We start from the raw sequence: 144,179 nt of genomic DNA, 5'->3' as shown, positions 1-144,179 counted from the left end.
TCTAGCTCGAAAGGATGGAAGACTGAGTCAATCTTGAGCCTGGTGGAATTTGAACTGCCAAATTGCAGCAGCCAGCAGTCAACACAAGTAGCCTGCAGTACTGCCACTCTAACCACTGTGCCACTGACGCTCTAAAGGAGGAAGGAATGCCCCCACTGTCTCTATACTATGACAATCTAGAATTGAGCAATCTAGAAATCTAACCCCCCCTTCAAAGTATCCACCTACACTTATCCAGCACTGCCCGCCTTGTTAAAAAGAGCAACTGTTAGACGTTTCTGTCATTGGGGATGCTCAATAGAAGAAGAAATGAAGCCAGAGAAATCACCAATTGCTTTCCTTAATGTGCCCCATTAATGAAATAATAACAGTAAGCGTCACCAACCATTTCAACGATACAGAGTAGGACTCAGCCATCAGGGCAGCACAATTAATACTTTCCTGCCAACTCAAGGCTTTGTGGATTACACTTTAATGTGGCGGTGCTTTGAATGTGATCATGATTGACTTGGGATTTCAGTTAGGATCTTCATGGCTTAAAGTTTAATCAGCATTGGAAGATGAAAAACCTTCCTTCTTTCAAGAACTGCATTCCCTCATGAGTAATTTGATAAAGAATCACATATCTGCATACAGTAGACAGCTTAAGCTGTAGTTCTTGCTTATGACCCTCCATTACTTCTTCTTACTTCATCCCATTTCCATCTTTCTCTCTGACTCAGAGAAACTTTTCCTGCCAGAGGTCTTATTAATCATGTCAGAGGATTTTTGAAATTAACCTGAGGCTTGCAAAATTGTCTACCTTTGGTATTTGCGCAATAGTCATTATATTAGGTTGGGAGGGGAAAAACAGGGAGCCATCCATTTCAGGCACTTGCTCTCTGCTGGAAGAACCAGGCCTTGAGCAATTCTAGCAAAGGGTTCAAAGATACTCATTATTGAAATGTTTTTATGGGTTATACTTTCCAGACAGTTGTGAAAAGATTTATCTTAAGACTTCAAATTGAACATTTAACTCAAAGACTATAATAGCATAGTAAAAAGACATTAATAAATATAGCTATAAAGGCACGTGGTCTTTCATTTCTACTAGGAAATAATAAAGGTTTCCCATAGTTATAATTCAAAGGCAGTAGATACAATAGTGGAGGCTAAAACTTTTCCCATTTGAGTGCAATATATGACTAATATTAATCTATGTCTACTGCTTATTTCCATTCCCAATGCATTTTGTTGGCTGCTGCTTGAAATAGGAAGTTTAATGGCTGCTTTAATCAGTCAGTTTCTTTGTTAAAAACACCATTCAATGTTGACATTTAAAAAATAATAATAACAACAAAGTTTATAGCACAGCTTCAAATAATGGGAAATAGGCAGATCTGTAAATGTTATTGGTTGTTCTCAAGTAACATCATCTGGAACCTGAATCTGAAACCAAGATGCTAAACACCTGCTTTTACAAACTTCCCAGAAAGATTTCGAGTCTATTCCAAGATTGAGCAGAATTTCATTCATCATATTATGACATGTCAATTTAGCCACACTGGTTGTGCAGTTAAATGGCTGGGGATTAGCTTGTCACTGATCCTTGGAAGAATGTAGCTATCCTGGCCAGTCTCTGTCTGTATTCACCATCTATTGATCCAATAGCCCAAAGGGAATTTAGTTGTTTTGATATGAACTTTCCAATATAAAGCTCTTTTTGAAAGTTTGAAATGTGTTTTCTTAAATCGAATTTTTAGCATTTATTTATCTATCTGTCGATCTCAAAGGCACCACTACATGCTGGACTAACTAAGGAAGATGACCTATTCAGTTACACTATAGTATGGCCAAGTACTTTTTTTCCTACTGTCTTGACCAGTTTCTTACAAATCTGCAATTACTGAAACCCCACTACTGATTTATTTTATTTAATTAATACTGTTATTTAAAAAAGCTGCTCATCAGATTTTCCATTTGAAGAGAGAGAGAGGGAAATGATATATTCTCTATTGAACGTAAACTGAGAATTTTAATAGCTTCCTGACATAGCCTGTTTGTTCCATAACTTTACACTATTGATCAAGTTATCTATCTGTGGCTGTAAGCCTATTAAATCATTTCAACTTCATTTGTGTGATGACTTGTGCTACACACACACAAGACTGTGCTAATAATCTCAGTATACTTCGAAAGGCATACTTGAAATTGCTATTTATATGTAAAAAAAATATGCAGAGAAAATGAATTGTTCGTTCTTATCCATTTCAAATTAGATTCAGCACACCATTCTGAAGAGAGCATACCTACCCGTGGTTTACATTTGTCTCCCCAGTAAGCTGTTTAATCAAAAGTAATTTGTGTTAAGCATATTGGAGCGTGTTTCATTAGTTGAGGATGGTATTTGATTTATTCATATGCTCAGCAACATATGTTGCTTGTGCTTTTGAAGCTGCATCATTTTCAACTGTAAATTAAAGCTTCTGCTTTGGGTTGATGATTGGCAGGCTGCCCGCTTTCTTTCGGACACAACTGTAAGGCAGAAAAGCAGCAGTAGATCTCTGGATGAGCGATTGCAAAATTGTCTGTGTGTTTAGGTAGAGGACAGAATACCTTCTGAGAAATCAAATCTAAAATTAAAGATCACAGGGGTATTTGTAGAATACATAAATATTTTAAAGACTGTTTAAATGCTTGAAAACCTTACAAAAAACAACATCAGGAGTTTGCAGTGTGCTACCATTACTACAGTGTTTCTCTCCCTGTTTTGCCCTACACATCTGCATGAATGCAGAAATCCTCAGTCCTCATACTGAGCTGTATTTTTATTGTTTTTATGATTGAAGAAGCCACTGTGGATTTGTTCACACATAATGCTAATACCATAAACCAAGATCTGTAAACCACAATGACTTGCTCTCCAACTACACTAAAGCAAAACCTAAGAGATCCTATTTTGTGGGGGCCAGGGAGAAATGGGGGCAATTGCCAGATCTGGAAACACAAGAAACAAAATAGTTGGAAAACAGGCAGAAGGATGGTCTACAATTTGCCCACCTAACTCGGAAAGGAAAACTTAACTGACCGATATAGGATATAAAAATCCAGATAACCAATAAATTAAGAATAGAGAAGGAAGTAACCCTAATGCCTGCCTACCCTCCTGTGACCACCTTGGTATTTTGCAGCCCCAGGTGGTAGCTCCATGGAAAGTCTTCATAGATAGTTTGCTGGTGTAGTAGAATAGCTGGCATCATCCCCCTTGTCAGGGATGACAGGTTCTTTTAGAAATAGGAGAATTGTCATCCATCTATTAAGATTGTTCTCGACTTAACAACATTTAATGACCATTCAAAGATACAGTGGCATTGTAAAAAGTGATCATTTTTCACAATGTAGAAAGCCACAACCCACCCCTAGAAGAATGAAATATTTCGAGGAATATTAAAAAAGGCAGGACAAAATATTTCCCCTAAAAGAAAAATCTTAAGGGAGACAGAAACTCAGAGCCTCAGCCAGAGGTGGGTTCCTACCAGTTCAGCGGCACCTATAGTGCTGCCAACTTGTTCTTTGCTTCTGCTCATGCGCAGAAGCAATTTTTTAACTACTGTGCATGCACGCATAGGGTGCATCAAGCGTATGCATGTGAAGCACGTCCCTAGGCAAACCAGCAATAACAGGAGCCGGAACCCACCCCTGCCCCCAGGCCCTGCCCCCAAGCAGATACTGAGCTGGGTCAGCTTTTTAAAATGCAGATTTGGTAATCCATTACTCCCTGCAACAAAGGCAGATAGCCCTACCCAAGAGCCAACATAAGGCAAAGCCATTAAGCCATAATAGGAATTACTGCATCACCCTCCAAACTTCAACAAAACCTGGGAGTGCAGACAAACACCTAGGATTGTATTTTGCCTATAGAGCCAGCATGGGATTCTGACAATAGCCAATAGAATAAATGTTCTTGCACAGGAATAGGAATTTCAAGTGCAAAGCCCAAGAGAAGGTATAAAAACCCCTCACTCTCAACTCCATGTGGTCAGCTGCACCAGAACCCATGTGGTTCTACTTCCTCATTAAACCATCTTTCAAATCAGCCTCCATGAGTGTCTTTCTGGCTGAAACTGAACGAAATGGATATTTCTTCCCACAGCATTTCTGACCATTGCAGCATCCTCATGGTCACATGATCACAATTTGAATGTTTGGGAACTGGCATATATTTATGATGGTTGCAATGTCCCAGAGTCATGTGATCGCCTTTTGCAACTTTCTGAGAAACAAGTCAACAGGGCTGCCACAATGGTGGTAGTAACCTAACAACTGCAGTGAGTCACTTAACAGCTGTGGCAAGATTTTAAAGGTTTTTAAAAATAGGGCAAAATTCACTCACCAACCATTTTGGTTAGCAACAGAAATTTTGGGCTCGGTTATGGTCATGACTCAAGGACTACCTGTACTTAGAATGGGTTATCAATTGTCAGAGGGAAGAAGCTTAGATTCTGATTCTGGCTAGGCTGCAGGGATGTCAAACTCGATCCTGTCATGGGCTGCATCAGGAGTTTGCCCTAGGGGGACCAGGGGAGGCTGGCTTGGTAGTCACGGCTGATTGCATGGGCGTGGCTGGGCCTGGGGCGGCAGGGGGCGGGCCCTCAACATTTTCAGGACAGTCCTGTGGGCAGACTGCAGAGCCTATCATGGGCCAGGTCCAGCCCACGGGTCACGTGTTTGACACATCTGGGCTAGGTCCTTTATTGTGAGACAAGTTCCCTTGCTTGCATATCCCATATTAGGCATCATTAAATGAGATGGAAGGTGTTACTAAGTAAGACAACAGATTACCAGTTTCACTATTTGAAGTATCACAGGATGTCCCTGATGACTGATTCTCTTAAAACATTTCATTCATAAGCTCTAGACATTTGGATCTGAAATTTTAGTTCACAGTGGGCATGAGTTTGGACAGACACTGGCAGATAATGCACAATGAGGTGGGGAGGACTGGCATGCTATGGTCCATGCGGTTGCAAAGAGTTAGGCAGGACTTAGTGATTGAACAGCAGCAACTTTAAATATACAGTATCCAGAAGAAGAGAGAAGTAAGGAGAGGTCGGTGGAAGGGAGAGAAAGAGAAGGATAGGAGGAAGGAAGGAAGAGAGAAAAAGAGAAGGAGAGAGGGTAGGAAGGAAAAGAAAGAGGGTAGAAGTAGGGGAGAAGGAAGGGAGGGAAGAAGGGGAAGGAGAGGAGGAAGGAAGGAAGTAGAGAAGGAAGGGAGGGAGAAAAGAAAAGAGAGAAAATAAGGTGGTGTCATAGCAGGTGTGAAGGATGGTAAACAATACATTCCAAATTATACCTTACATCCTTTTAAAAGGAATAATAATAATATAAGAATAGCAAAGAAAAAGAATAACTATGTGAATGTATACCTAGAACTGTATGTAAGAGAATAAATGACAGTAAAAATATAAAGCACAATATAGGTAAACAATACTTGATCATAAGTAGCTAAGTATAAATAAATAAAGAAATGTATATAAAAATGGATAATGAATAACGAGATTATGAACGCAAGATAGGAATATATAGAAGCAAAAACACTAACTGCAAAGAAACCAATTCGGAACTGCTGTATGATATGTGATGGAATTTATTGTTCCTATGTTGTTTTTAAGTTATGTGGTTATTTTTGTTAATGTGCTTATGTCTTCTGTTGATGAGTTTATGTGTATAAAATAAAAAATAAAAAAAAATAAAAAAAAATACAGTATCCAGAGGTGGGTTGCTGCTGGTTCGACCCGGATCAAGCGAACCAGTAGTAGTGGCAGCGGGAGGTTCCACCCACCTGCCTGGACGCTTCTTCGCATGCACAGAAGCGTCATGCGCACACGCGAAGGCGAGAGAGAGCCAGTAGTAACAAAATTGGCAACCCACCACTGACAGTATCTTCCCCTCTCCCAGTTTCCAAGGTTTTTTCATTGTTAATTTTTTGAGCTTTAAACTGTAAAATATAATTCAGTTGCTTGTATTTCTATAGCTGATGCTCCATTTCAATTATAATGACTCTTTAACTGAGATCTTGAAATTGCTGCTATCATGCAAAGTGGATGCAGTAACACTGTAAAGATCCATAAAGTTTTTAAAGGAATTTTGCAAAATCGCCAGTTCTGTGAGCACATATCTATTAAAATATGTCCATATCAAATATTCATTGTGCAACATAATCAGGATTGATTGAATTAATGGCTTTGTGATGAATCACTCCCATATACTTTTCCCCAGCAAAACTAGTAGGAAATTTTAAACTTGTCCTCCACTATACAGAAGAACATATCTTCTTAATAAACACCACCATCTAGTGGATCTAAGAGTTTGCAATTCAAAATTCTAAGCCCACTTTTCTTATAATTGAGAGATGAAATGCATTAAAAAATATTTCAGTTATGTCAAAGCAACATAGTATTTATGTTAATTTTTTTTTGTCTTGTACGGTCTCTTGACTAACAGTCTCTTCAGTTTTTCAAACTTGAATTAATTGGGGCAGTGTGTTACTCAACACTGAAAAATCTGCACATTAAATCAGAGCACTATAGCATTTTCTATTTATATTCTCTTCCATTTTGTGTAAAACAGGTGCAGTGGACCATGTTAGTGCCAGAATCCTTCCACACATATAGATTTCATTACAATATTTCAATCCTAATGGAATGCACTGTGTTTATACAATTATTTTACATATATCCAGGGTCTTTTGAAAGCATCTGTCAAAGTTGTCAATATGAAGCAGAATTGTGTCCTGAAAATGTCATGTATTCGGATTTTTATTTCTTTACCTCAGGCTACAAACACACATATTATCATATGTGTAAAAATCTAATGTCTTTGAAATCAGGTTTAAGTGAAGGATTGGATTTGAAATCTAAAATGCTTGCTTTCAAAATGCATGCTCTATGTGGACACCATATTCTCAATTAGATGTACAGAGAAGATCACTAGATTTAATGTAGAATATCCTAGTTGCCCCCAGGCCGTAACTTGTACTTGGATACACATTTTATATTCTTCCACAGCTCCTGATTTGTTTGAAAGGACCTGTTTCCATGCCTGGTTCACATTGAGAACAGTAAGGTGAAGCGTGGATAAATTAAGGAAAGAAGAAAAATCACCCTATCCCTCCTATTTCCCATATAGTTTATGATGTATTTTATTTTTCCTTTAGGATTTCATACACAGGCCTGGTTACAGCACAGAAACTGTTTTGGTCGCAATGATCGATGACCTCTGGTGAGCCAGGAATAGGGGTCACTCCTCTATCCTAGTGCTCCTTGACCTCTCAGCGGCCTTCGATACCATCGACCATGGTATCCTTCTGCGACGGTTACGAGGTAGGAGTGGGAGGCAACGTCCTACGGTGGTTCTCCTCCTATCTCTCGGACAGGTCGCAGTCAGTGTTGGTCGGAGGGCAGAGGTTGACCCCTAGGCCCCTCAACTATGGGGTGCCACAGGGTTCGGTCCTGTCCCCCCTCCTATTTAACATCTACATGAAGCCCCTGGGTGAGATCATACACTGGAACGAGCTCCCTGTGGAGATTCGGACCCTCACCACCCTTCAGGCCTTCCGCAAAGCCCTTAAAACCTGGCTGTTCTGACAGGCCTGGGATTGACGAGTTCCCGTCCCCGCTCAAACTGTGTGGTTGTTGATTGCTTTTAAATTCTTTTGTAGTTGCTTGTTTGTTGTTTCCCCCTTGTCTGTATTCCCTTTCTTTGATTTGTGAACCATCCTAAGTCCCTCCGGGAATAGGGGGGCATATAAATGCAATAAAATCCAAATCCAAATCCAAATACCACCAATATGCGGACGACACACAACTGTATCTGTCCACCCCGTGCCAACTCAGTGAAGCAGTAGAAGTGATGTGCCAGTGCCTGGAGGCTGTTAGGGTCTGGATGGGAGAGAACAAGCTTGCACTCAATCCCGACAAGACCGAATGGCTATTGATGCTCCCTCCCAAAAATGGACCAGCTACTCCATCTCTTAGCCTGGGGGGTGAATCCATATGCCCCTCAGAGAGAGTTTGCAATTTGGGAGTCCTCCTGGATCCACAGCTGATGTTAGAACATCATTTGTCGGCTGTGACCAGGGGGACCTTTGCCCAGGTCCGCCTGGTGCACCAATTGTGACCCTACCTGGATCGGGAGGCCCTTCGGATAGTCACTCATGCCCTCGTGACCTCAAGACTGGATTACTGTAACGATTCGATCGCACAGACTAGGCCTTCTCCAGATTCCATCTGCCAGCCAATGTCGGCTGGCGACCCCCCGGGGGAGAGCTTTCTCTGTTGCAGCTCCGGCCCTCTGGAACGAGCTCCCCATGGAGATCCGGACCCTTACGACCCTCCAGGCTTTCCATATAGCCACTAAGTCCTGGCTGCTCCGGCAGGCCGGGGGCTGTTGAAGTATCCAGCCCCATGGTAACTATGAATGTTGTTGTATTTTTAAATTGTTGTCTGTTTTATTTATTCCCTTTACCCTTTTTATTGTAAGCTGCCCGGAGTCCTCCGGGAGTGGGCAGCATACAAGACTAATAAACTCTAACTAACTAACTATAACTGTAAACAATAGAGATAGTCCTCAATTTATGAACATTCATTTAGTGACTGTTACAATGGCACTGCAAAAAGGAACTTAGGACTAACTTGCACTTACAACCATTATAGTATCTCATCAGATACATGATCAAAATTTTGATACTTGACAACCAACATGTGTCTACTACGATGGATGCAGAATCCCGGGGTCACATGATGGTCATTTCCAACTTTGTCAGCGGTGGAGAGCATGGTCATTTTGTGGCTGCTGCTGTGTTGCAATATTTTCAGGGAGGGCTTATTTTGGGGGAAGGGCTTATTTTAGTGCATGCGCTCAAAAGCCTGATTGGTCTTATTATCCGGGGAGGTCTTATTTTGAGGGAAACAGGGTATTGTACGTTAGATATAATAATAAAAGGAGAAAGAGAATACACATAATGGCACATAATGAAATAATGAGCCATGGTGGTGCAATGGTTAAAATGCAATATTGCAAGCCCACGGCCAGGAGTTCGATCCACATTGGCTCAAGGTTGACTCACCCTTCCATCCTTCTGAGGTTGGTAAAATGAGGACCCAGATTATTAGGGGCAATAGGCTGACTCTGTAAACCACTTAAAGCGGGCTGTAAAGCATGTTGAAGCAGTATATAAATATAAGTGCTATTGCAAGTTTATATCATTCTTCCATACTTATTAATATCATTTGTTAGTTTATTTTTCTCAATTTTTTATTAATTGGCTTACCACAGTACATATATATAGTAAGTAACAAAGTCGCAATAGAAGATTTAAAGATAAGGAGGACACGTCCACCTTCAAAGGTGGCTGATGGACATAATGTAACATCTCCCTCACTCTCTGCAACTGATCAAACTTACAATGGCATTGAATGAAAAGATTTATGATCAATCCTCAAAGCTCTCTGCTAAGTCAATGAGGAAGCTGGCAGGGAAGGGCAAATCCACTTCTTCCATCCTTTCTTTGCTCACTCACTCAATCACTCGCATGCACCAGACCCTCCTTCCCCTGTTGGTAACTCATCTCCATCAATTCCCTCCTTCCCTGGATCTCCCTGCACTTGTATACCAGTATACCAGTATGCGCCCACCAGCACCCTCCCTGAGCTTGCTCACATGCACTCATGAATGCATGCATCTTCCACATCTTTCCCTGGCCTGCCTGCATGCTCACACACATTCACCCCACACCCTTTTCCCCCATCCTTCCTGAGCACCCTCATTTGGTGCATGGCCTCTGCCGGGCCTCCCACAGTCTTCTCTACATCTCTGCGGCACCCCCATGCTCTTTACCTGGGATTCCCTTTGCTTCCTGTTTAATGGCCTATGTATCCTGGGGTTATGGTGTCAATTGGGGCTGCCTTGATTGCTGTTTGTAAGTAATGCAGTAACTTGACATCATACTTTACGACAATACTAGTTAGAGCTGGCAGTTCCAGTTCTAAATGCTATCTTCGCTCGAGACTACTTGTATCTCTCTGCTCTGAGAGACTAAGGAAGTCGGATTGCATAGCCTAGGGGTATCAAACTTGCGACAACATGTCACATGATGTATTGCAACTTTTCCCCCTTGGCTAAAACAGGGTTGGGCATGGCCAGTGTGCGATGCATCCAGCCCACGGACTGTGAGTTTGACTCCCCTGGTATAGCCCATTTAAATATGAATAGCTTCCCACAAAACCAGGATCTGAAATGCTAAGAATATATAAAATAATATATGACTTTATCTCTTTCCAAGCATATATTCTACTAGCCATAATAAAGCTGTCTTTTTGCCTTGCCTCCCATTATTTGGCATAGGAAAGGAACACAACATATCTAACTGCAAATATTAATACAATGCTCTTCAGCCCTAAAATAATTTAACAGAGCAGCTAGCAATTAAAATGAGGCAAAATAATTAATCACATGCTGTAATGAAACAGGAGAACATTAGCAATAATGCTCAATGTTTAACTCACTTTGCACAATCCAATTCATTTCAGGTAAAACAAATCCCAACACATGTTATGCTTGGAGACTAAATGCTTGGAAAAGATGGGTATTTAATGCTTGCAGATTGTAACAAAGTACAGCTCTCAACAACAAAAACACATTTTCAATTTTCTAAACCAGTGATTCTTGAAGTACAGTTTACAAACAGTGAGTGATTTGTAAATGTCCACTCAATGGTCTGCCATAACCTTTACCACATTCATGGGCCAGAGCCTGTTCACCAACTGAGTTTCACCTGGTCATGCATGCCAGCAACTGTCAAGAACTTTTTTGGTGCTTCAGCCCCACCCTTATATATCAGTTAGCAAGAACCAGTTCATATCTGAATCTTTTGGTACCTTAGTCCCGTCTGCCCACATGCTCCAGTACCGAGCCAAGGTGGCGCGGTGGTTAAATGCAGCACTGCAGGCTGACTGCTAGATCAGCAGTTCAGCGGTTCAAATCTCACCGGCTCAGGGTTGACTCAGCCTTCCATCCTTCCGAGGTGGGTAAAATGAGGACCCGGATTGTTGTTGGGGGCAATATGCTGACTCTGTAAACCGCTTAGAGAGGGCTGAAAGCCCTATGAAGCGGTATATAAGTCTACTGTTATTATTGCTATTATTACTCAGTTCATTCTCAAAGATTGGATGATTTATTAAAGCCTGTGCCTGATAATACTAACACCAATGGGAATATACTACAGAGCAAACTGAAAGTTAATTTGGTATAGTGGTTAAGGCATCAGGTGTTGTGACCCGCCAGCAGCCAGCAGATCTGGCAGCAGATTCAGACAGTGAAGAGGATGGGGAGGAACATGGGCCGGTCCTGGAGTCTGGAGAAGGCTCTGATGAGTGCTTTGCATCAGAGGCAGAGAGAGGGCCAGGGCCATCTGACAGTTATCACCTATCTTCAGAGTCGGACATCAGTGAGGCAGAAGAACAGCTAGAACCTGTTCCCAGTATGTGCATGCGCAGAGCTGCCAGGAAAAGGGAACAGCTAAGGAACAAGGATCAACTCAGGAGTAAAGCCACAGGTGGACCGCTAACAGAATAAAGAGAATAAAGGGGAGTGGAGTTTGTAGGAGACAATTAGTTCAATTCATCAGGGAGAAGACCTGTTCCTGACTTCTTGCCAAGTATTCTCTGCTATAGAGTGGCATTTGGAAGATATCGGCCTGGCAGTTCTCCAAGTCTGATAAAGATCTGTAGTTGTGAAATCTCTTGAAAGACTGTTGGCTGGGACTTTGCTGGTGAGCAATTCACTAAATAAAAGGGGAATAAACTAAATAAAAGGGGTTTTATTGGGACAAGGAGTTGGCTTCGTGCTTTTGGGAAGCCTAGGTCAGAACATCAGGTTAGGAACCAGGGGACTGCAGTTATGGTCCTGCCATAGGCACAAAGGCAACTCAGTCACTCTTTCTCAATCCTAGGACGCAGGCAATGCAAACCACTTCTGAAAGTTTGCCAAGAAAACTGCAAGGGGTTGTCCAGCAGGTCACCAGTACACAAAGACCAACTGCTTTGGTCGCGCTGATCGATGATCTCTGGCGGGCCAGGGATGGGGTCACCCCTCTATCCTTGTGCTTCTTGACCTCTCAGCGGCCTTCGATACCATCGACCATGGTATCCTTCTGCGACGGTTGCGAGAGGTGGGGGTGGGAGGCACCGTTTTGCGGTGGTTCTCCTCCTACCTCTTGGACAGGTCGCAGTCGGTGTTGGTTGGAGGGCAAAGATCGACCCCAAGGCCCCTGAAGAATGGGGTGCCGCAGGGTTCGGTCCTGTCCCCCCTCCTATTTAACATCTACATGAAGCCGCTGGGTGAGATCATACGCCGGCACGGGATTAAGTATCACCAATATGCAGACGATACGCAGCTGTATCTGTCTGCCTCATGCCAACTCAGCGAAGCAGTAGAAGTGATGTGCCAGTGCCTGGAGGCTGTTAGAATCTGGATGGGAGCAAACAAGTTGGCACTCAATCCAGACAAGACCGAGTGGCTTCTGATGTTCCCTCCCAAAGATTGTCTAACTGTTCCATCTCTCAGGCTGGGGGGTGAAATTATACGCCCCTCAGAGAGGGTTCGCAATTTGGGAGTCCTCCTGGACCCACAGCTGACTCTAGAACACCATTTGTCGGCTGTGACCAGGGGGACCTTTGCCCAGGTCCGCCTGGTGCACCAATTGCGACCCTACCTGGATCGGGAGGCCCTTCAGACAGTCACTCACGCCCTTGTGACCTCAAGACTGGATTATTGTAATGCGCTCTACATGGGGCTGCCCTTGAAGAGTGTTCGAAGACTCCAATTAGTCCAGAATGCCGCGCGAGCGATTGTGGGTGCACCAAGGTACACCCACGTTACACCTATCCTCCGCGAGCTGCACTGGCTACCTATTAGTCTCCGAATCCGCTTCAAGGTGCTGGTCGCTACCTATAAAGCCCTACATGGCATCGGACCTGGGTACCTGAGAGACTGCCTCCTGCCGATTACCTCTCTCAGACCAATTAAATCGCACAGGTTAGGTCTCCTCCGGATTCCATCTGCCAGCCAATGTCGGCTGGCGACTCCCCGGGGGAGAGCCTTCTCTGTTGCAGCTCCGGCCCTCTGGAACGAGCTCCCTGTTGAGATCCGGACCCTTAGTACCCTCCAGGCCTTCCGCAAAGCCACCAAGTCCTGGCTGTTCCAGCAGGCTGGGGGGAGCTGAGAAGCATCTACCTCCACAGAAATTGTGAATGTTGGTTTTGTTTTTAATATGTTGTCTTTGTCTCGTTCCCCCCTTTCCCTTGTCTTTTGTGAGCCGCCCGGAGTCCTCCGGGAGTGGGTGGCATACAAGACAAATAAATAAATAATAAATAATAAATAAATAAATAAAGTTGGCTTTAAGGCGCCCCTCCCACAAATGGGAGTACTAGAATTCGTAACTGTTCAATAGTGAATGTGAGGTGCAAGTAACTAGGAACAGGAGTTTAGTGCAAAGCACTACAAGTTTATTACCTGCTGACTACACCTAAGAATCTGATCTACTAACAATTAAGACAATGGAATTCATGAGAGGGAGGTGGCTGGACTTAGGTCTCTTATGGAAATTAGCGACTCCAAACCTATGACCCATTTGACCCTGAATTCAGCTTAATAATACAGAATAAGAGAGTTAGAAGGGACTTTGGAGGCCTTCTAGTCCAACCCCCTGCTTAAGCAGAAAACCTTACACAACTTCAGATAAATAGTTATCCAATCTCTTCTTAAAGACTTCCAGTGTTGGAGCTTTCACAACTTCTGGAGGCAAGCTTTTCCACTGATTGATTGTTCTAACTGTCAGGAAATTTCTCCTTGATTCTAAGTTGCTTCTCTCCTTCATTAGTTTCCCCCCATTGTTTCTTGTCCTACCCTCAGGTGCTTTGGACAATAGTTTGACTTCCTCTTCATCCCCTAAAATATTGGAACACTGCTATCATGTCACCACTAGTCCTTCTTTTCATGAAACTAGACATACCCAGTTCCTGCAACCGTTCTTCATGTTTTAGACTGCACTCATCATTTTTGTTGCTCTTTTCTTCACTCTTTCTAGAGTCTCCACATCTTTTTTACATTGTGGCAACCAAAACTGGATGCTTCTACCTGGTCATCTCCTATAATGAATAGATCACAAATATACCGGTAGTCATTGACTGAATGTGCAATATGCTGAACTAAATGGAATGGTGAATGCATATAAGTTCCTAATAGGAAATATAGTGATGTGGAATTAAAAGTGGGATTTCATCATTCAGATTCATTCACCTATAGCTCCTTAGTGTTAGAGATTTCTATTGAAGAACATTCTTGGTCAGCATACTGGCAATAAAAATTGTTATTATGATATGGGGTACATAATACAATGCAAATGGCATATACATTATTAATTTAAGATTATGTTTTTTGATACCCAATTCATTTTTAAATGGAGGGAATGGAAAAAGATATACAAATCCAGCAATAATAATTGCCATATTCAAAAAAGATAAACTCGCATGCTCTTAAATAAAGAAGGGTATTGGTTTGAGTTTCATCCCCCCGCCCCATCCAATTTTCCTAATGTTAACAGTGGTCCATAATTATAAAACTATTCAGAATCATTGTTCTAAAATATGTGGTCTTCCACTTCTTTATCAGTTTCCACAGAATGTGTTTTTTTAACTGAACATCCTGTGTATTTTTCACTGCTGTTTTCATAGCCGCCGCGGTCTGTATATTTTTATTCCAGATCAAATTCCCCTAAGCCAATAATTTACTTTGGATAGTAATATTCCCCATTTTACAGACACATCTGTTCCACAACATATCCTCTGGAACATTTCCAAGTGTTCAATGTTCTGTGAGGTTTTTTTTTGTTTTTTTTTTTACATCAGCAGTATCTTCTGATTTAAATTCACCATTCTTTCTTTCTCCAATTACGGAATGAAGTATCACATTATCATATTTGGTTTGGATGTACAATTCTCAGACAAGAACATTTACTTTGGTCCCCTGGCATTTGGCTGCAGCAAAAACTTTTCATAACAACATATGTATTACTGAAACACACATATAGAGGGAAACAGGCCTTCTTGTTTGTCCCCATCAGCAATCTCATTAGCCAGAAAATAACTGCCTAATTACTACACATATTTCGGCCAGTGCCCAGAGCCTGGATTAACTCCTCAGTTTTTTTCCATAGAGGCCACATTAAAATCTCTTTGTTACCACTGTTACGATGCCTCCTTCTAATTAAACCTCAAATTTACTAAGCCCTAATCAAAACTATTTATTAGAGAACAATTAATCAGAAACTAACTAGGGAAAGACAGTAATATACACACAGCCTTCAGCCTCAACCCCATAATAGAAAAGCATCCAATTTAACCTAAATATTTCCGTTTGTTTATTTAATTTACTGAACTTCTCTAGAGCTTCAGTTATTAGTGATTCTAAGCAAGGTGCATACTCAACATCCACAATTAGCTTACAATACATTATGACAACAATACCAATAATAAATAGTAACAAAGTGCTATAACATCTATACCATCTATACTTCTACATCGAGGTACATAAAATACAAGCAGGTAGCCCATTCAAGATTACAACATCCCAAACCCAGCAACTGACTTCCAGTTGAGTTATGGATAAAACAGCGGTTTCCAACAGGTTGTATGCCAGTGGCTGAGGAGATGACATCATTGCTCTCAGTAGAAGCAGAGCCTTTCATAAGGGCACTAAACTTTCTTATTACATTTGGAAATGCTCAATTTAACCACTTTCTGGATATTAGAGAGCTTCAAAACAGTTTACTTTGACAGCTGGTGAGTTTTACCTTCTTTAAGACATTTTAGACAGAAATTTAAAATAACATACAATTTGCAAAAAGCAAAAAAAAGGTTTTGTTTTTTAAGCTTTAAGCAGATTGGGAAACCAAGGAGATTTAAAAGTTATTGTTTAAAAAGAATGCAACAATAAAGGACATTGATGTGCAAAAAGAAAAAAGAGGAATACAGCAACTGAAAAGGTCCATCCCTCTACTGGTAGTATTCATTTAACAACCATTTGCAGTTTTGACAATGATGAAATAGTAAGTTTATGACCAATCATCACATTTGCAAGATCTGTAAAGCCAAGGAATAAGTAACACCATAAGCACAGTTGTAGCTTCACTTTGCAATTGCTTTAACATCCCAGTTGCTGGGTCCAATTGTGATTGTTCAATGAGGACTTCCTATAGTCACTACTTATGAAAACATTCAGAGAAAATTCATTTTATCAATCAGAATTGGGGATAGACAATCTGAAGATTAATTGCACCAAGAAGCCAACTGAGAGTTTGTCAGAGTTTTGGCAGCGTGACTATTCAGCTTCACTTAACAGATTACCGTTTACAACCTTTCATCAGCCGGAAGCTATTAAATCCTCAGTACCTTGACAGAGTTAATTCAATTTCCCAAAAATAGCAGCGTGATATGAGAAAAACAAGATGCCTCCCTAAATGCTTAAGTTGTTATATTGTGGACCAGCTATAGCAGGACTGTCAAACTCAAGGCCCGCGGGCCACATCTGACCCATGGGGTGCTTAGATCTGGCCTGTCGGGTAGCCATGGAAACGGCAAATGATTGGCCCGTGGTGCTTCTGCCAGTGAAAATGGAGCTTGGGAGGGTTGTGATCCGGGGGGGGGGGTATTTTTGCTGGCAGAGGGCTAGCAAAACAAAGCAAAAGGAGAAATGTTTTGCATTTGAGCATCCAAGAAGGGACAGGAAGAAAAAAGGTAAAGGTAAATTAAAAGAAGGAAAGATGGGAAGAGAGCAAGAGAGGAAAAAGAAAGAAAGAGCGGAAAGGACAAGAAAGGAGAATTAGGAGGGAAGGAAAAAGAAAAGGGAGGGAGAGAAGTCCTGTCTTAGCACTTGGCCACCAGCAGGAAAGTCTCCTCCGGAAAACAAGGGCTCTCCCTAATCTAGCCTTCCTCCGCTGGAGATAATGGATCCCCCCCAGCCCTGCCTGGACCACTACAGGTGTCCCTTACACAAGGGCTGCTATGCCCATCCTGGCTGTGCACCCCCTCAAGTCAAACCCTGATGAGACTCTCATTAAAATAAAGTTTGACATCTCTGAGCTATAGCCTCCATTTCATCTTTAAGGACAGCCTCATACAGTAGTCCATGCAGCAGTCAAATGAGAGGTGCATGATTCATGTGAAGGCAGCCTTTTCTCCAGAAGGGATTGTCACTGGCGCCTAAGATGGAGCAATGCAAAGACTCTCCCATCCAGCATGGCCACAAGTCCATATTATTGTCATTCAAAAACTTGCAAACAATTTGATTCAGTCAAGAGATGGAAAGTTTCGGAGGGGGGCAACTTTCTACAGTTTGTTGACCAGAAGTGATGGTATTTTTGAAAGGAAATATAGTATAGTCAAAGCCAAAATTTTCATTATGGGCTTTATCATTTCAGCAGGGTAAAAGTCTTTTCTATTTGGAAACTTGTTTGGGAGAATTTTTTTTACCTCATACAGGCCTAATTATGCGAGTTCAGAAAATCCCTAAGGGAGGTAAAACATCTTTTATTAGCATTTCCTGTCAGAGAGCTGCATAGTTAGTATTGTTTTTAGTATTCAGGGATATACAGATTTTTTGTAAAAAAGAAGGTAAGAGAAAGAAATGGAAACTGATGAGCCATGCAGGATATGTCAGAGAAAATGGAAATCAGAATAAAAATGATAGGGTAGCATGTTGGCAAGTACCATCTCCAAAATGAATGTGAAAGCTATTTCTACAATCAGCAAATGGTCCAATTGTTAGAAAGCTGGTGTATGAGCTATGTAAGCACAATGCATCTCTGACACCCAGTGGTCAATCGATAAAGGTGCAAGATATTTTTTCCACATTCTCTAACCATTCTTGTCTCTATTGGAAACGGCTAGTACCAAATCTACTTATTTCATCAAAGCATCTTTCATTTTATAATCCCAGATAGTATTTTCAAATCAGCCTCTTCCAAATATGTTGGATTATAGTGACCATAATTTTCAGCTATCAGGGTTAAAGTTGCTCCCAATTACTTTAGTTAGTAATGTGAAATGTATCAACATAATGTATCAACATAACCAGGAAATGAGGCCCTTCACTCACTTGTGGCCTCAGGCCTGGGCCTTGTGAATGAAAAGCCAGTGGAGTGAGACCCATCCTAATCTCTGTTGGAAAAATGCTCCAGAGGGCATGGCTATGGCAAAGAAGGCATGCCACTAGGCTCCTGCCAATCAATATTTCCTGTCTCCTAGAAGGTATCTGATCTCTCAATCTCTCTAGAAAGTTTCAAGTCATAACCTAAATCAAATTTAAGGGAATAAGGCTGGGCACCTGTGGCTTTCCAAAAGCTGAACTGCTTGCAACTGCCATCAGAATTACCAATGGTAAAGCATTATGGGAGCCAGGGGTATCTGTGGGGTATGATTACAAAAAAAGTGAATATATGGCAGCCATGATGGTTAAGTGAAGATCATCTATTTGATTCACAGACCAAAAAGGGCAGAATTCTGATTGTATCTCCATAGCCGCCATCTTCACTTTTTTAAAGAACAATTGCCTTCTAGGAGCAATTATCCAGCAATATCTGGATATCTGTAGGCAAGGGAAAGCTTCCAAGCAGTCATGACTTATTGACAAATCTATGCAGGTTTTTTGGCAAAGTTTTTGTAAGTGATTTGCCACTGCTTTCTTACTAAGGACTGAGAAAGTGAGCATCCAAAAGACATTTAACTGACTTTCATGCTTAAGGCAAGACTGAAATTCCATTTTCATTCCATTTTGGTGTTCTGTCTTCAGGTTTCAGGCATTCAAAAACACTCAGCACGTCTATTTTGAAGCTCGATCTTCCCTTCCCCCTTCTAATAATAATGTAGAAAATAGGACTATTGAAAAGCAGTTATTTATTGCTCAATTTTGAGAATAGGATTCCACGGAGCGCCGAGGACTATAAAAATGGGTGTACACCCCAAATTCCACACAGATAACAATTCTTGAATTAGAGTTATTTTGGCCGACCTGCTGGGTAAAGGTGATGGAAATTACAGTCCACCAACACTGCAAGGCATCAAACTGGGAAGTCTAAATTACAAGTCACTTGGGAAGTAAACACAACCGATGGCAGTGGTTCTAATTTGTCTTAGAAAACAAAATTCTTGTAGATGTGGTGTCAGAATATACTTCCCATATACCCTGAAGACAATCTTAAATCACAACCAAGCACACTCTAAGGCAGTGCTTGCTTAAGTAAGGTGTCAGGTCTTGAGCATTTGTTAAACATAAAGAAGTAGAATGAAAAATAAATTTGAAATATAAATTCAAATATATGCCACAATTGGATGGATTCACATAACAGACCAAGGCACATGTTGGTTTCCTAACCCACTATTAAACTGCACAACGGTCTCCAAGCCAAACAAAGCATATTAAAGCCTATTAAAACTTCATTACTAGTAGCTTTCCTTAGGTTTGGATTATTACACTTGAGTTCAGCAGTGAGTGCCGGCAAATCCAGGAATGGAAGGCTGATTCTCAGACTCCTGAGCTTAGAATCACAGGTTGGTGGGGACTTTAAAGGTCTTCTAGTCCAATCCCTCTGCCCAATGCAAGTATCCTGATACGATTCCAGAAAAAAGGCTATGCAAACCTTTCTTGAAAACCTCCAGGGAGGGAGCACTCCTGATTCCAGGAGGCGGACTGTTTCACTATTTAGGATCATCATTCTGAGACTATGTGATATATGCACAAACAGCTGCCTTCCTTGAGAGCGCTCCCGTCGGCTTCTATGGTTGTTCGAGAAGAAAAACACTGGAAGGGATCCGAAAAGAAAAGGGAAAACGAGGGCAACATGGAAGAGCCTAAAGTTCCAATCTTGAGAAGTTTAAGACTTTTGAACCAACTCCCAGAATTCCTGTTGCTGGCTAGGGAATTCTGGGAGTTGAAGTCCAGAAGTCTTAAAATTACCAAGGCTGGATTATCCCTGCTCTAAACAATAAAGCCTCACTGCTCGAAAGACCGGTATAGTCAGGCCCGATCTGACTTTCTCCGACTGCTTTTCCGGCATCCAGGAAACTTCCAAATAATCAGTTTTTCACCTCTTCCCTCCTTTAAGCGTTTCTGCGGCTTCCACTAGAGGAGGAGCTCACCCCGCAGTGGGAAAGAAAACCCCTCCCTCGCAATCCGCACATCCCTCTTTGGCTCCGTTAGCTGGGATCGGTTTGGGTTGGGGCATTGCAGCATGGCAGATCCGGTCACGGAGCAAATCGGCGCTCGAACGGATTGGCAGCGCGCCCGGGAAGACCCCGCGGAATTGCCACTCGCAGCTGAGCGCTTGGTGGAGGACGCGGTGGGGAACAGGATCCCTTTCGGGACTCTTTACAAGGAACAGAAGACAATCGTGATCTTCTTGCGGGTGAGAGAGCTCCCCACCACCACACCCCGGCCTGGTTGTAACAAACCAGCTGGGGATTGACATCGCAGTTGCAGCCTCCAAGTGGATTGAAGCGTTCCTGGTTAAGTTATAGCATGGGCAAACTTCGGTTTGTAAACAGGCATTTTGGATTTCTATTAGTAAAAGTTAGCTTTAATAATGTTATGATTGACAAGCCGAGAGATCGGACGGACAAGCACTGCAAATGGTAACCATAAGGTGATGGTATTCTGCGTAGCTGTTTGGAGATTGAGCTGGGCTAAACATTGGGGGTGGGGGGGATTCCGCTCAGGGCGCAAGGGGCTTCCCGCAGCCTCGACCGATTTCTTTTTTAGGGGCCTACTCCCGAATAAGCATGTGCAGCCTAGGATCACACGTATATCCCAAATGCCCAAGCCAATGCTAAATTACTTAATATAAAAATTAAACTTATTTCAGGAATGGTTCACACGAAGGTAGAAGCAAAGCAATCACACCAAGGCTGTGCCTGTTGTGTGAACCGGCCACCGTAGTTTGTGGTTTAGGATGTTTTGTAAAGACCCTCTTTGCAATTTAGACAGGAAAGTTTGTAAACTGGATCAGCGCTGTGCCTGAATGTTGTAGAACATTTATTTATTGCTCTGTGATTCTGATTTTTATGAATTCAATGCACAGGAACAAATAAAATGGACTTCAATAAACAGGTTATCTTGCAAATGTATGATCTGACACCCATTGTTTCTCTCCCCCCCCCCCCACCCCCAGCATTTTTTGTGCTATATCTGTAAAGAATATGTGGAGGATCTGGGCAAAATTCCCAAGAAATTTTTGCAAGTAAGTGCAAGCAAAAGTTATATATAATATGGTTACTAACACAGAAGTTTGAAGTCTCCCTAAAATTACATGGTGTGAAGTTGTTTTCATATATGTGTTATGTGTGTTTTGATTACCGGTACCTGGGATGTTTATTGATATTGACTCCCAAGAAAATGCAGCTATATTTTAATCTTAAAAGTGCATGGTCAAGATCATCAACCTTTGAAATACTGTATAATTTTAAGATGTTGGATGTTGATTAATACAGAGTACTATAGAAGTAATTATTGTCAGGTTATACAGATTTGGAGAAAATCCTTTGATGTGTGCTTTAACTAATCATCCACTATGGAAACTTCATCTGCTCTCAAGATGAAGTTCAGGATACAGCTAATCTCTCCTTAAAAAATCATAATTGCCTATCTGAAGTTTGTAGACCTTTGAGGTCACTAAACCCCAGTAGATTTTGAAATATATATAGCCCTTTGAAGACTGCATATACTTCGAAATCAGGTAAATGAAACATACTTACAGTTACATTGGTTCCTGATCAGTTTACAGCACACTTTGCTAAGGGCCTAAATAATTTGAAAACCACTATAGGCCGGGAGTTTGACAATTCTGCAGTAGAGGATTTAAAGATTGGATTTTCCCATAGGTATCTCAGAAGGTTTTGAAAATTGCTGTGCCTTGGTGGTTAAATAAAAGATGGAATAAGGACATTTCAGTTTTGCCAGTTGGTTTTGAGATATTTTGAGATATTGGGTAACAATTAAATTCCAGGCCTTTCAGATATTCTAACGTGTTACATATTTGGGAACATTGCTTAGCCATTCCTATTATTTACAGTGATGATGATTTTAAATTCCCTGATAAGCCTCTAAGAATTCCTTTGAACAAAGAAAGCTAAGATCCCCTTAGTATCTTAGTCCTAGTTCTAATTTAATGCTTTTTGCAACAGGTTGCTTTTCAACAAGGAGATAATGCAGAAGTGGCAGAATGAACACTGCAGGGGGCTATATTCACTTTCTAAGGAGCTAGTAAGGAGCTAGTAGAAAAAGTTGTTAATACTATCTCAAATTTTTACAGCCTCTGCCACCAGCAAACAATGACTCACTGTGATTATATCATGGGAATGTTGATTTAGTTATCACTAAATGGTTAATATTCAAATAACTATTCTAAAGTATTAATAGTGTAATCAGTAATATTATATAATTAACTCAGATATGCTACTATAAACACTTTTAGATCACTATCTCCACTAATGGAAATTTATAGTAAATTCCTAGAAGACCATTAATATTAGGCTGGTCTCAATCCTGACAGGCTATTGGGTTAACCTGAGTTAACCTGTCTAGATTTGCACAATCCATTGAATTATCAAATAACCACAGGAGCTAAATTCATATACTCTGCTATGCCAAAACAAATATTCTACCCAAATTTAGCTTAATATATTATGCAATGCAAGCACTAGGTCTTTAATTACATGATGCCTCAGCTGCTATGGAGTCCAGGTTTCTGGTATTGCTGCATAAAATAGAATGCTTCATACTGAGAAAGTAACTTGATCTTCCCTCTGTTTCAGGGCATAGACTAATTGCTTTTTGTTAAAATGTGCATCTTTGTTAAAAGGTGCACCTTTTCTCAGTGGGAAAAGGGCTGCTAGATATGTACAGGAGCTCATTTCCTGTAGCTAAGTGATACAGCTGCTCCGCCTGGTTATTTAAAAGTAGAGGCCATGACATTTTATGAAGTTGCTTTAAAAAAAGGCCAAGCCTTTGTTAAAGTAAGAATTGCTTCAAAGGTTTACACAAATCTCATTTTTAGTTTGACCCAAAGATTGGGTTGTGAAGTATTGGTTGGCAATTTTAAGATCAATATTTTTTTTCGGATTTTTTTGCTTTAGGATGCAAATGTTAGACTTGTGATTATTGGGCAATCAGCACATCATCACATTCGGGTAAGTGTAACTGAAAATCCAGTTTATTCTGCTGAGGGGGTTATAAATGCAGCTCTTTTGTTTCAGTGTTTGCATCCCTAAGCTTGTCCACCCATAAACACATTCACACATATATATCCCGATATAAATAAGACTGCTTAAATTAAATGGACACTAAATCTGCTTTGAAGGCTTCTTTCCAAGTTCCTGGAAATTATCCCCCTTCTTTTTAGGAGGGGTTACTTCCATCATGTTTGCTTAGAGCTGCCAAAGCCTAGATTAAATACATTTAATTGGAAGAAAATTTCGCTTAGTGTAATGGGACTTAATTAAAAGCAAGGCTGACAGGATTGCACCATTTGCTTTCAAAAATAGAACTGCATTGTGTATTACATTGATACCTAATATATATTGCTTGCAGCCGTTCTGTAATCTGACAGGTTACCCTCATGAAATATATGTAGATCCACGAAGAGAAATTTATAAAATTCTTGGTATGAAAAGAGGGGAATCCTCCAGCTCAGCAGGTGGGTTGTGCTACTGACTTTCAGTATCAAAAACTGCTAATATATCTTTACCTAATGATATGTAAACTGAAACTGTACTTTCAGTGTACAAAGTACTGTACTTTGTTTTATGTACATACAAAATCAGGAATACCATTAAGACCTCATTTGATTATAAAATTGGAGGGACCATTTTGGCCATTGTAAAACCTCCTGCTCAGTGCAGGAATCCAAATGAAAGCATCTCTGTCAGGTAGTTGTCTAGTCTGGCCTTTAGCAAAGTTAACTGGGAAATTCTGGAAGTTCGGGCCATGGCATGACAGAAATCGGGCCACACAAACAAGCGAAGTCCAATCCGCAGAATGCAGGCAGCACACAAAACTATACCCCCTCTGGTCTGCATCTCTTCACAGAACTGGTCCCTAGTGTCCAAAAAGTTGCAGACCACTGATCTAAAGCACATTTCTTTCCTTTGAACTTAGTTCTGATCTTCCTGGAATTGGTTGGTAGCAACTGCCCAGAGGATTATAGCCTAATGTATTCATAATGACAATAGAGCTAATGTATGCTTTTTGCCAAATAACCTTCCTCTTCTGCTATCTTTTGCAGTGCACAGCCCTCATGTTAAATCCAGTTTGCTATCAGGAAGCATTAAAAGCATGTGGAGAGCAATGACGAGCCCTGCATTTGATTTTCAGGGTGATCCAGCTCAGCAGGGAGGCACTTTCATTTTAGGACCAGGTAAAGTAATAAATGTAGAGCTTTTTGTTGGCTACGCAATCTATTTTATAGTCATCGAAGCATGAGCCTCTAAGTTTAAATCCTGATAAAATGTTGATGATGCCATGTATAAGACGTGTCATGTGTGGAGAATTGGGACCACATATTAAGTTCCAGTTAAGAAGATTTATTGCTCAAATCTATACACAAGAATTTAGTTAACTAATCATCAGCACTAAATTGGTGCTAGTTAATGGAATTTAAGGAGATGCTGGACTTGGATCACTTGTGAGAACATAAAGACTCTTCAGTCCACCCCCAGATTCTGCCCCTTCTTACCCTAATGAATTGTTACAGAAAGAAGCTGGTTATATTGGCACAAACACATTTGTAATGCATGTAATGTTTGTGGTGGTGGTAGGCCTCTACCACCAATAAATATAAATTGCTTTCTCCTGGGTTTGCATGGCAAATGGACACAGTCCTCTTCCTGACTTGACCGATGAATTTTCATCCATCAGATTTTCTATTTTCATTCTTGGTCAATGGCCAAACAGGTGACAGAACGTAAATGATCTTGCTGATCTTAAAAATCTAAACAGACTATGATCTAGTTAGTACTAGTAGGAGACTACTGGGAACCTCTTGGCCTGTAGGCTATAAAGGGAAATTGGGAGGGGGGGAGGAATCCAGTTGACAGTGGCAAATAATCTCTCTCTATTTTTGTCTCTCTCTGTGCATATATGTGTGTCTATGCACACACACACAAGAGGATTACCTATCTCCAGTTACCAGATGAAAAGCTCTATTTGACAGTTTTACTTTTTTTAAAAAGTTTTTATCACAACCAATACAATGCTCTTTATACTGATGTAGCAACAGCTTCTTTCTATCCTTATTCCCAAGCATAACAATAGGATTTCTTGATGAAAAGGGTATATTGTCCAGATGCAGTGCTCAGGGAAAATATACAGGTAGTCCTCAATGTACAACTATACTTGAGTCCAAAATTTTCATTGATAAACAAGGCAATTGTTAAGTGAGTCAGACTCCATTTTGCGACCTTTTTGGCACACTTGTTAAGCAAATCACAGCAGTGCTGTTTCCTCCATTTTTTATTTTTTATTTTGCTTGTTGGAAACCAGCTGGAAAGGTTACAAGGTTACTTGACCTCAGGACAGTACAACTTTCATAAGTACATGTGAATTGCCAAGTGCCCAAATTTTGATCACAAGACCATGGGAATGCTGCAGTGGTTGTAAATGTGAAAACTGATCATGTCACTTTTTTAGTGCTTTGGAACTTGGAACGTTATGGTTGCAAGTTGAGGACTATCTGGCTAGATAACATGCTGCTGCTGAACCTATGTTTTGTGGAGATGAAAGTGTTAATATTATTTGTTTCCCATTTGTTCCAGGTGATGAGATTCACTTTGCACACCTTGACCAAAACAGGTCGGACCATATCCCCATTAATAATATTTTGCAGCTTGCTGGAGTTGAAACACTAGATTTTACCTACAGATGTCCAATTATTGATATATGAATTTTTAGAAGAAAAATACACCTGCCAAGACAGGTTTTGTGTGTGTGTGTGTGTGTGTGTGTGTGTGTGTGTGTGTGTGTGTGTGTGTGTATATATATATATATATATATATATATATATATATATATATATATATATATATATATATATATATTATATATATATATGTATGTATGTATATATGTATATATATATGTTTTTTTTATTTGTGCTGATAAATAAATAAAGGGAGACTAGTATAGATCTATTTCAAGCTATTTAGCTCTCATCAGCTAGCCATACCCTTACTGGGATTTGAACCTGGGCTATATTGCACACTAGGCATACTAGGCAGAGATCTTAGCCATTAGGCCACAGGCTCTTATCCGTTTATCAGCGAAGCCAGGGTGAAAGGTATCTATTAGATTTTTTACAACCCCTGGTAAGCCCCAATTATGGGAGGAAGCTAACTGCTTCCATCATCTGTCCTTCGGCTCGTCACAAGAGTCCATCATGACAGAAACCCAATATTTTTACTGTTGCCTTTGTTATATTTGTGTTTTTTTAATTTTATATATATATACACACACACACACACATCCAATATACATCCAATCAATCCACTTACAGGAATAGAGCCAGCACTCCAAACACCCCCACCAAGATTTATAGAAAGACGGCAGCTCCGACCACGCTTTACTTGCATAAGCACAAAGCCAAAAACACCAGCCTGAAGATGGTGAGTTGGACCTCGCCAAAACATTGCCAAGACAATACAACAAGACATATATATATATATATATATATATATATATATATATATATATATATATGTATGTATGTATGTATGTATGTATGTATGTATGTATGTATGTATGTATGTATTTGTGCTGATAAATAAATAAAGGACAGCACAAATACACAAATGTAACAAAGGCAACAGTAAAAATATTGGGTTTCTGTCTGGATGGTCTCTTGTGACAAGCCGAAGGACAGAGAATGGAAGTAGTAATCTTCCTCCCATATTTGGGCATACCGGGGGTTGTAACTATATATATATATGAATAACAACAAAAAAGTCATTAAACTTGCTGAGCAAATGTAATTATTTTATAGAGTCTATGAGTTTATTTCAAACTATTCCACTTAGAAATTAACTTTTTTGTGTTAATGATTGAAACGTATGGGTAACAATTAATGTCCTTTTGCCTCTTCAGTGTTTAATTAAAACAAGACCTCAGATCAAAACAAAAATGCAAACTTTAATTGTCTATAATTGCTTTCTTAGAAACCAAATTGGCGTGAAAGTTGTTCTGAAATCTGTAAACTAGAGACTGAGAAAAAAGTGTTTACAGAATTAATTTCATGGTAGACTACTGACTGACACCCCACTAATCTTGAATTAAAAGTTATCTGCAGTGTTTTCTGCAGTATTTTGTTAAGGTGCATGCAACAAGAATAATCAGTGTTACACCCAACTAATGGGTTTCAGATTATAGTTTTCACACTTTTGCTCACTTTGATCCCAAGAGTTCAGAGAAGGAAAGATCAATTATATAATGCAGAGGTGGCAAAATTATAATCATGCAAGTCTTGTTAGCTATACAGTTAACCAGAAGTCCTCAGCAACAATACAGGTAGTCCTTGATTTACAACCATTTGTTTAGTAACCATTCAAAATTACAAATGCATTAAAAAAGTGACATGACAAGTTTTCACACAACTGTTGCAGCATTAGTTTACTTTATTGTCATTGCATCTCGTACAATGAAATTAAATGCCATCCCCATGATCGCATGATCAAAATTTAGGCACTTGGCAACTGACATGTATTTATGACAGTTGCATTGTTCCCAGGTCATGTGATCACCATTTGTAACTTTCCCAGCTAGCTTCCAACAAGCAAAGTCAATGGGGAAAGCCAGATTCCCTAAAAAACCCTCTGATTCACTTAACAATGCTATGTTTGCTTGACAACTATAATAAAAAGGGCATAAATTGGAATGTGACTCACTTAACAACTGCATTGCTTAACAACTGAAATGTTGGGTTCAATTGTGGTTGTAAGCTGAGGACTACTTATAATGCTCTTGGTGCCACCAGGAGTTCTAGTTGAGAAATATTGGTTAAAACTGTTATGAAAAATTATAGTGAATGAGAGATTCTCCAGCTTTGATGTTTTAAGATTATTTATGAAGACATAAAGAAAAACTGCAAAACTGAAAACGCAAAATGAATATAATATGTGGATTTACTGTTTTATTTAGCATGACATTGGCAACTATCTAAAAATCAATGCAGAATTGGAACATAATCATTGTTAAGACAAAACAGATTATATAACAAGCAGTTTTCATACCTGCCAACTACTTTAGCCAGATATAACATTTTATTAAAAAAATATTTCTTATATTGTAATCCTCTCCCCTCTCTCCTCAAAAAACTAGCAATAAACACATTTTACAGAGGACTTTTAGCCTATTTTTTCTGGCAATGTATTTTATATAATTTATGTAATGTAGCCTTTATGAGTAGTAAATGTAAGAGACATGGTCAGTTTTATAAACATTTTAAAAATGTTGGGGGTTTACCCAACAGTAAATTATGGGTTAATTTGATCTATGGTTTACAATACCATTATTCCACATAGTCCTCAAATACTCTACCTAAAAGTTCATTTCCACAAGACTTGATAGTGTATTTATTTCTTGGATTTATATTCTGCTTTATATTTTCCCAATCATAACCCTATGTAATAGATTGGGCTGAGACACAATGACTTTCATGGTTGAAGATGCATTTCCCAGATTCTGGTTCAGTTCTGTAACCACTCCAGCATATTAGCTTTTGTCTGATGTTTGAGCATTACAAATAAAGGTTTGATCTATATTCCCAAAATATACGCTGAAACATTTAATATGTACTCACATTCAGAACAAATATTTTTATCACTGATCAGTCATTTTCTGTCAATGGCACATCAACATATATATCTTAAAAGTTTCAGTCTCTTTCTCCATATCAGCAATTTTTGTCTATTCTTTTATCATTTCTTTAACATTGTGTTGATATAAATTCTTATCATATGATTAATCCATCTGACTTCACCGATGTCTAAGATGTCCATTTGTGATATTTCATTTAATCTTTCACTGGGTTGAGCTTTTCCATGTTTGCACTTCTTACCTTCCATTTTCCCAGTGTAATTCTGTCCTTGCAATTTTGGATTTTCATTTCCTGTGTGACAACATCAACAAATTGTTGCAGTGATGTCATGATATCACTATATTATTATGGTATATACACTGAATTATATTGCAAAAAATGTTAACTTGACAATTCAGTATGATTCCTTTTTGGTTTTCTGTTGAATAAATTAACCAGAGAGTTTTCAAAAAAATTTAGGCCAGAGAACCTGTTTTTTAAAAAAAAAAAATAAAAAATCCTGGAATCTCAATTCAGGTCGTAAAGTTTTAATTATAGAAAATTGTATTAAAGTGAGTGTTTTTTCTCTTCATCCCTGAAAAAACCCTATCAAAATTCCCTAATTCACCTATAAATAAGTTGGTGGAACAAAATCTGTCTTTTGAAGAATCTTGTTTGTGGCGTGACACTAGAAATGAGTACTTTTCTAAGGACTTAACCATCCTGACTTTCTTTGCCCATGAAAATTTGTAATGGACATAAGAGATTAAAAATGGCCTTTGAAATGTGAGAATGTGAATATACAGCAGATGGCACGCTTCCCCCAAAGGGAAATCACAATGGTAAGTACAGTAGCTGCAATGTATGAATATTTCGACATACCCCCAAAACAGGCAGGAAAATTGAGAATAAAGAGAACAGCTGGTAACATTTTATAGATGCACTATGCAAAAACTCCATGCAAATTATGAGGTGTCCAAAAACAGTTTGCCTCATGCTGTACTTTTATAATTGCTCTTTCCACACATCTGTGTAGTCATCAGCAAGTGTAGCTTCAAGCAAGGGAAACTAGAATTATTCAAATTTTCCCTCTAGTTTTATTGGACAGGCAGAATTTTTCAAACAACAACTGCTGGAATTGTTTTCAGTGAGAATTCATAAAGGCTAATGTATTTGAGATTGAACAAACATGGATACGTATGCATCTATCTTATTATTACTACTCAATTTATTATGATGTTGGTTTTTAATCAGTTTTTAATTGCCAACCTGGTTCTCTGCCTATCTGCAAAATTTGAAGCAATTTAATAAATTAAAACCAAGAAATTCACAGTAAAGCTTATTTTAACTATTCAGTACAAGCATGCCAGGAATCAAGATATAAACCACTGAAGGCTCTCCACTTGTGATAGCCATGGAATTCAACCATTTCATGGAAATCATCAGTTCCATGCTAATTCCTGCTAAGTAAAATGCATAAAATAAACCTACAATCCTATTTCTTCTATAGAAGTCACTTTTAATATAGTGTCTGCTACCACGTGAAAGAGACTCATCTAGTGAATTGGGGCTTTCCTGACGTGCAAAAATAAAATATTGACTCTGCCTCCTCTATACCACGTTAAACTTTTTGCATGGTATGTTATTACAAAGGCTCAATATATTTTATCACTTTAGAAATGATAAACTTGAAGCCACGGAAAGTAAAAATATTCAAATGTTTCCTCTGAAGTTTTATTTGAGACGTGGGGCCAACCGCTCACAACGGAAGATGTGTCAGGCGGGGATGGGACGGGAGGTTGCAACGCCCGGATAAATTCAAGTGGTTCTTTTTGCAATTTTGTTTTTGGGGGAGAAGAATAGAGCCGCGGCGCAGGACTAGTTCGCCTTTGTGACGGAGGTGCTCAGGTGTATCGCTATGACATCACTCTGTCAGAGGCTCTGCGATTGTGACCTCACACTGGCCCGGCCCAATGAGGAGCGAGCGTGAGGGGAGGCCGAAGAGGGAGCGCTGGCTGAGAGCGGGAGCCGTGGCGGCAAGTGGCAGGTTGGGAGCAGCTGGGGGGGGGGAGGGGGCGGCGCTTCAGAAAGCGGCCGCAGTTGCCTTCCCTCCGCTTCCTCCTGCTGGTCCTGCTGCCCCTCCTCCTGCGTTGGCTCCCGTTGGGCTGCTTATACCCCTACTGGGGGCGAGGCGCCCGGGATGAGCCCGGGTGCCCTGCAGCCGCCGCCGCCGTCTCCTCCACTACCACCGCCGCCATGAAGCGGAAGACCTCGGGGGTGGGGAGCCGAAGACACTCGGCCCCGGCTACTCTGCCGGCGACGGCACCGCCGGCATTCAAGAAAACTCGGAGCTCCGCCACCCTGCCGATCTTGGGCGAAGCAGAGGAGCAGTCCCCTCGGAATCCCCGGCGCGATATCTGCCTACAAATCTCCGGTGAGGAACGGCAGAAGGAAGGGGCGCTGCGGGGAATCTTGGCGATTTAACCCCCCAACTAGCGGGGCGGTTCGTACGGGCGTTTCTGCAGGCGGACGACTTCTGGGTCTCGGGAAGTGTGGGGTTCGGGGGCCCTTCCCGAGCCTAATTGTAGTAAACAACTCCCGTGGAGTTACTTTCCAGAAGTGCTTCTTGGTTGCCCCGATGTGGGGCTTTGGTGGTGGTTTGCAGTGCTTGGGGGTCGGGGGGCGACCCATAAACGGGCAGGAGCGTCTGGATACCTTTCTGGTTTGAGGTGTCTCCCAGTTTTTGGGGTGAATATCCATTTGTATGTATTTCGAATATATTTTTGAGAGAAGGTTTCCAATCTCCGTGGCTGTCCCTCTGGGGGGGAAATGCTGTAATTGAGGAAAACATAAGGTTACCGTAATATTCAGATCGTATCTTATCCAAATTGCAGGTCAAACCTTGGAAAATAACTTAAATGCTTCAGGCGTGAAGATGCAGTTTGAAAAAGATGAGCACTGCTTTCACTTTTTCTTCTGCTAGCTTCTGCAGGATTGGTATACGATTATAGAGGGAAACAATACTTTTTATTTTTTTTGCTTAATGGATCTGTTTTCCTGGCTCCTGTTTTGCAAAAATCCTTTATGATTCAATACTGTTTTGGCATTAAAATAATGGATAAAAAGTACATCTAATTTGTTTTGCCAGTGGTTCCATTGTTGTGTTTTATTTTTGAGTTGTGTTAAAAATATGATGGAAAATATGATGGAAAGCATTGTACCACTGCTTGGACTTATAAATAGGCAACTTTAGTAGCTTCCTTCTCCTCTTTCTCTTCTTTGCATTTTAATTTTAATACATATTTTGTAGCCCGCATATTATCAAATATTTTGTGCCCTACATAAAATGGATGTACAATCTATGAAATGCAATTAATTTTAATTATTAATATTAAATATTTAACAATTAAATCTAACTGCAAAATTATTTTCCTGTTAAACTTTTTAAAAATGGGGGAGAGGGAGGGGGAGAGATGGGAAAGGAACAGGATGAAATTTTGCCAGACCTCCTCATGGCTTCCATTTGATCTGTCCTGTTCTTTTTCCTCAAGCATTGCATGGGGTTTTGTTATCTCTATTGAGACAAGAAAAGAGATGTCCAGAGGCAATTTCCTGAAAACGATGTTATGTTGATTAGTGATGATTTCAGAACATTCATTTAGCCTGAGGAGATCTCCAGGGATTTGGGGGGGGGGGGGGGGGAGAGACAGCAATACAATAGCATTTCTGTGAAAGACATGAGGTGACTAGATACCATAATGATTTCCAATCTATTATGTGGATTGGGACAAAAAAACAACAACCCCACCTGAATGAAAACAGCTTTGACTATTCATATCATTAAAATTAAAACCTACAGAGTGGGTGTCTGCTGTCTATGTGTTACAATTGTAACAATGGGAGTTTATGTTGGGGAGCTCTAGACTACCTTTCATTTGACTCTTACCCGGGGCCACTACTAGCATGATCCCTTTTGTCCAAGAAGGTGAACCAAAAGGCAGAGTAGGCCTTGAGTGAAAAGTTTTAAACATTGTAGGCCTATACTCTTAAATGAAGGTAGTTCATCTGACAAAAAGGGCTTTTTGTTACCTGAAGTTTCTCTTTCAGCGACTGCCCCTTTACTAGATCTCAAGCCCTTCTAAAAGACAAAAAATATCCAGGTTGTTATGAATGGTTAAATGGACTTAAAGCTGCTGAAAAAATAAGGAGACAACTATGTTTAATAACTGGTTTCTATGTGATTGTCTGGGTTCAACTCAAGGGAAATGGTGAGCATTGTGGCCAGATTCCCTTACAGGATGATTATGGCTCTTTAACTGAAAGACTGATTTTGGTTTCAGTTTTCAAGTCAATCAACTTCCTTCTGATATGTTTACTCAAAAGAAAGACAAGCCTGAAATTTATATAGCCTTACTTCCCAAGAGAATTAATCTGCCTGTTTTGCTGCTATACTGTCACCAAAGTTAAGTTTTGAGTACACTATTTTTTATCTTTCTAGAACCAATTTGCAATTGATTTTCCTTGTTCCTTGTTGCAGAGTTCTGTAAACTACATAGCTGGAGGTTTTGAATTATGCATAAACTCTATAACTTGGTATGCTTTCAATTAGGATCACTATTTGTTAGAAAATGTACAAAATTGTCTGACATAAATTATTTGGTTCATTTTTCTTGGTACTTTAAATTATTTAAACCAGCAGTTCAAGTTGCCTGCATTTATCTGACCAGGGCACAATAGTAAATTCAGTATTGCTCTGAATCTTGACTTAAAAAGCATTATGTATACAGAAAAGTAATCCAGACTAGATTATTACAATTGAACAAGAAAAAAAAATACTCAAGAAAACATTATTGTTTTCTTGTGGGATTTTATGACATTTACCCTCGCCTCCTTGAAATCAGTCTTTAACAATTAATCTTTAACTTTTAATAAAATAAAAAGGAATTATAACTGGCAATAATATAAATGGAAATATGTATTATGAATATTGTATTGAAATTCAACAGCTATATTACAGCTAATAAAATAAAGAAGGCAACTAGCAAAACCCTAACTATATTTTAGTCTTGTTTTTCTTTTCCAAAGTTCTTAAAGCCTGCATGTATTGTAATTCTGGTCCACATACCAGCTTCATGTATTGGTTGTTAATAGGAATTATGTTTTTTTTTCCATAGTCATGCAACAGCTTCGTCATTGTGTAGCATGCCATCATGATTTTAATAATATAATTGAAAAATATATCGACATTATTTACTATGTGTTAAGTAAAACAAGACTTGTATTCACAGTCAAATCAGATCTATTGTAAAACCTCTTAAGTTCCAAGCTCTCGCAGTGGAAAATAAAACAGTTGCATCATAACAGTGTTGCCTCTTAATTTATTGGGCAAAGGCTGCATTGGCTGGGCTCACACATCAGTGTCAGCAGTTACGTTCTTTTCTCATTTAACCCCAGATCAAACTATAATTATGGTTTACTTCAATGTGTGAAGCAGCCATTTCATTCCAGAAGTCACAAGTTTTATATTAAGTATTTCTCAAGTATCTCAATGGCTAGTCCTTTACAAGCCCTTAATTTTTAAAAAGACATGTTTGACTGTTGCTTCTTCTTCTATATTATGGTTGAAAAACCTCTGTTCAGATTTAAAAACTTTTAGTGACATGCAGCTTCACCATCGATATTTATACTAAAAGATTTATAATTGCTTTAAAATAATTCTTAGAGAAAAATAGTGTATTTTCAGAATGTAACCTGTTTTGACAAGCTTATCTATTCATATAAATGGCATAGTAGTCACTACCTCTGTAAAGATACTAGACAGAAGAGAATTGTAGTGCATTTGAGTGTGTATGTGTGTGTGTGTGTGTGTGTGTGTGTGTGTATTGAAATGTACTTGGCAAATCTGTTCTATAAAAGATTAAATAATACATTCTGAAGGACTGCTTTGACAGAACAACTCTTCATCTGGATTAGTCTGGAGTTTCAGTGCAGGAATTCAATATTTTAGTAGTGCAGTATTATATCAGTCATGGTGCCACAGAAATATTCACCATCAACAGCTGCTCGCAAGAATATATAAACTATTTATAGAAAGATGGTGATAAATACAAATTGGCAGATCATCAACATCATATGTACTGTAATATGTATACAATATATACTCCGTGTACCCAAATTCAGTAATACTTGCTTTGAGAAACTATTATTTATTAAATTATTGTTGTAAGTCGTTGAGAGTTGCATACAAGTTTAATAAATTATTATTACCCTTGTTCTATATATATATAAGAATGTGAAATAATAGCTAGTTCTTTAGCTGGTGTTGACCTTCATACACATCAAATTCTTCTCAAAAACCTAGGGAGGTATAATATAACCAAGCATTGTCGCCTTTTGTAATTGACAGTTGGAAATTTTGCACAAGTGTGCAAAAAACCACTAGACCAACCAACACAGTTAGTTTATGCCATAATCTTTTTGATTTTCAGTTCTTGATATTTTGTGATCTTCTCCCATTCTTTGTCTTCTATATTATTGTCCCCTGGTATTGCCACATCAATTATCCGTGCATTCTTCTTTTTATTATTATTATTATATGGACAGAGGAGCTGGAAGTTTGAATCAGAAGCTTTGTGGTTTACTTATGCAGATTTGTAAAGCGGGAGACACAGAAAGCAGGAAAAATGCAAAAGAGAAGCTATCTAAAAAAGGCATAGAAGTAATGTGAATTACAGTGCGATATTAAGTATAGTATTTGAGAAACATGTATAGCTTCAGTAGCATTTTATTATATGTCCCTATTCTCTGAATTAGCATAAGCAACCTTGATAAATAATGCTACCATAAGCCATTACCATACTTATTTATTTTCCATTTTATTTTAACAGGCATTTAAAAATACAACTAGGTAGAAAAGAATTACATAAAAAATTGATTTAAAGGCTATATAAAATTGACAAGAATTTTTAAAGTAGCATTATGTTAATACTACATATAAAGATAAAATATCAGTTTTAACTGTTACTGAAATTAAATCAATAATCATTAATTAGCAAAGGTATAATCAAAATAATCAATCAGAATAAATAAGAGAAATTTCTATTATAATTAAGTCCTATCCTTATTAAAATGAATGCTTTAACAACAGACTTTGAAAACAACCACACTTTGGATGCAATATAAATCCATGTTTAGAATTATAATCCATAAATAGTTTCCAGATTAAATTCCATATTGTTTTTTTTAACCACAAAGTCATTGTTTACATTGATGGCTTAGTCTGCTATTCTTCTAAATTAATTTTGCCTAATTTCTATTAAAAAATGTAACATTTCCTGACTACTGTTATCATATAGAGAACTAACAGTTGTTATCATATAGAGAATTAATATACTCTCTATACTTTTTAGAAATATAAGGCTAAGTAATATTTAGTAGAAAAAGAGCTCTCAGAAAAGAAAAGTCAGTATTTTATTCTATGGTGAATCACCTGATAGAATTATTGAGCTTGAAGACATTACCATTAAGTGCAATATCGTTAGTAAGTACTGTATTATGTATTTGGACACATGGCAATGCAGCTATATATTGAGGGGGGGAGTCTTGTACCAGTTTTCTCTAATGTCATTTTCACAATAAATTTGATACTTATCTTCCATTGATGTGTCCATTGTTATATATCAGTTGTCATGTAAGTAAGTCTCAACAAATGTTCTGGATTTTGTTGATGAGTTTTCCAAATTTAGTCAAATCTACTTTGGTTTTTTTTTGTGGTTTTTTTTTTTTTGGCAATTTCTTTTGAACTATTCTATTCATTGAAGATGATGGAACCAGTGAGGTGATTTTGGTTATTCCAAAGAGAAAGCTACCCAAGATTTTGTTTTTGTTTTATCCAAAATTTAATATTGATGTCTATATGAATGATCTCTCCATGGAACAATTTGGTATTTGAGAATACTCTGTGTGGCTAAGCAATCATGGCTATTTATAGAAGGGATATAATGGAACGTGCACCTGGAAGAACAGTGAGGGAAAGTATTAGCAAGACACAACTTTCTCAGAAAGAGGCCCAGATTAAGATACTGTGCAGTCCCAAGCTACTGGGAGAAGATGGGGATTCAGGATAGCAACACTTTGTAATCCCTTTGGTTATATCTAGTAGGTTAAAAGGTTAAGTAGGTAGCTTTAGTTTGGCAAGAGTCTGGACTTTGCAGAGTCATCTCTGGGCTTGGGCCTTAAGAGGGATCCAGATATTTTACAGAATGTATGATGGTGAAGTATTGAGGGCCACATCAGGGTTGTAAGTTTGATCTTGGGGGACTGGGGTGGGCATGACCAGGGTGGCATGGCCAGCTCAACGTGACATGTTGGGACGCCTGTGGTGGCCCAAGGGTTCTGCCAGTGAAAACTCCCAAGCTCTGTTTTAGGCTGCGACAGCCTCCTGCAACCCTCTGCCAGTGAAAATGGAGCTCAAGAGAGCCATGTGTGAACCTCCCAGGCTCCATTTTCACTGGAAGAGGCACTGCGGGCCACTCCTTCATTATTTCCAGGGTAGCCACGCTGGCCAGATCTAAGCATCCCGTGGGCCAGATCCAGCCCCCAGGCTTTGAGTTTGATACCCCTGCCCTAGAATCTCCAAAGGTATATCTGTTATGTTAGGATAGCATATGCTTAGTCTGCTAAGATTCTGGTAAGATTCTGGCAAAATTAAACAAAGAACTGAACTTTTGCGTTATGTCATTTTGTGTTATGTCATTTTTGAGCTAAGCCTGACAGATACACAAAAATAAACAAATACTCTGGATAATTTACAAAAGAGTTCTGTTAAGATTTTGAATAGTTTTGCGAGAAGGGACAAAAGAAAAAGTGAAAAGAAATTAAATTCTGTTACATCATTTGAAGAGACCTAAGATCAAGATTGTTAAATGTAAAAGAGTAGAAAGTTGGTTTATTTGATCAAGGTTAAAATAGATATGTTGTTACTGCTGGTAATCCTTAACTATTTTTGTTTATCAAGACAAATGCTGAGGTTTTAAGGATTTGTTTATAGATAAAAGATGAGAAGAAGAGATCATTTGTTGTATTTTAAGAGAAAGTGATAAGTTACTAAAGTTTTTTATACTTGGTTAAAAAGGGAGGTCATTTCCTTATGTATTTATTTTCTATTTCTTACTATATTCTTTTACTTTTCCATTTTCTGTTTTCTGCACCTTCTATTTTTTATTGTTTTTACTTTGTTTTAGTTTCTGTCAGTGCAATTATAATTTTTAATAACATTACTATTTAAAACAAAGTATGTATGGTATGTAATAGGTAAAGACAATGATATGCATACATGCTCATATGCAGCCTCCAAAAATTTCAACTGTGCCTCCTATCCCCTTCAAAACCGGTTACGAATTGTAACTTTTAATGTGATACTAGGAGAAAGGTGTTAATAATAGGCACATATTTTTGCCTATTTTTTAAAAATGTTTTAATATTTCTATATTAAGGCAAGATATCCACTTATTTTACAGCAGGTTATAAATTAACTAAATAATACGTATTAACTAAACTAAATACTTCAAATTATTTTTGGCCTTGTACCTCCTTTTTTTAAAAATAATTTCAAGTATTTCCCATACTTTGAATAGTTCATTGTTTTTGTTGTTAGTTAGATTTTATGTTGCTCTTTACATACCTAATACTGCTGCCTTTTATTTTCTCCACAACAGCAATCCTGTGAAGTGGGTTGGACTGAGAAAATGACTGGTCCAAAGTCACCCAGTTGGCTTTCATGCCTAAGAGAGCCCTAGAACTCACGGTCACCTGGTTTCTAGCCCAGAACCTTAACCACTACACTATATTGGGCCCAGGTTCATGATCTACTTCAGATTAAGCAGCCAAAATCACTACAGTATAAGTAGATAAGGTAGAGAAAATGGGCTAGGATCAGTTTCTGGAGCAAAGTAAGGTACTCAGAATGAGGGGAATTATATATTTGGACTGTTTCTTAGTTACATTAGAGAACTACATTGTTAGAACTTAGCACAAAAGATACCTTTTATCTGAAAATCCAAATAGAGTAAACCTCCTATTATCCCACAGCACTAATGTCATTTGTCCCAATCTGTTTTACGAGTCTGTATTAAAATAGATAGAAATATTTTCACTAAATTTTATAGATCTATATTTCAGGAACCTATCAGAAGTTAGGGCAAGATAAGAGTGGAAGAATGAATTTTGTTGCAGGTCATGGGGATTTTTTCAGCATCTTAATAGTGGAGTGCATATGCACTGAACTAGCAATACCCATTTAATAACAAAAGGAAATGGCTAAATTAAATTTGGTAAAGTTGCAAGCGAGCTGTAAAAAGCTTGTGGTTCTTAAAGTCATAGAATCAGAAGGGATACTGGAGATCTTCTAGTCCACCCCCTTGTCTAAAGCAGGAGTCTTTATATCATCTGAGACAAATGGCTGTCCAGTCTTTTGAAAACCTGTAGCAATTGAATTAAGATTCCATTGATTTTAATTGTTCTTACTGCCAGATTTCTCCTTATTTCTAGCTTGAATCTCCTTCTGACAAGTTTCCATTGCTTCTTGTCCTGTCCTCAGGTGCTATAGAGAATAAATCTTCCCTCTTCTTTATAACAGCCATTCAAGTTTTGAAAGACTGCTGTCATGTCTCCCTTGAGCCTTTTCTTCATTAGGTTTAAGATGCCTAGTTCCCTTAGCTGTTCTTTGTACGATTTAGCCTCCAAGCCTGTTATCATCTTTGTTGCTTTTCTCTGTGCTCTTTGTAAGACCACATTATCTTTTTTGTATCATTCTGATGAATGCAGAATTTTTTAAACATCTAATAGCCATATTGGCCCTCAGGAAAACAAATATAAACAAGCAATCCCATGGATTGTTAATTCAGAAATAGGGCCCATAAACTCTTGTTTGCTTACTGTTAAGTGTACACAATATTGAGTCTAAGTTATGTTGTAAATGTACATTTCCCATTACTTAATACAAAGTATTCTATTATTCAAGGAAATTGTTCTGCATTGCCTGTTTTGATTATTGCAAAGCTTTTTCATGAAACATTAAACACTTTCTAACTGCAGTTATTACTCTGCAAATATTGATAATTGATTCAGCACTCTATCTTTTTGTATAGTAATTTAAAGAAGTAATTTTAAACTTGAATGATCTATTTTAGTACAGAAGTAAACATATTACAAGGAAATAAAATATGCCTTGTGGGTAGGATTTCATAAATGTTTTAATTACAGATAATATAATCCTCACTTAGCAACCAGCACAATTGGGTTCAGGGACTCTGTTGCCAAACACTACAATTGCTAAGCAAAGTATTTACTATACTATACTATTTACTATATGGATTTACTATACCATTTCCCATTTGGTTATATTAAGGAAGTCACCATGCATTATTAAGTGAGATATCATGTGACTGCAATTTATGATTTTAAATGCCCACTGGTTGCCAAGCACCTAAATGTACATCATAGGACCATGGGCATGGTTGTAAATGCAAGAACCATAACTGCAATAGTCATAGATGTGAGGACTGGTCATAAAGTTACAGTGCAGCTGTAACTTCAGATGGTTCATAAACAGGACAGTTGTTATGCTTTCAGAAGTCTACCTATATTTGACATATATACTATGGTAATAGCTATTAAAGCATTTAAACCAGGCCTGTCAAACTGGCAACCCGCAGGCCGGATACGGCCCATGTAGGCCATGCCCACCAAGAGTCCACAAAGGCAACAACATCCCGATACATCAAGATACTGCCTCTGATGCTATTGGGTTTGACACCTCTGATTTAAACCATTGATTTATAGCTTTAACACAGTTTGAATATTAACTATAACAGGTTTGTTTGCTTTTTTCCTTTGCATGATACATATACAGTATCTAGGCATTGTACTTTGTAACCCAAGACTTAGTATTAAGTGTAACAGTCACTCTGGTTTAGTCAATAAGTCAAAAGTTAAACAATACTGTATATAGCTTGGCTGTGATATGCAATTTAGAACAATTATTATATATAAACCATACTGAAGCCGTGAAACAAGAATAGTGATGTTAGCGTTTTAGAAATACTGGAAGTTGAAAATTGGGGGAGACTAGTATGGTGCCTTCCTTTAAGATGGAATGCCCTATCTATGTCCAATTTAGGCAGTGAAGAACAAGCAAATATCTATGCTTCATATGGATTATTTCATTCTACTGACCAGCCCTCTGGGACAAAATTTCCAGATTTACAACATGTACCTTTGACTGCATGAGCTTAATCTTTCAGAAGTTTTTTAACACCTTGCCTTTTAAGAAAGCCAGGTATTCCCCTTAAATTATGTAGTATTCTTTCAGTCTGCAGTAGTAGCTTGGTCTTTTCTTTTTCTGAAAGAAAGGAGGTCAAAGATATAGTGATCACATTTCATGCTATTCTGTATTGGCTGTCATCCCTGTGAAATTCAAAAGCTTTTCATTTAGTACTGACAAAGTTCATCCAACTTTTCATGTAACCAGACAAGTAACACTCACCTAAACTATGACAAGGCTTACACAACTTTTTTCCTTGGATTGGTTGGCACTTTGGGGAACCATTGTGCCTAGCTGTGCCTTGCAGCATGTGCCTTATGTCTTGCTGTAGCTGGATGCAAACCTAGCCCTACTGTACTACTGGGAGGAGCAAGATTTTACTACTGAGAGGGTAAACTAGAGATGCCCCAATTCTATTCTTCGTATGTTTTAGCTTCTAGTCCCATAGTTAATCTTTTTTGCTCTTCTCTGCACTCTTTCTAGAGTCTCAACTTCTTTTTTATATTCATGGCAACCAGAACAGGATGCATTATTTCAAGTGTGGTTTTACCAGGGCATTATAAAGTGATATTAACTCTTATTGTTATCTTGATTCTACCACTCTGTTAATGCAGCCTAGGATTGCATTGGATTTTTTGGTAGCTGCAGCACATTGCTGGCTCATATTTAAGTGATTGTCCACTAGGACTCCAAGGTCACTCTCGCAGTTACTACTATTGAGCTAGGTACCATCTATACCTGTGCATTTGGTTTTTCTTGTCTAAGAACTTAATTTTTCTCACCATGTAATTTCATTTTGTTAGATAGGGATAGGGATCAATGTCTGTTGAGATCTTTTTGTATCTTGAGGTTATCTCCTGGGATGTTGTCTATTCCTGCCAGTTTGATGTCATCTGCAAATTTGATGAGTTTGCCTTTATCCCCTCGTGTAAATATGATGAAGATATTGAAGAGTACTCAGCCTAAGACAAGACCATACTGCACACTTTCCTCCAAACATAATATAAAATTATTTAAAAATAAATTGAAGTTATGATCATAATGCATAATGACAAATGCCATAGGTCGTTTGCCTTTTTTATGATAATTTAACTAGTCTTGTATTATACTTTCCATTCAGTAGTAGAAGTTCTTATGTGTACAACTTCTTTTCACATTTAGAGTTCATGGAGACTCCTAGATCTGGATGAGAGTTTAATAATATATTGATACTGGTATTAGGAAATACTGTTGTATTTGTATATCAGTAGATGGATAACTATGTACTGATATCTGTGAGCATTGTTGCAACTAGAAAATGAAGCATTCCATTTATTCCATGGGTATTCCATGTTACTGCAACACTTTATTGAATCTGTGATATGAGCTATCCTTTACATTTACAACTATGACATTTGCACTGCAGTGCCAAATAATTATTTTTGTACTATGGTCTTAATATGAACAGTTTGAAGCCCTTTGTGGTGTAATTACAACTTTACCTGTAGACTTTGGAGATTATTGATCTTATTCTGCAGACAGGGCTTCGGCTTGCCCATTGTTGATTTACTAACAGTTCTTGCTCAGATGTAATGTCAAATGCAAACAATAATTTATCTGTTTGATTTTCAGGGGTCTCCAGATTTGGCAACTTAAAACTTGTGTCTTCAACTCCTAGAATTTTGGGAGTTGAAGTCCACAAGTCTTAAAATTGCCAAATTTGAAGACTTGTTAGAGAGTTGTAAACAAACAAATTGCTCCATTTGTTTCCCCCCCATAAAGGCTTCTGAAATAAAATATCTAGCGCTTTTTTATATCAGATGTACCAGTGCTTGTTCAACGTTTGAAATCAACTTGGTGACTTAGTATGACTAACCCAATATATGTATGTATGTATGTATGTATGTATGTATGTATGTATGTATGTATGTATGTATGTATATATATATATATATCTATATATATATATATATATATATATAGATATATATATATATATATAATTATATATATATATATATAATATATATATATATATATGCAGAAAGTGCTTGTGGTGCGTGGGCAGGCACCACTTCCACACAGCGGGCGTTAAGATCATTTTTGTGATCCTTTTTCAAACGCCTTTACATTCGGCCTGGGTTCCACACGCGATGGTGTTGCTAAGCGTGTTTGCGGTCGAGCGGGTGTAGTTTTTCTGCCAGAATGGCACAAGAAAGACACACAACAAAACCGGAGACTAGGCAGTGACCAAAATCCACGAGGAACTAGGTCAGGCCGAGGTTTCGGGAGGCTCCTAGACTGGGCAAAGGACCTTGGTTGCAGTGCGAGGTGGCCAGCGGTTGGCAAGGAGGGGCTCTGTTGCTTCCTTCGCCCAGCCAATGGCCGCTTCTCGGTGCGAAGCTTTTCGAGAGCTGCCTCCTTGGCTGAAGGAAGGGGACGCGTTAATGATTGTTGGGAAAGTGTTCGTCGGCGCCTTTGGCAGAAGCGGAGGAGCTGGAGGCACGTTCGGAAAAGCTGAGACGGCCGACGCGCGCTCTTGAGGCCCCTTTGCAGGCGGGCCGACGTTTGGGAATTGCTCCTTGGGCCGAACAAATCAGTGGCACGGGGAGCTGGAGAAAGCGCGCGGGAAGGACTGGCGGCCCTCTGGAGGTTGCCTGTTGAAGAAAGGAGCTGCAGTAAACCCAAAGGGGAAAAGGCTTAGTGGGGAAGAGGATTTTGTGGCGCCTTTTTTTCGGAGCGCCCCAGCCCTGGCGTTCGAGTTGGCGCAGACTGCTTTCTCCCCCCGCCCCCTTTGAAAGCAAGAGTTGCGGTTGCGGTTAGTACTCCGAGGAGGGAGGGAGGGAGGGAGACAGACATTTAGGAGTTTCTGACCGCGGCTGCAAAAGTCAGCAGCGACCTCCGCAAGCAGCCATTTCCAGCAGCTCAGTCCCTGGTTTCTCCGGTTGAATGTTGATAAACCGAGATGAACGCCGCCAAGCGCTTGCCCTTCCGCGCGGAGTTAGTTAAAGGTAAGCAAGCAGCGGAGCTTTAAAAAGAAAAGGCGGGGGTGGAGAATGACTTTCCCCTGTGGCGCGTTTAAAATTCTGACGGAACAGGCAGAAGTTTTACGCCAAGTGGGGGGAGAGGCCAACTATAAGCTCACTCGTTGTGGGTTTTCAAGTTCTTTCTTTGATGCAGGGGTAAACGGTTTAAAAACAAAACAAGGTTGCCGCAGGTATTTTGCACAACAAAGAACTTTGTCTGCCTCTGTCTTGTCGGAACTTGAGCCCTTTAAATCTTTGGAGTAAGTGGAATGATTGTTTCTGTAGGGCTATTAGTCTGTTCCACAAAACTCCCCAAAATTGCGAATCACCACAGCAATTGGTGATGTGTCTACTGGCTTCCTTGCCCGCCCATATACAATTTTTTGGTGTGCCATTGTGTGGGCAACATTTTTGAATTTGTTAGGATTTCCACACGTTGTGATATGTAAGCTCAAGTGTTTTTTTCAATACATATTTATTTATTATAGTCTGTGCTTTGTACTCTATGGTTGTAGCAAAACCATAATTACATGGAAATAATGTAACAAATCATGAAGCAGTCTGTGGAACTTTTTTATTCAGAATAAATTAATGTAGCATTGTTCACAGTTTTTGTTTTTGTGCAATTTATAAAAGTTTTATAACTCTCTTAAACTTTTAACTCTCTTAAAAGTTGCTTTTAAGAGAGAGTTCTAAAAATATCTCTCATCTTTATGTTCTTTCCCCAGTTAGATTTCAGACTTTTTCCAACCAATTAGAGCTGAATTATGTCTTAGCCGCTATTTTTAATCTGTATTTCCTGCCAGACTTTCCTGTTTAAAAAATCCTAACAACTGTCACCGATAGTAATTTAAAATCTCTTAATCATAGAATAGAATTGCAAGGCTGTGCCCCTTCTGCAGCTCTGCTTAGAGACCATGTTAACATAGTTACATTGTATTTAGTGTGTATGACTACGCAACATGAATATATCTGCAAGAGACACTCTATACCTGTAATAGTACCAACACCGGACTTTCGTCATTCTTTGAAGAACTAAAAGTTTCCAACATGGAAATTGCCAAGATTGGAAAAAAATGTGTTGAGATTGATTGATTTATCTCACCTTTATTGTTTTTTTTATAAATACCAAGACAGCAAATATCTAATTAATAATATAATACTTCTTCCTCCTATTTTTCCCTACAACAACCGGTGAAGTAGGTTAGGCTGAGAGAGTGATGGCCCAGCTAAGCTCACCCAGCTGACTTTCATGTATAAGTGGGACCAGGAGCCATACCACTCTAACATCAATAGTATAATTAACAAACAGTGCTTTGTTAATAAACGAAATGTACAAATTTACAGTTTCTAACCTGGTGATTTAACCATGACCCAAACTTTTACTGCATAACTCTATTTCTAACGTGTTAGGAAGTGATGCCAGTAATTTCAAAGTATCTCATAAATACCGCTGAATTGTAATGTTCCTTCACATGATTCATGTGAATAATATCTTAATGTTGCACAGAAAGGATTGTAGTTTCAGTGAGATAGGTAAGAGTTCTTTTTCACAACTCAGGTTATGAATTTGAATTTCTTATATCCAAATTTAAAGTTCATCCTCTATGCCATATTGAATAGTTATTAATACTATATTGCAATTTTCAGAAAGCATCAGATTCTGAATGGAAGTTTTTATTTTTGCTGTTGTAACTTGGCTAAAAACAGACAAATAAATCTATCAACCATTTTCTACAATTGTCTTTGTGTTCATTATAAATACTATTTTGGTGTTTTTGTTTTCAATTTCAGATCGTCTTTATTTTGCCATTCTGTTCCATAAACCAAAAAGCGGTAGTACAAATACACACTATTTCTGCATAGATGATGAATTTGTGTATGAAAAGTAAGTATAATATTATTCCCTTTTTCTGCAAGACAGAAATAAAAATAAGAGCAACAGCATATATAAAATACATTGTGAAGCTTTTTGATAAAATAAATATAATAAGTATCTAGTCTTCTATCATTGGCCAATTGTGGCCAGTTAGAAATCTTTGATTCCAAAGCATTGTTTACGATACACATTATTTGTGTATAGTAATCACAAAACCTTATTCCTCATAAATTTTACTCACATAGTTTGTAGGCCCTCATTACTTGTGACAAGGAATATTGGTGTGATTTCACTGTACTTGTGTGTGTTATATATAGAGAATTTTATATATTGTTCTATGTTGATTGCTATGGTATAGAACATGTTAGTCAATTAAAATGGTTCAGTTCAACAATTGAATTTGAAACTGAAACATGAAGTTGATATTTTTTGCTTTGAAAAGAAGTTGTACAGTCAAGTCTGCTTTAAACTGAATATTCCTAGAATTCTGTTTTCTAATAAGATAGGAAATGCTTATTGAAGAACTACTAAAATGTAGTAAATTAGAAGATTTTCATATTTTCAAATACATGTTTTCAGAAATTTCTGCATCTGTAGACCCTTTATCAGTTAAATATAGTGAAAAAGTGGGTCAGTTAAACATCAAGCCTATTGGTGTATATAGAGAGGCAGTGATTTACAGAGATTCATTTAGTGACCGTTCAAATTAAAAGTGCACTGACAATAGTGACTAATGACCATTTTTCACACTTATGACTGTTGCAGCATCCCCTGGTCACTTGATTTGCATTCAGATGCTTGAAAACTGGTTCATATTTATGACAGTTGCAATGTCCCAAGGTGATCAGCTTTTCAGTCTTCTGACAAGCCAAGCCAGGTTCACTTAACAACTGTGTTACTAATTTAACAACTGCAGTAATTCACTTAACAATTATGGCAAGAAAAATCATAAAATGGGCTAAAACTCACTTAACATATTTCTTGCTTAGCAACATAACATTTTGCAGTCAATTATGGTTGTAAGTTGAGGACTACCTATACCTGGGGTACTGCAAACATAATTAAAGAAATCTATCTTGGGTGGGATTTTTTTGCATTGCATTTGCCTCCTTCCTAGGGTTGAGAGAAAGTGCCTGGCCCAAGGTCATCCAGCTGGTTCATGCAAGGATGGGATTTGAATGCAAGGTCTCTCATTTTCTAGCCTGGTGCTTTAACCACTACACCAATCAGACTCTATTTTGAGGGGTTGCATGGTTGCTAAGAATGAGGTGATAATATAGGAAGACAGTATGAGTATACTTGCTGTCTCAAAATATAGTGTTTACTGCAAAAACCGCCTTAAGCTGATTGAATTTCTGAAAAACAGAATATCAAGTGCTCCAGCCATATTTATTTCCTTTCTCAATTTTTAAATTAAAAAGCAACGGTCAGAAGGACTTGGCAAATACTTAGGGAGTGCCATAGTGAATCATGTAGCTCAGAAGAAGTAATTTTATAAAATTCAGTTGGAATAATTAGCAGCTAAAATTAGTGGCAGTGGAAAGGGAAGCAGAAAGATGATAATAATAAGGAAATGTATTTTTGCTTTATTTCTTTGAGAATAAATAAAGGAACCTGATTTTTGTTCTTTTTATTTTAGTTCTACTGAGTATTAAATATTGGTACTAATACTAAGTATTTGCACAACTTCTGTTGCACAAATATTACTTAATTTTTATGATGAGATTGCTTGAAGCTTGTTTAAAGCTTTCATAGTACTGTATACATATTATTTTTCTAAATGAACATTATATAGCAGTCAAGAAGGCTAATTTGAAATAGAACTCATTATTGTAGAATAAGCATTTGTATCCATCAATGTTGTCCAAGAACTGAAAAATGGAAAGCCAGAAGTGAGAAAGAGCATTTTAAGTTCTAGGTTTTAACTTAATTACAGTATGTCCTTTCTAGAATACTAGGCAAAAAGAAGAATTTCAAAGAGTTTAAGAATGTTTTAGATTTTTTTCTAAGGTGTAAACCTGGAAGCGAATTGATATGTTTGTTTCTTTTAACTCTGTAAATATTGCTATGTTTTAAAATTATTATTGTATTTTTAACTGATCTGAAGCATGATTTATGTGAAGAATCATGTTTCATGTTAAATGGAAGAATAATGGTAAATATCCATCTCCACAGAGTCTCCATTGAGTTGAGCTTTTATTTCTGGTAATTTCATAAAGATTTCCATGTAGCTTTCTTAACAACAAAATGGAAATAATTTGCCACTGCATTCTTTTAGAATGGTTTTTTTTTTTACTTCCCAGTCTAGCTTATAACTTAATGGTATTCCATCAAAGTATTAATCAGGTCCAGTCCTTCTTTGTTTCTAAAACCAGAAAGTTCAGTTGGGAAATACATTTTCTACTACAGAGGCTAAGCATGCTTCCTTGATTAGTTATTATAATTAAAATACTGAACAAGATCTATGTTTTCATAAATTTACACAGAGAAACTTGTGGCCTATCAAGCATTCTCTTACCCTCCAGATAAATGTTAAAGGCAGTGGAAATCCAGTATACCTGGGAGTTCAAGTAGGAAATTGTAGCCTTGGATTGTATATCTTTGAATGACAAGCAGTTGAAATAAAGAGAAGATCTTCTGTTGGAATACAGTATTCTCATATTGGCCTCCAGAAATTACAAATATGGGAATGTGTAGCATTGTTATTACATTTATTACAAGTGAAAATGGTGTTGCAGTGTTATTTTGCTGGATAGACTCAAAATATTTCCTAACTTCCATGGTATTTCACCATTGCTTTAAGGAGAGTTATTTTTACAGAGATCAAAAATTTTGTATTTACCCTGAGACAGTTGAAATTATTGACTGGGTTGAAGCTACAGACTTCAATTCATTTTAATAATATGAATTAGTTGAATTATATTAGAAAAGGCCTGCAGTCCAGAAAAATTAATAGAAAATAATTCTAGGTGTCAATTCAGACAAGACCTGTTAAATGATTTCTCATAACAATTCACTATGCTACCGGTAAGAGCAATGGTTGTTCAGTTTTCAAGCTGTTTGAGCATTAGGCTGCCCAAGAAATTGTCATCTATATGGCTGAAATGTTTAGAGGCTGATTGTCTTCCTCCTAGTCCAGGGCACTATCCTATTCTAGTTCCCTCCAGTTATTTGGAAATTGTGGGAGTTGAACTCAACACATCTGAAGGAATACAATGGGAAAGTCTACTCTAGGTTCAGGGTTTTCTCAGTTGTGAAATGTTTTGCCCTAGATATCACTAGTTGACTAAAAAAATTCAATCTTGCATATTATTCGCAGAAAATATATCCATCATGGATGCGAAGCAAACTATAAATAGTTCTAACTTAGGTATTGCTTGTTTGGACTGTTTCCCCCCCCCCCCCAAACCATCTTACGTGACTGAGTTTGATTGTGGAATTCTGAAAAGAAATCTATACTTAAGCATCATTCATCCATAAATTGATGCATATCATTTGGGATATGTATACTCTGCATGATTCATGGACATGTTTCTTTGTATTCTCCTGAAGATCAGAATGGTACAAATGATGACGTGGCTTTATAATCTCACTTTAGCTCTGTATATTAGTCATTCCTTAGTGCCTTTCTGTCATTATAACCTGCCATAAGATCATCTAAATAGTATTTTTCCCTATTTAGCCAATGATTAACATTCTGATTTCTGCATCTGTAGGTCCTTTATCAATTGCATACAATGAAGAATTGGGTCAGTTAAAACACCAAGCCTATTGGCATATACAAACACGCTCCAATCAATGAATCATGCAGAGTTGAGTCAATTAGCTCTCTTTTGTGAGTTGATACTTCAGGCTTACAATATCCTTAGTAGTCTGATCTATTTGCGCATGTTATGTGTGTACTGTTGAATTAGTCACTTTTACATTTTAATTGAAGATATGCCTAAAAAATATTTGCATTACCTATTCTAAAATGGTTTCACCATTTATTGATTTCATAATCTAGGAGGTGTTGTTGACTTATTGGCAATATATGTAAAGCTTGCAAGATTCCCCCCCCCTAATTAAATTGGAGTTTCAATGGTTATATTGAAAGAGATGGGAATGTGCCAGTTATAATGCCTATTATTAAGATCTAAGTAGCTTGCAGTGGAGTGTGTTGAGAGAATGTGGTTTTTTTTAAAACAAAAAACAGATTATTTCAATGAGTTCTTTTTTTTCCTTCCCATCCTTCTCTTCTCCTTTCCCCTCCCTTTTTCCAAGCTTCTATGCAGATTTTGGCCCTCTCAATCTGGCAATGATTTACAGATACTGTTGCAAGCTAAATAAAAAATTAAAGGTAACATCTAATAGTTCGGTCATTCTCAGTTTCTTTATAAAATGTTAGAGGGAGTGAACATTCTTTTCTATTTGTCGTGTTTGCACTTTTTTATTATTTGTATACTCCCCACCCAGAAGAAATAATAAAATCAAGATTTACGGTATTTGGGCACTGTAGTTACTCTACTGAAGGAGAATATGTTTGCCAGAAGAGTGGGAAAATACATGATCAGTTTTAGATTTTATTTCAGAGTATCAATAATTTTGAATTCATAATGTGGATAATGATTAAAGGAAGAAATGTAAACTTATAAAACTTGAAGTCCTAGTTACCAGGAGCAGAAGAAACTTATTGAGAAACTGTTGGATCTCTTCCCTGGAATACATTGGAGTGGCTGGTTATCAATATCTGGCTTTTAGTTACAGAAGGAAATTTGCTTTAGTATATTTTGAACAGCTTATGCATATTCATAGTTATTCACATTCTTGAACATTTTAGTCACTTATTATGTAAGTATAATACTGAAAATACAGTTCTTATATTTATGGAAATGTACTTTAATGTATAATAAATTGCTGGAATGAAATCTGTTCCCATTCATGATCCCTCTGAAAATGAAATAGTTTTTGGTTACTATGTTTGTTTTAATCAGTGTGGTCATATACAAATAATAGCTTGTAATTTCTCTCTCTTTTTCATTGTAAATAGTCACAGCAACAGCTGACAGAGCTGCATGGTAACTAGCCAGTTATTTTCATGTGTGAAAGTAGTATCCATAGTGTCAGTAATAATTGACACTATTGCAATATGTGGCATTGTAAAAACCACTGGAACTTCTAAAATCACCAAACATAATTCAAACTATTTTCCAGATGTTTTTATGCAGCATCGAATTGCTTACTATTAATCTATTAAAATATAATTTATATTAAAATATCAAAAGTACTTCATATTATTGTGTAACAATATATTTTAATTCAGTTTTGAAATTCCATTGAAATAGGAACATCTTTATTCAACATACCGCTGTAGTTTTAAGATTTTCAGCTGAAGAGTTATTAGTATGGAATTCAAAAATATTGCCTAATTCTGAATTCTGTTATTCAAATTACCCTGAAAAACTTGGTTTCATAGAAATTATGCTTTCAGTGATCTAGTATTCTTAAAAACTGGCCTTTTTTATAGATACACACCTTTAGGAATATAATCCCTGTATGTTCTAGATTATGTCAGTATGTGTCTGTCCCTTTCCTGCTGTAAATGAATAATGATTATCACAGGCAGGAAAGTAATTAATGCATCTTAAACCACTTTGTAAATTAGTTGGACATTAAATCAGCAAAGTTGAGAAACATTGCTCTATAGTAATTTCAATTTACAATTGAGTCAAAATGCTGAATGAAACCAATCACTGAAGCATGCTGGAACCTTCTAAATTATTTCATTAAGCTAGTGGTTGTTTAAAATTTTGTTTCTTAAATTTTTTGCTCTCAGGATACCTTCCCAATTTTAAAAATTATGAATGAAATAATGTTTATTTGTATGGATTATATTTATTAATATTTGCCATAAAAATGTAAGTTGATACATTTGAAGACTATTTGGAATCATTACATGGAATTATATAAAATAATAATAAATGCATTAGGTATTAACATAAATAAAAATTGTCAAAAGGTGCTAAAACATAAAATAATGAGAAAAATGATGTTTTAAATTTTTACAAATGTCTTACTATGTAGCAAATAATTCCAATTATGGTGAATTCCCGAGAGGGTCTTAGGGGGGCCCTAGGGGTCTTTGGACTATACTTAAAGGAACATGACTTAAAATATTAATTTGAATATTATTATTTTTTCTCTTGCTGTCCTTTGTAATATAAGAATCCACATTCTCTTTTATATTGGATGTTGTCATGGAACGACTTCTTAAATGTAGCAGCTCTGCATCTGACTATTTAAATTGTATTTGGAATATTACATTCATTAATATATCTAATATCCAGGGATTACAATTATAATTCTGTTCATTTCTTGATAGTCTTTTACCATGTTAAGGAGAAGATTGTTCCATTATTGTGGTTCGGATCAGAAAAAGCAAGCCAATGCAGCCTTCCTCATAGGCTGCTACACAGTAAGTATTTTAACATCTTAAACTGGCAAGGTTCGCAAATTTGACTTCTATTCGGTGTCAGAATTGGAAATAACTTTCAGCTTATTTCCTTTTTTACATAGTATATGAGTAGAAACATATTCTTCTATGTTTAAAGATTAAAGAGTTGTGTTGTGCATTTTCTTCATCAAGGGCACTTCAGTATAAATTCTCTAGATGTCACATAGAGAGAACTTACTTAAGTAAAACAAAAATTAAATTAAAAACAACTCTGTGAAATGGCAATCACAAAGTGGACTCCAATTTGTGTGAAAGATAGTAAAGAAGGGGGGAGGCTTGTTTGAAAACAAGAGTAGGATCCAAAAAATGCCCCTAAACAAACAAAAAAAGCTAAACCCCATTATAATGAGCATACCAGGGACTAGAAAAAGTGGCAGAAAATGATCCATTGGTTTCATGGCTCACTACTTTATAATATTCATTATTTTAAAAATGACATACAGTAGAACCTGTGGTCACAAATGCTTCTGACCACAACCAAATCGGGTTCTGACCTAATAGGGTTCCAAGTTTGGAATTGCAGCTTAATTTCCATCTTTATTCATTATACCCACTCCTTATTTAGCCACAGTTAGTAATCCTTTTCAAATACATTGATAATAAATGACAACAAAAATTTGTTCTTTTTGACCAATTCAGACATTTAGAATCAATTTTCCTGTGCCTGACAAGGAATGTTTTCAGTGTAAGACTTATTTAGTTCTGATTAGTATCAGTTTCGGGCCAAAGATGAGCCAGTGGAAGGGTTCTAATCAGCACAGGGTCACTACAGGAGAAACTATCTGAAAGATCCCAGTAGTAGCCAGTGATCTTTACTCTCTTTCTCGGTCATGAGTTTGCTTAGCAACCATTTCACTTAATGGCAAAGTCACTAAAATGCTATCTGAGGAGAGGATGTAGTTATAATTTTTATATAAAAGGTATTTTCATTCATGTAATAAAGGAATCAATCAATGAGGACAGGGTGGAAAAGTGACTGGGCTCCTAATCTGCAAGTTTATCCTTTCGCATGTTATCTGTACATGTTAAAGTATGCTTGCTTTATGAAGAGTAAGTGACATGATCCATTGATTCTGATCTGGTTATCCAAAAATAAAAGTCCTTATGAAAGTGACAGTCCTTCCTATTCTTCATAGCATTTGGAATTGTGATTTAATATTTTTCATAAAATCATTGTGCTATTTCTGTATTTGTTAATAGTGCACAAAAATCTGTTTTAAGTCAGTCTTTAAGATCCAGGATAATAGGCATAATTATTTTCTCCTATGCATGAGGGTGGATGAGTGTCATGGCTTTGAAGACTATGCCTGAGAGCCATATGGTCAATGTGCTTTGTTCAACTAACAGATTATCACTGTGCAGTGTAACACAGAGTTTTATTCAGAGAATCACACTTGTTTATTTAATTGTCGTCAGGTACACATTGTCGTCAGGTACACATTCTTTTAATCCAATTTAGTTACTGCTAGCAACTGGAAAGGAAGGCATAATCCATTTTTATTAATTATTTTTGGGCTCAGTGCTTGATCTATAACATCATAATACCACCTAAGGGGCCAGTTTTGACTGATTGGGTGGATTGTAAGGATTTAAATAGCAGAAACTACACTATCATAAAACTATTTTTTACATGATCGGGGAATGCTCTGGGGCTTCGTTAGTGACAGCGGCAAGCAAGCAATGTGCCACTACTTGTCATCTCCAATTTACAGCATTCCAACATTGTCAAACTTGATTATCATTATGTTGTTATAACAGAAGAATGTGGGTAAATCATATTTATTAACACAAGTATACCTCATCTGTTTTCATTCCAATTCCAAATGTATCTTTACTGCAGATTTATCTGAATTAATATTCTAAAAGGAATTTAAATATTTAGTTTACGCAATTACTTATTCCAAAAATAATAAGATAGTTTAATCAACTAATTATTATTGATATAAATTAAGTGTACGTTGCTAACTGAAAACTTCAGTTGCAGTTATCTTAGAGATTTTTCTACTCTTGTGCACACAATGAAATGCCTTTACTAGGATATGTAATATAGTATTATGAGATACAAAATGTTACCCATGTATGTAATCGTAAACAAATTACTGAAAGCCAGTGGTTTTATTCATATAAAATATCTTCATGTTTGTTTGATAATTGAGAATATAATTAAAAAACTTACACTTTCTTGCTTATATAAAAATTATTATATACAATGTATTTCAATCTAATAGGAATTTTCAACAGATTTATTTCCTCCTATAATGGTGTGTGTGTGTGTGGTGTTGTGTGTGTGTGTGTGAGAGAGAGAGAGAGAGAGAGAGAGAGAGGAGAGAGGAGAGAGGATAGGAGAGAGAGGAGAGGAGAGAGAGAGAGAGAAGGAAGGAGGGAAGGAGAGAGATTTCAGTTGATCTGGTCTTTTCAAGTTGAAAACCCAAATGCCTTGAGCAGATTATACAGGATGAGAATGAATAGTCTGCATTATATTTTATTTTCGAATTGGCTCGTGCCCTTAAGAATGAAAATAGTTGTATTTAATGTGGAGAGATTCCTATTGCTCAATGCTAAATTCCTTTTTCAAAGAACTTGTTATGGTTGTTAATAGCCTTTCTGTTCTAGTCTCCACTAGGGTTTGAAATTGTATTAGATATTTCTAGAGGACATGCTAAAATATTTAGTAAGATTTCAAGGCATATTAAATATGAAGAGTATAATAGCTTTCTACTTGATGTGACAATTCTTAAGCATTATTACAATGCAAGTTCTTGTGTTAATTAACTGGGATTACTATAGCTTAGAATTTAATGGTATCTAGTAGCTATCATCAGAATATTAATATTTTCAAGCATCTGTAATTTGTTACAGTAAATGCATTTTTCTAATGGTTATTATATCCTTAAAAGTAATTGACAAAATATTTTCAAATTTTACAGTGCATTGCAATTCCGAAATGTATTTTTAATCTTAGAAATAAATTTATTTACAAAGTTGTCCTATGTAACACAATTCGCAAAGTTAGAAAAGCTTTCAGGTCAGTGACTCTTATCTGCTTAATTGGTTTTGGGACCCAGTTGAGAATTGAATGTGCAAGCTTGGGCAAAGAAGAGGAAGCCTAAAATAGTTTCTTTTTCATAACTTTATAAATAACACCTTTCTGAAAATGGTGTACTGTACACTGAATCAAGAGATTGCTGCTTGCATATTTACTGCTACCTTCCTCAGGTTATGAAATGTTGTAAGAACAGATTTTTGTCTTTATGGTTGTTTTTACATCTGGTGATACTACCTATTTTTATTTTTTGTGTTAAATCCTGTCAAGTCTTTTACTTTCCTACCATAGTCAGTAAGAATTTCAAATACACAGATGAGTAGCTATGTAAAGTTCTGTAGCAGAAGAAAGAGGTGTTTGAAATAACATAAAAAGATTGCAACATTTCTTAAGACCGTATAGATGTTCTTAGTAAACTGTTTTTAGTCTTTGTAATAATTCTCATCTCTACATGCCTTCTTATTCACTTCTTATATGCCAAGCTGTATTGAAGTAATTAGAATATATAACGGGGGAATTGTGCTGTTGGAAAGCATGTAGGAATGCTGAGGAAATAGCAATTAGAAAATAAGATTAATCCAGTGTTTCTGCTTTGCTTAACTAAAGATTAATATGCCAATTTGTTTTAAAAAGGCAGCACTGTGTGGGGAGAAACACATTCATATTATCATACTAACTTCTGCAGTAGGTGCTTTCAATCTACTAATACAAGGATTAACACAGAATGTCCTTTCTTCTGTTTCCTTTTATGTGTCTTAAATTAGAAATAGCTTCTATATGTCGTGTCCTCCTTTCTTTGTCTTCTGCCTCCATCTCACTTCTTCCTTCCCAACCTGCATTAACTTAGTAACAGTGTTTCTTTTTCTCAGGCTTGCACTAATTATGTTTTGGAGGGCTACCGTTCTGGGTCCTACTCCCCAAGAATTGCGTAATTCGGTGATCTTCTCCAGGACTCACTCTGTGTACTTTATTTTCTCATCTTCTTCCTTCAGGGTAAGCAGTTTCCTTCACCCCTTGTGCTCCCTCTCCCTTTTTTTTCTAAAAATCCTTCCTAGGTTTCAACATTTCTAGTTGTAACCCTGTTGTAGATGACGCTGTTGAAGCAGACACATCATCTCTGATGTAGCTTTCAAACATGCAACTTCTTTCCCATTAGAATTTTGAAACTAGATGAAATTATGGTAAATATATGCCAGTAAAATCAGTTTAATTTCTAGGTTAATGCATAAAACGTAATGCCAGAAGTATGTTTCATGTTCAGTGTGTAGATTTTCATAGGCATTTCCTTATTTTATTTTTAAAAATGTGTTCTTCAGATTTTATGTGGCTGCTGGTATTTTTCTTTTGCTTTGTATAATATTCTCCTTCTCTTTGAGTGTGTACTTCATACAGTATTCTTGTGTGTATTTTATCCAAGAGATCATATATTACCTTATTTTTATCCTATATTAGATGTCAAGGTTTACTTTCCACTGTACATAAGGCCTTTTTTTCTGTCTCTCTTTCACCGGTTTAAGAAATTTCTGCTGCCTTTAATTTTGCATTGCCAGTTCATAAGTTTTATTTATGCATTGGTTTAGGATTATGATTTTGTAGGTACAGACTCTTTAAAAAAAACTTTTATGAAAAGATACATTTTAAAATAAAAATATAAACTGCTGGAGATTTGAAACTACCCTAGACTTATTTGTTTTTTCTAAAAATGTGCTTAACCTTACAGGTCTTCCTCTTTTCCAAACTTCGTGATAGCTGTTTTAAAAACTTGATTCAACTTCATTGCATGTTTTCAACTAGAAAATATGAGTAACCGATTTGTATGTGTTCGATAAATAAGCTACTTTTGATGCTGCAGACATGCTGTTACCCAACTGTTAACCTAGTTAAGAATGTTTCCTTCCTTCCTTTATTTGAGTTCAAGAACTTTCCTTCACAATAATTCAGTGTTAACATCTCCATCAATATTAATAGTAATTGAACTGGAAGAATTCACTCCTAGGTTGGAGAAGAGAAAATGAAATCCATGACCTGTTCTTAATTTTTTTTTCCAACATGATTGCAGCCAGCTCTATTGTGCCTTTATTGAATCTTCGAATAAATTGTCAGAGGAAAATAAGGACTTCTTTCCTTGGTACTACTCAGTGAGAATTGCAAATATATATAGATTTGTGTTGCAGGTTAATCCAGTGTGTTATCGCAAAATGTGTTTGCACATTGATACTGTTAACACTTAGTTGGGGGGGGGGAGGGGGGAAACTGAATATCAATGATTGTCAATGATTAATTTGGTGGAATCCATTCCTCTAAACTTAGGGCAATGGTGGCTCAGTGGCTAAGACGCTGAGCTTGTCGATCAAAAAGGTCGATGGTTTGAATCACTAGTGCCGCGTAACATAGTGAGCTCCTGTTATTTATCCCAGCTTCTGCCAACCTAGCAGTTTGAAAGCATGTAAAATGCAAATAGAAAAATAGGGACTACCTTGGTGGGAAGGTAACACGCATTCCATGTGCCTTCGGTGTTGAGTCATGCCAGCCACATGACCCGGAGACATTTTCGGACAGAGCTGGCTCTTCGACTTTGAAACGAAGATGAGCACTGCTCCCTAGAGTCAGGAACGATTAGCACATATGTGTGAGGTGAACACTTACCTTACTCCTCTAAAGCACTGTTAAATAAATATGAATTAATCAGTTTCCAGGAAGGCGACTGAGACGTAGGGATGAAACAACTTCTTCAATAATATTAGTTTACAAATATTTATTTATTAATAAATATTTAGCTTTAAATGTTTTCTTTTTGTAAAAGATATAAACAATGGTTATTTTTTAAAAAAAAAAAAACATTTCAAAGAAGTTACCGTAATTGTTGAAATTATTCCAGTTATAATGTCTTTCTGGATTTATAGGTAGACCTTGGGTTACACTAATTTATTCAGTGACCATTCTAGGTTATGACAGCATTAACAAAGGGATTTAGAACCATTGTAGCACACCCATGATCACATGAACCAAATTTAGCACATAGCAATAGCAATTATATATCTCTAAGCCACGGTTATCAAGTTTGTCACGTCACGTGACCTTTCGTGACATTTTTCCCCTTTGCAGAGCTAGGTTAAGCGTGGCCTATGCGTGACACATCCGCCCCGCAGACGCCAGTTTGACACCCCTGATCTGAGCAGTTGACAGACTCAGCATATTTCCCACAACATCTGGCTCCTCATTTTACCACCTCAGAAGGATGGAAGGCTGAGTCATCTTGAATTGATCAATCCTGGCAGGTGGAATGCAGAGTTAGCCTGCAATACTGCACTCTAGACCACTGCGCCACCATGGCTACACATGTTGTGTCTTCCTTCCCAGTTTCTTGAGCTCGAGTGACTCAACCATACCAAAGCACCCATTCCTCAACTCATGCACTGCCTGCACTGGGTCTCAGAGCCTTCTCCAGTCGCCCACATTGTACTTTAAGGCCGTATTGCTTCGCGATGGCAATCCTAGTCCCAATTGCAGTCAAAAATCGAAGACTCCTTTTATGCACTGTACTATTCTCTCATATTTTCTTAACAGTAAATCTCCTCTACCTTCCTTTCAGAAACTATAATCCTCCTTGCAGAACTAAGAGGAGAGTTTTTTGTTGCTTTCTACTTCTGTCTGTTTAAAATTAGTTTACTGTTTTTTAAAAGTAAAATCCAGGGAGCAAATTTTCTTAATTGCATCCATGGCATTTGCCTAAGTGCAGGCTATAGTACCACTTGGTACAGCTTTTCTTGTCTCTTAAGGGAAAAAAGCATAAGGTTGCGTTTTGCAAGTTAATTGCATTTATCCAGCACTGTAATACAGCAAGATTGAGCAACATCTTTGTCTATTTTGCACCTGGCAGGAAAAGGAACAGCAAACATAAATTCCATTACAGCCTGTTTATATGAATATATGCATTCACATTCTTCCTGCATACAGATTGCTCAAAATTGTTGTGGAGAATAGGAGTTATTTTTCTGTAGAAAGACTAAATGTGTGAAAATGATACTCCGTACAAGCTTGCAAGCGATGATATTTCTTATGAAAAATACAACATTCTGAAGAAAACAGAATTAAGCATTATACCAGGCATGTCCACCCATGGCCCTGGGCAGCTTAAGTAGTGCAACCTCACAAAATCATAAATTTTAAAAAAAAGTATTATTTTTAGTGATGTTAACTATATTGGTCAAAGATAATTCCTCTTCAAGCAATTCTGCCCAGGTAAGCCAAACATTTTGACACCCAGGCACTATAAATTTAATGGCTTTGTATAAATTTTCTAGAACAGAGGTGAGAAACGATGGCTCCTATATGACTTGTGGACTTCAACTCCCAAGAATTCCTGAGCCCGTAAGAATTCTGGACATTGAAGTCCACAAATGATGAAGGGCTATTGTTCTCCACCCCTATTGTAGAATGTTGCAATGTACCTATGGTACTTCAGGGGATAAGAAGGCAATTATAAAAACTGCCATCTTAGAAAGCAACACTTTTTCTTAGAACTTTGTCAAATTTAAATGCTACCTTTGTTTTCAAGGATTCAAGTGATATATTGTACATAGTGTTTCCTGCATCTTTTCCCGCAGTGTGTAAGATAGGTCAAAGAATGTGACTGGCTCAAAGTCACCCAGTGAGCTGTCCAGATGAAGTTATTTCCCGTTTCTAATGCAGCACTTTATTACACCATACTAATTCTTCAATTATGCTCCCACTGGTTCCAACATTAAAACCACTAATTCTAACAGAATTAACAAAGGATTATCAAGTAGTTTTGGGTAGAGCAGGGAACTATCATTTCTGAGCTATAGGCAATGTCTGGAAATACAAGTAGTCCTTGCTTAATGACAGTAATTGAGATTGGAATCTCTGTCATTAAGCAATGCAGTCATAAAGTGCAACATCACATGACCCTACCACTTAACAGCAACACTGCCGGGTTACTGTTAATAACTGAGGACTTCCTATGATAGCAACTTCTGACTTCCTGCTGCTTCCCCATTGACTTTGCTTGTGGGAAGCCAGCAGGGAAGGCCACAAATTGTGTCTGTGGGATGTTGCAGCAGTCAGAAATCCAGGCCAACTGCCAGACACCCTTATCACAGTCATATGGTCACAAGGGCATTTGACAGCCAAAACTTTGAAGACTGACCAAGAGTACCACTTGCTAACCCGAGTTTGAATGGTTGCTGAATGAGTGGTCATTTAATGAGGACTACCTGTAGAGTACAATTGAAATGGAAGTATATTTTCTTTTCATTTAGGACAGCCTTCTTAATCTAGTCTTGAAACTTTTATCTGGGAGGTCAAGTGAAACTATTAGTTTTGAAATTGGGTGTTTAGAAATGGTGCTAAATGTTATTTATAAAACATTTCCCCATTTTATATGAATGCGCATCTGCTTGTACGAAGTGTTTTATTTAATGTATATCTTCCTCATATTTGAAATTCAAATTTAACATTTTGTAGTTATTGTCAGTTTGGCTTTTCAGAGCAGTTTCTAATTACTAAGGGCTTTTTAAAAAGCTTACATTAACTACATTAATTAACACGGCATGTGAATTTCCTCTTCAAGGTTTGTGGTAATAGCTAGTTGTGCTCATGAGAATGTAGCATCTATTCATCAAGAGATTTGGATGTTCTTGAAACAGGACCTGCAATTTTAAATCTGTGTAATGGATAATTACTTTGTGTACAGCTATATTGTCTTGAGGATGCTAATTGGATAATAAAGAGTTGCAGCCATAGAATTATGTTTCACCTATAATTTTAGTCTTTACTTCATCTCCTAGGAGAACATTGTCAGTTTGGGAGACAGAAATTTTGTGTTATTTAGTTCTTAGAATGTTTTTAGTTTAAAATTGGGGTTGAAATTTATTAGAAATTGCTAATCATTGAGGGGTCTTTTTTCATTTTTTATCAGAGTAGGTATATGTGTATTTTATTAGTTATTACTGTTAACAGTTACAATTAAATGGGTGATCTGAATACCTGGGTTGATGAGGAGTGATTAAATCACAGTACAATGTTAAGTTTTTAAGATGTTGCCAGAAGTCTTCTGTTTATTGTTCTATTAAATAAACAATACAGATAAAAAATTTTTTAGGCCTGGTGGGAGTTCTGTGTAACCATTGTGCTAAAATGATATGGTATGAGTATGATGCAGTTCCTCTTGAGTATTGAGGTATTGGTAAAAGCAATTTGTCTAAAATAGTTCCCAAATGGTTATATTAATAGTAACTGTATAACTACAACCCTAGATCTGGCTACCTAAGTGCCAGAATGTTGTCGTGCTTCTTTAAACATTGGTTTAATAATTCTTACTCATGTATGAAATAAATGACCTTTTGAATCATGCTATATATGGCTTATGTTATGAAGCAAATGTTACAATGAAGGCATAACTAATTTTGAATTGTAGATTTTCTACAGTGGCTCTGTATGGAACTTGAAAAGTACTCACACTTGTATGACATTTTGTTCAGTTTCTCTTACCTTATCACTGACTTCATGTTGGCTAGTATGTTTCATTTTTCAGTTCTATTCTCAAATTCTGTGTCATTTGTTTAGCAGGTAAAAATACTAGATAATTTAATAATGGATTCCTTAAAACTTCTGTAAGAATGTTTTCCCTTTCTTTCTTGAAACAGATAATATACCTTAGAGAATCTCCGGAAAGTGTGTACAGGCATTTACTATTTGGGAATGTTTCATATGTTCCATTCAGGTAATAAAAGCATGCAATTGAACAGTGTCTACTTAAAAAAAAACATTATACTGATCTCCTAACCCTTTGGAATATGTAAATTGGTATTTTCTATCTTGACAATTTAAAATAAGTGGACTTTCATCTCCTAGTATACTTACCCCTGTCTATGTTAGGATTAGGCAGTTGAAGTCCAAATAATATTAAGGCTTTCTGTATGGCTACATTTCTTATTCTGCAGTTGACTAGCATAATGAATGAGGAAAATGTAAGCCATTGTTTCAAAATGACTTGTTGCTATAAGTAAGTGATGATTTATTTGGCAACCCTCTTAGCACCCTCATATTAAAGTTTAAAAGTATCAAATACATTGTGACTTTATGTAATACCCAAACTCAGATCCATAAAAGAGAGATTCTCTGTTCTCAGAGAAGGAATGGGTAGGAAACGGAAAAGATGAGTAGATATGGATTCTTAATATACTATTGAGGCTATTAAATCTGTTCTCTTACTGATGAAATTGGTTTGGATAATGGAAAAGACTGATGGACTGCTTGTCAAGATGATAGATGGTGTCCATTCTCCCTCTCTCTCTCTCTCCCTCTCTCTCTCTCTCCTCTCTCCTCTCTCTCTCTCTCTCTCTCTCTCTCTCTCTCTCTCCTCTCTCTCTCTCTCTCTCTCTCTCTCTCTCTCTCTCTTCCACATCTTGGTGGAATGGAATTTGTTTCTTGTTTTTGGATCAGCAGCCTTAAAATGCCATGTGATAGAAATTATGCCCATCGTGTGCTGTTTCAGTGCTGTGGCTATTTCATGTGACAGATTTTATCAGTTTAACAACTTTATTTATAAGCCCTCACTAGCATAATACGTTGGTGTAAATAGAATCTGGAAAAGCAATAAATAGATGCTAAAGAACTGGAGAACATCTGGTGGTTTTTTAGTCCTTACTAGACCACGTAGTGCTGATGTAGTGAAAATAGGTATACAGAAATATAGGCAAATGAGAAACATCAGCTATTTTGTCTTGCAAACTGAATTTGAGCTCATACATGTATTCCTCACAGGGATGCTGCATTTGGTACCTGTACTTTTCATCTAACTCTGCTTGACTGTTTCCAGGCAATAAATAAGGTTAGTATGTTAGTATGATTGTTATTTATTTAAACTTTTTGGAATCCTAAGGAAATTTAATCTCTGAAACTAGATAAACCAGAGAAATAAGTTAAAACAAGTTCCAATAGTGAGTATGCAAGAAGACTCTCAAGAATTCTTTGGTTTCCTTTCTATGTTATACCATTCATGCATTTTGACCTTCAAGATTGGCTGCTTGTTTATGTTAACTTGAGCGGTGAAAGCTTCATTATAAAGCGACCGTATTTTTCAGAGTATAAGATGCACCTTTTTCCCTCAAAAAAGAGGGTGAAAATTTGGCTGCGTCTCATACACTGAATACAGCATTTTTGGCCTCCTGAAACCCCGCCCCCCTTTGCAAAAATGGCCGTGCATAGCCTTTGGGGGCTTCCAAAGTTCTCCTGGGGACTGGGGAGGGCAGAAATGAGCAAAAAATGGGATGTTTTTTGCTCATTCCCCCCCCCGAGCACTCTACAAGCTTCCTAAAGGCTGTGCATGCCTTTTTTTTGGGGGGGGGGGGAAATGGATCTGTTTTCACAAAAAAACAGACTGTTTTTGGGAAGTCTGCAGAGTGCAAAAACTTCTTTTTATTTGCCTCTTCAAAATCTTGGTGCGTCTTATATTCTGAAAAATACAGTAAGTAGCATTTAAGCAGTAATAACTGTTATGTGGTGCTTTTTAAGTATTAGCAATAGCAATAGCAGTTAGACTTATATACCACTTCATAGGGCTTTCAGCCCTCTCTAAGCGGTTTACAGAGTCAGCATATTGCCCCCAACAATCCGGGTCCTCATTTTACCCACCTCGGAAGGATGGAAGGCTGAATTAACCCTGAGCCGGTGAGATTTGAACAGCCGAACTGCCGAACTAGCAGTCAGCTGAAATAGCCTGCAGTACTGCACTCTAACCACTGCGCCACCTCGGCTCATAACTATTCAAAGTTTCTAGCTTGAATATGTTGAATTTGAACTTACCATGTCTGCTAGTTTATAGAGGTTGTGCTGCTAATTTAGAAGGTTTCTGGTAGGAATGTTTAAATCAAATCAGTTACTATGCTGATGATTGGTAAATAAAGTGTTTAGAAAGAATGTTTCTCATCAACTCTACTGGATTTCTACATGTTAAATTCATTTCTTATGGATTATAGGCATTGCAGTATGGCTTCCTTGATTTCAATACGTTTGATGTAAATGAATATGAGCATTATGAAGTAAGTATCATTCACTTTTTTTAGTAATTACTTACAGTTACTATTGAGACTATTTTTGCATAAAATTGGCACTTTTATTTACATCACTTGAATGTTTCAAAATAAATTTAAATGGAGGTGGAAAAAATAAGTAACGAAACTTAATTTAAAATTGTCACATTACTATGCGAAGTGGCTTTTCAGTTAAGATTAAAAGCGTGATAGCATGTGGTCTATAATCCCAGATGAAATTGAGAGTATATATTCTTATATACAACAAGACCTTTATATTAAAAATCCTTTCTCCTTTGTTTTGTTCACTAAAACAGGTAGATTGAATGCTATATATCAGAAATGAAGTTTAAAAAAATGTGTTATTTCTTAACAGAGAGCAGAAAATGGAGACTTCAACTGGATAATACCCAAAAAAATCATGGCCTTCAGTGGACCTCACTCAAGAAGTAGAATTGAAAATGGTATGTTTAAATTATAAAGAATTTTATGACATTCCATAGGAAACTACCAGATACAGAATTGGACTGTTGGTCAATCTGGTAGTTGCGGCTGCCTTATTTTTACCCCAGGATATTCCCTTATCAGATTGAATGTTTGTGGAGAAAAACACCTTTGTATAGATTTGGATGCTCTTTTACCAATGAGTTGTATCTGACATATTTTTCTGCATTTGTTTTTTTCCTTCAAGGGTATCCACATCATGCTCCTGAAGCCTATTTTCCATACTTCAGAAGACATAATGTTACCACTGTAATCCGCCTGAATAAGAAGATGTATGACGCTAGAAGATTTAAAGATGGAGGGTTTGACCATTATGATCTCTTCTTTGCTGATGGAAGCATACCTAATGATGCTATCATCAAAGCATTTCTGAATATTTGTGAGAACGCTGAAGGTGCTATAGCAGTTCATTGCAAAGGTATTAAAGTGATGAATTCAGATCATTAATGTCTCATTGCTTATAATTGTGTTCATAAAATGCCTTAGCAATCCCTGTAGAACTCATCAGATGTGGCTCTCTGAATGCTGCCTCAGGATGTAATTTTAATGAGTTTGATCAAAATTAGATCATTTCACTCAAAAAGTTGAAATTAATCATAGCAGAGCGTACTCTTTATTTTCATTCTTAAAAGACAACAGGTCATTTTGTCTTAGGCTAAACTATTGTGGCCTCTTGCTACAAAACTAATGACCCTGTCTTTGCCATTGTCTGTATGCAAGCATGCTAATCTAATATGCTTGAGAAGCAAGTTACGAAATGTTAATATGTTCTGCTAAAAGCCTGATCTTACAAAAGATGCATGTACTGTATTTTTCGGAGTATAAGATTCACTGGAGTATAAGACACACCTTAGTTTTTGAAAAGGAAAATAGGGAAAAAAATCTGCCTACCAAGTATTCATCTGGCCAGCTTTTTTCGTCTAGTCCACTTTAGCTGGTTTTGAGCACATGTACGTGCACTTTTTATCCCCTGTTTGGGGATAAAAAACAGCTTCTAAAGCACAGCTGATCATTGGAGAGAGAAGCAATGAGAAAAGCAGGCAAAGCACAGAAGATTGCTTCATTCCTAAACACCTCAATAGGGCTGAAAAAAAAGCTTCGGAAAAGCTACATTCGGCATATAAGACGCAGCCAAATTTTCGGCCTCTGGGGTGTGTGTGTGTGCGTCTTATATTCTGAAAAATATGGTAATTGTTACAAGTATTTTCAATCAAAATTATTTGCACAAGTGAGTGATAGTGTAGAGAAGATCCAGGATATTATTTATACAAAATTTCAAACCCACTGAAAGGTTGTATTATTGATTTTGTATCCTCAATTGGTCTAATAAAAGTTTTTAGGAATTTTTTTCCTAAAAGCAAATTCAACAACCTTAGGTTTTTGAAAAACAGCTTTAAAGGTTGTCCCATTGTTAAAACTTTGAATTGAAGGTTCTTAAATTTCTTCAAGCCCAAATAAAATAAATTTCCTTATGTTTTTATACAGCTGGACTTGGCAGAACTGGTACACTTATAGCGTGTTATATTATGAAGCATTACAGGATGACGGCTGCTGAAACTATTGCCTGGATTAGAATTTGTAGACCTGGCTCTGTGATTGGAACTCAACAACATTTCTTGTTGGAGTATGTAAACATTTAAATAGGGATGCCTGTATTTATGTCTGTATGCAATTCTAGGATGATTAAGTGTTAAATATAATAATTGTTTTTAGTACCAAACTGGACCTCTTTAATCTGGTGTCCTTCAGATATCTTGTCTACCCTGGCCGTTGATGAAGGAATAACAGTCCATTCATGTCCGGAAAGTACCAACTTAAAAAAAGCTACACTTAAATGTATAATAGTTGTTCTTTTTTCATACATACATACGAAATAGGTGTTGGTGTACTCACATACAGGTAGTCCTATTTTTGTGACTACAATTGGGATCAGCTACTTGATCACTAAGTGAAGTGATCATATGATCTTCAGCTTTCCTTTGCTTTGCAAGATTTGCAAAGGTCATAAACATGAAAATTGAAAGTTACTTTTTCAATCTGCAAATACTGCAAATGGTCACTAAACAAGGACAACCTGCATATGTTGCAACCATCATCATATTTTTGAACCATATAGCCGTATAGAGAGTTACTAGTTATTTGCTTTTTAAGGAACTGGTCATTGCTTTTAAGTTCTGAATGGGATGAGACACTGCATTATAAACAACCTGCAATTGCCACTGTTTGTTCAGAATTATACACGTCTATTCAGTGACTAAGTGTGTTATACCACATTAGGTTAAAAATACTTGGTTTAGGGATATTAACCTATAATATTGTTTATATATTTGGCTTAACAAATTATATGAATCCAGTCTTGTTTTTTTAATTATGATTTATAGCAGTCCAATGTGGAAAATGAATTTATAGTTCATCAACAAATTTTGCATAACAAGATAATGGATTAATCAGTGTATTATCCTAAACTATATTTATCAGTGATGGTTAACCTTGGTACTGAGGGCTCAATGTGCACGCGTGAGCGAATGCACTGGTGCATGCCCCAATCTCCAAAATGCAATGCGAACACCCCCTGCCCATTCGTCCTGCCCCGCGTGCACATTCTCTGTACATGCTTTCCCACCCACCCCCTGCGCGTGCATCCCCTCCATTTTGGCTTTCAGGTTGGTGCAGAAGGCTTTTCAGGCCCAAAACGGGGCATTGGGGGGCTTCATGAACTCCACAGTTTCTTTCTACAGCACGCCCTAGCTTCCTTCTTCATTCCTGCCTCCCGTGCCTTCCCCAATCTTAGCAGTTTCTCCCTCCAGCACACCCTAGCCTTTTCGTCCATTCTTACCATGGAGAGGCACCTACAGAGGTTGAAACCTGCAGAGATTGGGAAAAGCACAGGCAGCTGAAATGCAGGAGATCGTTAGGGTCCACTGGGTGGAGAAAAGTAGGGCACACTGGGGGTGCGGGAACTGCGAAGATTAGGGAAGGCCCCGCCCCCACACATGCACAGCAGAGATGCAAAGACCAGCTGTTCAGTGGGAGGCACGCGCACATTCGCAGTGGCCTGGGCTGGGTCGATGGCTGGCATGCCTGCAGAGAGGGCTCTGCGTGCCACCTGCGGCATGCATGCCATAGGTTTTCCATGATGGATATCTATGGCTACAAGTGCATCATTCCATATGGTCAGTTTTGCTTATTAAATATGTTCTTTGACAGTCATTCCAATAACACTGAAAAATAAAGTTTGGCCTTCATTTTCAAAATCACACTTTGTTAGGTCTGATTCTGTTTTTCTGGTAGGTCTTTATACCCCAAAAATCCAAGCTGTTTAGGGATGAAGATGGCTTTTGAGGAGCCTCTGTATCTTGCCAGCCTGCCTTTCATACTGTCCCAGTAGCTCAACGTTTTGGAAGAGGCACAAAAAAACAATGTGGGGAAGAAGAATGAGTAACAGTCATGGCTTTTTCCATTAGCGAACACTTTTGTTAGAGCAAAATGGATGGAACCAGATGGAAGACAGAAATAGTTGCATGCAATTTAATAGTGGCATTGTATAATTTCTAGGAAACATGATGCTAGAACTACAACTGATGTTATATCTGTGTCCTTGCAACAATTAATGTCTGATACTGAAACAACTTCATTTGAATTATAAATATAGTCATATATTGGAATGAGCTGGTTTCTAACTTAGCTTCTTTCTATTATAGGAAACAGTCAGAACTTTGGATGGAAGGTGATGTTTTTCGTTCAAAACTAAAGAAGACTCCAAAACTTGCAGTGACAAAAATCCTTTCAGGAGTAGATGACATTTCAATTAACGATTCAAAAAATCAGAATGCCAGCAGAAAAGATTCTGAACCGGTAATCATCCGCATGGTGTGCTGTTGGAAACCTTAGGATTTTTTTTTTTTAATGTGGGTATAATAAAACAAAAGTGGTTGGATTCATTTGTATGGCTGTTCTGTATTTCTGTTCCTATCAAGCATTCCAAATAATAGAGAAAATAATGAACAGGACATTCTGCAAGACAAGTATAGTCATAATGGTACTTTTTGCCAAAATACCTTTCTGCTGCTCAGGGTTACCTTTTGTCTTACTGATTTGACCTTCACAAAAACTAAACTAAAATGCTCAGAACATTTTCCATAAGAACTATTGGAACTGGGATAAACAATGCACCCCTATCTTGTATTGTGGTAAATATGAATCTTCAGTAATAGGTCTTGGAAGCTTTGTTATAAATAACTTTAATGACTTACCATTTATTTGCAGTACAGTGATGAGGAAGAAACACACACAGTAACACAAGGGGACAAGCTCCGTGCCCTTAAAAGTAAAAGGCAGGCAAAAGCATATTCAGTTCCATTAACGTAAGTTTAACTTTATTTTGATTTTGTAAATACAAACACTTTTTTCTTTGAAATTTGATTTGGTTGTGTTCCGTGTTATATTTAAAAGCTCGTTGTAATTCTTTGTGATTGAATCACTTACAAGCCTGCTTGTGATTTTATTTTATTATCACCCAAATTATTTGGTCTGTCACTAAGGTGTACATGTAACCTTTCTCAAATGCTTTTTTAAATTTAATGTTACACCAACATCGCAAAGCATTTTTATATTTTTTATCAACATCAGCAGCATTGAAAATGACTCCTGAATGAAAGGACAGACTCATTATTTTGGTCAGAATAACCTTGTTTCTAGGGGCCTTTGCTTAAGAAGCTGTTTTATGCCAGCCCTTGTGCTGGGAATCTTTAAATGTGTATGGTAAGTTTGCTTTTATTAGGGTTAGGAAAAGAAGCATAACTGATTAAAAATGCCATGCTTTTAAGATACATATTTAAATATTGAAAAACAACAGTGTCCTCAGTGCTACATTTTGTGTGTACAGTATAGGTAAAATGTAATATACATAGAACAGATATAATATGTTAATCATCCACAGAGTGCATGTGATATTGGAAGGTCATTTTGTAAATAAATGGTGTGGTTGGCCATTAAAAAAAAAACAGTACTTGAACCAGTCTAGAAATAATTCATACTTTAAGATGAAAGTGAGTTGCAGAATAATGGCAAAGGTTCTCCTTCTTAAACAGCTAGCCTTTGCCCAGTGAGTGGAAAACATTTTCCATAGTGAAAATTAATGGACATTTCTTTTAAATGAAATGTACCACTCATCTGCAAAGTTCTTGATTTTCCCACCCCCTTTTGACTTCATGTTCATCTCTTCCTTCCTCACCCTCACCCCTTTTTAGATGTCTCCTAGCTATACTGGCCTCTGCTCTGAGTAGCATTGTCATCTGGTGGATTGTGTGTGGCTCCCTTCTTCCCAACCTGCTATTCTGTCTAGATGGTTTAAGAACATAGGTCCATCAGAACCTCCCTTGGGAGAGCCACTGTGTAAGTGTCCCTATTACATTCTCTTCAGTAGCTCATTTTCTTGCCTTAATCATAAGCACATTGCATCTGGCTTTTACTACCATCTCCCCTTGACCCTCCTTCTTTTAACTTATTTAGGTACTTTTAGAAACAAAAAGGGATGTAGTACAAGGGGTGATTTATCTGCCTTAGAATTTTCTTTTGAGCTGGAAGTCTCTTCACATCTGTGTGCTGGTCCAGATATTTTGTGTAGAAAACATATATGTGTGTGGTGCTGTTTTTAATGTATGGTGAGATTGCTTCCTTTTGTCTGCATGTATGAGGAATGTAATCTCTTCCTGGAATCCTTTGGGGTTGGACCTGATGACTTGTGTTTTCACTCCATGCGTGTGAAGAACTGTAAACAAATAAGCCCGTAGTCTAGACATTGTTATAGTTCTGTTATATACCTGCTCCTCATTTAATGACCAAGTTCATTTCCTTAATAAATATTTTTATTGTACATTTTTCTTTATAATACATTACATTTCCAGTTTTCCAATGGCAGTGTACTGACTCTGTCCAGTCCTTTTTGAGTATACATTGTTTCATAGATTATAACCAATATTCTCTTAAGCATACATTTATAGTCTCTTTTAATTACATAATGTTGTACATAGGCATTGTTTTGATCATTGTACCATAACATTCTATAGATTAATCTCTCTCCTCCTCTGTAGTTCCTTCTCCTCCCTTTTCCTCTTCTGCTCTCCCCTCTTCTACCTTCTCCGCTTGCCTCTCCTTTCCTTCTCTCCTTTTCCCTCTCTACTTCCCTCTTCTTCTTCCTTCTCCTTTTCCCTCGACTTTTCTCTCTGACCAAGTTTATTTCCAGTGACCAAGTTGTTAAATGAAGTGATTACTGAAATAGAGAGAGAGGGGAAGGAGATGAAGGTCATTGGTTTTTTCCATCTCATTCAGCTAAGTTCTCTCTTGCAGCTCTGCCAGCATTATTCTTACTGGCATGCATTGTTGCCAAGCACATGAAATTTGGTGATAAATGCATGCATTGGTCAGAAAATGAATGATTTATTACAGTAGTATTTGCAAATGGTAAATAAGGAGTGGGTGTATGCCTTTTTCCTTTCCTTCCTCTCCTGTCTTCATGAATGCTTTGAAAAAATTGGAGCATTCCAATTAATCAACGTACTATTTGGTTGTACACAAAGTAATTCAATTAATAAAAAAAGGTTAACATCTTTTAGATTGTTGTTGTTTTAGACCATCAGCAGGGGACAGTGTTTTAAGTCTTAAGAATACTTAATAGAATACTAAGAGAGGGGGGTCAAGTCCACAACTCTATTCATATTTATTTCTTGTTTGATTGATTGACTGACTGACTGACTGAGGCTTCTGTGCTGCCAAATTCCTATAGGCTGTAAGAGGTTTACAAGCCACCAAAATAAATGCTACAAATAGAAAAAATCAAATATAGAAGCACCCCAGGAAACAGCAGGTGAAATGCCATCCCATGATGTTTGGCAAAATCTCCACATTCCCAAATACACTATATTGCCAAAAGTATTCGCTCACAACTGAGTCTGATTATGTGGAGGGTGAGCAAATACTTTTGGCAATATAGTATATCCCAAAGATCCATGTCTTCATAGCCATTTGGAAGCCCAGTATTGGGAGGAGGGCAGGTAAACTGTTCCAAAGGAGTCATCTCAAAAAGTTTAACCCCAAAGTCAATAGCATCCCTGAAAACAGGGATCTTCAGAAAGCTCAAATTACCTGATTTCATTGGTTGTTCAATGCATAGAATGTGGTCTCATAAGTATCCATGTCTGAGCCATAAAAGTTTTAAAAGTTGAAAAATAGCATCTTTAGTTGCAGCTAGAAGCTAATTGGCAGGCATTGCACCTGTCATACTGTCACAGGGACAAATTTTGATGCACCCACAAATTATACAGGGAGATGCATGCTATATACTAGTTGAACTTTGCAAATGTACTTCTAGACAGACCAAGCATATGAGATTGAGAGTCCATCCGTAAGATGATTGACTGTGCAAAATTCATTGATCCATGTACTTAATGCACAAGGTGCAATTGAAGAAAGAACCTGCTATCCACACCCACCAAGTGCTATTTCAGCTGGAACAATGAATCCAGGACAATTCCAAATTGTCAGCCAAATCTGTTTAGGGCAGCAGAACCTAACCTAGTATAATCTTTCAAATTCATAGCCCCTTATTCTTGGCTAAGATTCAATCAGAGCTTATTTTTCTCTATATCTTTCCAGCTCTCCACGTTGTTGTCACAAAGACACCATTGTCTCCTTCTGCAGTGTCCTGTGGCTGATAATTTGATAGTTTAATTTCTAACTAGTTAGAGGGACAAGAGCCACATGTGACCTTCTAAATGTGCTCTCTCTCCCCCCCCCTTTCCTGCTCTTCCTAATGTTGTTTGTTCTTTGCTCTTATTTTCTTATTTGGATAGTAATGAAATATTGTTAACAGGACAGTAAAATTATTTGAATTACATTTAGGCATATTCATCATTGGACATTGTGTGATTCTTTGGAATATTTCATATTTTTCTCTACTTCTCTTAGAATCTTGTATTGACCACCTTCTGTTATGTTGTAGTATTTAGCTCAGAATTCTTCTCTTTTTCTAAGTGATAATATGCTTTAATGAATAACCAGATTATATTCCTCTTGAGAAAACTGCTCATCATTTTATTTGAATTATTATTACTGAAAGATAGCACATTTTGTATATTTTTATTTTAAAAATTGTAAAACATGTGACATTTCTCCTGTATATATTGTGTGAGGTGTTTGAAACATTAATGTCGGGTTTCCTGGGAATGAATAATTCCCTTTTTCATTCTTGACTGTACCAATAATGAAATATTCACTCCAGTGAGATAAGTTATTGGATGGTGGCACGTTACCAAAAGGATGAGTCATTTAATCCTTAACTATTCTTCACAATTTTCATTACAGTGGTAGTCATGAGTAGATATTGCTCATTTAAAAATTAGCAGAATTTGCGGGATAGAAAATTGTAGTTTATTGTTGGAAGAAAAGTGTTGCCATCTCCAAATTCTCTTCCCTTCCAAGTGAGATTTTTGTTACTTTGTGGTTACTTTATATCTCAGGCAGGTGTGTCCAACCCATGGCATCACATGCAACCCTGGACAGCTAGTCATGTGACCCACAAGATTGTTAACTTTTGACATTATGTGATTTTAGAGATATCTTATAATACATTAACTGTATTATATATTTTATATATGGCCCAAGACAATTCCTCTTCACTCAGTGCAGCTCAGGCAAACCAAAAGGTTGGGCATCCATGATTTACAGTATGCTTACTGAAATTTGGCTATTTAAAAAAAAATAGAGATAGATTTCCATACATTTGAAGGGATTATCAGAATCTGGAAGTTAAATATATATTGGTGATTTTTTAAAAAGATATTACAGAATAACACAGTTGGAAGGGACCTTGAAGGTCTTCTAATCCAACCCCCTGCTCAAGTAGGAAACCTGTACCATTGCAGACAAATGGTTGATTATCCTACTTTCCACTGATATGGGGGAGGATAATTTTTGGGGGGAGAAATATAAACACTACACTCATAGCTTTGCAACTTTCAAGAGTACAGTATAGCATCTCATTTTGTCTTTTCTATGAAATACATAAGTGTACAATTATTATTTGGATACACTTGCCTTCTGGCATACTACTAAAGAGAGTTTTTTCCCATTAATCAGTTCATTTTGATAGTTGAAGAGTATATTAATATGCATATAGCTGATTCTTGATCTTCTGTTATCCTTTTTGGCATATATATATTTTTAAAAGAATCTTATTTCTCTCTCTGAGAAGCCCTAAACCAGAAAAAAAGGTGGAAATAGTGTTTTCCCTGAAACCCATAAAAACTTAAAACATGAAGACTAAATAAATCTGTCCACACTACACCAATTTTCAGATCTGGAAACCACATAACGCATCACTCTTATTGTGCATTATATGTTTTCAGTATGTTTGATATAATATATTTTTCCAACTCTTTTCAGAGTAATTCTGCAATCCAGTGTTCAGAAAAGTAAACAGTCTGAACCTAGCATTTCTGACAGTGCAGGCCTTTCTAAAAGAACTACCAGGTCTACTGCAAGAAAAAGCAGTTTTAAAAGGTGAGAATTACTATCCTGAATTCCAAAACCTATCAATTAATGAAGACTGAATTTTTACATTTTCATGATTCATTTAAAATCATTTTTTTGGCTGTGGTGGTAACCATAATTTAGACTGGTAAAAAGGAACCACAACCTTTCACACTTCATGGTAGGCACAAAAAAGAAATAATTGGTAGACATAAAATTCCTGGTATGAATGCAAAGTTAGATCATGGTTTAATGTTATCTCTGAATCAGTTCAGCACATTCTTTGCATGTAGTTAGAAAACTGAATTAATATCTGAACTATCTGAAATTAATTTGGAATTTCTGTCTTGTATGTTTTGTGAAATTTGTAGATTATCATCCTCAATTACAAGAGCAAGTCCAATAAAAAAGGAATTAGAACATATTTTTTCAAGGAGCAGCCTAGAAAAATGAAGTAATTCCCTTTTCAGATTACATAGACTCAGCATAAGTATATAAATCATTAGTTAAATATTTTGAATGAGTGTGTAATATAACTCCTTATAAAGAGGTCCTTCCACTACTTTGAGAATAAAATATTTGTGCAAAAGGAGTTTAGTCTCTCACCATGCTCACAGGTTTCGGGAATAGAGTTAGTTGGAGGGGGAGAACCCATGGGTTTTTAATATGCAGCCTTTTTCAGTGGTTTTGAGTGGTTCACGAAAACATTGTGTGGCTTCATAACTCAATGAAGAAGAACGTATTTTCCCATCTTTAGTAACAGGCAACCTGTTCATAATTACAAGTTCCAATTTACATACAAATCAAGAGTTAAAAACAGACTTCGTAATAGATCTTATTCTTAACCCAGAGTTAAACCAAGGTTTCTAAAACCCATTCTAAAACCAAACCCATTCTAAAATCAAGGTATTGAAGAGGCAAATTTTTTTAAAAAGTTTTTGCACTATGCAAACCTCCCCAAAACAGCCCATTTTTCGTGACAACGGGCTTGTTTCCTTCCCCAAAGGCATGAATAGCCTTTAGAGGGCTTGCAGAGTGCTCCTGGTGGGTGGCCTCCCAAAAAACGGCCCATTTTTTGTCATTTCTGCCCTCCCCAGCTTCCAGGAGTTCTCTAAAAGCTTCCTTGGGGCTATGCATGGCCATCTTGGTGAAGGGGATTGGGTTTCGGGAGGCAAAAAATGCTGTATTCGGTGTATAAGATGGACCCAGATTTTTTTTCTTGAGAAAAAAAGGTGTGTCTTATGGTCTGAAAAATACGGTACATTGATCAAGTGCTCTGCCAGCAGAAACAAAGTCTTAGGTGTTGCAGATTGTCAGCGATTTCCTTCTCCAACACATGGATAAATACACCTGGAAACATCTACTACCTATCTACTCTCTCTCTCTCTCCCTACCTTCCTACTGTATTTCTTTCTCTCTATTTCTTACTGTATCCCTCTACCTACCAACCTACCTACTCTCTCTCTCTACCTATTTACTGTATTTCTCTCTCTCTCTACCTATCTACTGTATTTCTCTCTCTATCTCTTTCTATTTCTCTCTCTCTATCCCTCTACCTACCTACACACTCTCCCCCCACCTACCTACTGTATTTCTCTATTTCTCTCTGTTTGTGTCTATCCCTTTACCTACCTACCTACCTACCTACCTACCTACCTACCTACCTATCTACCTACTGTCTCTCTCTCCCTACCTACCTACTGTATTTCTCTCTCTTTCTCTCCCTCTCTATCCCTCTTTTCCTACCTTCTAAATTTGCCTCTTCAAAACCTTGGTGCGTCTTATACTCCAGTGCATCTTATACTCCGAAAAATACGGTATGTAGATACACATGCAGTGAAAAGGACTCATCTCTTTATAATTTATTCTGTTGCTGAACCACTTCTATTTTTAATATTTTTATCTCTTGTAACATAAATCCATGGTTCTATCTTTTGAACTATAAAGGAAGAAAAAATAGGCATTGATATTTTGATGATAACCTTCAAATATTTGAACAGCACCATAGGATCACCCCAGTGGTGGGTTCCTACCAGTTTGGACCAATTCAGCCGAACCAGTAGTAGTTTGGCAGCCTGGGTTGCTGGAACTGGCAGCAACCCAGGCCTGCCACGCCACCGAACTGGTTCCCCAGGCTGCACTGTTGGCACCGCCATCTTGTTTTTCAGTTCTGCGCATGCTCAGAACAATTTTAATTGCACTGTTCATGTGTGCATGCAAAGCAAGCATGTGAGCGAACCAGCAGTAGTGCTTGCTGGGATCCACCCCTGGATCAGCCTCAATTGTCCCTTCTGAAGGTTTTATATAGGCAGCTATTTAAATCATTCTTCATAGGGCTTCATTTCTAGTCTCCTGGAGTCTTTGAATTCACTGTTTTCATTGTCTTTCTTTGAACTTTTTCAATTTTCAATGAATCATTGAAGTGTGATGGCCAGAACATGATACAGTATTTTAATCATAACAGAATATAATAAAATAATTATGGAGCCACTGCTAATTCATATTTATTTTATTGCACTTGAGTCTATGAAGTTTCAATCTGTTACCTTTGACAGTTTTCTCTAAGTAGTACTTTTCTACAAAAAATATTCTCAGATTTTATTTCTGTCTTCTAGGGTTAGGCTATCCCACTCAATTTTGTATCATCTGCAAATTTGATAAGCGTTCTATCTACCTTATCACCCAAATAATTAGTGAAAATAGTGAAGTTTATTGTGTCTCATTTATCTGATAAAGAAACAGTGATCAGCTTTTCTGAGTACAATTTTTAAGCCAGTTAAAGCATCAAATTAATTCTTGTGTCATGCAAAGCATGGCATGTTATCAAATGCTGTGCTGAAGCAATAGTATACAGAATACCACAGAAATGAGTACATCCCCTCACATTTTGTATATATTTAAGTATATATTTTCATGTGACAACACTGAAGAAATGATACTTGGCTACAATGTAAAGTAGTGAGTATACAGGTTATTTAACAGTATAAATGTGCTGTCCCCTCAAAATAACATCACACAGTCATTAATGTCTGTATACTCACTATTTTACATTGTAGCCAGGTGTCATTTCTTCAGTATTGTCATATGAAAAGATATACTTAAACATTTTAAACAATATGTGAGGGGCTATACTCGCCGTGACCCGTCAAAAGCGCGGAGGACAAAATCGCGCTCGACGAAAGCGCGCATGTGATGTCATCACAGCACGACGAAAAAAATTAAAAATTGAAATAAAATTAAAATTAAAGCAAGCCAATTCACATAAAGGTAAGGGTTAGGGTTAGGGTTAGGTTAGGGTTAGGTTTAGAGCGTTAGGGTTACGTTTAGCGTTAGGTTAAGGGTTAGCGTTAGGTTTAGCATTACTTTAACGGTTAGGTTTAGGGTTAGATTTAGGGTTAGGTTAAGGGTTAGGTTTAGGGTTAGGGTTAGGGTTAGGTTTGGGGGGGTTAGGGAAAGGTTTTCGCTTTTTTTTACATTTTTCGATCACAGCGCGATGTTTTCGTCGCGCTGTGATGATGTCAAATGCGCGCTTTCGTCGAGCGCGATTTTGTCCTCCGCGGTTTTGTGGTGGAACCATACTCACTTCTGTGATATACTGTATAACCATGATGGCGAACCTATGGCATGCATGCCACAGGTGACACGCAGCACACTCTCTGTGGGCATGCAAGTTGTTGCCCCAAATTCAGCATGTGTGCACGCCTCCCGCCGGCCAGTTAGTCATCGAGTCTCTGCTGGGCATGCATGGGGGTGGGATGCTTGGGGGAGCTGCACGTGCAGGGGCAGGGTACATGCGGTAAGGCCCCCACACATGCACAGAGAGGGCATGTGTGGTGGGGCTGCACGTGCAGCAGTGGGGCGCATATATGCAGGTGCCGCATATATGCAGGTGCCGCATATATGCAGGTGCCATACACACATTGCATTTTGGGGAGTTGGATGCACCCGCGTTCGGGCATATGCACACTTTAGTCCCCCCCCCTCTCTCTCATCACTTTGTTCATGGATAAACTTGAAGGTTTCCTGATGCTTAGGAAAAGGGCTCACCCTTGTTGAAAGGGAAATGCTGTATTACGATAAGAGTCTGGTTGATGTCAACATACAGATCCTATTATCATTAGAGATAGACTAATGTTATAAAGCGCTTTATAGGTACAGGATGATTGCTGCAGGGGGGTTGTTCACAAATAGTACTAATATAAGACGAAGCCCTCAGAGGTATATAAATATATCAGTTGGCTTTAAAACTGGAATCTTAAGCTCATGGAATATAATTTTCAAGAGTATTTAAATAACTCCCTTCCCTCTTTCTCTTGAAATTGGCTGGAACCTTATACTACAAATGAAAGAGTCGTCCTTTGTTGCTTCAGTTAGCACTTTAGGGAAGGAGATATTATGTTGAGACGATGAGTGGAGAGAGGATGGATTTTAAGACACTTGAAGAATAGGAACGGAAACACAGTAAGTGTTAACCCTATTATTTAAATAGAGCTGGGGGGTTTTTCCCCACTTTTTCTACTATTTTTAAAGTAACGGTTTTTAAAAGGTGGTGTTTTTTTAACCTTTCAAAGTCCACCACTTGCTTCTAACAATGTCAGTTGCGCTTGGCTTCCAGATTTAAATTGGAAGATGAATGAACTGACAGAGCATCATCTGTTTAATCCTTACCACTTACAATATTTTTCCTTTACTTTTTTTCTACTTTTCCCACAGTCTCATGCCTCAGAGGGAAAGAAGGAAAGGGGATGCTTCACAACAAATACGCTTATGGTACTTTTATCCCACTGCTTTTCCTTCATGAATCTGAGCTTGTTTTCTAACAATGTAACCTGAATGGCTGACCCTTATTGTTGAGGTTATATTATTTTCAGAAATTTAGTCTTTCAATCACCCCTTCCCTCCTCTAAGATGTTTTTGGTTTACTTGCTGGCTTAGTTTTAACTGGTTGTTATGATGGTTAAATTGTTCGTTTCTAACTGCTATTTATATACGTATCTTATATATCTTACCCCCCGTATATGTCTTTATCATTTCAGCACTACTCCTAAGACAAGGACGAGAAGTGTGCTGCGTTGAACAATGGAAATTCAAGAGAATGCAGAGAGAGAAAAAGAGACATTGTTTTCAATTAAAACATTGAAGATTGATTTTTTTTCTTTTAAAAAGTGGTCTATTTTAGCTCTTATACAAGAGTGTTAATTTATTGTCATTACAACAATGATTTTTTTACTGCTTTAATAATGGCCTGTAAATTTTAGCCTTTTGTCTAATATCTCTTTTATCAAGAGAACTTTTTTTTGTACAATGCTTAGGGATAAAATGTGATGGCAATCATTTGATCTTATGTCCAACAATTGATAGGGGGAATGCATATATTATTTGTTTGATGTATAAATTTCCATCCAAAACTGGTTTTCTCTTATGATAGAAACAGAGAAATTGGGAAAGTATACTCTTCTTCCCTTCATTCCCCCAATAATATGATTGCTCTTTGCATACATTACCTATCCTAATTGTATTAGGATTTTTATCATATATTTCTAAACTACTATCCACCAAAGAGTGCTTTATTTTCATAGATTTAGTTCCTAGTCTTGCAAATTATACCACTGCCTAAAGTGTTACTTACTACTTTTAATTAATAGAAACAGCTGGGAAGAATTGTAACAAATTGTGTGCTGTTGGAATATCACAGTCTTAATTGTTAAACTACTAGTGAATTAAAACCTGTTGTACAGCTACTTCAGATTATAATTGGACAAAATGCAGTAGAAAAATACGGCTTTTCAAATGTTCTCTATGTACTTATACATTTACCCCTTTCTCATTAAAAGAAATGCTAACACTGCTTACAAATTGGAGATCCTGTTCTCAGACACCATTCCTTCCTAGCATTAAAGATTGCATGGTAGTGATTCTCCTAATAGTCAGGTATTCATTTTCTTCAGAAATAGGTGGTTGAATTTGTTTTCTTCTGTATGCAAAATTAGTGGCATGTCAATGTTGTGATTCCAATGACATGTCAACAGGTTGAATAGAAAAGGAGTTTAATTTGCCATTTCTCCATGTCATTAAAATTCAAAGTTTATAATTACAAATCGTCTCGATTTACGAGCACGAATCAGCCTAAATTTTCTGTTGCTAAATGAAATGATTGTTAAGTGAATTTTGTCCTATTGCATGATTTTCTTGCTCCGATTGCTAAGTGAATCTGCTTTCCCCATTGACTTTGCTTGTCAGAAGGTTGCAAAAGGTGATCACATGACCCTGGGACATCGCAACCGTCATAAATATGAACCAGTTGCCAACTGGCCAAGTGACCATGGGGATGCGGCAATGATCATAAATCAGTCTTTTCAGTGTGATTGAATGCTTGAATGGTCACTTAATGGTTGTAAGTTGAGGACTACCTGTATTCACTTTTCAGTGCAGAAGCAGCAGCACATCTGTACTGAAATCTAAAGAAAGACAGTGGACTATAATTATTAACATTCTTAGACTTCAAAAGCTAAGCAAGAATTGTTATAACCATTATCTTGTCCCATTTGGATTTCAAAGTCCTTGCAAGGAAAATTTAGTTACAGGTAACACAGGTCATCCTGATGATGGGTTGTGACTCTTGTTAGCCCTCGCCAACACGATTGAAGATAAGAATTGCTGTCTAGTATCTGTAAGGATAGGGGTTGCCCATCCCTGGTACAGAGACTTTGCTGTACTGTAACCTGCTCTATATTTCTGTAGTAAAGAATAATATGTAAAAAAAAAAAATGCTTGCTGGATCTGAAGCTCAAAATATCTGTGGCTAACCATACCAATAAGAATGTTGGGAGTCTGTTTTGAACAGGTGCCTTGTAGGAGTAAGGTTAAATTTTAGGAATGTGGTTTTGCTTTTAAAAAGCCCACATACCATTAGTACTAAAGAGACCTGCGCCATGTTTTAGGCTGATCAGTCATTTTGATATTCATAACTACTTTAACAGTTTTATACCATTAAGTCTCTTATTGAATCCAAGCAGCCACTTCATGATGATTTGTCTCCAACCTGGCTCTTCAGAAATTTTATTGATTCATTCATTTCCATTGTAATGAATGTTCCCTTGATCTATTTTGCTGCTGATTGTCTTCCTTTTCTCTTTCCGCAGCATTGTAAACCTCTCAAGAGGACAAAGCCTTCATATAATGTGTCCAAAATATGATGATTTGAGTGTAGTCACATGTTTCATTTGAAATTTATGGATTTATTTTATCTCTGAACCATTTATTTGTTTTCTTGGCTATCTAGGACATTCTCAAGAATCTTCCACCACCAAAATTCAGAAGGACCAGTCCCCTTTTTATACTGTTTCTTCAAAGTCCAATGGTTGCTTCCATAGAGTGTCAAGGCCTACATGATCTGATCTTTCTAAACATAGACACATTGGTATCTATTTTTCATAAGGACTTCATTGTTACCTTACCAAGTACCGTGTATGGTGTATTTCTTGACAGTTTGTTCCCTTATTATTGTCTATCCTAAAAAGCAAAAGCTATTCACCATTTCATTGTCTATATTCATTGTCAATTTAAGACTATTTGTTCCATCTGTTGTCATTAGTTTAGTCTTCTTTAGTCTTAGACCTATTTTTTTCACTGTGCTCATTAAGTTTCATTTCTAGAGGTCTCAGATCATTTGTATTTTCAGCAGAGGGCAAGTTACTGGTGTTTCTTTTTCCAGTTTTAAAACCATCCTCATCTTTTTCCAGTCCAGCCTCCCTTATTCAGCTTATGGGTCAAATAAATGAGAAGAGAGTACGCAGCTTTGTATGATTCTGGTACCAACCTGGATCCTGTTTCATCATATTATTTCATACTTGGCTTCCTATCCCATGTACAGATAGTCTTCGAGATATAACCACAATTGAGCCAAAATTTATGTTGCTAAGTGAAACATTTGTTAGTGAATTTGCCCCATTTTATGACTTTTCGTGCCACGGTTGTTAAGTGAATCATTGGATTTGTTAAATTAGTAACATGACTGTTAAGTGATTCTGGCTTCCCCATTGACTCTGCTTCCCAGAAGGTCGCAAAACGGGATCACATGTTCCCGGGAAACTGATACTGTCATAAACATGAACCAGTTGCCAATTTTGCAACTGATTTTGAATTTTGATCACATGACCAAGGGGATGCTACAACGGTCGCAAATGTGAAAAGCAGTTTTAAGTCACTTTTTTCAGTGCTGTTGTAACTTTGAATGATCACTAAATGAACTGTTGTAAATCAAGGACTACCTGTATAGGCTTCACACAAGCACATTGAGGTATTCTGGGATTCCCTATTTTCTAAGGCCATTCTATATGCTAATATGGTTGATATACTTGAAGGACTTTTTATAATCAATGAGGTGTATATAAACATTTTTATATTCTATGAGTTTCTGAATTACCTTGAAAATACAATAATGTCCTTTGGTTTTTATATTTTTCTAAAATCCACTTGAACATCTGTTATTTCTTTCTCCACATAGAGCTATAATTTATGCCGGAAGATCCTAACAATACTGTATGATAGGTTTATATACTCTGTTAAGTCTACGCGTGGCCAGTCTGTTAGCCAATAATGTCATTTTCCAACTTTGCGGCATAGTTTGATAGAATCTTGATTTATTCTTCTATCACTTATCTTACTTCTATAAATATTCCATCCATTTTGGTAGCCTTCCAACTTAATAATGACTGGAATGTTACTCTAACTTTTGATTGAATCTGACTTTTGTAAATAAAAATGTCTCTAAATTATCATGGATATTAACATCTCTACTATACAGAATTTCAATATACTTCTTCCAGCTTTCTTTGTTCTTTTTTATATCAGTTACTATCCATTGGCATCATTTATCTCCATTGGCATCTTTTAGCATACCAGTTTGGGGTTGTATTTTCCTTTTAAATTAAGGGATCTTTTGGAAGACTTTTCCTTGCTTTTTCTTGTCTCTGTCCATTTCTGTTACATATATTGTTATAATATTGCTTGTCCCTTCTAACAGTTGTCCGGAATTTGTTATGTTCTTCCTGAGTTTTGTATCTGGTTTTTTCTCTTGGCAGTTTCTGCTATTTGTTCTGACATCTGGTATAGTTTCTCCTATTTCATAATTTTTGACACACTCTTTTCACATTCATCCTTAACAACTTCCCTCTGGTGCCTATCAATGAGGTACAAAACTTCAAAGCAATTCTGATGTTCTTGAAAATGGTGAGTATATGCTGAAGACTGTATTGTGGAAACTGGTAAATTTTCTTCCACTTTAGCTTGATTTGAAACTTGCATATGAGCTGCTTGTTATCAGTTTCATAGACATCCTGACCATGATTTTGCTATTCTCACTCGGCTTTTCCAACATTTTGCACTAGTAACTTAGTCAAATTGATTTCTAGATACTCCATCTGATAATGTCTATGTAAACAGGCATTGTTTTGATTGTTGGAAAAATGTGCTAGCCTGAAGATGTTAATTAGATAGGAAACAAATATTGTATTTTTCTGGTTAATTTTAGTGTTTTAAACTATACAGTCCTACTGTATTTGGTTTTCCTCCTTAACTGTGGGAAAACTGATTGGCTTTGTTGTTGCCTAACTGTCCCTAAAATAAATGAAATGTATACAAACTGCTTAGTTTCTAGTTTGGCACTCAGGTGAACTTAAAAACCTCATTATAAACTCTTCATAATTTTTAATGGGCTATAGTTATTTATTTGCCTTTGCTGATTTTTTTAAAAAAAGAATTCCAACACAAATCAATATTGCTCGTAACACTTTTTAATGAGCAAAGTTAGATACTTCTGTGCATTCTAATATGAAATTACTTCAATATTTTGTGTTTATTTTTAAAGATTTATGTTACTTACACCTCAGCTTTTGCCATTCAGTTGAACAGTTCACCATTTACTTAGCGGTTGCAATATAGACAAGAGTTATTGATTTATATTTATTGGAATATGAAGAGTTTTCATTTTGTTTAATCTTACGTTCTACTTTATCCACCATGAAACTGAATGCCACATAATTACAGGTAATCTTTGACTTACAACTGTTCATTCAGTGACTGTTTATAAAAGTATGATGGCGTTAAATGGACAACCTCCTCTCTGAACTTATACTACTGCAGCATCATGTAGTTGCGATCTGAGCTTTTGTAATCCATTTAAGATTGCCAAACTTTCCGCGATTATGTGATTGCCATTTGTAATCTTCCATCACAGCTTCCTCAGAAATTCAACAGGGAAGCTGGCAGGGTAGGTTGCTACCACAGGACTCACTCTGGCTCCTGGGGGGTGGGGTGACTGAAAAAGGTCCATCTGTACCCATTTTGGGGCAGCCCATTTCCATTCTCCAATGGAAATAGAAGATTGATTTTGCTTCCAGCAAAGTGGAGCCTCTCAGCAAAGCAGTTCTGCTCTCAGAAGCTGGCTGGAAAGATCCATGGCAAAAACCAAGAGGGGTTTTAGTCCAAGGTGCTTGCAGCATAGAGCTCTTAAGAGCCAGGCTGGCTCCCAACAGTTCATGCTTCAAGACCCTCCCATGAAAATCTCACTTTAGCCATGGACTTTGCCTATCGGGTGGATTTCACTTAGTGCAGGACAGAGTCCCTTTGTGAAGCTCTGTTACTCGCAAAGATGGTTGGAAAGAGCCCTTCTCCCCTTTCAAAAAGAACACATTTGCTGGCTTTCTAGCCAGAAGGCCAGCAAATTCAGTGTTTCTAAATGCTGGCTGGGAGAGCCAGGATAGCAGTTGTTCAGCAAAGCAGTCACATAGGTGCGTCACTCAACAACTATCATGACTTGCGACTATAATTGGTGGTCTCCATTACAGTTGTACATCAGGGATTATATACTGAATGACATACTCTCTTAGCAATTGATTTGATTAGCTTTATAAATTGCAATCTACATTTAACAAAAGATGTTCTAAGATCAAGCTTGATACCAATTTTGTTGTCACATGATTTCTGTATTCATGTTGTTTTAACTAATAATGTAGATACTGGCTTTATTCCCAATAATATATCCTACCTTAGAATGTTTCCTGTATCTGTAGAATTTTCAAGGTGGAGTGATTTAAATCAGCTAAATTACTTAACAAAACTGTGTAAGATTTTTAATCCCGCATTACTAAAAATAGCTCCCATCTATGTACTACTATTTTAAATATCGAATTAGCATCATTGTTCAACATTTGAAATCCCATTTTTTATTTCTCCTGCATCCTAACATTCAAGCATTAAGAATCAGAGCACTACATATTTTGTGTGCCTGATGATGTTTAAAAAGACATTTGGTACATTAACTGAGGTGGCTGTTGTTTTCATTAGTGCTGATAAACTCATTCTACCACTTGTTTTTGTTTCCTGACAGACAAAAGGATTGGTTAACTATATCTCAGTTACTAAATCTTTCTCTTAATAGCCAACACCCATTCCTAATCTGATTATTTCTAACCATCTCATAAAATCATGCAGCCTTATAGCCAGTATACAAAATATTATTTTGGTTGCAGATTTGTGATTACCTGCTAAGTGCCATTTACCATCTTATTCTTGATAGGATTATGCTTGAACCTTAGATTAAGATTAAAAGGTTCTTGATAAGAGTATACTTATTACTTGGGAGTATAGGTATATGTCCCTACCTCCCTTGATTTTGGTTACATAAGCTTCAAGTGACTCAGAATGCCCTAATTAACATGGAGGAAATCTGCTATTTGCTTAGATATTTTGGTTCAGAAGCTTTATTAATTAATATCAACAGAAGGTACTTGTTACATGTGCACAAAGGTGCAACACTGCTATTTTAGACATGAGAACTAAGATTCTTTGACTGTGGAACCACTTGACTGTGTTATTAATGCTATAAACACAAATCAACCATGCAAAGCCACTTTTAAATGGTCACAATCATGTTGAGCCAGTCTCCACTGAATATCATTTTTTGGTAGAAATGCTTAGTATAAATTAAATAGCTTAAACCATCTTTTTTAGATTTAGTACTAGGTACTACCAGTAGAAATGGTACTAGAAGCAGTACTAGTATCTGGCCAGAAAAAATACTCAATATTTTGGTGTCTTATGTAGTCAAAAGATACATTTATTTTTTTAGGCTTGAAAACCAAAGAAGGCTCCCAGTTTTTAATTATCTGTGTAATGATTAAGCAAAATAAATAATCTGAAAGATTAATTTACATTCTCATGTGGAGCTACTATGATTCCATATTGGTTAGCACAATTTATTTTCTATCGCTTTAAAGTTATATCCAAAATTCATTGCTATGTTCACAGCTATGCTGTGTAAAAGCTTAAAACTTTTAGAGTTGCTACTTTTAGGTCCTAATTACAAGCTTTAGGGGATTTTTTAATGTATTGTCTTTGAAATTTGTTACTATGTTCAAACTAGTATAATCCATATTCCTCAAATCAAATTATTTTGTTAATGTATTTCAGGGTTAACTTGATGCTGTGCTTAAATTTTAATTTGATAGTCTGTATTTTTTCATCAGTGTAATTGAATTATATAAATCTGAAGTAACTTGTAAGAGAAATGTGTACAAATAAAATCTATTGCTTATGTGAGATTACCCAAATGTGGAAAAGACTTAATGAGGGGGGAGGGGTATTGCATCAGATTCTAAGGAAAGTTACTTCAGCTTGTGTGTGGTGCACAGATAAACCTTTCAGCAACTCCCTAAACCAAAAGCTGTTGACTTTTCTATGAATTATTAGTAATGTGCATTCCCAAGAAATTAAGGTTGGTGTGGCAGGTGGGAGTTACATATCAGGTTTATCGTTTTAAGAAGTTGCCAATGGGCACTACTTTGCATTCTTTGTTTAATCCTTTATATAGCAAGTTGGGGAACTGCACATAACTACAGAACATGCTCGTGGCTTACTGAGCCACGGTGGCACAGTGGTTAGAGTACAGTACTGCAGGCTACTTCTGCTGATCACTGGCTGCCAGCAGTTTGGCAGATCGAATCTCACCAGGCTCAATGTTGACTCAGTCTTTCATCCTTCCGAAGTGGGTAAAATGAGGACCCAGATTGTTGGGGGCAATATGCCAACTCTGTAAAACACTTAAGAGAGAGCTGTAAAGGCACTATGAAGCAGTATATAAGTCTAAGTGCTATTACATACCAAATGTTATGGGGAATACTCTTAACGAAAACTTGACTTCACCCATTCGTTCTTTGTGAGATACATGTTTCTAATGCTCTTATTTTGCTGAAAAACACCCTTCTCTATCAAAAATCGACCATGAGCAACATTAAGAGTTCCAGCCAACTCATTAAAAGGATTCTACAATGATAAATGAAGAATGCAACTGAAGTTGGTTTGGCAAGTGGGAGATGCATATCAGGTTTATTGTTTCCCTAAAGTGATCTTATTTAATGTTCCTCTATGAAGAATACTATTCTAATCAAGTCTCCCAGATAGTTTTCCATGTGTATGAAAATCAACTAGTTAGAAACAAAGCTGTTCCATAGTTTACCACCCTTTCTTCCAAAACACTATTCTAGGATTTATTTGCATGTTGCCTCATTCTTCAAATGTTAATTTCCAAATTGTAATTTTAAAGTTTGTAGCTTTTGATATTAAATGATTAAAAAGATGTACAAATAGCACCCGTGACCTCAACCAGTGAGAGCGTTCCCAACTTCTGAAAATTGCAATTTAACTATGGCAAATACACACTTTACTGAGTGAAACTGGAAAACAAGTAGTCCAAACATATTGTCCCCAAAACCATCTAATACGGTTTACATTTGTAATAAAAGGGACAAAGACTCATCCATCTGTACCTGTTTGACACCATCATCCTGAATTTTTATTTGAAATTCCTCACGTATGATACCATAAGCCTTCATACAACTAATCCAAAACCAGTGTTACTGGAATTTGCCTCCAAACCCACTGGGTATGTCTTAACACATAGTAATGCAAAATTCACACACAAAAGTCCTTTCTCTCTGTAGACTTCGGTGGCTCTCTTCTACAGCAACAAAGTATTTCCACAGCTATTTTTGGAGGTGTCACTAAGTTTTTTCAAGACAAAGCAGGAAAATCCTCAGGGTCATCTGGGTTTGGAGCAGCAGTATGCATCTAAAAGCAAAAGCAAAAATTAGATAAGAGCTACATATCTGTTTACTAAGTTTGACTTTGTTTATTAAATTGCTGCAATAGTCCAAGTACTATTTACTGTTTATACTTAGGTTTATCCTAACTATATTAGAATTTGTCAAACAAAAACAAAAGGAAAAAAATACAATCACAGGGATAGGCACATTAGTACATTTATGCATGCCCCCCTCTACTGACCACTTAAATATTAAGTAAGGTCCACGGAAGTCAATTTGTGACTGAAACTGTGAACATTTGTAGCTGAGACAACAATCATTGAGAGCATTCCAGATTTTGAAAACTCTATTACAGAAATAATACTTTTTACAGTCAAGCTTAGAACAATTTACATTGAATTTAAAGTGGTTGGTTGTACAGAAAATGTATTTACAGGTAAAGCATTACTATGTATAATTTTGTGTGCAATACCTAGTTCTGACTGCAAGCAACGCAGTTCTAAGTTATCCAAACCGAGAATTTCGAGCCTTGTAGGATAGGGAAATCTATTGTGTACAGAAGAGTGCAAGACTTTTCTCATGAAATACTTCTGAACCCGCTTGATTGTACTGATGTCAGATATATGGTGGGGATTCCAAAGAGTTGAACAATACCCTAAGATTGGTCTAGCATAAGTTTTATAATCTCTAATTAGCAATACAATGTTTCCAGAAAAAAAGCTTTGCAAAATTAAATTTACAACTCTTCATGCTTTTTAGCAATGCTGTTACAGTGAACTTCTGGAGCATAGGTCGCCAGAGATAAGTACACCTAGGTCCCTTTAAGTTTTTGCTTTTAAGTTGTTCACATGAATCGTTGATAGAGAGCAAAAAAAGTGTGGGACCTAAAACACTACCTTGCGGAACACCACTGTTAACTGATGCAGGATTAGACTGACTTCCCTATTTTGACTTTCTGCAGTCTGTTAGACAGGAAAGCAGCCATCCACTTGTGCAAAGATCCAGAAATGCCATAAGAGTTGATTTCAACAGTTTATCATGTATTACTATATCAAAAGCCTTACAAAAATCTTATGTAAATTGCATCTACCTTGATCAAGTCATGTAGTCCACATGTTTTTACAGTGAACAAGTTGTAAATTACAGGACGTGTTCTTCCTAAAGCCAAACTGTTTGTCGGATAGCAAGTTGTTTGTCTCTCAGTGGTGAACGATGGATTGCTTTATAATTGATTCCATAACTTTGCATGTAACACAGCACAGAGAGATTGGTCTATAACTTTCAACTGAATTAGGGTCACTCTTTTTAAAGATTGGTATAATTATAGTTGATGACCATAGATCAGACAGAGAACTAGTTTGAAACAATACCTCAATGACAATTGTACACAAAGATTCAGCTAGGACGGTAGCAAGCTTTTTCAGGAACTTTTATATATTTGATTAATATTAAGGGGCTTTTTTTCTTAGCTTTATTTATTCAACCCAAGCATTTGAAAAATCAGGGACTCAGAAATTATATTCAATGGATCAAAGTAATTTCATGAGTAGGAGTAGGTTCTGAAGAAATATTTTTTTTAAATGCCGATTTTTTGGTACATCCACACATCCTGTGATTTCTGTTGCCTTCTTTTGCCCCAAGACAATGCAATTTTGATTAGGCAGCTGTATAAATTGAATTACATCAATGAAGTAGCCAGAGATTAGAATTAGCACATAGTAATTACCATCACTCCTGGCCTTGGCCATGAGTTTTCAACTCTTCGGACACGCCCTCGCCCTCCTCTTGCTCCTCTGGCTCCTCTTCCAGGACGAGGCAGATTCCCAAAGTTAATGTCTAGTTGAGAAGTGATGTCATTTGCTGCTTTTCGGGAAAAGTGAGAATCATCCTCAAAATCTTCCTTCAGCACCTATAAAAAAATGCATCCACGTTTTTTATGGTTAAAACTAATACATCTTCAACTAGAAACAGTGCATCAAGAGCCAAATGACATCCTTAAGTTTAAAAAAATGCCCTGTAAAAATAAAGGACACTACAGCGACATTCTAAATTCTAAAAAGGATAGAACTCCCCAGAGAAACTGGGCTCCTTCTATGACTCCTGTCACAATAGAGTGAAACACAACACAAAAACCAGTTTCAAGAGATGGCGATTCTCCACTGACTTTCTTTTTTAAAAAAGCTCCTCTTGGTAAGCTAAGAAAGCAGCTACTAGTACATGTCTACCCATTACTCTCATGAGTTGACTTTAAAGCACTTAAACACAACTACCAGCAAAACTTGAAAAATATGGATATTTCTCCAGTAACCTTGCAAATACTTCATGTAAGTGCAGTATAAGTGTATGGAAAACATATCTAGAGGATTCTTCACAAAGAAGTGGGAAAGAGGCTCAATTCATTCTAGCATTTATGGAATCATGCTACATAAATGCAGCTCTGTGCAGTTAATATATACACACAGCTTTATTCTTTCATGTGAACATAAGACAATCTGAGTGAAATTCATTGTTTGTTCTCCCTTTCTCTCTGCTGAACATTCAGCTAAATGAAAGATACTGAGCAGTAGACTGTAAACTAGAAACTTAAACTGAACAAGTAATCTTGGAAGAACCACAAATTAGAAAATCAGCAATTTTTTCTTCTTATTGCTATAAATGAATTACGGAAAAAAAACATTAAGACTGTTTCTGATATTTTTTCTAAATGGTTTGGTTGGTTTGGTTTATTAGATTTATATACCGCCCTTCTCCCAAGGACTCAGGGCGGCGTACAACATTAAAAGAAACACATAATACAAAAGTTAAAAAAAATTAAATAGAATATCCCAAACAAACCCAATTAGAATTGACAATAATAACATTTTTTTAAAAAATTAAAATTAACAATGATCAATAATTTATTTTGTTTTGTTCAGGCCAGGTTGGCTTGCTGGAAAAGCCAACTTTTTAGGGCACGTCAGAAGGACCGGATGTCAGGGATTATACGAAGCTCCAGGGGCAGCTCATTCCAGAGGAAGGCACTCCCACAGAGAAGGCTCTCCCCCTGGGGGTCGCTAGCCAACACTGTCTGGCCGATGGTACCCTGAGGAAACCAACTCTGTGGGATCGCACTGGACGGTGGGAGGCTACCGGTGGCAGTAGGTGGTGTCGCAGGTGCCTTGGGCCTAAGCCATGGAGGGCTTTAAAGGTCATAATAAGTACCTTGAATCGCACCCGGAAGACAACCGGCAACCAGTGCAGGCCACCTAAAAGGGGTGTAACATGGGAGCACCTAGGTGCCCCCATGATAACCCGCGAAGCCACATTCTGGACCAGTTGAAGCCTCCGGGTGCTCTTCAAGGGCAGCCACATGTAGAGAGCGTTACAGTAGTCCAGGCGAGAAAGGATGAGGGCATGAGTGACTGTGCACAGAGCATCCCGATCCGGGAAGGGGCGCAACTGATATACCAGGCGAACTTGGTAAAAGGCCCCTCTGGTCACGGCCGTCAGGTGTTCTTCTAAACTAAGCCGCGTATCCAGGAGGACGCCCAGATTGTGGCCCCTCTCTGAGGGGGCTAAAATTTCTCCCCCTATCATCAAAGATGGAACAAGATACACAAATCGGGATGACGGAAACCACAGACACTCAGTCTTGGAGGGATTGAGCTTGAGCCTGTTCCTCCCCATCCAGATCCGCACAGCCTCCAGGCATCGGGACATCAACCCCAAAACCACAGATGATCTCACCCAGTGGTTTCATATATATGTTTTACCAGAGAGAACCGACCCCTAGGGCACCCCACAAGTGATGCACCTCGGGGTCGAGCCCTCCAGTCAACACAAACTGCGACTGATCCGACAGGTAGTAGAACCTCCGTAAAACAGTGCCCCCCACTCCCAACCCCCCGAGTCGTCGCAGTAGGATACCATGGTTGATGGTATCGAAAGCCGCTGAGAGGTCTAATAGGACAGGACAGAGGAGCAGCCCCTGTCCCGGGCCCGCCAGAGATCATCGACCAATGCGACCAATGCTGCCTCCGTGCTGTATCCAGGCCTGAAACCCAATTGAAACGGATCCAGGTAGACAGCTTCATCCAGGGACTGGGGATGCTGACGTGCTACCACACTTTCAACAACCTTTGCTACAAAGCAAAGGTTGGAGACCGGAAGATAATTGGCTAAAGAAACTGGGTCTAGGGAAGGCTTCTTACAGAGGACCTTCACCACCGCCTCCTTCAAGGTCTCCACAAGATTCATCCCTGTCTACTCGCCCGAATCTACCGAGTCAGAGTCCAAGCCTGTCCGGATCTGAGTGATTTTATCCTGCAGATACTGAACAAATTCTGCAGCCCTACCCTGCAAGGGGTCTTTCCCAGCTCCTTGGTTAAGTAAGGAGCGGGTCACCCTAAACAGGGCGGCTGGGCAGTTATCTGCGGACGCAATAAGAGGGGGGAAATGTTGCTGTTTTGCCGCTTTTATTGCCACTAAGTAGGATTTAATATGAATTCTTACTAGTGTTCGATCAGATTCAGACCGGCTGACCCTCCAACCACTCTCTAGCCGGCTTTTCCGGCGTTTCATCTCCCAGAGCTCCTCAGTAAACCAGGGTGCTACCCAGGATCGACACCGGGTCAGAGGCCGCAAAGGCACAACATGATCCAAAGCCCCAGTGGCCGCCCTATCCCAGGCTTCCACTAGGGCTTCGGTCGAGTTGTGAGCAAGGGATTCAGGAAAAGTCCCAAGCTCCACCAGGAACCTTTCAGAGTCCATCAGGCGCCTGGGGCGGAAACAACTAGTCAGTTCCGCCTCCCTGCGGTGAGGGGTAGCAGTATGGAAGTCAAGCCTGATGAAGAAATGATCCGACCATGACAAGGGTTGGATAGAAATATCCCCTAAATCTAGATCATTCATCCACTGCCCAGAGACAAAAATCAGGTCAAGCGTGTGTGTCCCATTATTATGGTCTGTGGTTCACATAAGTTGTAGTGATGTTTTTCAATCTATTCAGTCCCTAGCTATAAATTTCAATTTAGTACACCTAGACATGTTAACAGAATTGAAAGGAAGAATGTTCTAAATTCTAAGGTAATGCTTACATCATCTCTATATTTTGACTTATGAATTACCACTGCTTTGGAAGGAACAGTGGTTTCGGGCTTCCGGATGTTGAATTCGGGCTTTGGTCGATTTTGTTCTTGAAGATTTTTCCATTCATCCAATGTCATCTCTTGAACTACATCATCCACTGGTTCTCCTTCAGCAATTCTAAGGATTTATAGTTGTAAAGTAAAAACCATTAGCTTGTGAAATGCCAGTGAGAGAGAGGTAGAATACATCTTAAGTGAAAACAGCTACTTGAATTTCTGTAGAACATTAAATGGTTCCTTGATGGGTTACCAAGTGTGTAGAAATGCCAGTAGCTTGTAGAACTTCTATTCAATGCTCCAATCAGTCAGGTCTGCTTTCTTATAACATATTCTAGTTCCTATCCACTCCAAACCAGATATTCAGTGTTTGTAGTTGACCATATGATTAGGCTGCGTAGGGCTATTTTGGTATGGTTGGGAGACAAAAATTTTCCTCAGTAAGATGCTTGTCTTCTATCCCCCATTTTTATGTTTTTAGATTTTTTCTAAAGATGTTTTTTCTCAACAAACTCTTTTGATAATAAAGCTATAAGGACTTTGCTCCTATTACATTAAAAGGAAAATAAGCACTTTGAACACAGTACATTGCAAACTACATTCTGGTTTAAGTTTTTGAAAGTATGTGGGGACTCATAACATAATTGCCATGGCATGAGGGCTTGCTTATTCAAACACTGGTTGGTTTTGTAAACATAGCTAGACATAGAAAATAAAGGAATTGGGTTACTCCCCTTCCTCCTACGAATACATCACTTAAACCAAGGGTGTCCAACCGTGGCAACTTTAAGAGTTGTGGACATCAGCTCTCAGAATTCCCCTAATCCAGCATGACTTAAACTGTTTTCTTAGCCAGCTGTATACATTTCCTAACAAAGCAGTTGTTGAAGCCAGAGGGAGATCAGGCTGACCAAGATGATGGTCAGAGCCGAGGTGGCGCAGTGGTTAAATGCAGCACTGCAGGCTGCTTCAGCTGACTGCAATTCTGCAGTTCTGCAGTTCTGCTGTTCAAATCTCACCGACTCAGGGTTGACTCAGCCTTCCATCCTTCCGAGGTGGGTAAAATGAGGACCTGGATTGTTGTTGGGGGCAATATGCTGACTCTGTAAACCGCTTAGAGAGGGCTGAAAGCCCTATGAAGCGGTATATAAGTCTAACTGCTATTGCTATGATGATGCCACAGAGACTACTTTGAGGTGTACCAGATTCATTCATTCAAAAATGAAATGAAAGCAATGTAGAGGGATGAGCTGACAAAGGTCCATAGTACATCATGTTGCCTATAGCTTAAGTAGAATAGCACCTATAAATATTTGCAACCTAGAATGTGGTTTCTTGCTAAACCCAATATCTGTTACTGATCAATGATAGTAAATTTAAGGCCTAAATTTGGTAAAGGAATATATAGAGCTGGTCAAGGAAAAACCTATTTAGATCACATATCTGCTCTATATTTTGTTGGGTGTAAATTACACTACAGTTTTGCTATCTGCTTCCTGCATGTCTTCTGAGATCAAATATGGTTTGAATACATGCTCAGTCTAAACTGATTGTAGCAACCCTGGTGCATAATCTCCCTCATTTAGCAGGCTGAAATGTTAAGGTCTTCCATTACACTCCTCTGGCAGCCTTCCTCAACCTAAATCCATTTAGAATTTTGAGGAACACAGATTCAAATTTTCACTTGCTTGCAAAACTCACTGAGCTAATCATTCTTTTTCAGACTAATATACTTCCCAGCTGTTTGAGAGATTGGGAAGTCTCCAATAAACAATGTACTTTAAATACTCAGGAAAAGATGTGATTATAAATGTAACAACTGAGTAAGCATGCTGCTTAATTTTACTATAGAAAATTCAAGGTATAGGATCAAGACTAGTCTCTATTACTGAATGGATAGCTCACACTAGAGACAGATCCCTTTCTTGAAATTAATTCAAAATAGATGTTAGTCTGTTTTATTAGCCTGCTTGCCTGTCTCATACCTCATGAATAAATAAGGTCAGACATTGTCAAACAAAAGAATAATCCATTTTTACTCCAAACTATGAGATCAATATATCCTAATGTGTACATTTTCTAGAAAAGTATATTATAAAAGGTATGTGATTCTGGATGATATACAGTCTAAATTTAAAATAATATTAGAAGTACAAACATTTTACACCTATGGCAACAATTCTGTTACCTATCCAGTTCTAACTTAATTTGTAGGGAGAGCAGAGTTTTCTTCTAGGGTTCTTGCTATTCTTTTTCTGAAATATTCTTTTAAAACCATATTGTTACCACACAGAGTTCAATGATGGCAAAAAGGCAATATAAATACAGATTAAAACAAAAAGACTTCAGTGAAGGAATGAATGAGATTTAAAAAATCAAGGAAATATTTGCTTAAAATCTCATCCCTAATATCTAGGTTAACCTAGATCGTAGATTTAGTTTATCCAAGAAAATTATAGCCCACTAGTTATTTGACAACATGTCATTACCAGCTGGCAAAGCCTGATGTAAACCATTACTAACCACCTGGGTAAACCACAACATATTTTTCAATCATTCCAACAATTCCTAAAGATGGGCTGAAATCATTAAAGCACTGTTATAATGCCCCAGAATCAATTCCATTTTTTAATGGCCATGCTGAGATCAGGTCCATTGGCACCCAGGTGGAATAAACCTCCAAGCAAAAGGCCAGATCTTCTGATAAAGATTTAAGGAGCAACAAAAGCCAGATTGTCAAACCAGACCATACTTCATTGGAGGTTCTCCGTCGGGTGCTCCTGAGCTCTCTTCTGTTTCTGCAGTCTCTTCCATAGGAGCAGCCTGTTCCAGCTCACTGTAGAAAATTGAGAAGCACAGGTGAAATACAAATGCTACACTAGACAGGATTCCTCACACGGCCTAAACAAAAACAAAGTTTCTCACTACAATCTGTCACATCACCAGACTGGGAAAGCTGCTTCAGGCTTTGGGATAGATTCATAGAATATGAAAGTCTGCAAGTAGCATGTTGCATTATGCACCGTATGAATCTGAGTAGAACTATGTCATTAACAGAGACTATGCAAATTTCATCACATAAAAACCCAGAAAATGCATGCCCATGCTCTTCTTCCTTAACCCATTCCTGTGCCACAAAGCCAACAAGGAGATACAAGCATTTAGCTTCTGTCCCTGATCTTTTTCTAAGGTATTTACCACTGACCAATATAGATAGAAGTCATTTTTCTATTTAAATTTCGATCATTTCGTTTCCCCACAAACATAGGCATATGCAAATCTTTACTTTTCCTTCATGGATTACGATCTTTAAAATGATCTGAGCTGGAATTTGAGAAAGCCATCTGTCTTCAGAAATTGAGATAAAGGGTTTTTTTTTCCAACTCCTGATTGAAAGAAGATTTAATGTGAACCCACACTGACAAATCTAACCACAAGGCTATATCCTTTTATTACAGGAACTTCAGGTTTTTCAGTGGAGCAAGACCTGACATGTCTTCCTGTTCAAATCCTACTTGCAAATGATTAAAGCTGAAGAAAGCATCCAAATGTTAGTTTCTTTCTCAGTTCTTATAATCTAAGACAAAAAAGAGACAGCTCTGCCAAAGCCCCTTGAAAAAGAGGCCTTGGGGAAAAATAAATTCTGCACTGTTTAATGCAGCAAGATTAGTCTAGACGAGTGTTTCAACATAAAAAAGGAGGTAAGAGACGGTGGAGGCAGGGTCAGAGCCTTTTTTAAAGCCATTTTTCGCCCTCCCCAGGATCCTGAGGTTTTATAGGAGTCTGGGGAGGGTGAAAACAGCACCCCTCCAGAGGCCCTCTGGAGGTTTCAGGAACTTCCCTGAAGGCTCCAGAGGACCAAAAACGACCCTACGAGCAAACCGGAAGTCACTTCCAGTTTGCACGCAGGGCTGTTTTTAGTCCTCCGGAGCTTTCAGGGACTTTCAGGAGGCTTCCCTGAAGGCTCCAGAGGATGAAAAACAACCCTATGAGCAAACTGAAAATCTGTTCCCAAACTTCCAGTTTGCCCATAGGGCCATTTTTTTTTGCGCTCCGGAGGCTTCAGGGAAGCCTCTGGAGGACCTCCGGGGGTGGGGGGAGGCTGTTTTCGCTCTCCCCAGGCTCCTATCAAAGCCTCTGGAGCCTGGGGAAAGCAAAAAAAGCATGGAAAAAACAGGGGTCGCGCCTGTCATGCACGCTGGGGGTGGGTGGGTTCACACATTGCATTATGAATGCAGCATGCCCACGCACTACCGCCCTGCACACGAGCCAAAAAAGGTTCACCATCGCTACCCTATACATTTCATATTATTCCGATGTACACTGAAAACAACTTTTCAAAACAATAGGAAGGGGACAGGGTACTTCTCTTTAGTCAGCATCCAATAGTTAAAATAGGTATCTTTAATATTATGGAGACATGGAAACGATGCCCTGGAAATTACTAACACATTTCTCATACCTCATATCATCCTTAGCAGTTCCCCAGTTACGTGGTCCATTTCCGCCCCTTTTATCTTCTGCACGGACTCCTCTGTAGATAGAAATTTCACTTGTCTTAGAAATTAAATTATGTATATTCATAGAGCTATACAGTTTTTTACCAGTGTGATATCACTTCCCAAGCAGGTGTGTGAAATTCCACTCCCAGAATTCTGCAGCCAACATTTGAGAATTTTGAGAGCTGAAGTCCATGTCTGGAGATTATCCCCAAGAAGCAGAGCTACAAAAGATTAAATTTTACAAAATTATCAACATTCCCATCAGATTTACTTAACACTCCTTATTATGAAGCCATTATTTATTTTGTAAATATATAACTCCTTTTTGGGACCAGCTGTTTCCAGGACAGCAGCCAACAGTTATTAACAAGCTTTACACATTAACGAAACAAATACATGTAAAAAAAATAGAAGTTAATCAATTACAAGTCACAGAACAGCAAAGCCAATTTTCATGCCAAACTCCTGTCTGAATATAAATATTTTGTTTGTTGACAAAACGATAATAACACAGGGAGCCAACCAAAAGCACATATAAAATAACACTTACGTTTTGTCACTCCCGCTCTGCCGGTCAAATTCCCGCTTCCCTCTTTGATCAAAGCCATTGAAGGTCCTGTTCATACCACCTCTTCCTCTGCCCTGCAACCCACCTCTTCCTCCCCCACGACCTCTCATTGGCCTTTCCCGATCAAAGCGCTCTGTTGGTCTAAAAACAAAATGAATCATCCTTCAGTTGTTTACTAAATCAAAGATAATATTATCACACCTTGGTCCTTAAATCAATTGTCATTATCTAGCATAATGAAAGTCATTTTCAATAAGCTCTGTCAATATTCCAAATGCAGCACTGAACAAGTTTGTAATTTCAGTTCCTTCTTTCATTCTGCCCTTGAGAGATTCCGCAGGTTAGAATCTCAACACTAGAACATTCCTGGTACATTTACAGGTAGTCCTCAACTTACAACCACAATTAAGCCCAAAATTTATGTTAAGTGAGAAATTTTGAGTTTTAATCCACTTTTTTTTTCTTGCCACATTTGTTAAGTGAATCACTGCAGCTGTCAGATTAGTAACAAATTAGGATGTTAACTGATTCTGGTTTCCTTATTCACTTTGCTTGTCAGGAAGGTCAAAAAAAGGGATCATATGACTCTGGGACACTGCAACCATCATAAATGTCAGTCAGTTGTCAAGATTCCGAATGTAAATCACATGACCATGGGAATGCTAGAACAGAGGGAAAATGGTCATGTCACTTTTTTCAGTGATGTTGTAGCTTTGAATGGTCACTAAATGAACTATTGTAAGTCAAGGACTACCTGTTTAGAAGAGCAAGCAATAAACAGCCCTACTCCCACATTAAACCATAGATAATAATAAAAATAGATACCAATTTTAAATAAAAATTGAACTACTAATTATGCCAATTGCAAAGCAGCTCCCAGCTCACAATAGCATACTTCTATCTTCAAAGCTTTCAATCCTAGTATAGAATCTCAGATTTGTACCAATATCAAATTTAATTTTTTCCATATATAGACTTTATTCAACTTTACAGGAAACTAGATTCATGGTATTAAATTTATTACATCTTATAATTTTAGCCAATGATTTATATTTTGTGGCTCCTAATATGTTAATTTTAGCTTAAAGCTTAATAGTGATGTTTAAAATTGTGTGATAATACATGCTATAATTTCATAAGCAGCAATTAATGATATATTAGAAAACTAATCTTTCTGACACATTAGATCTCTTGTTTAGTTTGTATTGTAGTTTGTAATCTTACTGTTTGTATTTACCTTGATGTACTTTTTATATGACTTTTTAACAGATAATCCTGGAGTTAATACCACTCATTCAGCAACCATTCAAAGTCATGACAGCACTGAACAAGTACTACTTATGACAGGTCCTTGACATTCCAGCTGTTGTAATAATCTTGCTGTCATGATTGTGATCTTTATACTTGGTTAACCAGCTTATACTTATGACAGTTGCAATGTCTCATGGTTGTGTAACCACCATTTGCAACCATCCCTGACCATTTCCCACAAGCAAAGTCAATAAAGAAACTGGCAGGAAAAGTCAGAACTTGTTCCCTTAAGTTGCCCCCCCCCCCAAAATCCCACTAGGGATCTCATACTCCATAGCACCTGCCCACTCACACTCCACAGCATGCACCTCTGGCTCTCACTGACCCACCCACATTCCATAGCACCCATCCATGATTCCTAGCCATTGTCTCTAATACCTGCCTCACCCACACTCTGTAGCACTCACATGCTCCTTGTCTGGGACTCCAACCTCTTCCTGTTTAACAACCTGTGAAGTCCTGGAATTACAACGGCAATTGCCAGGATTGTTGTCACTAAGTGATATGGTCACATGACATCCCAGAACAAAAGTTCTCATCCCAATTGCTGTCATAACCCTAGGACTATCTATATTAACTGTTCACATTGTTTAAAAAAAGTTTAATGTTTCTTAGTTACTGACTTTACATTTTCCAAATTTACAATGTATAATAAATCCTTCAATATCACATACCTTTCTAGTGTAAACTCTGCTTGTCTTTCCATTTCATGAGGACAGTATTCTCTAAAAGGTTTCCATTCCGCTTTATCTTGTTTTATCTCCGTACCTCGGTTTTCATTCCAACCCTGTTGTTCTCCTCTTTTTGGAGCTCGCTTTTGGCCTGTGGAAAACCAACATATTTAGATTAGTGGCATTAGTTACATTTAAAACAGGTGTAATTGCTCCTTGTTTATTATAATCACCCAATCCTATTGGTTTTAATGCTATTTTATTTCTGTTCCAATCAATATCTTAGATCATAAGGCAACTCAGAGCAGCAAATATACCAGTGATAGAGAAATTCCTTGGAAATTTCAATATTCAACAACAAATCACCACTATCTATCTATTGCTGAATCAAATAACTTTAAGTTCACTATATAGGTAGTTAACAATGAAAACGTGGACTGAAATTTATATTGTTAAACAAGGCAATCATAAAGCATAACTGCCTTTCTTAGCAATCCCTCCAGTCTCTACTTAAATGGTGTTTGTGAGTTGTTAAGCATGGATCTTCTTGCAACTTCCTACTGACTTCCAACAAGAAAAGACATTGGGGAAACCAGCAGAAAGTTGCAAGTCCCACACAGCTTGCAAGCAGGCCAGTAGGCTGATTAATGGGTGCTGCCGAGTGGAGAGGGAGCAGGGAGGATGTGCAGCTCAGGGACATGGGTTGAGAAGGGATCAGGAAGAATGCAAGAGGTTATGCAAGTGCAATAGAGGCGTAGCACAAGCACAGCAAATTTCAAGAATAGTGCATAGGGGGTATGTAAGTAGCTGGGAAAACAAGGCGCAGGTGCCAACCTTGGAGTGGATGTGCAAAGTGCATGAGGGGTCTATTTGAGAAGGGTGCATAGGGGTGTGCAAGTAGGTGGGAAGGCGTGGCAGCACAGCGAGGCTTATGAAAAGTGCACAAGGGTGGCATGGGTGCATGGATAACTGTCAAGATGATTTATGAGTGCAGAGTTGCTGGGAGAGACTTAACTAAGTGACTTGTGAATTCCAGTTTCCCCATTGACTTCTTTCCTGGAAAGCCAGCAGGGAAGATGACAAATGGTGATCACATGACTATGGTATACTGCAATTTTCATAAACATGAGCCATTTGCCAAGGGCTCAGTTCATATTCACATGACCATGGTGATGCTGGAATGGCCAGAATTTCAAAGACCAGATGCAACTACCACTCATTTAGCATTGTCATAACTTCAAGAGGTCACTGAGTCATTTAATCAAATAGTGTGTGTGTGTGTGTGTGTGTGTGTGTGTGTGTGTATAACAGGCACACTTCAGGCCTATGAGCTATTTTTTTTACAGAAGAGAAAACATATATTCCCAATATGTTGTTTTAATTTTATAGCAGATGCAAGGATGTTTTAATAAATATAAAAGATCCTTCATGGATTAGAAGTATTCAATTTATATGCAAATGTTGATGATATTTTGTTATTTCATCATTCATGTAAATATTTGTTTATTACAAAACATATATCCCACCTCATGTGATAGATTCAATGTGGATCATAGTTACATTAAAATAACAACTATAGTGAACATCAGTATATAAATAGAATTCTTCAAAAAAAGAAGAAAAGCTCATGTTAAAACTAATAACTGTATCTTTGCTTCTTATATTTAATGTCAGCATATTTTATTAGAATTGATAACATACAATTCTGATATGGTTGTACTATCTTTTGGTTTTAAAATACATTGTTCATTATGTAGCAAATATCATGCTCAATATAACAAATAGGATCTTCTGTTATGTAGGCATTAGATCAGAATACAGCTGTGTTCATTAAAGCTAGATGAAAATTAACTCTATAGAATGCAAAAAGATAGCAGAAACAGACTTAAATACAAGCATAACAAATTTAAATGAAGATTAAAAATCCAAAGAATAAAAGTATAGAGTAGTAGCATTTGGCAGATCTGTTTAAACGTTATTGCATAACATAATTCCATATATTTATTCATTGAGATATTTTTTTTTGTCAAAGTACTGCAATTATAGTTAGAGCTCTTTTAGAGTTATTATTAAAAGTAATACTAAGAAATGGCCCAGCAGATGTACTTCAATCTATGGAACAGGCTCTCTGATGACTTGATAAATATGATAAATATTATTTAGCTTAATTGGGTAATTTACAGATGGGTGGATTTCAACTCCTAGAATTCTCTGCCAAACCTACACTGGCTAGGAATTTTAGTAGTTGTAGTACATGCTTTTTGGAGGTTTTGTTAAAGTTTTAAAATTGTAGTCACTTCTTCGTTTCTGATCAAAGTTATTCTCTATAAATTTTAAATTACAAATAATAATATAAAACCCTAGGAAACCTAGAAACCAGCAGACTGAGTTAAAATCTCGCCTTTGTCATGAAAGCCAACTGGGTGACTTTGGGCCAGTTACTGTCTGTCATCCCAACTCACCTCAAAGGGTTGTTGCTGTGGAAAAAATAGGAGGAGGAGGAAGTATTCGGTTCACTGCCTTGAGTTATTTATAATAATAAAGGTGGAATATAAATAAATAAAATTAATCTAAACCTAACTTTATGAAAATGTCCATTCAGAAAATATTTTCTTTTCCTATAAACACATTAACCTCAAATATCTTTTTTCTCTTTCTCAAGTTAATTTCTGAGAAAAAAACAGATGTACCAAAAGCAATTTTACAAGCGAAGGAAAAATAAGATCAAATCAACTAATGTTCTTCGTTATCTCCAAGAAACTCAGCTTTGATAGATGGTTTCAATTTGGAAACCAAGCGCAGAAAAAATGAAGGAAGGATATGTGCATTGTGACATAGTGTGCATTTTTATAAACTCAACATGGTTCTGAAGACAAAGTGGCTTTATGCACCACTTTCACATTACCTTTGGGAAAAGTAAGATAATTTGTGACAGGAAAGCAGCTAGTTTATACCGGTTTGGATTTGAGAATTCTTAAAGAATAAAAACAAATGTAAGTGCTTGATGCATTATTTAGACCATCTTGTCTTGCCTGCAAAAATTTGTGAAAAATTCATGAATTGCCAAATAATACAGACTTCAGACTACAACTGCAGAAACTTTACCAAATGAAAACAATTAGTTTTGCATGATTCTACACAGAATCGTTAGAAAAAGATTTTGTAGCAACATGATAGATTCCAGTACAGGAAGTTATCAACTTGTACATTTAAAGAATGTAAAATTAAACCTACATAATTCATCATGCCATTTATAAGAAGTCTTTTACATGGGCTAATTAGCTCTCAAAGATAAAGAATGAAATAGGTTGTCGGTAGGAGTTGCTACTGCTTATCAGCCATCAACTCTTTTGTAGGATTGGCTAAGCAACCTTCAGCCCATTTCTGCCTTAAAAACATCAATTTCAACCCTTTCAACTATCCCAAAACACATACATTCAGGGATGTCCAGTCTTGGCAGCTTTAAGACTTGTGGACGTCAACATCCAGAAATCCCCAGCCAGCCAGTTGAAGTCCACAAAGTTGCCAAGGTTGGATACCCCTGCTCTAAACTTTAGTCTTGTGAATTTTGTAGACTCTAAAAGCCACACATGCTGGAGAGGCTTAATGAACCCTTCACTTTGTGTAGAGACCACAAACTCTCTTCCTATAGAGCCAGTGGTGGGTTTCAAAAATTGTTCAAACCTACTCTGTGGGTGTGGCTTCCTTTGTGGGAGTGGCTTGCCACCCATGTGACCGGAGGGGAGTGGCTTGCCGCCCATGTGACCGGATATGAAGATGCCGACGACACTTGTCAGAACCACCTTAAATTACCTCACACACAGCACTGGCATGCATAAGAATATGATGTAAAGTTGTTTTTTAAAAGGCATCTTTGGTTTGCGTTAAAACAACTTCAACACACGCAATGTTCTGATTGCACCACAAATGCAGTAGTCACCCTTACCTTTCACAGAGGCACTGAGTTTTATAAATATGAGCATGACAGTGTAGAATAATCATATCCAAGGACCAGTGGTGGGTTTCAAAAAATTTTGGAAGCTCTTCTGTAGGTGTGGCCTGCTTTCCGGGTCCACTGGTGGAACCTCTTCTAACCGGTTCGGTAGATTTGACGAACCGGTTCTACTGAATAGGTGCGAACTGGTAGGAACCCACCTCTGTATAGAGCCAACTATCCATATGCTATTCAAAAGATTGTCAGACCCTGACTGGAGAAAATATACAGTTCTGCTGACTTGGTATACTGTGGTTTACACCAAAATGTGCACATATCTTAAAGAACAGCCTGTGTTCTTATTCCTTGTTCATTTTAGTTTTTACCTCAATACCCGGAGATACGAGAACAAAAACTGCCAGTTCAGGTGTATCTTTTAACTAATATACCTCAATTTAATTTCCATGGTCATGAAACTTACTAGAGCTTTGGAGAACTTGAAATTCAAAGGATAAAAGACCATTTGGATTGCTTCAGGGTGCAGATGTCTCATCTGTTTGCAATTCCTTAAAGCAGCTGTCATTTGCTCTACTCTATACAGCCAGTTAGTGTGATGGTTAAGGTGCTGGCCTAGAAACCAGGTGACTGAGGATTTTAGGCCTCCCTTAGCCATGAAAGCTGGTTGGGTGACTTTGGGCCACTCTCTTTCTCAGCTTAACCCACCGCATAAGGTTGTTATTGCTGTCAGTAAAACAGGATGCAGGAATATTAGATATGTCCTGTGTGTGTGTTTGTGTGTGTGTGTTTGTGTGTGTGTGTACGTATACACACACAGAGTATAAAAATGGAATACTAATATGTGAGTATTGTGCTTAGTTTTAAAAAACTGCCAAGAGGTGTTGCATCCTTCAGGAGCTATCCCTATTAAATTCAAACAAATGTACAGCCTTACAAATTATTGTAATTCTGTGACAGAAAATCAGTACTGCCACAATAAAGAATTTTTGTAAGACAATAGGGCAGCACGCAGTTCCTTGCTTCTAAAACCAAGGTGCCTGGGATTCTTCATGTCAAACAGTTTTCAGTGCATCTTGCAATTTCACTAACTCTTGCCATCCTGTATGTATCAGGAAAGTCCTAAGAGTGACATAACTAAAAACTGTGGCACTTTGAGTTTGTTACTATAGCACTAAAGGCCTCAGGGAGATGAAGTCAAGGCACCTCATACAGGCCTATAAATATAATCTATGGAGATCCCATCTTTCTGCTTAGTAATATCTCTGAGAGTTTAAAGTATGTGTGTGTGAGTACAGCTAGTCTTTGACTTACAATTGTTCATTTAGTGACCATTCAAAGTTACAACAGCACTGGAAAAAAGTGACTTGTGATCATTTTTCAGTTACAACCTTTGCAGCATCCCCAAGATCATGTGATCAAATTTCAGATGCTTGGCAACTGACTCATATTTATGACCGTTGCTGTGTCCCAAGGTCATCTGATCCCTTTTGCAACCTTCTGACAAACAAAATCAATGGGAAAGCCAGATTCTCTTAACAATCAGGTTGCTAACTTATTAACTGCAATGATTCACTTAACAACTGTGGCAAGATGAGTTGGAAAATGGGGAAAAACTCACTGAACAAATGTCTCACTTAACAACATAAACTTTGGGCCTCAATTGTGGTCGTAAGTCAAGGACTACCTTTATATAAAAAATACCACTCATTTTTGTGGTTCCTAAGGCACTCAAAACAACACTACTAAGACTATACACTGTGGTTCCCACTAATTCAGGTTCAAGCCAGTGGCATCTGGATACAGTAATAAATTCTTAGGGATTTTATTGGTCCAAATAGCACTATGCTTCATTAATAAAAAAACAATGGAAGAGAAAACTAGTATCCAAATTATTTCTGAAGGCACACATCCTGCTACTTGTCTCCTTTTAACCTGTTTCATTCACATATATATTTTTAAAATATTAATCTCCCGGAACACAGACTGACTCCAGGAGACTAGTGAGAGAAGGTCAGGGAAGGCTCTGGCTCTCAAGATGGGAAAGAGAGTTTTAAATAACAATTCAATTAATGAACGAATCTTCAGTTGCATGAATGTCACTTCAAAACAAAAAAGAAACATCAAAGTATTGTGAAATTGTTTCCACTAAATTAAGGTGACATCACTTTTCCGGTTGGGTTTAAGGCTACGGGGAGCCCCAACCAGTTCATATGTCCCCGCGTCTTGAAAAGAGCCACAACCCCGCTTGGTGGAAAGCGCCTTTCCGCTGATGAAGCGATGGGCGGGGAAGGTTTCGCTATCTAGTGGCGCCGACTAGCCCGGTTAATTACATCTGAAGGCGGAGGCCGAGCGCAACGGCAAGTTAGAGCCGCCCTTCGCTTTCAGCACATGCACCACCTGCAGTAAACGCCACTGGGAAAGCAAACAAATATATAGATATATGTATGTATATGTATGTATATGTATGTATCTCGGCCAGACGCCACAATAGCTCGCGCCTTTACGCGGGTGAGCCGCCCCGGCCCGCGCAAGAGGGGAATTACGAGCTAGCTAGGGCAAGGCCCCAGGTGGCTTGCTCAGCCCGCGTCCCCTCCACTCCGAGCCAGAAAGACTGGTTCGCGGTATTTTCTGGCGAGAAGAGCCGACAACCTTCTGACCGAAAGGCAGAAAAGGGAGGGAAGAGAGCACGTGCGTCCGGGATCTGCAAAAGGCCAGGACCGGCGCGAGCCCTCCGCCTCCGCTCCAAACGGCGGCTGCCCGTCTCCGATACTTTTTTTGTTTTTAAATAACTCATAAACGGGTTCTACTTCTTATTCCTTGCTCGCATTGCTTTGAGCAGACCGCTTTTAACGAAACGCCCAATTTAAGTGTGCCTTAGAGCAAATTATCCATGTTAAGCCTGCGGGTCGCCGCTTCATTACCTAGAAGCGAGTTTCGTGGGAATGAATGAGATTTGCCGGGGGGGGGGGGAAGGAAGGCGCTTCTAATGCTGCAATGCGAGTCGGCGACTCTTACGGGCAAAAGAGGGAGGAGGGCGATCAAAGCGGGCTTGTTTCAAGAAGGAAGCCCGCCGGATTCGGTCTGCACCACTGGCCGCTTTCCCACTCCCGGCAGCATCACCTGCTTTATCACATTTCCTGGTCCACGCAAGCCCCCTCCCGCTCCATACCGGGTGCTGGGGGGCTCTCCGACTGCAAGAACGGGGAGCCTTTCCGCTCCTTCTGGGATTCTCTTTTGACAGCGGCGGTGGCGGCAAAGACTCCTCCGGGGCCAGATTTTCTGCCGGTTGAAAAAGCCGCTTCTTCGCGCTTCTTGCTCTGCTGCTTGCGCTGCTCTGCCTCCCGGAGGATGTCGAAAGGATCGGATTCATCATCGAGCAGCTGGTGGAAGCGGTTGGCGACGGCGCAGCCAAAGCTCTCCTGCATAGTTGTGGCGGCGGCCACGGGGCTGGCCAGCGCGCCTTTCATTGTCGTGGTGCCGTCAGCCGCCGCCGCAGCAGCAGCACCCACCCCTTCCCGACTGCGACAGAAAGAAGCAAGCTTCCCTCAGCACGGCACAAGTAACCACGCCATGACCACTCGCCCGCCCCGTCCGACTGCACTACCAATCGACGCGCCAGCAATGCCTCCAGCCCTACCTGAGCAACCAATCCAGAGCTCCGTTTTTTATCGTCCTACCCAATAATCAGCCTCACAAACGTGTAACGTCATTAACCAATCAGCACCCGGAATTCTGCCTCACTCAAGCAAAGAAAACACGGGATCCCCACCTCTCAGCAATTTCCCACGCCGCTGGTCGATGACGTAGAGCGTCTGTGGCGTCACGTGTTAGAGTCTTGAGTTATTAGGGTTTTTTTCAAATATAGTATTATCAAAATTCCGTCTAGTGGGTGCGGGGGAGATTTAGGTGCTGCTTGATTACTATGCTACACTGAATCTAACACTGAAACATCAATGAATCACTCTAAGTGCAGAAGCTGTGATTGGCCGAATGGCTTAAGATGATCTTGAATCTGATGGGTGCTCTGTGAGCCACTTTGCAGACCCTTTATTACCCAAACTAGGTAATAACATTTGAACACTGAGCTACAAATGTTCTCTTCTATTGATATTTAATTTCTCTGGTTTTAGTTTAACAATTACATTGCACTCTGACTCCATGCACATATGGACATATTAATATGCAAGTGGGAAGGGCAAAAAAACCAATACAAATATTGGGTTAAAGTTAGAGCAAGATTAATTTCAAACATAGTGTTATTCAAGCTGTTCCCGAATTTATTATTTTATTAAGTTTATATGCCATCTCACTGACAACCGAATCTTACTCAATAACGATGCTGTTACTGTTTCAAGTTTTTACTTTAGGACTTCTCTATTGTTACATTGGCAAAGTAGAATCCATATCCTTCACTCAAACTAATCAAAAGCATTTCATGGTTATTTCATTTTGGATCTAGCAAGAAATGTTAAATAATGTTTTTAGCCACAAGTTTTTATTATTATTATTATACTGGAAATATACACAGTGAGCTTAACTTTCCAGATATATATATAGACACTATGGCAACTGAATACTGCCCATATGTCCATGTATTTTCCTTGGTAATATTGAAGAGGCTTCTATTCCCTTTTCCCAGGTTTGATCAATTACAGATACCCGTTTATCGTACAACACTAACATTTTAGTCATATATTTAATTATTAACAGGAACTGACTCTGCTTAGCTTTTTGAGATCAGACAAGATTAGTTAGGTACTTAAGCTAAGTTATCTTCTTTTATTATGCCAACCAGTTTGGATGATATTTATTCATTTATACAGTTAAAACTCAATTTGAAAATTTGTTGAGAGGAAGGGGTTTCCATTAAAGATATTTATGTGCATACTTCTTAAATCCATATGTCATTTTGCATGAATGTAAAAATATGAATCAGGCTTCCTGGCTCTCCCAAACCAACAAAACCTGGTTTGTAGTTGCCATTTTGTCCAGCACACCCCCTGGCTGCTATGAAGAGAGCCAGGAAGAACCAAGTTACTTGTTCTTAGGGAGCAGGAAAGACTTCCCAGACTCTACAAAATCAAGCCTAAGTCATTTTGCTAAATTGTGAGAATTAAGGAAAGCACCTTGCCACTGCTATTGCATCAGTATCATGGAAGCATATCTGACTGCACCTATCAACACAATATTTTCACTTGCTTTACTGCTTCTAATCTTCCCACTGACACACCCATTCATTCCCTTGATCTTCCCAGAAGCATTAAAAATGCTAGTTGATGGAATTTATTATTTGGGATTTGTCCATTACACCTGAACTATGACAAATTGTAGTATGTTAAACAGATTTTATTATATTTTTATTATATAAAATTTTATTATATAATTATTTATGTCCTGCTCTTTTGAGGTTAGCATGTAAGTCATAACATTTATCTGCAACCAAAATCATAATATAAAATCATAAAAATGAGTTTTTTAAAAGGAAAATCCATATAGTATAAAGTATGTGTATGCATATACATATATACATATACACGCACATATTTTTCCGGAAATAAGACAGGTTCTTATTTTCTTTTGACCCCCCCCCCCCAAAAATAAGTGCTTGGCCTTATTTTCAGGGAGCTCTTACTATTTTTGAGGTGCAGAAGGTGGTGAGTGTGTTCACCTCATAGCTGCTGCTGTGTTGCGATATTTTTAGGGAGGGCTTATTTTTAGGGGAGGGTTTATTTTAGCACATGTGCTCAAAAGTCTTATTGGGCTTATTATCCGGGGAGATCTTATTTTCAGGGGAACAGTGTGTGTTCGTGGGCACACACACACACGTGCACACACCTTTCCAAACTAAATATAAACAGAAGCATGGGCAGCCTGAGGAAATATATTTTTGGCATGACAAGGCAAAGTACAAGATCTACCTACCTGCATCTGAAATCAAATACAAAAACAAACACTGATATTTGCCTTGTGATGTCACTGCATGCACATGATTTCTTCATCATTGTGATGACCTGTAGATTTATTAGTGTGGGTTCCTTGATGCTCTGAACTTGTTTTCTTGCAGCTGTTTCATTACCAAACTAGGTAATACAATCAATGCTAGTAGGGAGTGGGGCTGGCTCCCATTTTATATACCCAGGATGGCAAACCTATGGCAAACCTGCCACAGGTGGCACACAGAGACATTTGTCAGGGCAACGCCTCAGCTGTCAGCGCGCATGCGTGTGCTGGTCAGCTGAGTTCAGTATTTCTAAAAGCCATTTTTCGCCCTTCAAAGGCTTTATAGGAGCCTGGGGAGGGCGAAAAGAGGCTCCCCCCCCCCGAAGCCCTCCGGAGGCTTCAGGAGCTTCCCTGAAGCACAAAAAAATGGTCCTATGGACAAACCGGAAGTTCGGGAAGGGAGTTCTGGTTTGCTCATAGGGTTAAAGGGTTTAAGCCCTCCAGAGGCTTCAGAGACCTTCAGGAGGCTTCTCTGAAGCCTCTGGAAGACTACAAAGGACCCTACGAGCAAACCGGAAGTCCCTATTTGTTCATAGAGCTGATTTAAGCCCACCGGAGGCTTCAGGGAAGCCTCCTGAAGGTCCCTGAAGCCTCCGGAGGGCTTAAACCAACCCTACGAGCAAACCGGAAGTGACTTCCGGTTATGACTTCCGGTTTGCTTGTAGGGTCTTTTTTAGCTTCCTGAAGGTCCCTGAAGCCTCCGGAGGGCCTCCATGGGGCCGGGGGAGGCTGTTTTCACCCTCCATAGGAGCCTGGGGAGGGAGAAAAACGCATGCAAAAATTGGGGGTGCCTCTCATGCACCCATGCGTACTGGGGGGGTTGTGCATTGCATTATGGGCGCGGCACGCCCATGCACGACCCCCCCCTGCGCTTCCCCCTTATGGCACGTGAGCCAAAAAAGGTTCGCCAATGTTGTTATATACTATTGGCTTGCCCTGTCAGTGTTGGTGGGAGTGGTCTTGATGTTTCCTTGGTTGACCTTGTATTGTTGATGGCTGAATTGTCAGAGTGCCAGGCTTAGAGGAATTCTCTAGCGTTTTTTGACTTGGCTTGGTTTAGGATGTTCACTGTTTTCCATTTGAAACTACAGTTATGTCTGTTCATGAGTTTTCATGTCTTATGACTGCTGGTTTGTGTTCATAGATGTGGCCTGCTAGGCTTCTACCTATTTGTCCTACATACAGGCCACTGGTGGGGTTCAAAAATTTTACTGCCAGTTCTGTGGGCATGGCTTGGTGGGTGTGGCATGGTTTGGTGGGCATGGCAGGGGAAGGATATGGCAAAATCCCCATTTCCTCCCGATCAGCTAGTACTTAGGAGGCAGAGACTAGATGGGGGCAGGGCCAGTCAGAGATGGTATTTACCGGTTCTCCGAACTACCCAAAATTTTCACTACCAGTTCTCCAGAACTGATCAAAACCTACTGAATGTCACCTCTGATATAGGCTATTGTAGTCCTTACAATGAATGCTATTAATATTGAAGACTCATTATTACCCGGGTTTAGAATACACACAGATAAGGGGTAAGATTACAACCATAGAGTTGTGACTGCCATTTTTACTTCTCTGCAGACCCTTCTGCAGCATGTTTACAAAATCAATTGGAGAACAAGTGACTAAATCTCCATCTCCTGCTTTCAAGCAACCCTAAGGCATGATTGGCCAGTATGAAAAATGAAATGGTAGAGTAAGATGGATCTAGCAAGGCAATTTTAATCTTTCATTAGGGAAAAAAAACCCTTTTATCCAATAGTAGAGAGCAGCAGGATTAATGTGAGAAAAGATATCAATAAAAGGTTCAGGTATAAATCTTTATGGCTTCAAATCATTATAAAAACTGAAGTTGCTCCAAAGCAGGTAAATAATCATCATTGTATTGGCAAGGCAAATTTTAATATGATTCCGCAAGCACCCAACCAGCTTTTCGACTGTTTTCATTCTGACTAAGTTGCAGTTTCCAAACATTCCTCAAAAGCGGCTCCAAACAGAACACATTCCAATAATCCAATTTTTACATAACCAAGGCATGTTTCAGCAGGCCAGATCTTATTTCAGATATTGACACATTCCGGACAAAGACATTTAATGTTTGGATGAGAAAGGGTAAGTGTGAATAACTGAGCCAAAAGGATGTCAAGCCTCTCAGACTAGATATCCTTATGGGCCGTGGACAGGTTTCAAAATCAAAGCACACTTGTACTGTTTACGTGGAAGACTTCGCTCCCGTGTTTTTTCAGTCTCTTGTGGTAAACCGAACAGCTTCTGAAGTTGCAATTCGTGTTCGCTGTTCCCGCACTCTGCTCTTTAAATAGATCACGTGATTAAGAGATCATATGGCACCCCGGCGCCTTGAAAGTTGAGCTTGAGGGATCTTTGGCAAAATCTGGATCCAAACGTCTGCTGCAAAAATGTGCTTGCGGTCTATTTTCCCTACCACCAGAAGAGATGCTCCCTCCAGCCAGGTCCTCCCGCTCATAATCTGACCGCTCGCATGGGGAAAGATGGAGGCCTGGCTTTGATGAATACCGGCGGCCCACCTTCCCAGGCAACTTTCGAATTCTGTTGGCTGGTGTCACAAAATGTCAGCCAATGGATTAATCCGAATGCCCCGAAGCCACGCCCAGCACATCTTTTTTCTAAGCGGTCCGCCTTTGGACCGAGGGTGATAGGTGCTGCCTTCCTTAATTATTGGCTGGGAGGGGCTGTCACTCCAATGACGTGTGCAGCGGATTCGACTATTGGTTCCGCCCAGGCGCGAAATGTAACGCGGGAAAGTCTAGGGCTCGGGAGCGGTGGTCGGGGGTTACCGCTGCTGAATGGTGAGAAGTCGCGATTGCTTCCGACAGCCGGGCAGAGACTGCATGGGGTTGGCATCTCCACGAAGGAGTCCTCCTGTCATGCACACCTGAGGCGCTCCTTTTCGGCCACCAAAGAAAAAAGCCAAGGGAAGCAGCCGCCCGGGGTTTACAAGCGGTACCAGCGACCCGCGGATCAAGAAGAAAAAGAATCTCGGACCGACGCAGCATGTCTGAGCTGCCGGGCCCTCCGCCCGTTATCGTCTGTCCGGGAAGCTCTCCGAAGCGCGTCTTGGTCTCGGTCATCAAAACCACCCCAGTCAAGCCGCCGCTCACCAGCAGCGAGGATCCCGCCCACGTGCCCGTGCCGCCGCCACCCATCCCTACCAGCCCGGGCTTCAGCGACTTCATGGTCTACCCATGGCACTGGGGGGAGAACGCGCACAACGTCACCCTCAGCCCTCCTCCGCCCGCCGCATCTCAGCCTCTCCGCGAGGGAGGAGGAGGAGGCAACGGTGGAGGGCTTCGGAGCGCCGTAGAGCGCTCCGCAGGAGACGACGAAGAAGCGGGAAGCCCCGACAGCGGTACTGGGAGCAACGGGCATTTGAGGGTGAGTGAGCCCAGAGAGCGGGCGGGGGTTGTGGAAAGGAGAAGCATGGGAAGCGACGGTTGAAAAGGGCTTCGGTTTAAAAGGAACCTTATTTGGAGCCCGGGGACCCCGCCCCTTTCGCTCCCGAGCGTCTCGCGGGGTTGCAGTTAAGTCATTTCCGCGGGTGATTCCCCCCCCCATGACGACACCTCCGCGCGCCAAAAACATCCTTTCATTTAAATGTCGGCCGCGAGCGCCAGCGCGCGCAAGATGCTCCGTCGAGGCGGGTGGCGCGCGTGCTGCCTGTGCTCTTGGCCCCCCTGATTCTTCTTCCCCCCCCCGCTCTTCCCTCATTTAATTCTGGATGCGCTTTTCTACTATGGAATAACTAAAATTTGCGGTAGTTGAGACAGGCTATTTTAAAAGTTGTCACCCCCTCAATGTTCCCTCTGAACAAGAAGCAGCGGTGTCATCTCAACCAGAGTTCCTTTATTTTATTACATTTTATTTCATTGTATCTTAAGGGCATCTTATGTCCAGTGCTGTGTCAAAGGAGGTGCAGGTTCTTTAGCATCACAGAAACTAAAGGTTTATGTGTACAGCGCCTGCAATGGATAAGAGCCCTCTGAATTAGGACTGCATCCCATATAATGCTCTAACTAGCTCTTTATGACTTAAGAAGTATATTTTCTTCTCTTTCACACACAATATATACAGTATATATGTGACAGAAGAAAAGATATTTTAAAATAAAATGTACTATATAGTACTTGTTTTAGATTGTTAACAGACTTTTTAATTTACTAGGATGGGATTAGAAGAGGCCGACCAAGAGCAGAGACAGTCCGAGATCTAATAAGCGAGGGAGAGCATTCATCTAGCAGAATACGTTGTAATGTCTGCAACAGAGTTTTTCCAAGAGAGAAGTCTTTGCAGGCACACAAAAGAACTCATACTGGTAAGCGGACTGCATAAACAATATATTTTATTAGACCCACTACTTTAGAATTATTTTTCATGCAACAACTTAGTTCCGGACATGCTGTAATCCTCAGATTTTGAATAAGATGGGACTTGGCAGTGAACACTCATAGATCAAAAGTTATTTACTTCAGTACAATACAATAAGATCTGTATTGCCCATGTTGTTTTGTTACACCTTGAAATAAGGTGAATTGGGATTAAGGTGTCATGTGGATTGTATTTTTCCATTGATAGGAAGAAGCAATAATCACATGAATGTCTTTTTAGTTCCTTAGAATTTTCAGCTATTAAAGAGCTAGCTAAATACTTATAAAGAATAAAGCTGTATTTAATATATATTTAATTTTTCAACTAAATGCATGTGCTTAATTTTCATGAAATTTATTCTGTTCACGCCTTAAAGCTTAATTTGGAATTTTATTTCTTGCTGAAATTTTTTTGTATATAAATACAACATTTTTTCAAGAGGCTGTGATAGGAAGTTTGTTTTACTAAAAAAAAGTATTTAAATGGTCTAGAAAAAGGATAACAGCATACTTGCAAAACAAAAACCCCTTTAGTTGGACTGTCTCAGATTTTTAGCATCTTTTCAAACTAATGAAAAGAGTTAAAAAAACAATGCAGAGATAATCCTCAATTTATAACTACAGTTGGGACCAAGAGTTGAGAACAAACCCATCAGGAGAAGACTCAGCAGTCTATCTGCATTTAAAGACAAATGCCATTCTTGAAGTCAGTAACAGAGGACAACTGGTTTGAAAGAGAGGTCAAAGACAACATCTATGTCAAAATTGAACACCCCTCTCTCGACAGAGGGGAAGGAATATCACATCTATCCGAAGTCTACAATACCACAGGTGTCAAATTCAATCACGTCATGGGCCGGATTGTGATGTATCAAGATGTTTTTTGCTTTTGCAGAGTCTGGGTGGGCATGGCCTGTGCATGATGTATCTGGCCTGCAGGCCACCAGTTTGATAGGCCTGTGCAACACAGTCCTTTCAGCAGTTCCAAGAAGGCTCCACAACCATTTGTACTACTAGGTGATCCTGAGTAAGCAGATAAACCTCAGAGCGGCCTCATCTACACTAAAAGAATGCAAATAACTAGCTATCTGCAAGGAATATAAATCCTTCCATTCCCCACCATCCAGTTACAATTGAAGAAGCTTATTGGATGAGAAGCAAAAGTTTTCAAAGAAAAACAAAGTCCAGTTGCCTCTTGAAAAAAGCACCTTTGACACAGTTGGGACCAGAATTTTGGTCAGTAAGTGATGTGGTCAGTAAGCAAGTCATCACGTGACTGGACTCAATTTTACAACCATTTTTATTATATTAAGAGAGTCACATTAAGTGAATTGCACACACCATTAAGCAAATCTGCCTTCCCCAATTGACTACTTGTCAGAAGCGAGGGAGATTTTAGCTCATGATCATGTCATCATCATAAACGTGAGCTGTTGCCAAGTACCTGAATTATGATCATGTGACTGGACAGGTGGTACACTAATTGTAATTTCGATAATAGGTCATAGGTGATTTTTTTTCAGCACTGTCATAACTTTGAACTGCCATTAAATATTTGAAAGTTGAAGTCTACCTGCAACATAACTCAGACAGGTTCTGGCATATTTTAGCATAATTAGGACTTTGTTTATTTTATGCAAGAAATTCCTGGAAGAAACTCAAGATAGGGATTTTTCCCCCCTTAGGTGAAAGACCTTATTTGTGTGATTACCCAGAGTGTGGGAAAGCTTTTGTTCAGAGTGGGCAACTTAAAACACATCAGCGTCTCCATACAGGAGAGAAGCCTTTTGTCTGTGCAGAAAATGGTGAGTCATGAGAAAATTGCTTTCATTCAAACTCCAGTGAATAAATATCTGAAAATAAGCCAACAAAATTTCCTAGTTTTTATCTTATTTTACTAGAACCAGGTATCCTATCTTTAGGCATGAATAGTTTGAAAAAACATGACAGCCTCTAAGCAATATAGTTTTTAAAAATCTTATTACGTAAGTTGGGAAGGGGCAGATTTCAAAAATAAACTCACTTTTCTGTGTTTCTTCAGAAATCAAATTAACTGACAACAGATAAATTCCTCATGTGTTTCTGTTTGGGGGGAGTTTAGTCTAACAATATTTCTGACTGATACTTTCTTCAATTAAGGATGTATAAGCAGATTCACACATGCAAACCGCCATTGTCCCAAGCATCCATATGCAAAATTAAGACGAGAAGAACCTACAGATAGACTGAACAAAAAGCAAACTGCAGACAACAAAGCTGTTGCTGAATGGCTGGCAAAGTATGTATTTACATAAAATGCAGCATTAAGAATTGAAAGAGATTGAACAGTCATTTGTTAACTAACAGTTCTGTATTCTGTTTAACCATGGCCAGGATGCTAATAAAAGCTTCCTATTATTTATTACCTCAAGAGTCAGATGGGAGAGAAGAATTGCTTATACTGAAATAACTGTTTGTCAATTTGTGAACTAGTTGGCAATAATATTTCAGTATTATTTCAATATTTTAGGTTTTCTAATGCTCAATTTTATCTTTATTAACAGGTATTGGGAAATGAGAGAACAACGCACTCCTGTGTTGAAAAATAAATCTATTCATAAGCCTGACCAAGAGCAGCAAGATCCCATGGAATATCTTCAGTCTGAAGATGAGGAAGAGGAGGAAAAAAATACTGCTCATTCATCTGTTTGTAGCCGCCTTCAAGAACAACGTGAACGCTTACATGGGGCACTGGCACTCATTGAGCTTGCCAACTTGGCCGGAGCCCCACTACGACAGTAATAGAAGAACTGGAGCGTGGATTAACAAAATGTACTGAATTTTGTTATTTAAACCAATTAGCTTCTGGCATAAGCTAAGCACCTTATTGGCTTCCATACGCTGCTATTATATAGAATTTATGAAGAATGTTGTTACCCTAGAAAATGGGTAAAAGAATTGCACTTTTTATATGGTAAAGCTTTTAAAGTATTTTGTAAATAGGAGATTGTATGATGCAGTGTATAACATGATCAACTTACAGAAAGCTAGATTTGCAAGGTTAGGGTGCTTTTAATCACAGTTGCATGGAAGTAGGTCACCGCAACCAGTGATATTTGCTTCCATAAAAACAGTGTTTAAAGTTGGGGTGCCAGTCATTCTTTATTTCAGTTCTCACAGGAAGCACTTTCTAAACCTGTATGGGAATAATGGTACATACATTCAAAGCAAATTAATAGATTTTTTTTAAAATTAGATGTAATCATTGATGTACCCATGCTGTTTTGAAGATATTTTATCTAATATTACTGACAGATGTTAGAATGTCTTAATTTTATGGCACAATAGATTAATTGGATAGATTTTCATTTAAAATCTTCTTTGTGACTGGTGACATGGAGGCTGACTTTGCTTTTATGGATAGATACCTTACAGTTCTTTTGGTTGAGCAGCACTTACTATTCCCATTATAAATGTGGGAATATTTGCACATTGTTGGACTCTTCTATAACGGAGTGATTACTCTTGCAAATTCTAGGCATTGTAGTAACATCCAGTATGGGTTTCAGTCAGAGCTCTTAAACCCTACAACAATGGCATTTGTGTTTTGTTCATGGAGATATTTACAGGGTAGCATTGGTTTTTAAGAATATTTTAGAATTTCACTAGCAAACACTAAAATGTTGCTTCCTGCATTTTCCCGCAGATAGGGTTTGGGGTGTTTTGTTTGTTTGTTTTTTGCGTGATGCCACCTTATTATTTTAATTGAAATTTCAATGCCAAGTTGTTTTCACTAATTGTAGCTTTCAGCTGTAGTTACAAGTGTGAGATGTTTAGGCTATTCTTTCCCTAAGTGAAGATGTAGTACAGCACTTAGTGCTTTTGATCACTTAAAGGAAAACAAAAGTTCTAGTGGTATACATTAGAAATAGTTTTAAGTAATTTATCATATGCCAGCTGTGTGCCTTGCTAACTGCCTGTATAAACAATGAATACAAGTGCATTTATAGGTTAACATTTCTGTTTTTAGGAAGAATCAAGGCTTCTGGCATAAGAACATAAAATCAGTGATATTTATCAAAATAACTTTTTTCAATGATCCAAGCTAGCACTAGATGGTTTTTATTCCCTAGTTCCATCTATACTTTGATATCTTAGAATTATATATTAATGTTGGCAAATGGCTATAAAACCAGAAAGTTAGTGCAAGTTTATACATTTGACATAGTTTTATTTTGGAGGTGGTTAGATTTTTCTGAAACCTTCATCCTTAAAATAAAGCACTTCAACTTTGACCTTTGGGCTACATTTAAAGTTATATTAAAGCCTTTAGAAAATCAATGTAAACTTTGATGCTTTCGCTGAATTTGATTTAGAAGTGGAGAATGGCATTTGCACTTCATGAAATCCAGTTGATGCCATTGTACGAGTAAATTTATGATTATATTGCCCAGCTATGAAAGTAAGGCCTAGTTTGATGATGCACAAACAATTCAATATTTTATTTACACTGAATGCATATTGAAAATATGTATTTACTTAAAACACATTCTGCCTAGCTATAGGCAAGTCAAGCTGCTTTACCAATTATGTATAAAATACATCTTTGGGAGAAAAAAACTCCAGATAACCATTTGTAAAAAGTTGGATTTTTAAAAAATGGAAGTTCAAGAATTCTCTGCTGTGTATGATTCAGCTGTACTTCTGGCACGAGTTAAAATGCTGTAATTCTATTAAGCTTTGAATAAAAAGTTGCCTGGATTTTACATCTGTATTCATGGTAATGTCATGAATTCTCATTGCAGTGTAGAGATCTTTGAATATGTCATAAACTCCTCCAAAATTCTTGGACAAATCCCAGCAGATATCTTTTAACAATTATTTTGATAATTTAATATTTAATAACTACTTTGATTGAAGAAAATAAATCCTTCAATTTCAATTTTCATTGTGGAAAGCTTTGGACATATATTTCAAAAAAATAAATTATAATTCACTATGCCAAATGTTGATACCATCAATATAAATTGGGATTCTGATGCTTTGTGCTTTACTGTTTTCCTAATTTCTAACTGCATTTGTGTTTTTTTTACAATAATTACAATATAGACACTTTAGTTTTAATTGCATTTTTTCCAAACTGCAGTCAATTTAGAATTTTTATATTATGTAAATGATAAATTTATATTCAGAGTCTGAATTGATCCAGTTTTCTAATTAAGACAAGTACAGAATTTTAAATTATTTATAGCATATATTTACATAAAACCCCTAGTTACCTTAGCAAATTAGTCTTCATCATAGGAGCTATACTTTATCTCAAAACAATGTTTACGACATTTATAATTTATTCAGTGAATCATGATCATGCAAACTAAAACTATGGATTAGCAGATTAACTAATGACTCCCATATCCCACAGCATCTGTGAAGGAATGTAAAGCTGTATTTTGTAAGGCTGTATTTTGAGAAACCATTAAAGGGAGAAGAAAAGAGCGAGACGTTAACAGAGGACTTGTAGAAGACCAAAATAGAAGTATAAGAAAGAAACTCCTGTCTTGATTTTGTTTGACATAAGATGGGACAGAGAAAAACTTGAGCAAGCCTTTAAGACTCTTAATACAGCCTAACTGATGAATAAGAGGTAGCATTCTTGGAATCTCAATGGTATCTCCTTTTTGGCTTGGCCTTGAAAGATTGGCTTGACAACCTGTCAGAGGAAAATAATAATTACTGTGGCAATGATCCAGATGGGAGAAGGAGCAACAAGTTTGAACTGTGGAACCAATGGGGTATCTAAAATTCTGGTATTTATAACAAATGCTGAGTTTATGGGGGTGCAGTCGTCACCTTTCCTAGCAGGAGTAGCTGGTAATAAGATGACCTTCCTTGTTGTGCTAATGTCATATTTGTGGTGGTGGTAGAAACTTTTCCTTTATATATAAAAAGATAGGAAATGAATATTTTTTAAAAAACTTTCTGGGTAGCTGCACTTCCAATCACCTAACTAAAAACTAATAAGGAGGTTGCTCTGGCAAAAATGTTTTTATTTGCCTTTTTTCAAACAATGAATTTACTGTAAAGTGGTACATAGTAGAAAAAGTTTTCATTTTTCCATAAGAGATGGCTGCTAACAATCAACTTAGCAATTTGCTTCCACCCAGTTGATCTAGATCACCATCACACTTAACAATAGAAGGGTAACCCGAACTTTCACCATTCTTTTAGGATGGAAGATAGAGCACAAAAGCAAGAATCCTTTCAAATAAATGTCTCTGTTAGAACGGAGGGGAAAGCTGCTTCTGAAAGAGAAAATGTACTGATTTTGGTTAGTTCAACCTTTCCCATCTTTCTGTCTTCCGCGTCTGGTGAGACCACAACTTCCAGCTTTCTTAGCCGCTGCACCATAGCTGCAGGACACCGGGCTAGAAAAAGGCTGATCCCGGGCAGGCTATTATGACGACAAGGTTCCCTCTTGTCCTCCATGCTCAATAACGGCAGGAAAACTAAAGCAGCGCAAAGCGCACGCCGATCCTCTGAGCTCCACAGGTCGCTCAATAAACGAAGCTTGTTCCAGGGCGCGGTCGAATTGCCCGCGGCAGCCCGGCTCCGAGGCATTTTAACGGAAGAAAGAGGGTGTCACAGCCGCGTGGGTGGAGACAGGCAAACCAGGTACGAGCTTCCTGTTCTGCCTCGTTTCCTTTAGCGAGGAAGGGCTGCAGTCGCCCTTTGCCCGGCCTGTGGCGGGGATGTCATTTCGTGTGACCGGCAGATGGATACCTGTTGCACAGGTGCGAAACCATGAAAGCCGCCCAGAAGCCGGGCCAGGAGCCGGTTGCATCTCTCCCTGCCCGGTCCTCTCTTCCCAAACTGCTCTCCGCCCTTTTCTATGGGACCTGCTCTTTCTTGATCGTTCTGGTAAACAAGACAGTGCTGACAGTGTACAGGTGAGATCAGAGGAGGAAGGTGTTGCGGCGAACCTGCTGGAAAGCGGAGCGGTCGGGCTTCAAATCAGCCCAAAGCTACGCCTGCCTTCCCTTCGTCCCTGTCTCAGCTGAGGGGGCTTTTCCCATCGAAAAGCGATCGGGATTGGAATGGTCCGTTGTCTTCTTTTCCCGCTTCCTATTTTCTTGAAGCGTCTTGGGGCTACCTCCTCGTTTTCTGGAGGATTTCTATGCGCAGCCTCGAAGAGAGAAATACTTCTTTAGGATTGTCTCCAGCTTTTTTCCAAATTTACCGGTGCATTTTTTTAAAAGGTGGTTTTGATTAGTGGCGCGAGAAATACGAGCTGCAGTCACATAGATTCTGGGTCGGACTCGGAAGGCTGAGTCCAAAATTCTTGCTCAACTCATAATACGCTTGAAGCAGACCGAGAGGAGAATTTGGACATGCATTCTTCAATCACAGTTGTTTAGCCAAAGCTTGACTGTCCAGATCTGAGTAATATTTTAGCTAATGGTAGTGAATAGATACATTTACAGTAAATTGATTCTTTCTTGCCATCTAGTGGCTGTCTGGAGTTTTGTAACCTGTAGTCCTTACCAACAGTAAGGGCTTTTGTGATGAAAACAAATATTTCATTTATTTTTACAATTATTTCATTACATCAATAAATTCAACATTAAGCCAATTTATTACCAGTCTACAATATTATTGTAACCCCAAAACAGGATCTTTTCCAGGAAATGTATCTCAAAGTGGTTACAGTTTACCATTAGTTGCTCTGGATCTCAGATCCAGGTCCAGAGTCCTGTGATTAGCCAGGAGGAATAATTTGTGTCATATATTTGAAAATTAATTACAAAGTTGGTAATTTCTACACAGAGGCTATAGAAGCTGAATGCCAGTGGACCATTAAAAAATCCTGAAGTACAAACAAAGTAGCTCTTATCCAAGCAGAAGAAGCATTTTTGCTAGCCATTTTTGGAGCCATAATTTTGCAGTTGAGATGGATACATCACACCAAACTATGTATGTGCTCCAGAAATATTTTTAATTCTTTCTGGCCATCTAGCAGTTACACCGATTCTTGTAGTCCAGATCTTGTGGCCCTAATTTCTTACAGGCTTACCACAACTCATGAATTTTCTATAATTGTTGACAGTTGTAATTCATGATTTATGATTTATTATGTTGTGTAAACTTGGCTTTTTTGCACAAATACATTTCAGACACATAGATACCCCCCCCCTCCAATTTATCATCCACATTAAGAATTTAAACCCTGCTCCAGCAGCAAGGATTCAACAACAACAAAAAAAGATAATAACTAGCCCAGATGAATAAGGACTTCAAGTTTGGCACAAACAGATCAAAGACCAAGTCCCTTACAAGCCAGGCCATATTTCCAGACAAGTCAGGATCCTGTGCAAGATTGTACAGTATATTGTGCTGTGGGAGGGCTCCAAGGCCAGTACAGTTGGATAAGAAATGTGATATTAACTCTGGCTCCAGCAGATGGAGCCTGCAGGCCTTTAATGAAACAGATTGGCATAAGAAAACAGGTCTATCAAATGGCACATGTATAGAATAGAGAAGAGTAGCTTCTTTGCAAGACAGACTCCTGGAATTGATTAGCAGCAAATATTCATGTTATTGGATCTTTATCTTTGTTGTTAGGTAACATTTGCCTCTTTATAGTCTGACACTTCACTTGCAGGTTTCCTTTTTTATTTTTTTCCTTTTAAAATAAACTTTTCATCATTCATTAATCAGTGTGTTGTCTGAGTACTATTTTTTTTGGTGTCATAATAGTTAAAGTTTACCACCAAATTCTTTATATACATCTATTCTTATTTTAACATTACAACCTAACGTATTGCCTGTTATAACATTTCTCTTCCTAAATTATTTAATTTTATACTTTTTATCCATATTCATTTTCTAACCCCCATATGTTATAATAATCAGATTCTTCCTTTCCTTTAATTGCTAGTTTTAATCTACACATTTCTGTACAATCTAATATTTTCTTAATCACATTTTCATCTTTAGGGATCCTATTCTTGGCATTTTCCTGGCTGTTTTTATTGTATGATCTTGTATAACCTTGATATCCACAGCTTTTTTAAAAAAAAAACATGCTCTTTATCATTTTGTTTCTCTATAACAGGGGTGTTGAATCCTGGCACTTGTGGACCTGTGAACCTTAACTCTCAAAATTCCCCAGTCCGTGATTCTTAAAGTTGCCAAGGTTGCATACCCCTGCTCTATTATTTTGTGTAATTAGAAATATAGGCTTGATTTGCTTCCAAAGTGCATATTGTATGGATTGCATTACATACAAGAAATCCATATGTGACTGTTGCGTTGGATAATCTTTTTTTAAAAACAAGTTACAGATATTTAACAATTTAAATTTTGATAGATTCTGATATGTGCATGTTTGCATATATGTGCCCCTTCTTTCTAAACTAAAATATACAATAAAATCACAGACTCACACAAATACATGCGTGCATAAACAAATGTCACTATTTTCTTTCTAGATTCCCATCTCCAATGTTTCTAGGAGTAGGACAGGTATGTTCTTAGATAAGTGATTAAATGGTATATATTTTAATTTACAAATATAGGTTTTCCAGTGGTTGAAAGATAAAATGCAGATGATTTACTTCCTCTTGACAGAGTTTTCTTTGCTTACACCCCTTTCAAGAGCTTTTATAAAGTAGAATTGTAACAGGGATGGGTCAAATTCTGGTGACTGAAACAATGTTAGTGTTTTGGAGGCTCAGAGAAAGGTAGGTGTCATGAAAACAAAATGAGCAGGGTCAAGATTTTCCTTGAGAGAGGGGATTTTTCTTTATTTTTGTAAACAATGCTAAGATTGTTTACAATCCTAGATTGTTTAGGATTAACATTTTTAAGCATGATCTAATTTTTTTGAAATCTTCACGGTTGAAAAAGAGCACAAAAATGTATGAGAACTCCCATGCAAGTCAAACTGGGGTTCTGTAGCCATAGGTGTAGTTTGCAAACTGAGTGTTGTGTGGGGTTATTAAAAACAAAGCAAACAGGTCTTCATAACCAGTACAGTATCTATAACCCACCGAAGCTGCATAAGGAAATATTTTGTTGCTGTGTGTGATTGTTTCCTTTTTCTTTTAGATGGTAACCACTATTCTCATCTTATATGTGTCAAAATTAAACAAGGTCATTCATTTTCCTGATCTTGACAAAAGCATCCCTACAAAGGTAAGAATGATTAACTCCTTGCATGGGTTTTAATATTGCCAAGTGAAAAAATGTTCTTAAATTCTTTTGGAGCATGCACCTGATTCAGTTCTGTGCTTATATAATCAACGTGTTAGGGCATTAATTCTCTAAGGTTCATAAGGAGAACTGTACTGCTTTTTTCCTAATGTTATTTACTTTGTTAGAAAGAATTCAGTTACTCAAACTAAGTCCATGGTGTTTCTTCAAGTTGTTCATCAGCATTTCCCTTATAATACTTATTGAAATATGCAAAATAATTAAGTATATTCATTTTTCCACTTGTTATGTTTGAATTCCAACCAGTCCATTTCCTTTAGTGTTCAGTCACCAAATTAGAGCTAAATTAAACATTAAATTAGTTGTTAATTTCTGCTCTAAATGCAAGGTGTGGGATCTAAATAGCTTGAAATAGATCTATACTAGTCTCCCTTTATTTATTTATCAGCACAAACATAACAAATGTAACAAAAAGGCAACAGTAAAAAATATTGGGTTTCTGTCTGGATGGTCTCTTGTGACGAGCCGAAGGACAGAGAATGGAAGTGTGACCTTCCTCCCATATTTGGGCATACCAGGGGTTGTGACTTTAAATATATGTGTGTGTGTGTGTGTGTGTATTGTGTCACAACCCCTGGTATGCCCAAATATGGGAGGAAGCATACTGCTTCCTTTCTCTGTCTATCAGCTCATCACAAGAGACCATCACGACAGAAAGCCATAATTTTTACTGTTGCCTTTGTTACATTTGTGTTGCATTTGTGCTGATAAATAAATGAAGGGAGACTAGTATAGATCTATTTCAAGCTATTTAGTTCTCATCAGCTAGCTAAAGTCAAAACCATAGAAATCATTTTATAGCTTACTCTGTTTGCAGTTGAGGTTCATTCAGCAAGTCATTTTGAACAATCTGCCTCATGCCTGGGATTTTCCCTTGTGGTGATGTCATGATGATGCCATAAGGGTAAGTCACAATGTCATTGGGATGGGAGAGCTGGAGTTTCCACGCCTGTGTAAGGAGGTTTAAGCAACAAAATTGTGCCACCATTTGTGCTCCTTAAAATGCTCCCAATTGGGAGGGGGGAATCAAAGGACAGGCCCAATCAATAGGTTAAAGCCCTACTCCTTTTAAACACTCCTCATAAAAATTAAAGGTAAAGGCTCCCCTTGCACCTATGTGCTAGTCATTCCCGACTCTAGAGGGTGATGCTCATCTCAGTTTCAAAGCCGAAGAGCCAGCACTGTCTGAAGATGTCTCTGTGGTCATGTGGCCAGGATGACTAAACACCGAACTGCTAGGTTGGCAGAAGCTGAGACAAGTAACAGGAGCTCACTCTATTACACGACACTAGAGAAAGTCAGGCCATTTTATGGTGAAGGGAAAACTCTTAGCATGTTTTGGAGTAACCCTCCTCGCCAAGGACTAAGTATTTGCAAGCAAAGCGTATGAGTTTAAAGTGTGAGAGTGGGATGGGGGCTCTTTTGGAGTGAGGGGAAAAGGAAGATGGAGAGATGAACACAAGCTGAGGCAAAACACAGGGTGGAAGAAACAGCTGTGAGTTCATGTCTGCCAAACTCCCCTGGCCCTTCAAAGAGGCCTGGCCTTGAAACAGCTCCCTTCCTTGGCTCAGAAGAAGGCTCTTCCCTACAAAAGGGATGCCAGCTGGACAGCAAGAAAGCTAGCTCTTGCCAAGGGAAAGGATTGCCCACAGTTTCTCAGCCTAGGCTACAGTCCCAGACTTGCCTGTCAGTGTGGGAGAGACCATAGGACATGCATTCCTATTTAAAGATACTTATCCATTCGTTGAAATTTCATGTAATAATTTGACCGACTGAAGCTTCAGAGGAGACAGCATTTGTTGTAAAGCTTTGTTCTTGAAAGCTTAAAAGGGAAAGTGTGAATCTCTCAATCTTCCTTCTCCTTGGTGGATGCAATATTTGCTTTCAGACTCTTGCACATTCTCTACGTTAGGGAGTCTCTGCCGCTCATTTTACCCTTATGGGGAATTTGCATGGTAGAATTGCTAGATTCTTTCCATGCATGATTATTATTGTTTTCCATTGTGTCTTCTTAAAAATAAACTCAGCAACATACACGTCAGTTGCTATAGCTTATGCATGTATTTGAATTGCACAATGATAATTGTTTCTGAATAAAAATCCAACCCACAAAATATTGCAGATTCTGGGGCTTGGGATGAAATGGGGTCTCCAGATATATTAGTTGGGGGGGAAACCCTCTGCTAATCTAATATTCAAGCTCTTGGGATTTTGGTTCTAGATCAGTTCTACGCAACCAAGATGTTTGTGACCATGCAATTATTAGGTGGCAGCACTTAGCTAAACTTGGTTTACCTCATAAAATAACCAGACTTTTTAGTGCTGAGATGAAGAATCAGTAAGGCTGGGAATTGGGAAAAATAATATAGATGAGGGAAGTAGAAAACTATTTCTCCACTGTAGGAAGTTAGTACCCACCTCTCTCCTAGGAAAATGAGATATTTTAGGAAATGTTAAAAGGGCAGAATATTTCCCCTAAAAGCAAGGCAGAAACTCTCTCTCACACACACACCCTTTGTCAATGGGCCATTAAGGCCTGAGCCAGTCTATTCTACATAACAAAGATCTACCCCTTCAGATTCAGACATGGCCCTCAGGACATGATAGGATTAGCACTCTACCCATCTAGCAACAGATCTCACCACATGGCACCTGGGATATAAAGTTAACTAAGACCCCCCTCCCTCTGGGAGTCTGATAGCCAGTGGGATACATTTCTTGTACAGGAACAGAAAACTCTAAAGGGGGGGCAGAGAGGGCATAAAACCAGGGCACTCTCAGCATCTCTTTCCCTTTTTCTTCAAGATCTTCAAGGCATGTGATCCCCTTTTTCTCCAGGACCTCAAAGCATGTGGTCCCATGCACCATTAAAACCCTCTTTCCAAATAGCCTCCATGTTTCCAGTGTCTTTCTCTCCACTTGGAACTGAACCCAGAAGAACATTTCTTCCAACACTACTGTTGCTAAGTAAACATCATGGACATAGCCATAGTCACCATGAATCTGGATGGGTTTTATATTTATGAATTCCAAGTGAATGCAAATGATAATCTTCATCTGCACACATGGCAACAAATGCCTAGAGAAAAACATTATATATGTTAATTTATTGTCATCATGATGAGTCCAATAGTTTTGTTTGGTAGTTTAAATATAATTTTATTGATATAAACAGGAGCAAGGTCATGCAAAGAATCAAATACTAACAAGTGATGTTCATTTATAAAGCCTGCTAATTTGTCTGTTTCTATTGGTGTTAAACAGCCTATGGTTTATGAATTAATTTGAACAGATTTCTTCCAGAGTGGAGTGAAATGGCATAATCTGAATGGTGCATTTATTTTATTACAGTTGTTTCCACTTCCTCTGATTTATATTGGAAATCATATAAGTGGATTATCAAGCATAGGCAAGCTAAGGTAAAGTCCAGGTGGTAAACCTAAACCGATAGTTTCTTCTTATTTAATCCTTTGTAAATTTCAAACCCCACCCCCCAAGACTGTTAAAAATAGAATATATTTTTGCACAAAAGCATCCTCCTGCCAAAGCATTGCTTTGGACATTCTAGTGTATAAAATCAGTTTATAAAGATAAGTGTTGGGCTTAGGAACTGATACCTGTAAAGAGACTTTACAACTAGTCATTCTACTTTCTATCCTTGTGTTTTGACATTTTCTTTCTCTCTTTTGGATGACCGATGTGTTCTTCATCTTTGACTGCTGAAAGTGGACATTGAAAATGGATGTTGATTAGACAATGGGCCATTCATCCTGTGAAAAATTTAGAGGGATGGTTAGAATATATTGCTTGAGGAGTCTGCTGCCTAAATAGAAAATTTTATGTCATGTAACAGTTTTAGTTGAGTCCAGTCTCACCCCATTGCTTAACAGATTTGTAGGTGAATCCCAATGTACAGGTTTGAATAGCTATATCAGTACATCAAGGAAGCATAACTAAAGATCTTGAGTGTAATTCAAGTAACATGGTATTTAGATTCTAATGCATACACTATCCTCATATTTGCTGATCTCACAAGCTTTTGCCAGTTATTTGTTTGCTGTCTGCATCAGGACATGCAACTGTGTGGAAATATCTGGAAAGGTTGCTAATTTTTCTCTTGGGCATGCACTGGTCATTTCCCACTCTGCTGAAAGAAGCACCCTAGTGTACTCATAAGTATGTGTGATTATTTTGGGCTTTTGGTAACTAGGAATAAATATTTGGAATTTGCATTTTGACTTAGACACCCCGTGGATTTCTAATTATCCATTAATCTAATACAGTAATATTAGGACATTCTTCTGTATTAATGGAACAGAATTCTTTATTGGCCAAGTATAATTGGACACACAAGGAATTTGTCTTTGGTGCATATGCTTTCAGTGTACATAAGGAAAATAAAATACATTCATCAAGAATAAAAATATACAACACTTAGTGATAGTCAAGGTTACTAATAAGCTATCAAATCGTACAAGGAATCAAATAAAAACAATATAAATTGAAAGATACAAGCAACATAGTTATAGTCATAAGTGGGGAGAGATAGATACTAGGAAGGAAGAGAATAATAGTAATATAGTCTTAGTAAATTATTGATAGTGTTGTGGGAATTAGTCATTAAGCAGAGTGATGGCATTTGGGGAAAACTGTCCTTGTGTCTAGTTGTTCTGGCGTGCAGTGCCCTATAACATCATTTTGATGGTAGAAATTGAAACAATTGATGTCCAAGTGTCCCTCCCAGCATGGGGGCTTCCAGTCCAGGTTAAAGAAGACTGTTTATTAGTTTCTGACTTCTGGCTCACCAAAATCTTTTCCATAGTTGCTTCGATTGTCAGCATTTAGATAGCTATTCGTGGAAAATACCATATCACTGACTACTTGAGAACTAATTTTAACTCAGTAAAAAGGAAATTACTGGAAACAAATTGTATGATACTGATGCCAAGTCTATTTTTTTTAATTCTTACTTCCAGCTATTCTACTGTCTAAACTTTCTTTGGTGTCAGACTGACATTTGGCTTTGCAACTGAGCATTTATTTAGTGCATTCTTAATGTCAGATGAAGCTGAGGATGAAAGTAGTAAAGATAGATAATCAGTCATGAGGGAGTTTGCTACTGACACAAACTGGTTACACTCACACACACTCTCTCTTTAAATACAGTTTGCCAATGTTTACAGTCCTGAGGAAGTTTACCATTCCTCTTACATTACTGCTGGAAATTATTATTCTTGGGTGAGTATTTGCCTCTCATTTCTGAAATACCACAATGGTTTATCGAGTCACATAGTGAACCAATGCATTTTGTTGACTAATAAGAATTTGAGGAGACGTTTTGAACTGCTTAAAATTATTTGGGCAAATAATTTCCAGTTTTCAGTTGTAGCTTCAGTTCAAGGCAGCTCTTCCCCTTTGTGCCTTTCTTCCACTGTAGTGTGATATTTTGGTCAAGCACAAATCTTTTTCTTGGCTCTTCCTTTTGCCTTTTCTTCTAAGCCACTGTTTTCCTGATTTCTGTTTGGCTGCCTTCTTTCTTTCCTTCTCTTAGCCACCTTGTCTCTTTCCTATCCTCATCCTACCAGTTCTGGCTTGCCAAAATTCAGATGGCCCCTAGAGGGCAGCAAGGGGTTTTCTGTTATGTTTTCTGTGATATTTCTGAAATGAACATCTAGTCATCCTGCAGCTGCTCCTCTTCCTTCTTTTACACACAAGGTCTTCCTCGTCTTCCTCTTCTATATTTTTCTTTGTCCTGCATTTTAGAAACTCCAGTACTTTCCCTGTAACTATATGGATATTCTGTTGACCTATAAACAAGCCTCAAAAATATTAAAAACAGTTTCCCCTCCCAAGAAAGTACAGATATTAGTATGTTGCGTTATCTATTAATTGCTTGCTGTCTCTGAGTAACTGAGTTTTTGATTCAGTTCCCAGGAATCAGTTCTATTGAACTCAGTATTTTTCCCTTCTTAGAATTTGACAGTATTTGTGAAGCACGTTGTTCCACTTCATAGACATTTAACAATAGTTTGTTTAGTGAAAGTTCAAAGTTACAGTAGCATTGAAAAAAGTGACTTATGACCATTTTTCATACAACTGTTGTAGCAGCCCCATGGTCACATGATTTACATTTGGATGCTTGATAACTGATTCATATTTATGACGGTTGCAGTGTCCTGGGGTCATGTGATCACCTTTTGCGACCTTCTGACAAGCAGCGTCAATGGGGAAGCCAAATACACTTAACAGCCATGTTACTAATTTAACAACTGCAATGATTCACTTAACAAGTGTAGCAAGAAAAGTCGTAAAATGGGACAAAACTCACTCAACAAATTTCTCACTTAGCAACATAAATTCTGGACTCAACTGTGGTCGTAAGTTGAGGACTACCTGTACTGCTTAATCTCTAGAAAGTTGTAAAAGTGAACACTGACTTTGATTGACTAATTAATTATTGAATGAGGCTGATTTAGGGGGGGGGGTTGCTATATATCAGATTGGGCCACCTAGTTCTGTACTATCTAGTCCTTTATTAAGAATTCCTTTTTTGGAACAAAGAATTGTTCCAAACTCTTTCTGTATATACCAAGTGTTGTATTTGTACCATCTACATGTAGAGGCTTTAAATCCTTTGGGATGAAAATGTGATTATGTTCTCCTATGGATCAAGTAAAAACAAAGATGTCTCACTCCTTCTGGAATCTCAATGTCTTAATTCCTGAATATGCATTTAGAGAGATATCATTTATTTTTACAGGAAACGCTTTCCGCTGGGCATTATAATCAGTGTGTTTGCAATCATTGTGGGGGCCTTAATAGCAGCAGGGTAAGACTTTTCTTTAGAACACCTTACTTGTTTCTTAATATTGGCGAGAAATAATATTCCTTTGTAGGTCATTGTTTGGAAGAATGATAGATACAGTAACTATTTGTACACTGCAGTTTTCTGTAGCCGCCTTCTCCAACCTAGTATCCTAAATATAGGTGGCATTTCAACTCCCCAAATTCCCATCTAGCTTGGCCAATTGGCTAGGAGTTCTGGGAGATGTAATCATTGAACTTTCAGAGAACTATGAAATGGATAAAAGTGCTTTTGATCAACAATGACAGTAATTTGGAAATTATTTTCAGATGAACTCGACTGTGCTGCAAAACAGAAGAACATGCCATTGACTTTTCTTAAACAAAGATGATCCAAAATGAATTGAGTGACTCTTGCACAGGAGTTCAGAATTTGGAATGAACTGGGGAAATTATTCTAGCCTGTCACTTACTGTTAGAATCACAACGGCCCGAGTCCATTGTTAATTACACTGAAGCTCTTACAATAAATCATGCTTTATACTGTATGATAAAAGTGTCCTGGTAGATTGGAGAGTAGTAATAACAGAGCCCTGGGAGAACTGCAGTTTCTAGTATTTTTCCTGCCAAACCAAACAAATATATTTTCAAAGCAATTGAATATGAAACATAGCCCTGGTGGCACAGTGGTTAAAGTGCTCTATTGTAGGCAAACTGCCCACAGCCTGGAGTTCGATGGGATTCAAGGTTGATTCAGTCTTCAAGGTTGGTAAAATAAGGATCTAGATTGTTGGGGTCAATATGCAAATAATGCTTACATTGTAAACCATCCAGAGAATGCTATAAAAGACTGTGCAGTGATATATAAGCCTAAATGCTATTGCTATTGTTATGTTGAATGTTGAATGTTTATTTTATTTATATGCCGCCCTTTTCCCCTGAAGGGGACTCAGGGCGGCTCACAACTCAAACCAGGGAAGGGGGATACAAACAAAAAATTAAAACGACACAAAACAATGCATAATTTAAAACACATGACAGTCATACCATTCGAGACGGGGGCAACAATTCTTTAGCCCCAGGCCTGTCGGAACAGCCAGGTTTTAAGGGCTTTGCGGAAGGCCTGGAGGGTGGTGAGGGTTCGAATCTCCACGGGGAGTTCGTTCCAGAGGGTCGGAGCAGCCACAGAGAAGGCTCTCCTCCGGGTAGTCGCCAGTCGACACTGGCCGGCGGATGGAATTCGGAGGAGGCCTAATCTGTGGGATCTAATCGGTCTAGTGGAGGTAATTGGCAGCAGGCAGTCTCTCAAGTACCCAGGTCCAATACCATGAAGGGCTTTATATATTATAAAGGCTATAATATTATTATTTCTTGAGGTTAATGTGTGTGGTTTGTGCTCATATAGTAAGATTCTATGGAACTTCCTTCTTAATCTACCCAATGTCTTATCTCACTGTAATTTCAACATCTCCATCAAATATTTTATTTGTTGGTGTAATTGTTGTCTGCTTAAACTCTCACATTCGAAATCTACTTTAAATAGCAAACCAGCTTGTACATAATATATTTTACAAAATGACCAAGTGATGTTTCTCTAAGCTTTGAATCTTCTCAATATGTTTACTTTATTAAAAAAAAAAGACTAGAATGATTTTTTCCAGAGTTCTTACTTTGCAAGTTATCTCTTGTTTATAATATGGATACAATTTGGAGAGCAGACAGAATATGTCACTGCAAAGAAAACTGTTATTTAAATTTATGTTGTTTAAATTAGTCTATATTTCCATATTTTATTTTCCAGATCAGATTTAGCTTTCAGCATGGAAGGCTATGTTTCTGTTTTGCTGAATGATGTCTTCACAGCAGCAAATGGTGTTTATACCAAACAAAAAATTGACCCTCAGGTAATTGTGCAGATATTTTAGGTGTTCTTTGTCTTTGTTTAAACATGGGCTTTATAATTTTATCTATAGTTTTCATAGAGCCTCCATTAAGTCAACGTAAAGTTTAGATGTTGTACAGTTTTCTTAATACTCATAAAAAGCCTGATATATTGGAATATCTTTTAAAAAAATATTTGTAGACCATAAGTGTCTTTTCCCAAAGTTATAAATATTTTACTGTAATGTCTTTGTGAAGTTTTCATTCACTTTTATAACTTAAATACTGCTGTTTTGTCAATTATTATGTATTAAGTTATGTAGCTGACTGCTGTGCTTCATGTAAGCAAGGAAGCAATGATCTCATGGTTTAAAAAGTTGACAAATTGATATTTTAAAGGGAAAAAAATTGTATACACTCAAGTATTTGATTCTTGAAATTATATTTAATTAGTGTAATTTGAACTGAATTTGAATGCAAATTTAACTACGTTTTGTCCTGCCTGAGCCAACTTCCAGAATGTGATCACGAATCAAATGTCATAATCAATTTGAAAAAGGTTTTTCAACCCTGGCTTAAGCCAATTGCCATTCCAGACTCTGATAGTGGTACCTCATATTTCTATCCATACATATTGCTTCCATCTGACTACACATTTATATGAAAACATTCTTGCTATTGGCTCTTTGTTCTGTTTTAGTGAAGGATAATTAATTCAGGATGGTAATTCATTACCATACTGTTATTCTCACTAAATTTTCAACAAAGAATCTTATTTGATAAACAGTTTATATTACCCAGGCTTACATGCTTTCAAACAGAATCTTCAAGATTCATTTAATTTACTGACTTCTATATATGCTACCATAAATATCTCAGCACTGAATCCTTCAGGAACGTAAGAGTTCCTGACCATTTCTCAGATTATGTGTGTGTGTGTGTGTGTGTGTGTGTATGTATATGTATATGTATATGTATATGTGTATATTTGTTTATACAGGAACTGGGAAGATATGGAGTAATTTTTTATAATGCCTGCTTTATGGTAATTCCTACAGTTCTCATCAGTTTTTTCACTGGAGATTTCCAGCAGGTAAGTAGAGCTTAGGAACCAAACAGGTACAATAATGCTTTAATTGGCTTGGGTCCTAAATGTATATTTTTGGAATGATCATTGGGACCCTTTTGCTCATGAAGTAAAAATGTAGGATTTTGTCCTCTATGAGGTGATTGATTTTATAACATTACAAGTAATGGTTTAGTATAAGATATGAAACCTCATTTTGGTTAGGAACAGAACAGGAGATTATCAATAGCACCTAGACTTACATACTGCTTCAGAGTGCTTTATAGCCCTCTTTAAGTGGTTTACAGAGTCGGCATATTGCCCTCAACAATCTGGGTCCTCATTTTACCAACTTCAGAAGGATGAAAGGCTGAGTCAACCTTGAGCTGGTGAAATTTGAACTGCCAAATTGCATGTAGCCAGCAGACAATAGAAGTAATCTGCAGTACTGCACTCTAACCACTACACCACCACAGATCTCTTTTTAAGATTAAGGAGCAATATTAGTCTTCTATAAACTTTAGCCACCCATCCAGTGGTGGGTTTCGGATCCTATTGCAATTGGTAGAATGCAACTGGACCGTGCATCCATCGTATGCATGCAGCACATGCACAGCATGTGTGCAGCACGCGCATCCGTACTTACTGCCTGCGATGCTCTGTGATGGTTCCACGATACTCCAGCCGCTTGGCGGAGCGTTGCGCAGGCACCGTATGCTCCATGCGCTTGCACGAAAGCCCCGATCAGCTCAAATACTAGTAAGGAGCGCGGGTGGGCAGGTGGGCCCTCTGAAGCACCATACTGGAACAGTACCGGTATGCCCGTACCGGAGGCATACCAGTCGTATCCCACCACTGCATCCATCCTTTCAGGTTATCTTGGCTGTTATTTGGTATTGACTGAGAAGAACTATTTTTCTCTGAGAACCTTCATTCAAACATTTTTTATTCTTCTGTTCATTTGTGTCTGATACTCAGTGATTCCCTGGACATATTATCCCTGCAGTGTCCCTGGTAAGGTTTTTCAGATGTGGTATGCCATTGCTTCTTCCTAAGGCTGATAGAAAGTGACTGGTCCAAGGTGGAACTAGAACTCACAATCTCCTGGTTTCTAGCCTGATACCTTAACGCTATACCAAATTGGCTCATTTAAACGTTGCATGGCTACCATTAAATGGCTACCAACTATTTGGGAGTTGTGGCATGGAGTTGCATGGAGATGTCATGTGCTCTTAATGGTTACTTGTGAAGTCTGTGGGAATCTGCATGCGTGTGTCTTGGGAGAGAGAGACAAAAACCCTCAAAACCAGTAATTAATGATTTACAAAGGAAAGGAAATCTGTAATGTGAAGCAGTGCCAACCTGTTGGAAGCCAGCAGAACAACACGGTGTGGTTTCTAAAAATCAAGCAGTTTCCCCTCCCCTTTTAAATTCAATTATTTTTGTGAATTGGATTTTTCAATAAAAAATTGATATTTTTTTATCTCTAAATATATCTAACATTTTATCTTTTTTATTTGTACAGGCCACGAATTTCCAGCAATGGACAAATGTTTTATTTATCTTCCAGTTTCTTCTTTCTTGTGTGCTAGGGTAAGGGATCTTGGGCAAATAATCAAGTAATGACTGGCATGAATTTGCACCTTGGAAATCCTCCTTCTGCATAATTAGCAAAGTAAGATAAGCTAAAAAGAGAGAGATCCAATTGATTCCTGCAGTGTTCTCATAGTACAACTTTTGTATCAGGCTGCACAAGATTTTAAGAATTATCTCTTTTATTAAAGAGCAAAAATAATTTCCCCTTGTTCTCTGATTTTTTTTTCAGTATAGCTTGCTTTGGGACATTTTCAGTGGCCACGTCAGTGAAATTAGAACAGGAGTCCCTTGATAATGTTGCACATTTTAAATCCTGCAAATCATGTGATAAAGTTTCCAGAGGATACTTGGTGCCGTATAAAAATGATGGAGTCAGTAGAAGTTCAGTTTTAGTTTGTCTACTTTTATATTAAATCTTCAAATGAAGCAGGTTTTAGATTATGCTTAGGCTATTTTAAATACTGAAACTCAACATAAAATAGGGTAGTGAGCATCAATGTAGAATTATGGCATGTATCATTTGTTTATTTGACAAAAAGCAAGAAACCAAGTTATGCAGTCCTTTTTTGTTTTTTAATGCTAGGTTTCTTCTGATGTGTTCTACAGTTCTCTGCAGCCATTATAATTCTGCTCTAACAACTGCAGTAGTTGGTGCTATAAAAGTAAGTAAGCAAAAGGGGTTGATATTAGATAACAGTAGCTGAATATACTACATTACAATCGGGTGGGTTGCTGTCGGTTGTACTACAGGGTTGCAATGCGTGTGCAATGCACGCCCGTGCTCACTTTGCTCGCATACACGCTGTTCAGTGTAAATTGTTCAAAATGGCAGAGGCCCAGCGGCAGCAAGGAAACTGGTTCGGGAGTGTGGCAGACCTGGGTCGCTGCCAGTTCTGTGACCCATGCCTGAATTCCACTATCGGTTTGGCCAAGCCGGCACAACCCTCCTCTGATAACGCTACTACACTGTTAATCTGGATTGTTTGTTTTGGCTTTAGCATAATGTATGAATCCAGTTATGGGTTGTATAGCATGGTCTATAATTTGGCACTAGATCTGAACTAGGTTGCTAAGAATGTTAACCTCTAACTATAAACTATGAACCATAGTTAAGTACGCATGTAATGTTGAGCCCAGCCACCACTAAAACTAACTGCAAAAGTCCTGTGTCTTGACTACAGTTTTGACCTATGACTGTGTGTATTAATGTCTTGGTGGAAGTTTTTGTAGGCTAAGAATAATTTATCCAGTTATATTCAGTTCAAAGTTACTTGCAGAGTCATTTTTATCAAGTGATTATCAAGTGGAGGACAGGCCTACTTCAAGACGTAAGGGTTTAAAACTAGATAGAGGACAGTATGGATACTGCAGCAGATCAACCAGTGAGATATATTTGCATTCAAAGAAATATGAGCCTCTTGGCTCAATACCCAGAGGTTAGATTGCCTGCCTGTCCTGTCCTCGACCTAGTTTCTTATTTACTTTCAAGTTTTCAGATATTCAGATAAATGACTGAAGAGGGCTCAGGACAGAACAGTATAGTAGATTTTCCATCTTCCACTACCCGTGAAGTCATGAAAGATCAGGATTGTTTTTTCCTAGTTGTTACCTTATAATTTGTCTAAAGGCATTAGAATACTGAAATAAGATTTGCATGAAATGATATGGCTTGGTTGGTAGCAATCAGTGGTGGGATTCAAATAATTTAACAACCAGTTCTCTGCCCTAATGACCAGCTGGGTAGGAGTGGCTTGGTGGTCATGTGACTGTGTGGGCATGGCTAACTCAATGTCACTCAGGTCAATGGGCGCTTCGCCTTAGTTGTTACAATGTAATAAGGGTTAACCAGAGAGGCAATTTCTGTAAGCAGGGCAATAAACATTAGGCTAGAAACAACACCAGAATGTTTCCTTCCTTACAGGATTAGCCCTGTAAAGTGGGAAAGAAAACAAAATGAGATTTCCGGTTCTCCGAACTGCTTAGAAAGTTAACAACTGGTTCTCCTGAATAGGTGCAAACTGGCTGAATCCCACCACTGGTAGCAATGTACCTACTGTCCCTTTCCCTACCAATTCACCTACTGTGTCTGATGCTTGTTTACAAGCGTGTTACTCAGATGCGGGATAGTCTGTTTTAGCCTACTACAGCAAAGCACTGAAAAATGGTATAAACAAGCCATAGCTGTGTTTAAAGGTAGATGGAAGTAGCAAGTATTCTAGGTTCAGGCATGAACAATAAAGAAACTAAGACTTGTTACTAAGTAGTTAAGCCCTTCAAAAAAGAGGAGTCAATAGGTGCATTCATGCTAACCATGCTTTATAACTTATCATAGTGGGCATTTGTAGCAATTACACACCCTGCTTTTTCTTTATAGAATGTGTCTGTTGCTTATATTGGCATGCTGTTTGGTGGAGATTACATGTTTAATATGTTGAACTTCATTGGACTCAATATCAGGTAAGGGAGTTTTGAAAAACATGTCATAGTCTCAAGCAAGTTCATTATTTTATTATTGTATCTATTTTTTCTTCTTCCACCTAGCATGGCAGGAGGGCTGAGATATTCATTCTTGGCAATACGAGGACAGAACAATCCTGATTGCCCCTCCATAGATGAAGAAAAAGCAACTCCAGGTTCCAAGAGCTGACTGAAGCAGACAACATGAAAAATTACAAAGATGCCAATTTAGGCAAAGATATTTCCTTAGACAGAAGATCATAACTGAAACATATAAAAATGCACCTGAAAATACACGTCCTATATTAAAACAATCTTCAATGTACACAAAATAGTTTGCAACCTTTTGAGTTTCCAAGAATTGTTCATGATTAAAAATCCAAAAAAGAATATTAAGGGTATATAAAATGTGACTTTTGTTTAGGCTATGTCTGCACCAAGCTTCAAATGGAATGTGAAATGTTTTTTTGCAGACATTCAAGAGCATTCTGTCTGGTACAAAAGTAGCATTAATTAGCCTGTACCCAAAATTTGCTAGGAAGTAGAAAAGAACAAATATTTGTTGGCCTCCCTTTTTGAAATATGGTAGAAAAGCTAGCTGCTAAAATCAAAAATAGAAACAGCAGACTGCTAATGTAATTTGTAATTTAAACTAACTAGCAAGTTTTGTAATAGATGGCAGGGGTCAAGGAATCTTCACTGAGAATCTATAAGATTGACCAATTTAAATGAGCCTTCAGTAATCCAGTCCTGTTGATACCATAGATGTTGATATAAATATAACACTGTCTATGTTTATGGATCCCAGCCATTTTCTTTATTTTGACTAGCTCTGGATTGTAGGTTGCAAAATATTGGTGACTCACTAATCTCTTGAATATGCCTCCGATTATTAGAAAGATGAGACTTGTCCATGTCTCAAAGCAAGGCATTGTATGAGATGTCATTCTAATTGCACCAAGCTTGATAATCTACAGGAAATATAAATGTGTTATTTGGAGAGACAGAAATAGTCTTCCTAAATCAAGTGAGACTTCCCAGAAAATTACCCATTCTATTTAAAAGCCAACTATGACCTCATAAACATTCACACCAGTTTGTCAATCTCTAGACCTCTTGTGGCAACCAGAGACTTCTGATGCGTTGCCCATTGGGTAATCTACAGATTGAGCATACAAAATCGGTACCTAAAGTAGCAAATACAGGCTCCCACTTAATCTTTGGTTCTTTATTTCCATGAATATCATTGTGAAATCAAAGCTGCTTCTTTTGTTTTATAATCATGGATGGGTCATCCAAATTTCAGCTGTTGAATTAAGTACAAAAAGCCATGAATGACCAACAGGAGAAGTCACTTGTGATCCTATAGATCTAATAGACTCTAAGCTATAGTTAGAGTTAGTGAAAATTCTATTTTGAAGCTTCTGGATTCTCTTCCCTCTATAATGGGTGTCAAACTCAAGACCCATGGGCCAGATGCAGCCTGTGGGTTGCTTAGATCTGGCCCACAGTGCCAGCCTAGAAATAGCAAAGAACCATCCCACGGTCCCTTACTACTGAAAATGGGGGAGGTGGGGGGCATTTTGGCTGCCAGAGTACTGCAGGAGGCTGTCCAGGCTCAGAATGGGGCATAGGAGAGCCACACATGCCCCCCATGCCCCTTTGGCTGTCGGAATGCTTCCTATGGAGTTAGTTTCTTGATCTGGTCCCTCATAGGGTGATCAAGTAAATCAAATATGTATTTAAAAAAACAAAATCACAGAAATGTATGCCTCTCTATTTTTATAAGTGTATAAAAACCATGTGTGTGGAACTGCGGTCCCGTGTTATGCCCACCATGACCACACCTACTATGATCACACCCATCCTAGCCCCCCCCACGGCCCTCCAAGGTCAAACACAACCATTATGTGGCCCTCAATGAAATCAAGTTTGACACCCCTGTCCTTTAACAATGGTCTCTCAACCTTGGCAAATTTAACATGGGTGGACTTCAGCTCCCAGAATTCCCCAGCCTGCCAAGCTTAAGATTGCCACCCATTTTAACTCTAGGATCCACCCATCTTAAAGTTGCCAAGGTTGAGAAACATTGCTGTATAACATAGGGATTTTAAAAAGGAGATTGGGAACAAAAATCTTAAAAAAATGTACCATGAAACAGATGTTTCTTATACCAGAACAAAGGTGAGCAGCTATGGCCCCTTTATGACTTGTGGACTTCAACTCCCAGAATTCCGCAAGTGATAAATTCCCCTTTATCACTTGTGGACTTCAACTCCCAGAATTCCTGAGCCAGCATGGCTGGCTCAGGAATTCTGGGAGTTGAAGTCCACAAGTGATAAAAGGTCCATAGTTCCCCACCCCTGTATTAAGGGCATCACCCCTGTACCCCACCCCTTTCCCTGCATATAGAAAAGTACAATATATTTTTCCACATAAAAAACTGCTGCTCAAAAGAGTTAAGAAGTAACGACATGCACTTTGATCTGCTTCGGTTGGTTGTTAGGAGCAAATGCCATGACATCAAGCTGCTTGTGCTGTTCCCTCAGTGCTATATTTTTCATTGCTAAGTTTTTCTGAACTGGTCAGAGACAGACAGGAGACGCCTTGCCATCCAGTTCTCTCAGCTCAGGACATGGGACCTTGGGAACTATAATGAATTCTTGTTGAAAAGCAGGCTGTTCAGAAAAAAACCCTGCTGTTTGATCTTTCTGTTTTTGCCTCTCCAACCTTGAGAAGGACTCTTATGATTATAGAGCTACTTAATATGAAGAATTGATATGAACCTCAATTTTTTTGTAATAAATTATGCTAACTGGCCTATTGATGTTTTTTATCGTTTCGATCTACTCATCAGATAAATAAATAGATTTGACTCAACCTTTGTTTTAAATGAGATCCTGTTTTTGTAATAGAATTACTGATGTACTTAAAAGAACTATTTTGGAGAAACATAAACTGACCCAGAATGTTTTTTTTTTAAACTTTATAGTAATCATATTATATGTATAACCATAAGGATGCAGGTATTTATGTCCACCTTTGTTCTAGGCAAGGGGACAAAACAGGAAATGTCCAGTGGACGCTTGCAGTTATCGTGGGTATAAAATACTGAAATAGAGTATTAGCTGTTGATTTTGGAAAAAGCCTGCTTGAGCACAGATCTTTTTCGGCATCTTAAGGCTTTGTTAAAGTAAAATGCTATCACAAGCATTCTTGATCTGGCATAAAGATTTGTGCATATACAGGGTGTATTAAAAGTCAGCCCCAGAGGCCAGCCACAATGATGTATCAATTTTATTTTGATTTTCAGAGGAAATGTTAGGAACATTTGAATTCAATGTGTCAAATGTGTACGGGCAGTGGTGGGATTCAAATATTTTTACGAACGGTTCTGTGGGCGTGGCTTGGTGGGCGTGGTTTGGTGGGTATGGCAGGGGAGGGATACTATAAAATCTCCATTCCCACCCCACTCCAGGGAAACGTTACTGAAAAATCCCCATTCTCTCCCGATCAGCTGGGGCTTGGGAGGCAAAGGATAGATGGGGGCAGGGCCAGTCAGAGGCGGTATTTACTGGGTCTCTGAACTACTCAAAATTTCCACTTTCGGTTCTCCAGAACTGGTCAAAACCAGCTGACTACCACCTTTGTGTAAGGGGTGGTTAGAGAAAAAACCAATTTGAACATTTAATATAATTTATATAATAAATTGTCTTTGTGGTTGACTTTTGGTGCACCCTCTATGTGTATATGCATATCAGTGCTGTGGAAAGAGTGGGAGGGAGGGAGGGAGATTGATTTGTATCATAGGAAGTTCTTGACTTACAACTATTCATTTGAAGTTACAGTGGCACTGAAAAAAGTGGCTTATGACTCATTTTCACACTTATGGCTGTTGCAATATCCTTGTGATCAAAATTCAAGTGCTTAACAATTGGCATGTATTTAGGACAGTTACATTGTCCCAGGGCCACATGATCACCATTTGTAACCTTTCCAGCTGGTTTCTGACAGACAAAGTCAATAGGGAACGCCAGGTTCACTTAATGACTGATTGATTAACTTAATAACCGCAGTTATTCGCTGGACAACTGTGGCAAAAAAATGTCATAAAATGGGGCAAAACTCACTTGCTGGGCTTAGCAATGGAAATTTGGGGTTCAATTGTGCTCATGTTGAGGGCTACCTATATGGCCATCTTCTGTGTTTGCATAAATAGCTAGTAGCTGAATGAGAATAATGCATTGAATTATAGACCAGATTTTGATCACTCTCCTGCCTGTTGGCACTGTTGGGAACATTAGGGCTGACTTATTTAATACACTTCTTACATTAATGTGTTTGACCTAGGATAGAATAGTGGCAATAGTGCCTTTCAGATTTCCTGTCTTTGTGTCCAATTGATGGGTGTCACTTGTGGAGCAAGAAAGAGTTGGGGTAATTGTATTTTTTCATTGGGTGTTTCTTGGGAATCTGCAGCTTGTAATCACCAAAACACGTAACTAACTAACAAGAAAAAAACAAAACAATACGAGGGTTTCCCCCTTAGTGAACATTTACCCATATTCTAATTTGAACTAGAAGGACAAAAGGTTAGAACAGCTACACACGCTGGCCACGCCCATTCCTGTTTTAGCGAGGGGGGGGAATCCTGATATGTTATATGACGACGTGTGTTTGGCAGCCCTGCTATAGACAAACACTTGGGATTGCAACCAACGGCTGAAATCACTCACAA

At 38.2% G+C, this 144,179-nt stretch overlaps 5 protein-coding genes across 12 annotated transcripts; 4 read left to right on the top strand and 1 right to left on the bottom strand.

Annotated features, from left to right (window-relative positions):
* The first annotated feature begins 20,271 nt into the window (after nucleotides 1-20,271).
* PRXL2C (peroxiredoxin like 2C) lies at nucleotides 20,272-26,103 on the top strand. Its single transcript, XM_032214624.1, has 6 exons — nucleotides 20,272-20,497; nucleotides 21,260-21,328; nucleotides 23,223-23,276; nucleotides 23,677-23,782; nucleotides 24,371-24,502; nucleotides 25,899-26,103. The coding sequence occupies exons 1-6, from the start codon at nucleotides 20,324-20,326 to the stop codon at nucleotides 26,024-26,026; spliced, it is 663 nt and encodes a 220-aa protein (XP_032070515.1). The 5' UTR covers nucleotides 20,272-20,323; the 3' UTR covers nucleotides 26,027-26,103.
* A 4,877-nt stretch (nucleotides 26,104-30,980) lies between these two features.
* Nucleotides 30,981-82,527, top strand: CDC14B (cell division cycle 14B). 6 transcript variants are annotated; one of them, XR_004255064.1, is made up of 15 exons: nucleotides 30,983-31,364; nucleotides 46,052-46,145; nucleotides 50,400-50,475; nucleotides 52,498-52,590; nucleotides 62,341-62,417; nucleotides 63,461-63,527; nucleotides 64,675-64,737; nucleotides 65,105-65,192; nucleotides 65,420-65,650; nucleotides 66,718-66,856; nucleotides 68,934-69,087; nucleotides 69,499-69,596; nucleotides 74,674-74,790; nucleotides 79,110-79,221; nucleotides 79,797-82,527. XR_004255064.1 is itself a non-coding variant. In XM_032214545.1 (15 exons), exons 1-15 carry the CDS (start codon nucleotides 31,187-31,189, stop codon nucleotides 79,834-79,836), a joined length of 1,572 nt encoding a protein of 523 aa, XP_032070436.1. In that variant the 5' UTR covers nucleotides 30,983-31,186; the 3' UTR covers nucleotides 79,837-82,527. The 6 variants fall into 6 exon arrangements, 5 of the variants coding, with proteins under 5 accessions (XP_032070438.1, XP_032070436.1, XP_032070437.1 ...); XM_032214545.1 differs by lacking the exon at nucleotides 79,110-79,221 and adding an exon at nucleotides 79,474-79,530; XM_032214548.1 differs by lacking the exons at nucleotides 30,983-31,364; nucleotides 79,110-79,221 and adding exons at nucleotides 43,385-44,242; nucleotides 79,474-79,530.
* Nucleotides 82,528-88,579: 6,052 nt separating this feature from the next.
* HABP4 (hyaluronan binding protein 4) lies at nucleotides 88,580-108,579 on the bottom strand. The gene is made up of 8 exons (XM_032214313.1): nucleotides 108,159-108,579; nucleotides 101,041-101,188; nucleotides 99,038-99,196; nucleotides 98,448-98,519; nucleotides 96,738-96,821; nucleotides 93,938-94,106; nucleotides 90,589-90,771; nucleotides 88,580-88,887 (listed from the first exon to the last, which is right to left on the bottom strand). The coding sequence occupies exons 1-8, from the start codon at nucleotides 108,454-108,456 to the stop codon at nucleotides 88,831-88,833; spliced, it is 1,170 nt and encodes a 389-aa protein (XP_032070204.1). The 5' UTR covers nucleotides 108,457-108,579; the 3' UTR covers nucleotides 88,580-88,830.
* A 5,185-nt stretch (nucleotides 108,580-113,764) lies between these two features.
* Nucleotides 113,765-120,139, top strand: ZNF367 (zinc finger protein 367). The gene is made up of 5 exons (XM_032212643.1): nucleotides 113,765-114,397; nucleotides 115,184-115,334; nucleotides 117,072-117,191; nucleotides 117,526-117,664; nucleotides 117,930-120,139. The coding sequence occupies exons 1-5, from the start codon at nucleotides 114,017-114,019 to the stop codon at nucleotides 118,165-118,167; spliced, it is 1,029 nt and encodes a 342-aa protein (XP_032068534.1). The 5' UTR covers nucleotides 113,765-114,016; the 3' UTR covers nucleotides 118,168-120,139.
* A 1,931-nt stretch (nucleotides 120,140-122,070) lies between these two features.
* Nucleotides 122,071-139,697, top strand: SLC35D2 (solute carrier family 35 member D2). 3 transcript variants are annotated; one of them, XM_032212616.1, is made up of 12 exons: nucleotides 122,071-122,156; nucleotides 124,854-124,887; nucleotides 125,473-125,559; nucleotides 128,989-129,056; nucleotides 130,804-130,875; nucleotides 132,398-132,466; nucleotides 134,243-134,345; nucleotides 135,323-135,415; nucleotides 136,914-136,981; nucleotides 137,568-137,646; nucleotides 139,359-139,441; nucleotides 139,526-139,697. In XM_032212616.1, the coding sequence occupies exons 2-12, from the start codon at nucleotides 124,867-124,869 to the stop codon at nucleotides 139,629-139,631; spliced, it is 849 nt and encodes a 282-aa protein (XP_032068507.1). In that variant the 5' UTR covers nucleotides 122,071-122,156; nucleotides 124,854-124,866; the 3' UTR covers nucleotides 139,632-139,697. The 3 variants fall into 3 exon arrangements, with proteins under 3 accessions (XP_032068507.1, XP_032068505.1, XP_032068506.1); XM_032212614.1 differs by having other exon boundaries at nucleotides 122,083-122,312; XM_032212615.1 differs by lacking the exon at nucleotides 135,323-135,415 and having other exon boundaries at nucleotides 122,083-122,312.
* The last annotated feature ends 4,482 nt before the right edge of the window (nucleotides 139,698-144,179 follow it).

The sequence above is a fragment of the Thamnophis elegans genome, chromosome 3, assembly GCF_009769535.1.
Source record: "Thamnophis elegans isolate rThaEle1 chromosome 3, rThaEle1.pri, whole genome shotgun sequence".
NCBI lineage: Eukaryota > Metazoa > Chordata > Lepidosauria > Squamata > Colubridae > Thamnophis > Thamnophis elegans.
Note: the sequence above shows the minus strand (reverse complement) of the source record. Positions and strands in the feature narration are given on the sequence as shown.

Excerpts from the sequence above, each read along its gene's own strand:
- PRXL2C (XM_032214624.1), top strand. The coding sequence starts at position 20,324 with ATGGCAGATCCGGTCACGGAGCAAATCGGCGCTCGAACGGATTGGCAG. Across the intron at positions 20,498-21,259 it reads CAATCGTGATCTTCTTGCGG|CATTTTTTGTGCTATATCTG; the intron begins GTGAGAGAGCTC and ends CCCCACCCCCAG. Across the intron at positions 23,277-23,676 it reads CAGCACATCATCACATTCGG|CCGTTCTGTAATCTGACAGG; the intron begins GTAAGTGTAACT and ends TATTGCTTGCAG.
- CDC14B (XM_032214545.1), top strand. The coding sequence starts at position 31,187 with ATGAAGCGGAAGACCTCGGGGGTGGGGAGCCGAAGACACTCGGCCCCG. Across the intron at positions 66,857-68,933 it reads CAACAACATTTCTTGTTGGA|GAAACAGTCAGAACTTTGGA; the intron begins GTATGTAAACAT and ends TTTCTATTATAG. Across the intron at positions 79,531-79,796 it reads TCACAACAAATACGCTTATG|CACTACTCCTAAGACAAGGA; the intron begins GTACTTTTATCC and ends TTATCATTTCAG.
- HABP4 (XM_032214313.1), bottom strand. The coding sequence starts at position 108,456 with ATGAAAGGCGCGCTGGCCAGCCCCGTGGCCGCCGCCACAACTATGCAG. Across the intron at positions 101,189-108,158 it reads GGAGAGCCCCCCAGCACCCG|GCCAAAAGCGAGCTCCAAAA; the intron begins GTATGGAGCGGG and ends GGTTTTCCACAG. Across the intron at positions 99,197-101,040 it reads GCAGAGTTTACACTAGAAAG|ACCAACAGAGCGCTTTGATC; the intron begins GTATGTGATATT and ends TTTTGTTTTTAG.
- ZNF367 (XM_032212643.1), top strand. The coding sequence starts at position 114,017 with ATGTCTGAGCTGCCGGGCCCTCCGCCCGTTATCGTCTGTCCGGGAAGC. Across the intron at positions 114,398-115,183 it reads GGAGCAACGGGCATTTGAGG|GATGGGATTAGAAGAGGCCG; the intron begins GTGAGTGAGCCC and ends TTAATTTACTAG. Across the intron at positions 115,335-117,071 it reads ACACAAAAGAACTCATACTG|GTGAAAGACCTTATTTGTGT; the intron begins GTAAGCGGACTG and ends TTCCCCCCTTAG.
- SLC35D2 (XM_032212614.1), top strand. The coding sequence starts at position 122,167 with ATGAAAGCCGCCCAGAAGCCGGGCCAGGAGCCGGTTGCATCTCTCCCT. Across the intron at positions 124,888-125,472 it reads TGTTTCTAGGAGTAGGACAG|ATGGTAACCACTATTCTCAT; the intron begins GTATGTTCTTAG and ends TTTTTCTTTTAG. Across the intron at positions 134,346-135,322 it reads AACAAAAAATTGACCCTCAG|GAACTGGGAAGATATGGAGT; the intron begins GTAATTGTGCAG and ends TTGTTTATACAG.